The sequence below is a fragment of the Macrotis lagotis genome, chromosome 1 (assembly GCF_037893015.1).
Source record: "Macrotis lagotis isolate mMagLag1 chromosome 1, bilby.v1.9.chrom.fasta, whole genome shotgun sequence".
NCBI classification, from domain to species: Eukaryota; Metazoa; Chordata; class Mammalia; order Peramelemorphia; family Peramelidae; genus Macrotis; species Macrotis lagotis.
In genome coordinates this window covers 58,229,634-58,373,812 of record NC_133658.1, presented here as the reverse complement: position 1 = coordinate 58,373,812, position 144,179 = coordinate 58,229,634, and the positions used below count along the sequence as shown (strand labels likewise).

The 144,179-nt window shown below is 42.4% G+C and overlaps 3 protein-coding genes across 12 annotated transcripts in view; 1 reads left to right on the top strand and 2 right to left on the bottom strand.

The window, feature by feature from the left end:
• The window catches only part of GSE1 (Gse1 coiled-coil protein), a 613,039-nt gene extending 590,817 nt beyond the window's left edge, over positions 1-22,222 (top strand). For 9 of the 10 annotated variants that reach the window (XM_074201833.1, XM_074201842.1, XM_074201844.1 and 6 more), the window contains 8 exons: positions 4,583-5,175; positions 7,865-7,977; positions 9,865-10,135; positions 11,926-12,039; positions 12,993-13,358; positions 16,628-16,909; positions 18,510-18,613; positions 21,716-22,222. In XM_074201833.1, coding sequence (XP_074057934.1) covers positions 4,583-5,175; positions 7,865-7,977; positions 9,865-10,135; positions 11,926-12,039; positions 12,993-13,358; positions 16,628-16,909; positions 18,510-18,613; positions 21,716-21,850 — 1,978 coding nt within the window. In that variant the 3' untranslated portion in view covers positions 21,851-22,222. The remainder of the gene's footprint in view (positions 1-4,582; positions 5,176-7,864; positions 7,978-9,864; positions 10,136-11,925; positions 12,040-12,992; positions 13,359-16,627; positions 16,910-18,509; positions 18,614-21,715) is intronic. The other variant, XM_074201848.1, reaches the window with a different exon arrangement.
• Positions 22,223-28,234: 6,012 nt separating this feature from the next.
• GINS2 (GINS complex subunit 2) lies at positions 28,235-36,167 on the bottom strand. The gene is made up of 5 exons (XM_074201879.1): positions 35,993-36,167; positions 34,040-34,154; positions 30,661-30,760; positions 29,664-29,790; positions 28,235-29,217 (listed from the first exon to the last, which is right to left on the bottom strand). Exons 1-5 carry the CDS (start codon positions 36,080-36,082, stop codon positions 29,092-29,094), a joined length of 558 nt encoding a protein of 185 aa, XP_074057980.1. The 5' UTR covers positions 36,083-36,167; the 3' UTR covers positions 28,235-29,091.
• A 14,143-nt stretch (positions 36,168-50,310) lies between these two features.
• C1H16orf74 (chromosome 1 C16orf74 homolog) lies at positions 50,311-114,407 on the bottom strand. The gene is made up of 4 exons (XM_074201819.1): positions 114,338-114,407; positions 102,512-102,583; positions 53,987-54,130; positions 50,311-51,026 (listed from the first exon to the last, which is right to left on the bottom strand). The coding sequence occupies exons 2-4, from the start codon at positions 102,537-102,539 to the stop codon at positions 50,968-50,970; spliced, it is 231 nt and encodes a 76-aa protein (XP_074057920.1). The 5' UTR covers positions 102,540-102,583; positions 114,338-114,407; the 3' UTR covers positions 50,311-50,967.
• Positions 114,408-144,179: the final 29,772 nt, after the last annotated feature.

The following is a 144,179-nucleotide window of genomic DNA, read 5'->3' as shown; positions in this document are numbered from 1 at the left end:
TCCTCCAGCTCCTCTAACAGATGAGGAAACTGAGGCAAATGTGGTTAAGTGACTTGCCTAGGATCACACAGCTAAAAAGTAGCTGATGCCAGATTTCAACTAAGGAAGATAGTCTTCCTGACTCCAGGCCTGGCACTCTAGGTACTGTGCCACCTAGCCTGTCTTCATATTAATAGCTAGCATTAATGTGGTACTTTCTCAAAGGAAATGTGACATCCATAAGTTTAGAATACCACCCCAGGTATTCACATGGATGATTTGTGCCCAACCTCTGGTAGAGCGCTCCAAGCTTGTATGGGTCTGATCAGCCACAGTTGGACACACTGGAATTTGTCTCAAACATAGAAATGTCATTTTGGTCTTGACAAGGACAAGAACCAACCAACCATTGTAGTACTTTACATACATTTGACTTGAACATCACAACAACCCAAGGAAGGAGTTGCTGTTTTTGGCATTTCATGAATGAGGTAATCTGAGGCTGAGAGTGACTTGCCCTGGCCCTTAACAGCTAGTAAGTAGCTAAAAACAGGATGCGAATTCAGATCATCCTTGTCTCCAGCACCAACACTCTATCCCAGCTGGTATTTTAAACCTGTGCTTCGGTCCTCTGTTCCTAAGAATCTCCAGCTGGGCTTGGTTTGGGGAAGTTAAAAGATGATGATGTTTGTCCTTCATTCTCAAAGAAGACCATGACATCAGGAGGGGATGCCATGACAAGCAAGTGAATTGGATTTGAGTGAGAGGAGTGCAGTGCTAAGTTAGAAATAACTTAGAAATATGAATTGAGTTGGGGGGGGGGGGCTCCCTGATCTCAGTCCAAGCTGTCCCTTTTCAAAATTGATAGAGAAGGCATCCACTCTGACTGCTCTTAATAGGCTTCACAATTCTTTGGCTTTATGTAAGGTTTGCAAAATTTTCTTCCCACAACAGCCCTGGGAGGGAGGCTAGTACCATGATTGTTAGCTTCATTTTACAGAGGAGGAAACGGGGTCCCTCAGGTCATAGGTATCAGAACTAGAGCTTGATCCCAAGGTGTGGGCGTCCCACCAAACTGACTGTGATTCAGATTGCCTCTTTTCAGTCCTTGACTTTTACGGAGAGCTAAATTTACAGCTTCCATAGCTGAGTGGGAACGTTTGACCTTCCGTTTGGAAGCCCGGAGGTAGAAAAGCTGGCATCACACTCACTGTCAAATGGCCAGCGAAGGGGAACACACAGCCGAACTCCAAGGCTTGCCTTTGCTCACCGACTGTATGTGACCTTGCATAAATCACTTTTCCTCTGAACCTCAGTTTCTTCATCCCTCAAAATGAGGGGGTGGAATGACATAATCTCCAAAGATAAAAATAGTCTAAATCCAACTGAAGGGGCCTCTGTATCTTTAAATCCAACCTGATTTGGTTATCTTATCTCTCCACACCCCTCCTCCCCCAAGTCCTCCCTTTTCTTCTTTCTTCAACCTTTTGGCTGATTGACAGAGCCTTCTTTGCTCAGCCTCAGAGTTCTTAAATAGGGCTAGCTCATCAGTCAGCTCTGCCCCTGGATTCAATTGTTATTTTGGGGCAGCAAGGGGATTAGTTAAACTAATCGGGTATAATAGGAAGCGGATTTCAGGCCTGCCCAACAATGGCAGATCTTCCCTCCAGCCTCCTATTCTTGTGGAATGATTTCATTCTCATTCTCTCTCTCTCTCTCTCTCTCTCTCTCTCTCTCTCTCTCTCTCTCTCTCTCTCTCTCTCTCTCTCTCTCTCTCTCTCTCTGACAGCCCCTAAAGAACGAAAGGAAGGTTGAGGTCACCTCTGTTACATGCACTGGAAAGATGAGTGCCTGGGCAGAGGTGGGGAGAGGAGCCCGTGGCTTATTCATTATGGTGCTTGATGGGGCGAACCCTCTAGGACCTTCCATATTTCTTTTGTCCCCACCCCCACCCTGCATCTCCCCTCGGAAATGGATGCAGATAGAAGACTCCCATATAGAAACCTGTAACTCATCTGCTTGTGAAGGAGCCCTTTGGCCTTTGGAGATGGCTCACACTTGAAGGATTGAGATGGCAGCTTAGTGAATAACCATCCTTGTGGAGGAAACCTGTAGGCTCTCTTGGTCTCCACTGAGCTTTTCTCCCCCCCACCCCCCCACCCCCAGCCTTCCTTAAAAGATCCATTAAAGCTTTTCAGTTAGCTACTCATTCTGTTAATGGACATCCATTGATAGGAAATCGCCTGCCTAAGATGCCAAGGCCTCTCCTGCAGGACCAGTGTTTTGAGGGAAGGAGCTCCCTTAACTGGGGGGGGGGCGGGGAGAAAGGGGCACTCCTCCGAAGCCAGCCTTGTGTAGTTCCCTTGGCATCTTGGATTCTGAGTTCAGCAATGATCTGAACTCGATGTTCTGACATGTGGAGGGCTTGTTCTTCGAGCCGGAAAACTGTTAAATGCTTGGCGCTGATGCATGAAATATTTATTCTGCTAACGGGTTTTTATTCCTTGGCCATTTACTTAAGAACAAACAGTTTCACGGTATTGTTCCCTTTTGTACTTGGGTGATCTAGAAGCTGGATTTTCTGTTTGTCTTTTTAACCCCAAGTCAGCCTGGAATTGAGGGAGGCTTTTTATTTGGCTCCAGGGCAGTTCCCCCATCTTCACCAGCCTCTGGGCATCGGCTGCCATGCTGTTTGTACCAGAGCCCACAAGGGAGGGAGGGAGATGAGGATTGCCCCTTTCATTCCCATCTAATGATGCCCTAGATGCAGATTGTCCTCACAACATGGAAATGAAGATACAGGCATACCTCACTTTATATAATAGACTTGTTTCTGGTGGAGGGCAGTGTAATGCCAAAGTCTGGAAATTAAGTCATTTTCAAATGACTTTATTAGGGGAGAGAGCTGGCTGTTTTAAAGAATTCCAATGGTGGATCATTTTGTAAAACTGCAGAATCTTTTATTGATTCAAGAACTTCTTCCCTTCCTGATTTGTCTTTTGTGTACATTGTAATCCTTCTAATCTGAGTTTGTTTAAAACTAAATGAATACAAGCTAGTCTAACCTAGTAACCCTTACTCAAAGAACATGCTATGTAACCAAAGACCTTGGAAAGGACTTTGGAGACAGCCAGGTATAGGAAATAAGTGGCATCTGTAGCCAGAAGACCTTAGCTGGAATGGGTCCTGACTTGGGCACATGATGTCTTTGGGTTTGTTTCTGTATAAAATGGAAATGATGATATTTGCATTACTTGCCTCAGGAGGTTTTTGTTTATAGAATGGGATGAGATAACGTACAGAAGAAAACCATTTCTAAGGAATCTACATCAAAACATCTCCTTGTGGCCATTCTGTGAGGCTATTGCTGTTTTCTCAGCACCCACTGGGTGTCAGCAGAGCTAAAGACCTAGCTCATCCTAGACACCTTGAACCCACTAGATCCTGGGCTTCTGAGTGGCAGTTGAATCATCTCCTCAAACCCTTTCCTCAGACCAACAATTCATAAGTGATATAATCAGCTACCAGCAAGAGGAGACAAAAAGGAACAATTTTTATTTTTGCTTCTATTCTTGAGAATCATAATTCTTCAGGAAAGTCCTCAGATTTATCTCATCCATTCTCATCACTTTAGATGAGGAAACTGAGACCCAGAGAGTTAAGTGATCCCAAGAGGCAGAATTTGAAATCAGACCCTTTGACTCTGGAGCCTGTAGCCTTTTCTTTCCTTTGTGTACTATGTGATCTTTTATAATGAGATGTCACATATCTTGTACAACCCTCAAAGGACTTCACAAACATTTCTCAGAACAAAGGATGTTCTGATGGTTAATAATAATATCGTGACCTCATTCAAATCCAATTCATGTGCTTGTCATGGCATCACCTTCCCTGATATCATGGGTTTCTTTTTGAAAAGGAAGGACAAAAAAATCCCCCACAGAATAATAGATGTTTAATAGTTATTAATCATAATAATAAGATGGTTTTCCATTTTAATTTTGAGAAAGAAGAAGCTCAACAGAGGAGATTGTATGTCCACAGATCAAAAGCATACACATTTACACTCAAAAAGCATCCTAACAGTCCTTTGAAGTACAGGTGTTTTTATCCCCATGTTATAGAAAAGGAAACCAAGGCTCTCCAGGGTGATGTGATTTCTCCAAGCCCAGATCCTTTGACGCCAGATTCTAGGTTCTCTCTCCCTCTGAGAGCCTACTTCATTTCTTGAGAGAGAGTTGGGAAAGAGATCATGTTGAGAAACTGTCTTTGAGGTTTAATGGCATGAGTTCATTCCCTACTGGATGGGGCATTGGGAATCGCCGGTCTCAGCTCCTAATCAGCTGTGTGACCTTAGGGAAGTCTCTCCCTTCCTATGGACTTCTTCTCTCCTGTGTGAAAATAGGTGATCTTAAAAAGTTTCTGTCAACTCTCAAACTCTAGATGTTGCTTCATATTGTCAGGTGTTTGAGGAAACATCCACCTGAACTCCCATGAGCAGTCCAGGGAGGTAGGGTAGGTATGTGGGCAATGGTCTGGGTGTGTTTGATTTCTGCTCACGTTGTGCTTCTATTTCTTACGGGTCACTCTGTTCTTTCCCCAGACCGGGACCAAATCGTCATGAGCCAAGCAGCCGAGACCAGCCTCAGCACTTTGGAGGGCCCCCGCCTCTCATCTCCCCTAAACCTCAGCACCATCCCATGCCAACCTCACTCTGGAATCCAGTAAGCTTGATGGAAAACACCCTGGAACCACGGAGAGGACAAGAAAACCATTCTCTCCACACCCACCCATTTGAGCCCAGCCGACAAGCCATCCCCTTGGTTAAGGTAGAAAGGGTTTTCTGCCCTGAGAAGCTTGAAGAAGGGACTCGGAAGAGGGAAGCCAGCCTGGACAAATACCAGCCACTCAGGGAGCCTGGGCCATTGGAACACAGTGGGTATTCTCACGGGCCCTTCTTGGCTGAACTGGAGAAGTCCACTCAGACCATCCTTAGCCAGCAGAGAGCGGCTCTCCCCCAGCCCGGGCAATTCCCAGACGTGAGCCTGCCCCCAAAGCCCAGCTCTCCATATCGGCCCCAGCTCCCTAGGGGCCCTGACCCCATGTATGTTTACGACGAGTTCTTACAACAGCATCGGAAGCTGGTCAGCAAGTTGGACCTGGAGGAGCGCAGGCGGCGAGAAGCCCAAGAGAAAGGTCAGTTCTCTTTCCCAGGCCCCACCCCCCACCCCCCTTCGTCTCTGTGAGCAGAAAATAGGAACTTTAGTCGGTCCTCCAAGTCAGACTATTCGAAAAGCAGACAATGAGACAAGAGAAAGGAGGATGAGAGGAAACCATCTAGGTTTTTAATAAGCCCCAAGTAGTGAGTTCAGATGACTTCTCTGTAGCTAATTGATACCTCTGAGTAGACAGACCCCTGGAACCTTTCTGGCCCATCCTCTATGCAAATTGTATTGAAGCCGAATCAAAGCCTATCTGTAAATCCTGTTCTCCAGACATGCACAATTAATAAATGATGAACCGAGGCTAATAAGAGGGTTTTAAATATTAATAGTTCTGAATAATAGGAGGATACAGCAACCAAGGGGAGGGCCCTTCAAGCGGTGGGGACCCTGGGCCTCCATGACAAACAGCAGGAGCCCTGCCATGGTGATATCCTTCATTCCAACCCCCACCCCCACCCCACCCCCCGCCGGCAGTCCCTCTCATTCCACATGTTCCCTGCAGCTCCTTCCATAGGGTCGGGGCCATTTTGGCCTCTATCTCTGTTCTCTGCAAAGAGCAGGAAGGAGCCTAGGGCTGGAGCCTCAGGGCCGTTGAGATACGCTCTGGTGGGAGCTGGCCCGAGCTGGCCGGGTGCACCTGCAGAGCTGGTCTGACCAGAAGGAATCAGCCCTAAGCCCTGCTGTCTGGGCCAGGCTGTCCCAGGGAGAAGGCCAGCTCTTTGTTGCAGGGAGCCTGGTGTTCAGTGTTCCCTTAATGAGGAGAGTTGTTGGGCGAGGGAGCTTCTGGGGTGGCAGCGGCCTTAGACTGGGAGTCACTGGACCCGCTTTGAATCTAAGTTGTGAGACTTGTTCACCCCAGAGATCTGGAGCAAGTCAAGTCGCGTCCAGGAGCAATTATTAAGAGCTTAGAATCTGCTAGGAATACAAATCCAAGTCCTACAATCCCTGCCTTCAAGGAGTTTGCACCTAAAAGGTGGCTGTAAGGATTGTGGGGTGGGAGAGACCCTGAAAGCCAGGATGGGGACAGGTAAAGGAAGTCCACAGTAAAGCCTGGAGGAAGGAGAAGTGGCCACCTGCTCCTTCCCCCTTCCAAGGGAGCTTCTGGGAGGAGCCAGCCAGTCAGGTGAACTTCTAGGATAAGGGGATTTCTGGAACTTGGTGGAAGAAATCATGGCATTAACCATTTATAGCTGGGGACCCCAGGTTATCTCGTTGAACTAAGTCTATAGATCTCAAAGAAGGAGACACTGAAGCCAGTGCCTTCATTGTAGGAATGTTTTTTTTTTTAATTTATTTAAGGCAATGGGGTTAAGTGAGTTGCCCAAGGTCACACAGCTAGGCAATTATTAAGGGTCAGAGACTGGATTTGAACTCAGGTCCTCCTGACTTTAGGGCTGGTGCTTTATCCACTGCACCACCCAGCTGTCTCCTTCAGGAACATTTTAATGATCTGAAGGGTCTCTTCCTGCTATAACTCCTGGGGTGCTTTGATAGACTTTCATTTTGTTTCTAAACCACTGAGTTATTCCTTTAGACTCCTCTAAAGAAGTAAAGAAAGGTCTGAGTGTAGAAGAAAGCTGTTTGGATTGGTTGAGGGATACTAGGGAACCAAGGGGAAGAGAGAAATACATTATAAGAGCTTGAAAGGATCTGATGGGTTCTCTCCTTGGCTTTGAATATCAGAGCTCCCTGGATAAACTCTTAACCTTTTTTTCTGCCCTTTACCCCATTGTCAGTCTGGGTACAGCCTGTGGGCCCTTGTGAGTCATAATTTTCAATGCTTAAAATGCATACGATCACAAAGGAAGACAATCGTTGAAATTTAGTTATCAAGTTTTAGTATTTTATAACAAAACACCATGTTCTTGGACTCCAGGATTCCTACTCCACATGGCTAGAAAAATAAAACATACATTATCCCAGCATCAACCAAGATGTCTCAAAGAGACAGTCACAAGGAGTAGGGAAGAGCCAAGGCTCGGGGGGACAAGCTCTGAATTACGCCTCTGCTGCTGAGGTGAATGACCTTGGACGAGTCACTGCTTTTAATTTGGGCTCAGTTCCTTCTCTGTGAAGAGAGGAGTTGAAGAGACACTGTGGTCCCTTCTAGTTTTGACCTTCTGTAATTCCATAATTCAGTAATGTGATTTCCCTGTATAACAGGCATGCTGAATGTGAACTGGGACTTTTGAAATCTTTCCATCTTAACCTAGAGTGCAGAAAAGTAGCTGCCAATAAAGGAGCTGTAGATGAATTAGTGGGTCTAATTATACATTCCTCAAGTTGGAGCCAACTAGAGTTCCTAAACACATACATAGACACAAACATGACTGTTCCTGCTATCCTCACAAGCTCATATGTTGATGATAAGTGGAAAAACAGGCTGGTTTGAAAGCTAGAGAACTTGGATTCAGCAGATTTCCATCTCTTTTATTTCCTACTGGTAGGGCCTCTGGCCAGTCACTTAACCTGTGGGACTCAGTTTACGCACATAAAAAATCAAGGGCTTTGACGAGTTGAATTTCAAGATCCTTTTGCAGCTCCAAATTTTTAACTCTCTTCTGGGCAGGGACCGTACGCACCTCATGCTTTTTAGTTCTAATAAGCTGGTAGGCAGATAGTTGACCCTCAGTAAATCTTCACTCCTTGATTGATTTCAGGCTACTACTATGACCTTGATGACTCTTATGATGAGAGCGATGAAGAAGAAGTCCGGGCTCACCTCCGATGTGTTGCCGAGCAGCCACCCCTCAAGTTGGACACTTCCTCTGAGGTATCTTGACTCCACTGTTCTCATTCCAGAGACCCACATACTGTGTCTGTTCTCTTTGACTGGGTGATGGTATTTTGCTAAGTTTTTCTCTCATTCCTTCTCTTTCTGTAAGCTTGATTGTGCTACTCTGTAGCAGAAATCCATCTATAGATCTGACTGCCAGAAATCCTCGCCACCATTTCAGTGGCAACACAGTGGAGTGAACCCTGGGTTTGAGATCCAAAGACATGGGTAGAATGGGACCTTGGTTCCCTCTTTGGGACTTTGTCTACTTAATGAGGGACTTGGATACGATGAGCTTCTACAATTATTTTCAAGCCTGAATGTGTGAATGTGCAGCTATGGGTCTATGCCCCAGCCTTCTGACCTCTTCCACCATTGTTACTTCATCCTTTATCCAAAAGGACAGTGAGGAAACCCAAGGACATTTCCCACTTTCCAGAAATGTTTTCATGACCTACCAAGGTTGGGAAATATTCATCCTTGTATAATGGAAAAGTCTTAGAATTGAATAATAACAAGGCATCAAATCTCAAATCTGTCACTGGGTCTTTCCTCCCTCTTATCTAACCCCTGGCAAAGTTTTAGCATTCTGAGCTCAACAGAAGAGGGAAACAGGTGAAGGGTTGGCAGTGGGCAGAGCTATGTGGAAGAGGCCCCTCCAAGTTAGGAGTGGTACCCCAGTTAGGTGATTTTGCAAGAGGATGGGGAAATGTGAAATTAGTCAGTTCCTCTTGGTGTGGTACAGAAGATCACAACCATGAAGTGTTGGACCGGCATGGTGGATTTGACTTAGCAAGGCTGAGGAGCAGAGGCTTGCCCATGGATTCTCCCTCTGGCATTGAGCAGAAGCCATCTCTCTCAGGCCTGTGCTCTTGGCTATCTGCAGATTGAGATCTGGGCAAAGCATCCAAATCCCAACCCAGTCCTTGAGTGGATTCTCTGTCAATCTATAAATGAGGTTTACTCCTGTGCAGGAGCAGCCAGTTTTCTCTCCAAGTGGTGACCCTCTGAAGGCCAGCCCAGTCTAATCTAAGAGGTATGCAAGACTCTCTGCTAGGTATTGTCATACAAAGACAAAACTAAACAGTCTCTGCCCTCAGGTAGCTTCTATTCTTGGGAAACAGAGTAAAATCAGGAATGGTTTCCCAAAGGAAGTGGCATGTAAGTTAATTCTAGAATAGAGCCAAGGTGTCTGAGCCCTCCTATATCATACTTTCCCAGCAGGGGAAATGATTCTTCCCCTTTCTGTCACTTGATGTGTAATGGAGTTGGCCTGGGTTTTTCCCATAGGCTATAATCAAATTTTCTTGAGGTAACAATTTTCCCTTCCTCATTCTCTGTCAATTATGGAAGCAGCTATCAATGACATGAGCTTTAAATTATGATTCTCATCTTTACTTGTGCCCATGGACAAGCCATTAAAAAAAACCTGAGCCTCAGTTTACTTATTTGTAAAGATGAGATTGTCAATTGTAGGTCACAGGGCAGTTGTGAAGAAAGGCCTTTGTCAATCTCCAGGCATTATGGAAATAGGAGCAATTCTCATTCCTTCATCCTTTGCCCTGGATAGCCAATTGTTCATTATTCTTACCCCCTCCTTTCTGTCAGTTGTGCTCTCTTGGGGTCTTTCAAGTAATCAATCACCACATTTGTGGTTCTTTGATGCCTTTTGAAGCTAGCTCACTATCCCTAGATCATCTGTGAGATATATAGCAGTAATTAGAGTGCTAGGAGTCAGATGAGGCCAAATGATGGCAGAAGTGGAAAGCCCTTGGTTGGTTTAAAAAAAAAAACTCAATACATATAAACCAAAAAAAAAAAACCCCAAACTAACCTTTTTGCTTTTTAGCTGACTTTGTTTCCCTGTCTGGTTGCCTCATTTAGAAGCTAGAATTCCTGCAACTCTTTGGCCTGACCACCCGCCAGCAGAAGGAGGAGTTACTGACGCAGAAGAGGAGGAAGAGGCGCCGGATGCTGCGGGAGCGGAGTCCATCCCCCCCAGCAATTCAGAATAAGCGACAGACCCCTTCCCCAAGGCTTGCCCTCTCTACTCGATACAGTCCTGATGAGATGAACAACAGCCCCAACTTTGAGGAGAAGAAGAGGTTCCTGACCATCTTCCACCTGACTCACATCAGTGCCGAGAAAAGAAAAGGTATAACACAGAGGCCTTCCCTCTTCAAGGGCTCTCTCAGGTCATGGGGTCTGGTGGTTCATTCTTTCATACAGTGGAATGAGATGACAATGAGACTAGCCAAAACAAATAGTTTCTCTTGAGCCAACCATTGGGGGTATTCCTGACTCAAAGCTTCCAGACAGGTGTCTTTTTATCTTAATCTTTAAAGCTTTCCAGTAAGGTAATTCTGTCCATCTCTCAACTTAGCATCATTCCTAAATCTTGAATCCTTTCCTCTTTTTCTTACTTGGTGGAGGTAGAGGATAACCGATCATCTTGAAAGATGGCAGTTGTCCCAGTCACCCACGTCAGTCCCTAGAGGTAAACTTGTTGGCAGAGTATTCTGCCCTACTTAAGAGAATGAAGGAATGCCTCTTTTACACCAGTCCTTGGGTACCAGACCCATCCATCGTGCTCAGTGGATGCAGTCGAGCTTCCTTCTCTTGCTAGGCTCCATCAGTCTGAACGGTTTTCCTTCTTGATGCATCCTCTTGGTTTGTTTCACTGGCTTTTGTTTTCTGAGGGGCAAGATAAAGAGATAATTATTGGTTGCTGGCAAAGCCTACAGAGACCTAGCCATTACTGTGCAGAAACAGAGCCTTCAAATTTCTGGGATTGTGCCAAGAGAGGGGAATATCATCAGCATGACCCTCCGCTTCTCCCACTGTTACCAGGGAGTCGAGGAAGCCAGGCTCCTCTTTGACCTGAGACATGATGGGTTTTGACACATCAGGTTAGCGGCTAAGGATTGTGTCCAAACAGTCATTACTTGCAAGTACAGCAAAATGGTCCACATCAGATACGTAACATAGGCTACAGGCCAGCCTCGCTTTGTGCTTATTCATTTAAGTTCTATTTTTGCTTCTTTCCAGTGTTCATTTGCTTAGCCTAATAATGTCTCTGAAAGAAATCACAGAAGAACAAAAAAAATCTTCAAAAATCTCTGTGGATCAATCCAGAATTCATTTTCACAACTGTATATTTGGTTCTTTTTTTAATCAGTAGGCAGGATTTCCCTTCTTTCTTTGAAGGAATAACAATTCATCTGTTGAATCGTCAACGCTAGGAAAGACCTCAGGGATCTGCCATTAGAGCCCATCAGTAATAACTTCCATTGCCTTTAATTTTGTCAAGAGAAGGCGAGATCTCTTTTAAATGTTTCGTCCTACCAGCTTCCATGGTTCAGAGAGTCAATCTGGGTCAGTGATGCTTTTAGGTAAGCCCTCAAAGGGCATGTGAGTGAGACTTGTTTTGGGTGGTTATGTAGCAAAATTCTATGACCGCAGACACAAATTGTTCTCTATCAGGGTGAAAGTGCACACTGGAGGGAGAGTTGGACTTCTTTCTTCTCTGGGATTTTTATAATATATTGGGATCACAGTTTTTCCAACAGAAATTCATCTTTAGTATCTTAATGCAGTTCTGTGGACAGACATTAGCACTTGCTAATGTCAGTGCATAAATTTCTTGGAAGGCATCTGATATCAAAGTCCTGGTCACAGAAGCAGAGAAGAGCAAGACAAATAATCAGTCAAGAATTCGATTTTCCTTGCTGTTGCTGCACTAGGCTCTTCTCAGTTAGGGGTTCCTGTGCATTAAACACAAACCTAACACATGATGTTTGGTTTGGTTTTTCTTCTCTTTTTTTTTTCTTTTGGCTTCCTGTTCTTGGAAAGCTGATCATGGCCTATGGCTAAGATGCCCACTTTTCCTCTCTCTCTCCTATATGATGCAACTATCTTGTTAATCCCAGGCTGCTTTTCTCACAGACAAAGAGAAACTTGTTGAAATGCTCCATGCCATGAAACAGAAGACAATGTCGGCAGCAGTGACAGACTCAGTGAAAAATGCTTCGAGGGACAGTCCCATTATCTCCCTGAGCGGTAAGGGGCAGGGCCGGGAAAGGGCAGCCAGAGCTGCCCACAGGATGTATGGATTGGCACCCTGCCCTGGGCCCCTTCTTCACTTCGAGTCCTAATTCCATAAGGATGGAACAGTATTCCACCTATACAAAAGTCCTGTTGTCTTAAAGAGTGGGAAACATGCTTCCCTGCTTCTGTCAGGGATAAAAACACCAAAGGTCAAGAACAGTTGACTGAGTCAGTGTCAAGAGAAATGAGGGGACTCACAGAGTTTTAAGAAGTCAGGATTTTGTGTCCTAGGATGAGGGGTCTACACTTTTAGACCAGACAAAAGGATGCATCTTTTGTTAGTTCAGTTGAGTCGCAGTATTTACCCATCTAAAAATGGTGAGTGTGTAGCATCAGATGCCCCTGAAGCCCTTGTAGTTATTTTCTTCTGTTTAAACTTTTCAGTCAATAAAAGGGCACTGCCCAGCCTAGTCTCTTCTTTGCCTACTCTAGACCTGGTCTCTTCTATGTGGCTTTCTTCTTCTAGTTTAGATCTCTAGGTGTCTCTGGCACTTGGTTTCCAATCTCTTCTCTTTATTTCTTTACTCACCAGTTCTGCCGGTCGGAGCAGGTCGCCTCACCATCTCTCTGCCTTGGTCCTGATGACCCCCTCTTTCTGTCCCTGATGTAGTCATACTCCACCTTCTGGGCCATCCAACCTTCAGATACTCTTCTTAGAATTCTGGCCTAAGGATACCTCCCAAATAGACTTGGGGCACCTAAACAAATATTCACTGTCTTCCTTGAGTTTTTGTCCTCTATGATCCACTTCATTTCCACCTTCAAGCCTTCCCTTGACTAGTTCCCAGGGAAGCTGTTCTCTTTAGAATGTGGAATTGAGCCCCAACCAATATGCTTGGGGCTCCCTGTGGTACATTGCATCCTCTAGGTACTAAATGATTTTTCTAAATTTTTGTTTCTAAAAGAGCCACCGCCCATGCAGCAAGTCCCTGCAGATGCAGATAAACCCATCGGTACTGCAGTCTCCTTATCTGACCCCCCGAAGCCCACAGAGCCTGGAAGACTTGAACCACTCAGACCCCAGGAGCTCCAGAGAGTCGGGGATCCAGCCTCAGAGAAGGCCAGAATGAGTGAGAGCCACGGCGGGAAGAAGAATTTAAGTATGCTCCATTACGTCAGGGGCTCCTTGTCCAAGGACATCCCCATCCCATTGTCTCATAGCGTAAATGGAAAAAACAAGCCCTGGGAGGCCTTCATGGCAGAAGAGTTTGCCCATCAGTTCCATGAATCTGTGCTGCAGTCCACTCAGAAGGCCTTGCAGAAACATAAAGGTAATGGGAGTGGATGCCACTCGGTGAGGAGTGAGCTTGCTCTGCTCTCCCTTTGTGACTATAGCAGCTAGTGTTTACACAGCAATAAGCCACTCTGTTCTAAGTTCTAGAAAACTTTGGCAAACAGTATCACTTGAACCCTTTAATACTTTCATTTGTTGACTCAACTCATCTTTGCCTTGAGGTCCTTAGCTGGCAAATATTATTTCCATTTAGCAAGTGGGAACTTAGAGGCATATAAAAGTTGACTTTCACCATGTTGGCATAGACCTAGACACAGGAGCCAACTCTTAGTCCGGATTTCTGTCTACTAGACGAGGGACATGAGAATCTAATTATTTAATGATCACAGAAGCAGAAAAAAATTATCATCTAGCAGATAGTCTTAGTTATCCCATACTATGAAGAGCCTCAAAATTTTGATGTTAGAATACTTGAAGAGCTGAGAATTGTGTCAACCTTTGATTCTGATTAGTTTTCTTAGTGTGCATTATTTATTATTTTAGTAGTCAGTAATGAGCTTTGGATAGTAAATTTTAAAAAACTTGATTTGAGAAAAAAAATCTTGATAATGTAGTTCCAAAAGTAAACAACAAATTCGAGAAGCAAAAGCCTCTAGTCTCTGGACAAAGATATGAACAGTTAGAAAAGAAACAGCTGGGAAAGCTGACAAACTGTAGGATCATTGGATTAATATAGATCTGAAGTGGGGCAGGAACTTAGAGATCATTTGATCCAACTTCCATTTTTCTGATGAGGAAACTGAGGCTCAGTAATTTAGAGAAATGATGGAGTCTGAATTCAACCTCCCACATTCATTGGTCTTTTCACTGAACTAAGATTTTTTTTTTTTTGAAATAACTGAGTGTTGGGGGATGTGGGACTTGCATCAGGATGCTAAAGAAAGTCATTTTTCTTATGATTTGGTCTCAATTAAATGGTGACAGTTTGCATCTATCCTTTGATCACTACCTTATCTAGCAAGAAAAATGAATTTCCCACTTGAAATACTTAATGTTCCAATCAGTTCCTGATTCACTGTCTATCAACCATACCATTCAAAAGCCTTCCAGTTTAAGTGACATTTACCAGAGCTTGTGATGCTGGGCTGTTGCCTTCACAAACTTGTATGTTATAAAGGGTCATTGAAAGAAGGACTCTATTATGTGTATACTATGTGTATCCTTCACTCCTAGAGATTTTCTTATCTGCAAAAGTGAGAATGGACTAGATACTCCTTTGACCTTTCTTTTGGTTCCAGAGTTCTTTACATCTCTCATCCTTTCCCCCATCCAACCTGCCCAAAATACAGACTCCCCACTAAGAATACCATAGGATACCTGTCTTTTTTACTTTCTAATTTTGTTCCCTCTTTCCCTGGGGGCCAGGGCTTCCTATTCATACAAGGTAACAGCTAATCTGATCATTCACTTTGCCTAATAAGTTAGTAGAAGAGTCTCTGAGAGCTCCCTGGTTCCTAATCTACATAGCAACAAGGGACTTCTACATATCATACATATAGTTTGGTGAACCTCTTGTGTTCTATTGCCTTGTCCATAAACAGAGGCAGCTGGATTTGGAAACCAGAGAAACCAGAGTTTGAATTCCATCCCTTCTATTCATAAGATGTAAAGAGAATTTTTAATAGTGGATGAACTAGTACAGATAGGTATAAAACCTCTAGCATCAATTTTTAAAAAATTAATGTATTTAAAAAATGAAGTTTGCATATTGCAAATACAAAAATTTATATTGTAAAATTATCCCCAAGGCCCTTCTCCTTTAAAAGGTTACGAACCATTGGTTTAACTGGAAAGGAGAGGAAAGTTCTCAACTCCCCATCCTGATCTATGTCATGGACATAAGAACCTTTAAGCCACAATAAATTTTTCTCACTTCTGCATATCTTTTCTCACATTATTCTGTGATAACTAAACATGGATTTTCTACCTCATTAGTATGTCAAATCATTTCCAATACTATGACTTTTTTGATTAGTTGTGCATCCCCAAAAACTCTGGATTTTTTTTTTCCTTTTTCTGATATAGTCTAGAGTGTATTTTTCAGGGCTGAGAAAATCTGCATAGTCAATGGAAAGCAACCTATAAGTTTCTGACCTTTTTTCTTAGAGACCATTCAGTAGGAAAACTGGTAGAACTGAATAACTCAAACTGCAGGTTTAATTTGTGAACCCTTGGCAGAACTGTCTTATAAAATGTCAGCCTTCAATCTTGGTTCCCAGAGATCATTCAGTAGGAAGACTGGTAGACCTGAATAGCTCGAACTCAAGGCTCAATATGTGAACCTTTGGCAAAGCTGTGGCAAAGCTGTCTTATAAAATTTAAATAAGCAAAAAGATAATAAATTTTTGAAAGTCAGGCTTCAGGGGCAGCTAGGTGGTGCAGTGGATAGAGCATTGGCCCTGGAGTCAGGAAGACCCGAGTTCAAATTCTCATCAGACACTTAATATACCTAGCTGTGTGATCTTGGGCAAATCATTTAACCCCATTGCCTTGCCAATAAAAACAAAACAAAACAAAAAGTCAGGCTTCAACCTTTTTTTTCCCAGAGACCATTCAGTTGTAGGAAGACTGGTAGAGCAGAACAGCTCAAACTCAAGGCTCAATATGTGAACTTTTGGCAGAATTGTCTTATAAAATGTCAGCCGCAAGCCTCCAAATTTAGGAACTTAGTTCTTAGAGCAGGAAACAAGTTCTCTTAACTGGATATCTCATGATTCCTGATGAATCTAAAATAGCGTTCAGTTTTGGACTTGGGAGAAGGCAGATGAACATGCCCTTCTCCAGGTCAATCATCGTCTCATAAGGATAACCACCACTAATGAACCCTTGATCCTAGAAGCTTTATAGAGTGCTTTACGTTTGTTGTCTCATTTGAGCCTCTCTGGGGTGGGGTACACTACTGTAAATAGTGAATACAATAGACATTATCCCTCAGTTCTAAAGAGCTTCAGTGACTGAGGAGTGGTCATCCAGGGTTGAACTCGGCCTCTGAGGACTTTCCCAAGTCCAATGTGCTTCTTATTCCTATACGACAGACCCCCTGTCCAAAGGATGTGTCCTTTCAGTGGGTGGGCTGCATCTCTGCCGACTTCCCCTTCAGTCCCCCTCCTCCCCACCTCACCAAGGTTGATGGTGTTTGGGACGGCTATAATCTCTCTAAGCTGGTTGTCCCCAGCCTCACGAGCCGAGCAGAGAACCATTGTAATCGGCAGGCGCTCACGCACGTGGCTTGTCTCTTTGTTCCAGGAAGTGCAACCTTGCTCTCCGCTGAGCAGAATCATAAAGTTGACACCTCCATCCACTATAACATTCCTGAGTTACAGTCCTCCAGCCGGGTATCGATGCCTCAACACAATGGGCAGCAGGAGCCCTCATCTCTGAGGAAAGGCCCCATTTCCCAGGAGCTGGACAGAGACTCAGAGGAGGAAGACAAAGATGATGATGAAGAAGAAGAGGAGGAAGAAGCCCCCAGACCCAAGTGGCAAGGGATTGAGGCAATTTTTGAAGCTTACCAGGAACATATAGAAGGTCAGTGTATAGACTAACTTGAAATTTAGCAAACCATTTGCGGATTCCATTGGATATTTGGGAACACTAATAAATGATAATATTGGTGGTAATTAAACCCAATAATTATATAATGCTTTATAGCTATAAAATTTTATATATATGTGTGTGTGTGTGTGTGTGTGTGTGTGTGTGTGTGTGTGATAAAATATAATGGCAATGACCCAGGGAGGTCAGGTAATGAAAACCTTTTATAGATTGGGATGCCAAAGCCCAGAGACAGTAATATAACTTGCCTATTATCAACTAACATAGTGGGTGCAGCTGAGATTGAAGTTTCTTTGACTTCTCATTTCTCTTAAACTATCCTATACTGCTTCTCATTGGATGAATTTCTAATGACAAAACTAGACTCAAATGCCAGGAGGCCTCTACATTGCCATCATCTTTTATTTCTAGGGAGCAGCAAGTAATTTGTAGCTGATTTCTGTCCAAAAATTTTTCCTTGGGTTTATTCACAAGTAGTTAATGTCAGACCCTATACCAGAGAGGGACTAATGGAAGAACCCCAAATAAAGGTGAATCCTGCTAACAGTTGAACTTTAACAAGCCAAACAACCTGCAGAGAAGCCTTCTAAATATAGTCCCAATCATATAACCTAATTTAACTTCAACCCCCAATAGAACATTTCTTTTCAGTGTTCTGATGAACATGTACCTAGACTTAGATGAACTCAAACATGCCTTCTAACCAGAAAATCTTGTGGCATTCACCCTCTTCCTGCCAAATAGATCATATGAAATAAACCTGGTATTAATCTACTCCTAAGTCGAAGGAGAGTATAGCCCAGTCTGGCTTATCAGACCATGAACTGAAAAACCAGAAAGCACTCAGACCATCTACCTAAGCCCACTCCCACTTTACCCTCTTCTTTTACAAAGGAAGAAACTGAGGGTGACACGTCACACAGTTATTATCTAATAATAGAGTCAGGATTAGAACCCAGGGCTTCTGATTTCCAAACTTTTTCCCCTTATGACTACAACTTTTCATTCTGAATCAGGCCTATACAGTCTGGTATAGATGGAGTTTGTCATCTGTTATTTAAGGACATCATGATTGGTGGGGCTGTATAACCCACTCTTTCTTCCTAAATGATTATCAACAAACCAATCAGACCAGAAAGGACAATTTCCCCCCCCCCCAATATAGGATGGCTATTTATTTCCTCCATATAATATAAATGTTTAAGAAACAAAAGACTCTAAAGTGCCCATTGATAAGACTAAAGCATGATTCAGTAACCCATCCTCTTCCAAAGAGGTTGATAACTTAAAACAGGGAGCCCTTGCTGGGACTCTTGAATAAGTATTTTGCCTTCATTCTTCATTGTCCAAATGATTCCTTCCAGGTCTGTGTCTTCTGGCCATCCAGACCTTGAACCTGGACCTTTAGAAACTTCTTTTTTGAAATTTCTCTTTCTATTAAAGTTGAGCTCCTTGCCTTCTTTCTTGCAAGACTGGGATTTGGACATGTAGAACCTGAAAATAAGTTCCTTATTCTATAACCTTGCTTTTGGTCACTTGATGGCAATAGTGAAAGTCTTTTGTCTTATTGTAGATCAAAACCTGGAACGGCAGGTGTTGCAGACCCAGTGCAGACGACTGGAAGCCCAGCACTATAGCCTCAGTCTGACAGCTGAGCAGCTCTCACACAGCATGGCGGTGAGTGCCCAGGTCATGGGTCCAGTAGGTTCTCCTGGCTCTACATTGCCACCATCTTTTATTTGTAGGGTGCAATAAGTAATCATTGATTTATCAGTCACCGGAATCTTTTAAAGGATCATAGGAGATAGAACCAGAGGAGTCTTAAAGTCAGTCAGTCATCAGGCATTTCAGTTATCAAAGTGAGACAACTCCTATTCTCAAGGGACTTGGGTTATGCTAAGAGGGAGTATGCACCATTGTCACAGAAATAAACACAGGATTTTTATAAATACGTACTTGGTGCTCGAGATAGGATAACAATTGAGACAACAAGGGAAAGACATGATTCAATCCAAGCCCCTTATTTTGGAGATAACTAGGATTTGACAGGGAAAGTTGACTATCTGATGTCACACAAGTATTTCAGAAATTTGAACTCATCTCTTTGGACTACAAATGTGGTGCTTTTCCTTCTGAATCTTGTTGTCCCTCTCATTTGGTTCTCACAAAGAAAGACCCTCTTGTGAGGTAATGCAGATGTTCACGTCCCTAACTGTAAAGGGTGCAATAAGATGTCTTTCTTTTGTTTGGGTTCTTTAAGAGCAGGAAGAACATAAGAAAATTCAATTGCTGTGGATTCCTACAGGGCTGTCCTTACAAACTGATTGCATTTGAATGTGCATATACTTTCACTCAAAATACTTTATTTTCAGATCATATTAATAATCAATAATTCAGCAATCATAACCTCTGCCTCCTAGGTGAACAGTTCTGAGAACATATCAATGACAATGAAGCATGTCCTGCCTTCAGAAATCTTGCATTCTATTGGGGCTTTATAGCATGCACACAAAAAAGTGTTGCTACAGAATAATCTCAGGAGGCAAAGAGCCAGAGGGAGTCCCCTCTCCACCAAAAAAAAAAAAAAAAATTAATGGAAACTAGATCCTTGTGACAAATATGTTTCAAGAAAAACAAATTCTTGTACTGGTTATGTCCCAAAATGTGTCTCCTTCTGCATGACTTTAGGATAAATAAATGTTTTATTGTTATCTGGGATCATGGTTGGTCCCTCCATTGATAGACTTAAGTCTTTTAAAGTTGTTGCTCTTTGCAGTGATGCATAAATTGTTCTCCCAGTTTTGATAACTTCATTCTGCCTTCTGTTCATACAAGTCTGTCCTTCATCATATCTTTATGTCAACAATATTCCACATACCATAATTTGTTCAGCCCATTTATCAATTACTTCACCTCCCCCTTGTTTCGAGTTTTTTACTCTAACAAATAGAGCAGTTATAAATATTTTTGTGCACATGAGTCTTTTTCCTTTCTTTATCTCTCTTAAATATAAGCCTGGTAAATATTCCTGTGTCAAAACCTGCACTAAAGTTTAGTAACCAGAGTAATGGTTCTGAATTGATTTCTAAAATGGCTGAACCAATTCATAGCTCCACTAAGAGTTACATTGATGTACTAATTTTATTGCAACCCCTCTGACATTTGTCATTTTCCTTTCATGTTAATGTTTATCTATGTGTATAATTAATATTTATTTATTACCAAAGTAATATACTCCTGAATTGAGGAACAGAGACAGGACCAGATCATTTGGTCCCTTTTAATTCTAAATCCTGGGGTACAGGGGTTTTGTTGGAAGGAAAGACTACCCTCCCCTCCTTTAACATTACTTATTAGCAATTTGAAAAAAAATGAGAAATTAAAATTATCTTCATGATCTTCATTTTACTTTCTCCCTTGACCCATAGATTGCACTATTATACTAGACTTGATATTTGTAATGAAGTCAAAGAAAGAAAGGTCCCATATGTAGGAAGACAATCATTACAGAACTTTTTTGTAGTACTCTGTCAGTAGGGAGCGGCTAAAACATACTGTGGTATGTGAATGCAATGAAATATTAAGCACCATAAGAAATAAATTCAAAGGAAATAGGAGAAAGCACCCTTTATGATTAGGGACATGAACATTTGCATTACCTCACAAGAGGGTCTTTGTGAGAACCAAATAAGAGGGACACCAAGATGCAGAAGGAAAAGAAAGCATGAACTGATGCAGAGATTAGTAGTGTAACACTGACTATCACCATAATTAGGAAAAATAATAAAATGAAATTAAACCTTGAAAAAAAGAACCTTTTTTCCATTTTGCCTGACCTATATAATGTTTGAGTCATTCCTTAGCTGGGTGAAACAAAAGAAATGGAGGTTATGACCCTTGCCCTCAAGACTCTTAATGTCTCAGAAAAAGGAAGTAGATATATGAAATAGCCTATGAATTATTTATATGTATATATTTTATTTATTCATTTTTCCAGCTACATGCAATAGTAGCTTTCAACAATCAGTTTTTGGGCAAGGTTTTGCATTACATTTTTCTCCCTCCTTCTCTTCCTCTTTCTTCTGACAGAAAGCAATCTAATATAGCTCTACCTGCTAAACGTAGATCCATGTTGATCATGTGAAAGAAGAATCAAATCCATGTTTAAAAAAATTAGAGAGAAAAAAACAACACAATACCATAAGACAACTTTTAAAAATTGAAGATAGTAAGCTTTGGTCTCCATTTAAATTCCACAGATCCTTCTCTAGATATGGATGGTATTTTCCATCACATCTTTTAAAATTGGCTTTGATTATTGTACTGCTGAAATGAGCAAACCCATCATGGTTGATCCTCACCCATGTTGTTGTTGGTGTGTATGTTCTTCTGGTTCTGCTCATTCAGCATCAGTCATACAAATTCATAATTTATTAAAATCTAGACAGATATAAGGTGGTTTCTATTCATTCATCTATCATACAAATATGTATTACTCAATGACATTAGGACAAATAAATGATACAGTGTTGAGATTGAAAGACTTCAATGATAGAAGGGGCACAGTAAAGGAAGAGTGGGTATTTTGACTCTTAAGTGGCGACGGTGGTCAGGAAGGTTATAATGAGGATTTTGTTCTTTTGATTGTTTTTATATTTGGACAAATAAGAGTTTTTGTTATCTTCCTCTGCGGACATGTGCTTTGGATATTGAATTGGAGTGATATTGAGATCTCAAAGAAGTTGTCCTGACAGTAGATTCCTTTTCTGTCTCCTGCAGGAACTAAGGAGCCAGAAACAGAAGATTGTTTCAGAGAGGGAGCGCCTTCAGGCAGAACTGGATCACTTACGGAAGTGCCTTGCGTTGCCTGCAATGCAGTGGTCTAGGGGCTACTTCAAGGGATATCCCAGGTGACCTTCCCTTGCACTAGGCCGAACATAGAGTATAGAAATATTATCTATTTTATTACCTTGAATATTTAATATTTTTCACTGGGAGGTTTGAAGCTTAAAAAAAAAAGAAAAAAAGAAAAAGAAATTGAGAATGTGCCATGCATGGAGCAAAGGATTCTGGGATCCAGGAAAAAACTTAATCTTGACTTCAATGCAATCGAATCACCTTTGTAATTCTGCAAGCAACCTGCTTAGGAAGCCCGTAGCTTTTGTGTTCTTTTCGAGTTGGTTTTGTTTTCCCCACCCCACCCCACATCCCCTCCTTTATTGTTTTGGCTTTTATATATACATACATATATATATATATATAATATACATATATATATACGATGAAGATGAAGGCTCCATTACCAACACTAAACCCATACAGTGTCCCAGGAGTGCCCCTCTGCACTTGGCTGGCTCACACCAGTCCTGTATTCCTTCTGTTGCCATATTAGTCCTAAAGAACTGAATCTCTGCTTGGCCATGCCCGGCCAGCTGCCATCTTCCCCTCGAGTGTGTGGCTTTCTTCGGTTGGAGAGGAGATCGGGTGCATTGTAAGTGACAGGATTGTTCATTTTAATTCCTCGAGTAATTATCTTCAGAGCATCATGTCCTGGGAACAGACCAAGCCGCAGTTCTTGAGACTTTCCCTGAGGCTTTCCCACTGGAAATGCACTTATCTAAAAATAAAATGAATAAACAAATGGAAGGTACCTTTTTATTATGGGGCGGGGAGGGGGGGGGTAAATTGTACAGAACTATACACATTCACACACAGATACACACACAGGCCCACAGCGTGTTGCTGCAGTGGGTTATGTTTTCATACAAATACAAATTTTGAGAGAAAAAAAGTCAAAAAGGTGCTTCGGCCTTGTACTGTGTATATATATTAAAAAAAAAACAAAAGTTTTGTATGTTTTTATTACTTTAATTATTGTTATAAAAAGCCTGCCATTTTTAATATGTGGTTTGGGGGGTTGGTTTGGGGGTTGGTTTCCTGTTTGGGGTTTTTTGTTTTTGTTTTTTGTTTTTTGTTCCTGTTTTTGTTTTGTTTGTTTTGGGGGGGGTGTTTTTTGTTTTGGCAAAAAAAAAAAATCTTGCTTTTAGTGTTTGTACCGCTGCTGGTCAGAACATTAAAATATTGAAGCATTTTAAAGAATTTTTTAAGAGGCAAAGTAAAAGCTTTTCACTGGCGCATATGCAGTCAATTCATTTTCAACTTGTGTTGTACCAGAAAATTCTTTCAAAAGCCATTTATCACTTCTATCCTCCCTCCTTCCCTTCCTCTGTTCTTTCTGTTGTTGTTGTTCTTGTTTGTTTTTTCCAGCACTTGGAAAGTAAATTGCAAATATGACCAGCTGCTATTGAATGAGGAGGGGATAGTCTGTGTTGGGAACAAGATAAAATGACTTGTGCGTGTGTTGTGTGAGCGTGTGTGCGATGTATGTGTGGTGTATGGGTGAGTATGTGTGAATGTGTGTATTTTCTTTTCAGAGACCTTTTCAGGAAGTAAATGTTCTGTGATCTAAATCTATGATGTCTTACAGCAATCTGAGCAGGTGCAAAGTAGAAAACTTTAGCGGCTTCACTTAGATGCAAAATTTTAAGAGCTTTTAAAGATCCTAAACGTAGAGGTAACATGATGTCTGAACTGAACTCCTCTTCCTCTTTAATATATATATGGCAAATGCATGAGGGGCTAGAAACTGGAAAGAAGACGTGTAACTGTACGGGAGAGGATATTCTTCCATCTTGCCTTAGCCTTGCTCTATCTCTACATTGTTTGGCTAGTTTCACTATGGATGGGGGGGAAATTGTGTCAGAAAGAGCAAAGAATTGTTTGGGGGTAGAGAGCAGGAGATGAAATGACCTGTTGACTTGTGATGTTTAAACTTTCCCAGTTTGCTAGTGATCAGTTGAGTGGCATGGAATGCTGCTCCCCAGTTGGTAAAGGGTGTCCCCATCTTTTCTCAGTACAGATAGGGCTTTTTTAGCAGATGCCATTAACATGGCTTTATTTGTTCCTCCAGTTTGTTTTGTGTATTTGCCAGGAATCTTCCAGTTATTTGTAAACTCAGACAAAAAAGGGCCGCCAGTATTATCAGCAGTCAACAATCGCCTTCCTTTCCAGATTACTTGAAGAGAGATGAAAGGCTGTCCTTGTATACCTCCTCCCCTCAAAAGACATTGTGAAATTTGCCATGTATTCTGTAGGTGGAGCTTGGGGGGTAAAGGAGCTAATTTGCCAAAGATGAGGGCAAAAGTATCAATGCACTTCCACAACAAAATCTGCTTGCTCTAGCTAGTCTGGAATTTGAGGGAGGGGTACTTTCTGCTGCTGGCCCTGCTCCAGAGTCCTTTTTCCACAGTTCTAGGAAAAACTTGGCATTTTTTGGTTGTTAACTTCTGGCCTAGGCATAGCCTTGACTGAAGGAAATTGGGCAAAGAAGGGTTTACCAGCTTAAAGGCCTATGACATCATGGAAAAGGACAGCACAGGACTTGGAGGAATTGGGCTAGCCTAGAACATATTTTTTCATCTTTCTGGTCACCAGCTCCCAACTTTTTAGGAGTATTTTGTTAGTTATTGCTTTGAAATGGACCTATCATTACCTAGCCATCCTAGCATAACAGCAAGCAAGAGATAGGGTGGCCCCAAAGGTGCCAGTGGATTGAAAGATGCCATGGGGGTGAGATTACACTACTGTTACAAGAGCTTTGTCACACTTTCCAGTCCGTTTGGCATTTGAGATGCAGCTTGACCTCTGAGCTTTTGGTGCCCATTTCCTTAAGTAGATCTCTGAATACTCTTCCTCAAGAACAAAATAGAAACTCAGAACAGAAATACCATTAAGAAATAAAAACTTATTACTAAAATGTATAAATATCCTGATGGATTCCCTCCCCCTTTTCATGTTTAAAACAACACTGACACAGAAATAATTCACAATTATTTTCATACACTTCTATTCTGAAAAATGTGATAATATGGTAGTTTTTAGTCTTTTTAATTTGGCTCTGAGAAAAACTGACAAATAATGAAATCTGAGAAACTTTAATTTACCAGATTTGGTTGAATTACAAAAATTGGTTGAAAAAGCAAAAAAAAAGCCTTTTACAATAAAAAGTTAAAAGTTCAGCAAATATGATTGGCTCTAGATTTGATCATAGTCCCTTTGTTTCACTACTTTTAGAAAGATTGATCTTTAGCTACCGGAAATGGTACATCATTTTTGCAGAAATAAGATTGCAACCCAGACTCCTTAAGGGTACAATGAAGAAAACAACCAAATTGTTAAGGTCCAGCAGCTAGAGATATTTGCACTTCACCCCCAAATCAAAACAAAGCAAAAATGCACCTGAGGCTTCTTCATTCCTTGGACTTACAACCCGATGATATGATTTTCCTATTGCAAACAAACATTCTGGAAGCAACACACGGCTGGCACTGTTATTGAAGTAAGATACTTAAGGTAGTTCAGTTTCAGAAGGAACAGCTGATGTCTCTGTTATCTCAGAAAAAACGAGAGTAACTGAGATGTCACATTTAGTCACCTGTCTATTCGAAGAGGTGCTCTTGAATCAAGGGTTTCAAATGGAGAAATCACTAAGTTGCCATTGCCCTTTTAAAGAAATAAATTTCATTAATCTAAAAACACACGAAGCTGTGATTCAAATTCATATATGAATGGCATTTTAAAATTACACTGTAAATTCAGTCACTGCCCCATAACCGCCATATTGTGAAAAACTGGATTTCAAAGAGGACCTGTTTAAAGGGGGGGAAAATCTTGTTAAAAATGCATCCACTCCAAGTTATCTCTAAGTTGCAGAAAGAGATTTCAAGGAGCTGCCACTAGATGGAGATGGTCAACACGCGCCAATTCTAGTTCTCTAACTGTATATTAGCCACTTGCAGCAATTCCTATACTCTTTAAAGTAACAAACGCTGTTGATTCCTTTTTTCTTAATCCTTCCGTAGCCTATCCCCAACTTTATGACCCTGTGCTTTACTCTAAGAATTCTTCATTCTGCCTTGACCTAAAGCCCATGCTGATTGGTTGTGATTTGTACGTACCCCTGTGCATAATTATTAGAGCAGAGAATCAGTACATGGGAGGAGGAAGGGCACCTCAGTCACCAGGGGGGCAGTTTAGATGCTGTGAAATTAAACCTGTTCTAAGTGTACTTGTTTGAATTAATTGTATTGTAATATATTATTTGTTGAATGTAGTAATTAGGTATTTATGAATATATTGCTGTAATTTCTGACAACATCCAAAAAATAAAATCTTGCTAAATCAATGTTGAGGATTATTTTCTGATTAAAGCGTTATGAAGGATCAGCTGGGGATTTCACAACCTTTGAAGAGTTCCATGATGTTTTAGACTTGATTGCCTAGTTGAGGATTTTTTTGGGGGGAAAAAAGACTAGAAATGGAAACCAGAATTTCCAGTTCTCAAATATGGTCCCTTCTACCCAAAAAGCTAGAACATGGGATGCATTCATAAAAGATGGGAGAGTGAGGACTTCTCTTGCTCCTGAACTAAACCAAAAGGTGTTGTGTGAGATGATACACAATAAACATGCTGCCAAATCTTACATTTATGTATTTTATGCCCTATACAATGTATTGCACCTAGTTCAATAAATCTTAGTTAACGAATTTTAGCTCAAGGTCAAAGAGACAGCTAAAATTAGACGTGAAATCATGGTTTAGAGCAGGCATGTCCAAAATGCAGCCCACAAGGGTGATTTTGTGTAATCTGCCTGTGGGTTTACTAAATCTTTAGTAAATGAAGCCCAGCTACCACAGGGCTCACTAAAATGGCAAATCAAAATTTATAGTCTATTTCAATAAAAACTTTTGTCTTTCTTATTTAGGATTTTGCAAGGCAAATGGGGCTAAGTGGCTTGCCCAAGGCCACACAGTTAGGTAATTATTAAGTATCTGAGGCTGAATTTGAGCTCGGGTACTGCTGACTCTAGGACTGGTGCTCTATCTACTGCGCCACATAGCCACCCCAATAAAGTAAGGTTGGACAGCCCTGGCTTTGAGCAAAGAAAAGGTAGATAAAATTGACTTAGAGTATGATTGGTATATTGTGTACATGTAAGATTTGATCTTCAATTCTTAAAATATAAATGTTACATTCCCAATTTCAGAGTCGTTTGCCTAGCAGATGAAGGTACAGGAATATTCTCGTCTAGCCATCTTCTGCACTTAAGTCACTGACCACTGGATGGCAGTGTAGAGTTCTTTCAGAAGCCTATACCCTCACCGAAAGTCAGTATTTTCAAAGCTGCTAAATTCCTGAGTCAAATAAATACTCATGATAGTTTATTCAGGAATTGGCAGTCTCACCTCAAGATTCATGAATAATGTTGCTTCTGACCACATTCTTGGGAAGTGACCATGGAGCACTTTCTCTAGGTGGGGGAGCAGCATACCAATTTTTCTTCCTGATCCCAAATTACTTTTGAATAACATTCATCAGACTGGTGGGTAAGTGGAGACAAGACTTACCAAATTCCTTTAAAAAATCCAACAGGATGACTTTAAAGTGTTACAAAACCAGGCAGGCAGCTTAAAGAGGGATGGTGGCCCACACCCTACCTACATCTGGTCCCAGCTGGATTGAGTTGGCTAACAAGGAAACCTTTGGAGTAATAGGAGTTAGAGCTAGTATTTATTAAGTACTAGCTGTGTACCATAGCTGTCGCCTACGGGTAAGTATCCTGTGCTGGGCTCAAAGAATTCAACAGGCAAAATGGACACTTCTGATCCTTGAACTTCCTTTCATTCTAGCTATTCCATTCTTTCCTGAGATTGCAGAACCACATCTGCATTTTTAATTTTGTTTGTTTTTGCAAGGCAGTGGGGTTAAGTGACTTGGCCAAGGCCACACAAGGAATTACTGTCTGAGGCCAGATTTGAACTCAGGTTCTCCTGACTCCAGGGCTGGTGCTCTAGCCACTGCCCCACATCTGCATTTTTATGCTCATGATTTTGAAAGATAACTTTTGGATAGAATTCATGTCACTTATTTGAAACCAGAACATTCTTTAAAATAATAACACATCCAGTACTCCAAGATTTATAAGATGCTTTAAAAAATATCTTTGATCCTCACAACCACCTAGTGACGTGCTCCCCCAACTGACCAAAGGGGAGGTTGGCTGTGCTGCTTGGCTACCTGCATAGAGAGCCATCCTCTCAATTCCCCATCAGAAGTGGACAGACCCACACAGTACAATTTTCTGTGGGGCTTGTTAGGGCTTTGACTTTTTTACTAGGTGAAAAAAAATGGTTCCTTGAGTTAATGGTCTTACCAGCTGATCAGCAGAAGCAAAGGAAAAATCACATTCAAATCTAAATGGGAAGACATTATAAATTTATTGGCAAATAAATGACCAAGTGTTTTGTATGCAATTCTTTTTAGCCTTTAAAATGACCTAATAATGAAATGATTGTTTAGCTCTTTCAACCATTTTAATACAACAGCCAGGTGACTATTTACTGTTATCTGTAATACTGGGCAAAAAAAGACCCAAACCATTCCATCATTTCTGGAGTTGATTCAATCTATGTTTTACAAGAGAGAGTCTAAGCAAACCATGATACATTAACATCAGAAACCATTCAATAAGGCTGTAGCAATGTGCCATCTTTCTAACAACAATAAAAATCATTAAGATGATGTTAGGCCACTGGAAAATGAAACAGAGTAGATAGAATTAAATTCTAAATCACATCTTCATAAATGTGTTACCAGTGTCTTATGGAAATATATGTTGAGAAACAACATCCTGCTGGTAAGGAAGGGTAAATCCCCAAACCTTCAACCAACAGTATCTAAACTCTGGACTGTCATTCATCTCAGTAGAAGGACTGAGAGGTTAGGAGAGGGGTGGTTGGAATCTGCCAGGGAGAAAACAATTGTTTTGCAGCCAGGAATACGCGAGATAGATGTGGGCCCAAAGACATGCTCTGAAAGTGAGGGAGGCTGGACGATTGGCATTCAGTCACACCTGTTGCTTCTCTTACTAATACTGCCCTTTGTCACCTATAGGAGCTTGACATTTTGAGAACTTCCCAGTCACCTTGGAAGTTCATTCCTGAAAAGTGGGCAAGTACCAAACTAGCCTCCTTTTCGCTGCCTACCCTCAGCCTTACGGAACGTAAGGAGGTCTCTCTTGCTTCAACATTTTTCTCTAAAAGTCCTGAGACTGAGCACTCTCTGTAGGATGAAGGTTTGTGCGGAGTTTGTACATATGATTTAGGGCTTGTGTGAGAAATGTTCCAGTAGTGTTGATCTCCATCAAGGTCAGGTTATCCAGCTAAAAGGCAAGAAAAAACAAAGCTCTTTGGGTAACATGTTCACTAGAAATGTGAGGAATAAAGATCAAAATAAGGAACCTATTGTTGCAAAAACCAAGCCAAGAGTACAAAAGCACATTCTATTTGCAAGTCACATTCATATGCCATGCCACATTATGAAAAACTATTAATTCAACAGAATCAAGGTATTTAAGGAAAAAAAACCCTGATGTTTAGTTTCACTCAAGCCTTAGCAATTAAGAAATGTGACCAAATTAAATTATTCCCATGTTAAACAAGGAACTAGACAAAGGCTAATTGTTCTCATCCTTTTTTCTCCCAAACAGCTGATGTAATCCCTGAATGGAATATATGAAAACTGTCTTACTATTATAGATATATATATGTGTGTACACACACACACACACACACACACACACACACACACACACACACACTTAGCTACCTTGGCATGTGCTTCCTGCTGTTTGACAAAACTGTCTGCAGATAACCGGAGTTTAGCTATTCGAGTATCCCACATGTCCTTTATCAGAGTCCGGATCTCATCTGCCTTGGGAATGTTATCCGCGGCACTAGAGGAGGCAAAAATGTAGCAGGTACAAAGTCCTAAGCAATATTACCAAGACTTAAGAACAAGATGCTAACTAGTTTGGACCCATTTAGTATTAAATTGTGAACTTCAGAAATGAAGGACCTAACAAGCTTAAGAACCAAGTGGCCAGGTCCAATTTAAACTAATGCTTAGTGAAGTTCCTTTTCTGTTCAAGCCACTGCCCAGGACAAGATCATCTCCTTATCTGTCCAACATTTCATATCTGAATCCACCGGAGATTTAAAGGAGGGCTTCTCTACTGGCAGACACAGCTTTAGTCATTTCAGCGTGTCAAGAGTTTGTACTGGGAACATTATAGCAGTTTGTATGATTCCTGCCCAGTGAAACGGTTTCAAAGCCTGGCTCAAGGGTTGATGGGAGTTGTTAACCGGCTCTTATTAATGGCCACTTCCTAAACATGTGGCCCTCAGGGCCAGAGGTGTCAAGGGAAATATAACAAATAGAAAATGCGATCCCTGATTTCAAAAAGCTACCTAGGTGGGGAAAGCAAAACCAAAATAATGTTAATAAATGCAAATTTCAAAAAATTGGCATTATAGCATCCCTTTGATAAATAGAAGGGAGAATAAAAGAAAATCATAAAACATAAGTCTTTCAAGTTAGGGTAAATCTAAGCTGAATTTTCAAAGTGAGAAAGAAAGGAAGCTAGAGTGAAGGGGAAAGAATGACCAAAATCATGGAAGCGGGAACAAGCAAAATGACTCCCATTTAGAAACGGGAACTAATGTCATAACTCTTAATCCATCCATCTTCTCCCCTCCGCAAGACCTGTCCTGAACACGGCAGTTAGTAAATTTTAGTAGATTAAAATCCTAAAGACAATACTTACTGATTTAACAACAACTTGGTCAGTTCCATGTAGTAAGGACTGGGCATGGGGGTAAATGTTTCCTCCTTTCTCTCTTGATCTCGCATCTCTTCTAATTTTTCTGAAATATTAGTGTAAAATGTTTGACATATAATATTTCTTTTAAAAAAACTCATAAAATTCCATCTACTTGAGTATTTTAGGCCATTCTTAAAAGATAAAAAACAAACAAAAAAACACTAGTAGACTCATACAGGACAAAACTGCCCAAATTTAAGGGTTTAATTCTTGTAGGAAAATCAGAAAATAATTCAAATTCTAAAATCAGAGGTTTCACATAGAGTATAGAGCTGATGATCACTCTCCTTAGACAGGATTCGGATAATGATGAGAACTTTTCCCCAGCAAAAATATTTCTTCCACAATCAATGAGGATTCCTTCTAATAAACCAACCAGGTCAAATCCATGCTAAAGCTAGGAAATGCACAGATAATCATATACTGAAACTATATTTTGGTTCTAGTCAAACAAGACTTACTAGCTCCTAAACATTGATTTAAAAATTCCTAATTCAGGGCAACGAGGTGGCACAGTAGATAGAGCACAGCCCTAAAGTCAGGAGTACCTAAGTTCAAATCTGGCTTCAGACACTTAATAGTTGCCTAGCCGTGTGACCTTGGGCAAGCCACTTAACCCCATTGCCTTAAATAAATAAAAATAAATAAAATCCTAATTGCCTCTGTACCTAATTCTTCAAGCAACTGAATCCTTACTAAACTAGGCTATAAGAGGAACCTTATAGTCATCAGGGACCCAAATAGGTGAAAGGAACCTCCAAAAGCCTCTTTCCTAGTAAAGGGCCATAAATGCATTCATTCAGGCCTTATCCTTGTCCAAAGGAGGTGATGCCATAACAAGCACATGAATTAGATACGATTGGGGTGGGGGGCAGGGAGCTGTGCAAAGTCACCAGTCTCACTTTCTCCTCTAGAGCCATCTGGGTCCAGTGGCCAAATATGAATCATGGATGACTAGAGGTGGCCATGGAGGTGGGGCAGAATGAAGTGACTTGCCCAAGGACACACAGCTAGTAAGTGTCAAAGTGTCTAAGATCAGATTCAAACTCTTATCCTCTTAACTCCAAAGCCAGTGCTCCATCCACTGTGCCAATTAGTGTATGGTGTCAAAGTAATCATAGAGATCACCTAATCCAATCTCTTTAGTTTAGAAGAAGCTGAATTTAGAGGGTCTTGTCTCAACTCTCACAGCTATTGATATCAAAGCTGGGCTTAGGAGATCCACACCAATGTCCCACTGCCCTGGTCTAAACTGGAATCTTTGAGGGCAGGAAGACCTTACTGGCCAATTAGATGTTTTTTTAAAAAAGGCCCCTTAAAATATACAGAGGCAATTTACAGATGAGGAAATCAAAGCGATCCATAGTCATACAAAATATTGTTCTAATCATTATTGATTAGAGAAATGCAACTTAAAGCATCTCTGAGGTACCACCTCACACCTCTCAGACTGGTCAATATGACCAGAAAGGACAATGTTCAATGTTGGAAGGGTTGTGGGAAATCTGGGACACTATTACATTGTTTGTGGAGCTATGAACTCATCCAACCTTTCTGGAGAGCAGTCTGGAACTCTGCCCAAAGTGAAGAAAAATGTGCATACCCTTTGATCTAGCAATACCACTACTGGGTCTATACCCTGAAGAGATCATGACAAAGGGTAAAAACATCACTTAAAATAATTTGTAGCAGCTCTTTGGTGGCAAACAATTGGAAATTAAGTGAATGTCCATCAATTGGGGAATGGCTGAACAAACTATGGTCTATGTATGTTATGGAACACTATTGTTCTATTGGAAACCAGGAGGGATGGGAATTCAGGGAAGCCTGGAGGGATTTGCATGAACTGATGCTGAGTGAGATGAGCAGAACCAGAAAAACACTGTACACCCTAACAGCAACATGGGGGTGATGATCAATCTTAATGGACTTGCTCATTTCACCAATGCAACGATCAGAGACAATTTGGGGGGAATTGGTGATGGAGAATACCATCTGTATTCAAGAATTGTGGAGTTTAAACAAAGACTATTACCTTTAATTTTTTAAAAAAAGGTATCTTAATGTAATTTTGCTATCTCTTTTATTTTTTCCTTAAGGATATGATTTCTCTCTCAATACATTCAATTTTGATCAATGTATGCCATGGAAACAATGTAAAGACTGCCTTCTGTGGGGGTTGGGGGAGGGAAGCAAGATTAGGGAGGAAATTGTGAAATTTTTTAAAAAAATTATAGAAAAAAGAATAAAAGGGGATTCCAAAACCAAAAAAAAAAATGGCCTCTTAAAATATGGGAAAGGAAACCTGCTTTCCTCTTCAGTGCTGAGAAGCAGACACTTGGCCTTCCCCCAACATGTGTGGGACATCTAGAGTTAGACACTTCTCTAGAAAGTGGGAAGTGAAGCAGCATTCAGAAAGAACGTACTAGGGGCGGCTAGGTGGCGCAGTGGATAAAGCACTGGCCTTGGGAGTCAGGAGTACCTGGGTGCAAATCTGGTCTTAGACACTTAATAATTACCTAGCTGTGTGGCCTTGGGCAAGCCACTTAATCTCATTTGCCTTGCAAAAGAAAAAAAAAAAGAACATACTAAAAACCAGGCACTGGGTGAAGGGTTTCACAGAAGGGTTTTTCATTCGATCCTGAATTCAATCCTCCCAGGTAGAAGCTGCTATTATCCTCCTTTGAGGCAGAACAAGGTAAAGTGACTTGTCCAGGATCCCCCACCATGGGTGACTGTCATCACCCAGAACTTTCTGACTCTCTCCTCTGCACCATCTAGGGCAGTAACAGCAGGAAACCTCTCAAATCCTGATTCTGTTTCTTCCAGAGAAACATCCAAGGTTTAAAACTTAAGTAATATATGACTGGGGCCATCCTTAGAACAAATGGCTCAAAACTGAGTGAGGAGAGAAAAATTCACTTCAGAGGAGAGAGATTTACAGGAAACCCTCTCAGGAAAGATCACTCCCATCCTAAAGGAATCCCATAAAATGGTCTTCAATGGGAAGCAAGATGGTGTGTCTGTGAAGACCGAAGACCCAATTTTGAGGCCTCTATCCCCATCACTTTTTGTGCTGTGGACCTTGGGAACTTCCTTCATCTCTCTGAACCTCAGTGTTACCTACATTATGTCTGTGAATAATATGTAAAGATGTAAAAAGGGACAATACTAGTCACACTACAAAATCAAGCCAGAGTGTAACTTCCTCAAGGATACTACAATTAAATCAGAATGCAAGGCTCCCCCAAAGCGGACCCAGGCAGTTGTCCTCAAATCCAGCCTTGGCTTCTAAGCAGACTTGGGCCCCCATCTTCCTTACCGACATCCATCCATTCGGGAGGAACCACGCGACACTTCTGTCTCTGTTTGAGGTTCATTGCCAGCCAGAGGGGCACCTCCACGGGCAAGCCGGGATTGAAAGGTCCCAGATCTCCCTGCCAGAGAGGGAAGAGAAGTCACGGCAAGAAGACCAGGGCCGAGGCGCCGGGGTGACCCCTGGCCGAGCCACTGCCCGCCTCCTCCGAGGAAAGGGGGTGTTCGTGGGGAGAAGGGAGATGTAAAACCAGGCAAGCGGGCACTGGCGCTTCTCGGGAGTGTCGGGGAGGGGGCAGCCCGGGCACTGCTTGCTGCTGGGGGTCCAGGGGCCAGCCCGGGAGGGGGCAGCCTGGGCACTGCTCACTGCTGGGAGTACAAGGGCCTGCCCGGGAGGGGGCAGCCTGGGCACTACTCGCTGCTGGGGGTACAAGGGCCTGCCCGGGAGGGGGCAGCCTGGGCACTACTCGCTGCTGGGGGTACAAGGGCCTGCCCGGGAGGGGGCAGCCTGGGCACTACTCGCTGCTGGGGGTCCAGGGGCCAGCCTGGGAGGGGGCAGCCTGGGCACTGCTCGCTGCTGGGGGTACAAGGGCCTGCCCGGGAGGGGGCAGCCTGGGCACTGCTCGCTGCTGGGGGTCCAGGGGCCAGCCCGGGAGGGGGCAGCCTGGGCACTGCTCGCTGCTGGGGGTACAAGGGCCTGCCCGGGAGGGGGCAGCCTGGGCACTACTCGCTGCTGGGGGTACAAGGGCCTGCCCGGGAGGGGGCAGCCTGGGCACTACTCGCTGCTGGGGGTACAAGGGCCTGCCCGGGAGGGGGCAGCCTGGGCACTGCTCGCTGCTGGGGGTACAAGGGCCTGCCCGGGAGGGGGCAGCCTGGGCACTACTCGCTGCTGGGGGTACAAGGGCCTGCCCGGGAGGGGGCAGCCTGGGCACTACTCGCTGCTGGGGGTCCAGGGGCCAGCCCGGGAGGGGGCAGCCTGGGCACTGCTCGCTGCTGGGGGTACAAGGGCCTGCCCGGGAGGGGGCAGCCTGGGCACTGCTCGCTGCTGGGGGTACAAGGGCCTGCCCGGGAGGGGGCAGCCTGGGCACTGCTCGCTGCTGGGGGTACAAGGGCCTGCCCGGGAGGGGGCAGCCTGGGCACTACTCGCTGCTGGGGGTCCAGGGGCCAGCCCGGGAGGGGGCAGCCTGGGCACTGCTCGCTGCTGGGGGTACAAGGGCCTGCCCGGGAGGGGGCAGCCTGGGCACTGCTCGCTGCTGGGGGTCCAGGGGTCAGCCCGGGAGGGGGCAGCCTGGGCACTGCTCGCTGCTGGGGGTACAAGGGCCTGCCCGGGAGGGGGCAGCCTGGGCACTACTCGCTGCTGGGGGTACAAGGGCCTGCCCGGGAGGGGGCAGCCTGGGCACTGCTCGCTGCTGGGGGTACAAGGGCCTGCCCGGGAGGGGGCAGCCTGGGCACTACTCGCTGCTGGGGGTACAAGGGCCTGCCCGGGAGGGGGCAGCCTGGGCACTGCTCGCTGCTGGGGGTCCAGGGGCCAGCCCGGGAGGGGGCAGCCTGGGCACTGCTCGCTGCTGGGGGTCCAGGGGCCAGCCCGGGAGGGGGCAGCCTGGGCACTGCTCGCTGCTGGGGGTACAAGGGCCTGCCCGGGAGGGGGCAGCCTGGGCACTACTCGCTGCTGGGGGTTCAAGGGCCTGCCCGGGAGGGGGCAGCCTGGGCACTACTCGCTGCTGGGGGTTCAAGGGCCTGCCCAAACCCAGAAAGTTGGGGGAGGGGAGAGAAGAGAAGGAAGGGAGAGGGGAGAGAAGGAGGGGAGGGGAGAGAAGAAAAGGGGAGGGGAGAGAAGAAGGGGAGGGGAGGGGAGGGGAGAGAGAAGGGGAGGGGAGGGAGAGAAGAGAAGGAAGGGGGAGGGGAGGGCGCCCTCCAGAGAGGGAGGGTCCTAAGGGAGCAGGCGCCGGGGCGCGAGTACCCCGATGAGGTAGATCTTGTCCAGGCTGAAGTTGGGGATGATGGTGACCGGCTCCTTCTCGGCCAGGAACTCCACCTCGGCCGCCTCCATGGCCCGGGCTCCGCGGGTCCCAGGGAGGGCGGGGGAGGCTGGGGGCGGAGCCTCCGCCTTCCCGCCACCGCGGCCGGCCCGCCCCCGGGCGCGCGAGGGGCCCGCGCACGCCCTATCAGGAGAGGCGGCGCGGCGGGGGGCGTGGCCGGCGTGACGTCCCCCTCCTCGGATTGGAGGGGCGGCGCCCCGCCCCTTCCGGGCCCGGCGGAGCCGCCTTCCGCACGCAGCCGGCGGCCTTGGGCGGCGCTCGGGCCGCGAGCGGGCGGGGCCGCGCCCTTGGTGCTGGGTTCGGGGGCCGCCGGGCCCCGCAGAGGGAGACGAGAGGGCCCCGGAGCAGTTCCGACCGCCACAGCCGGACTCGGGGCCCGAAGCCCCTCCCGGCCCGCGCCCGCCCCCCTCCCCTTCCCTTTGCCCTCAGGGTCTTTCTGATCTAGTGACCTTGGCCTCCGGGCTGCCCGTGAACGAGACACTTGGCGGCCCTTGCACATTTTCTGCGGCTGTCCCACGGACCTGCAATGATCCTCTCCCCTTTTCCTGCACACTTCCCGGGCTTAAGTCTCAACTATAATCCATTCCCTTCTAATTCTAGTGCCTTCTGTCTGTTAATTGTACCCCATTCATCCTGTACTTAGCCCGCTTTGTGTACATTTGTTCGCACTGTCCCCCTCACTGTAAGCTGGGGAGGAGGGATTGTCTCTTGCCTCTGTTTGTATCCTCAGAGCTTAGCATCTAAGACTGAAAGTGGATCCAGACCCAAAGGCCTTGAGGCTGGGGAAGAACTGAAGATAATATCTCCCAAGTGGATGGGGACTACACCTGTAATGTCATTGTTAGGGTGAATTCATGGATAAGGATACTCCGGACCACACAGATTTATGTGCCCTCTGCAATCTATAGAGGGTTGTTGGTTGTTGGTCCTTCCTTCTTAGAAGTCCAAGACCTCAGGGAGATGATTCTATGGCCAGCATGTGAATTGGAATTGGGGAGGGGGTGCTGACTGTGCTAAGTCACTAGCCTCTCTCCTCCAGAACCATCTGGGTCCAGGGGCCAGATAGGAACCAGGATGACTGGAGATGGTGCTGGATGCATCAGGTGTAAGAAAAATTGCCCAGGGTCACCCAGCTAGTGTCTGAGGTCGGATTTTGAACTCAGGTCCTCCTCAGAGGGAGCCCTGAGAGCAAAGGATGCTAGAGTAAGCTCAAACAACGGTTAAATTTTTATGTGAGCATCTATGCCTTTGAAATTGGCAAAGATCAGGGTAGCTGGGTGGCACAGTGCACAGAGCACCGGCCCTGGAGTCAGGAGTACCTGGGCTCAACTCCAACCTCAGACACTTCATAACGACCTAGCTGTGTGGCCTAGGGCAAGCCACTTAATCCCATTGCCTTGCAGAAATCCAAAAATAAAAATGTATCCTAAAGATATCCCAGCACACCCCTGCCTCTGAGAAGTGACACTTGGCCCAGATCTGGTACATAGGGGGTGATCATCATTACTTGAACCCAGGGCTTTCTGCTTTAGGGCTAGTTCTGGGTCCCTATAGCAGACTGTCTTTCAATGTAAATGAAAACTCCATGTATTATCAGATAGTAGAGCTATAGGAACATTTAAGAAAAAGTCCTTGACCTCAGGTAGCTCACAATCTAGTTATAAATCTAAATGAACAAATCAGATAAAAAGAGTATAAGAGGCCCACCAAAGCCAGAAAAGGAATTATGCTTTATTTTTTTTCCTATTTCTTGCATGTTTCTTTAAAATTCTGAACTTAAGAAATAAAAACGAGCATTTCCATAATAAAGTGGCATAGAAGAAAAGAGGATAGTGCCTGAAACTGCAGATCCTTTATGAATAACTTGCTATTTCTTTCCTCTCCTTTTTATTCTCCTTTCCTGCTGAGTTTTGTGGTCAGTATTCTTTTCTCCCACCCCCAACCCCCACTCTAGAGATGGCTACCATTAGACATAAATGTGGATGTGTACTGGCATATGCAGATGCACATGTATACATATATAAACATACCATACTATACACACATACACACACATACATATATATATATCTACAGTTCCAACAGCATCTTCTTTCATAGGATCTTTGGATATTTCTAATAGCATTATACTTTCTTGAGAAAAGATCTCTCACCCCTTCTCCCAAATTCAAATCCTTTCTGCTCAGGGATGCCAACAATCTTTTAATATGAGGAGTCTTTTATTCCTACTAAGTAAATTTAGACTCAAAACCTTAGACCCTATGGGCTCCACTAATGAGACACATCTCTGCTTTGAGCGTTTTCTTTGGTCTCCTCTCTGACTACACACCCCCTTGGCTTCCTTTAAGTCCCAATTAAAATCTTACCTTCCACAGGAAGCTTTTCCTATCCCCTTTTCATTCTAGTGCCTCATCTCAATTGTTTCCTGTGTGTGTGTATATATGTATGTATGTGTGTAAACTGCATATTTTCTGTTTAAAGCTTAGTTTGTATTTATTTGTTTGCATGTTGTCTCCCCCCTTTAAATGTAAGTCTTTTGGGGTCAGAGACTAACTTTTTATCCTTTTTTACGTTTGGCATACAGTAGGTTCTTAGTAGATGTAAATTGATTGATAAGGGAAAAGTCATGGTCACACAAAGTTAATGAGTTGATCAGCAAGCATTAAACAAGAGGAGTGAAAGAGAAAGAGGAGAGGAGAGAGGAAAAGAAGAGAAAAAGAGAGGGGAAAGAAGAAAGGAGAGAGAGAGAGTCAGACTTTGAGCTGTTGAGATGGTGTAGGAAGAATGAACTGGAAGATGGGGAAGCAATGCCCAAAGGGAAGACTGGAGGTCTGAAGAATACATAGACTTCTCACTCCTACCCCCTTCCCAATTTAGAAACTCCTCCAGGCATCTGATGGCAGTTTCTGCCAAATTGCCCAGACTTTTGATTGATGGATAGTGGGTGTCTTCTTGATTGACAAAGATTTGTGTTCCAAAGTACACAGCCTCGAATTGAGAGAAAGAAGAGAATAGCACTTTGTGATTATACTTCATGAACTCACTCTAACTGTTGAGATAGAAGAGACCTCGGAGATCATCCAGTGCAAGAAACAAGTCCAGATGAGATAAACAACTTACCCAAGGTCAAGCATATAATCACTAATTCCCCATAGATTTTCAAAGTGCCTAAATGTGTTATTTGATTCTCACAGTAACCCTAAGAGGAAAGTGCTATTATTATTATTAACTTAATTTATAGATGAGGAAACTGAAGTAAGTATAGACTAAATGATTTGCCCAGGGTCACACAGCTAAGAAATAGAGGGCAAAATTGAAATACCTGAATCCATCTTTCTGGTTCCTGGTCCAACACCCTATGGACTGTGTCAACCAGCTGCCATGGAGAGTAAGACACAGTAACTCTCAGAGCAGAGCTTGAAGCCCAGGTCCTTTGAGGAGCAACAGAGAGCTCCTCTGCTACCCCAGATTACCTCTCATTTGAAACAAACACTCTAGGGTTTTTATAATCCCGTAGAAGGTTTACTGCTAAAAAATTCTTCAGGACTCAGACTTTATCTCTCATCTTTCTACTTTTATATCTAAATCTTAGACCTCCAATGACTTCCTGAGGCAGACCATTACACTTTGGGGATAACTATGATCAGGAATTCTTTTCCTCACTTCAAGCCAAAATATATCTATCTCTCTAAACTTTTATTCATTGCTTCTGGTTCTGTTCCCTGGGGCTGAATAGAACAGACTCTTTGACATACTAACTCTTCAGATACCTAAAATGAAGCATCATGTCCTCCAAGTCAAGAAGAAAAGAATCCTGGGTTTTAAACTCACTTCTGCTTATTTCCATCAACCTGGGGAAAATGATTCCTCTCTAGGTCTTAGTTTTCCCACCTGGAAAATGAGAGGTTTAGACTAAATGATGCCAAAGTTCCCTTGCAGCCTGATATGCTATAAAACATCCTATTGCAAGAAGAATGAGGATTTGGGGTCCCTTCCTGCTTAAGCATTACTCAGTGCCTTTCCATTCTTATCAGACCTCCAAGTCAATTTGTAAAACCTAAAGACCACTGGGAATTTGAAAGTGCAGGAGAGAGGTTTATCACTTCCCTGAAAAGCGGAAGTGGTTGTATGTAGCCAGTGCTCTGGAACAGGAAAGAGATTAAAATGATCTACTTGCTCTGACTGAGCTAGGAGGAAAAACTTCTGCTGAAGGGAAGGAGGCTTGGGGTGAGGTCAGCTGAGAAGATCCTGAGAGACTGATGAGTCAGGCCTGAATAAAAATGGGCTGATGTCTCCCTTCTTCATCTCTTCAGAGGCAGCTAGGTGGCACAGGATCTACAGCCCTGGGATCAGGAAGAAGATCTGAGCTGAAATTTGGCCTCAAAACTCTCTGTTTGGCTGTGTAACCCTGGTCAAGGCCTTTAACTGCAGTTAGCCTCAGTTTCCTCATCTGTCAAATGGGAATAATAGTAGTAGCACCTATCTCCCAGGATTGTTTTAAGAATCAAATGAGTTGATCTTTGTAAAGCATTTAACACAGTGCTTAATAAATTCTTCTTTATCAAACATTAAACATTTATTAAGTGCCTACTATGTTCCAACTACTGTGCACAGCACTGGAAATACAAAAAGAGGCAAATGGTGACCCCTGCCCTCCAGGAACTTGCAATCGAATAATGGAAACATTCATCTCCCTATCTACCTCTTCTAATTGGGACTGGGAATTTTCACAAACTTGGAATAATATTCCTCTTCCTCCTCCTCCTCCTCCTTCTCCTCTTCTTCCTCCTCCTCCTCCTTCACCTCCTCCTCCTCTTCCTCCTCCTCCTCCTCCTTCTCCTCTTCTTCCTCCTTCCCCCTGAGAAAGAACTCATGGAAACTGGACCTAGTTCAAGCCAATGGTAGAAGCAGTCCTTTAGAGAGGAAGAAGTCATAGATTTGCCATGGAGATTGGAGTGGAACAATGGTCAGGGGTCTCGCCACATGAAAACTCTCTTTTCCTGCTGAGTTTTGTGGTCAGTATTCCTTTCTCTGACTCCAACTTCTCAGTTCCACTGACAATCCTATGCCCCTCTTTGAGTTCCCTTTATATGTTGACTTACCCCTTTAGAATGGAAGATTCTTGAGGACAGGGTCTGTCTCATTTGCTTTGTTTTTCTATATCTTCCACTATGTGGTGAGATAGATTGAATACAGATGAATAAATAAGTATTCTTTTCTTCTATTTCTCATCTTTCTACTTTTATATCTAAATCTTAGACCTCCAATGACTTCCTGAGGCAGTCCATTACACTTTGGGGACAACTGTGATCAGGAATTCTTTTCCTTACTTCAAAACAAAATATATCTATCTCTCTAAACTTTTATTCATTGCTTCTGGTTCTGTTCCCTGGGGCTGAATAGAACAGACTCTTTGACATACTAACTCTTCAGATACCTAAAATGAACCATCATGTCCTCAAGCATAACTCACACATCTTTGTTTCTCTTTCTCCAGACTAAATATCCTCAATTCCTTCAACTGACACCCTCCACCCACTTATGGCTCCATGTCTGGCCCCCACCCAATACTAGTCACACACCTACTCAAATTATTTTGTCACCATGGAATTTTTCAATTGGTCTCAGGATCATCACTTACAAGATAACTTTAGAGAAGGAAGGGATCTTAGAGATCATTTTATCCACCGAGGAAAATAAAACCATGAGATATGATGACTAGTCAAAGGTCTTGGAGGTAATAAGTGACAGAGCTGGCTTAAACCTTGCAGCTTCTGCTTCCAATTCCAGCACTTCATCTGATAAATTTTCTGAAATATTCTAATTGCTCCAAGTAAAGCATCTATGGTGTATTAGGTGCTGGTAGAAGAGTGGAAAGGGAAGGAAAGGGAAAGATTATGAAGGGTTAGTAGTCTTTCCCTTTCCTTCCCTTTCCACTCTTCTTATACCTTCCTCTCCTCCACATACTCTGCTATCCAGGTACATGGCCTCTTTGTTATTCTGCTACCTCCTATCTCCTGGTATTCCCCATGACTGTGCCCCATTGGCCTGCAATATACTCCCTCCTCAACTCCACCTCTGCCTTCCCTGTTTTCTTTCGAGTCTCAACTGAAGTCCTATCTTCTACAAGAAGTCTTTGCCAGTTCTTAATCTTAATGCCTTCCTTCTGAAACTACCTTCAATTCATCTTGTGTATATCTTATTTGGGCATCATTGCATTTTGCTTCTCGCATTAGACTGAAGTCCTTGAAAGTGGGGATTGACTTGTCTCCTCTCATCCCCCACAGCACCTAGCACACCATAGATGCTTAGTAAATGGGTTGATTCCCTGACTTCCATCATCCTCCACAGGATTTGTTACTGTGAAAGAGATGATCTTCAGTCATCCTTAGTTCATAAATCAAAGATCCTAACCAAGATCTTGCTCTTGATTCTGGTCACTCTGGTTGTGGTGGCTCAGTCATACCTGACTCTTCATAATTCCTTTTGAGGGTGTCTTGCCAGAGATACTGGAGGGGTTGCCATTTTCTTCTCCAACTCATTTGAAAGATGAAGAAACTGAGGCAAACAGGGTGAAGTGGCTGCCCATGATCACACTACCAATAAGTGTCTGAGGCCAGATTTGAACTCAGGAAAATGAGTCTTTCTGATCCAGGTCTAGCACTCTATCCATCGCACCACCCTGGGACACAGTAGGTATTTAATTATTATTTATTGAACAAATAAATGGCAAGAAATGTCTTTCTTTCTGTTCTCCTCCAGCCTGTAGCCCATGTCTACATATGGGGACATTCTAATGTTTGTTGGATTGGGTAGATAATCAGCAGTTAAAAAGAGGAGTGGTTGTAAGTTGGGGGAAGGTACGCATTAGGAAGAAATGATTGGCAACCCAGGAATACAAGGTGGAAAATATCTCCTCACAGTCTAATTCTTCTTTCCCTGGGCCCAAGCTGCGAGAGAGGCAGGGATTACCAAGCAGAGCCAGTAATTGGGCAGCTGGCATCCACCATGCCGCCACAGGTATTCCCCACCTACCTGTGGCTCAGCCTGGCACTGAGTCCAAGTTCCTCCCAGGAGTGCCAGCTTTTCTATTTTTTGAAGTTCACCCAGAGAGAAGATCACAATCCTCAGGCTCCAAATACTGCTCCTCTCCTCCATTTCACAGGGGAGTGATAACACAAACCCTATTGATATGCATTACCAGCGGTGCCAGCCGTTCATTCTATAAATGGCTCCGACATGGTGTGAATACACTTTTGTGTCTTTTGCCATCTGCTGCTGTCATTAAAAAATTAAATTTCCATCTGTTTTCACACTTTTCTCCCCCCTCCCCAAGATTACTGATGAGTTCTCTTTCCTGGTACCGAAGTCCTACCTCTCTCTTCTTGGAACCTGGGAATCTTCTTATGTCACATCAGGGTCAAGGTTAAGTCTCATTGTATGATACTTTTCCCATTTATTTTTTCTTCACATACCGTTGACTAAGTTCTTTACATTTTACTTTCCTTAAAAAGCTTTTAAAAATTGTACTTAATTAATCCACTTTGCTTTTTTATATTAAAGGAGCTTTAAACACAGTCCATGAAAAGGGAAACAAAATTGAAAAGGAAGACTTTGGGATTAAATCTTTGGATTAAAAAAAACGGAAAGAATCCTAGAACTGAAAGTGACCTTCAAAGTCATCGCCTAGGTCCCTCCCAATTTGTAACTGGAGAAATTAAGGTCCAGAGAGGGAAAGTGATTTCTCCAATATCACGTGGTCAAGTAAGTAGCAGGTTGCAGGATAGAAATTCCAGATCTGATTAAAATTGCCTTCACGCTCTTGACCTCCAAAAACCAGGTTTCTGTAAATTCAGTTTAGGAGGAACATCTGATAACCTGTCCCCCTGGGAGGCAGGAGCTGGAATTGGAAGGGAACACAGTCCCACGAGAGGAATGGCATTATCACCGGACCCTGGAGTGGTAGACCAGGACATCTGCAGTCACATATCACTGGAAGAGGCCAGGGAGGTACAGGGACCCTTTCAGAAGGAAACTCAGCTCTGGCATGTCAGCTCCCTGAGGGGAAGCCCTGTCTGTATCATGATCAGTTGGTTCTGTAGCATCCCAAGTCCCATATGGGTCTATTATGACTCAAAACTAGAAGTTAAGGCCACTATAGGGACTTGGTTGGCCAAGGAAAAAAAAGAGGGGGGCAGACTAAAAAAACACACACACAAGAAGACACAAATGGAGCAGAAAGTCACAATCTTTATTGTAAGGAAAGGAAAGCAGCAGCCATCAGCGGAAATGGGCCTCTTTATCTCTAATAAGCAGACACACTCCAGATGCAGACTAGACCAATAGGCCCTCTATTACCATTTTCCCATGCCTAGCTTTTTAAGCTTGCTGAATTACCAGGTAAGATCTGGCCCTGCAAGGTGGGAGAGAGACAGCTCTGTGTTAGCATCTGAATGAAGCTTTGCAGGAACAGCTGAGGGCAGACCTTCTGCCAGCCAGGACAGCCTTGCTACCCCCCTCACCCCCTACTTTTCTCTGGAAGAAGCAGGCATCCTTGTGTCAATAAGCTGCCTCTGGTGCAGGCCTCATGGGGTGGGGGGAAGAGTGGGCTCAGCACACTCACCTCCTTCCCTCCCCGCTCTGCTCCTGTTACCATGGGTACTAAAAGCTTAGAATAAAGAGCAGAGGATTACAAACAAATGGAGACCAGGGGCCAGCCAGACTAAAGGGAACTGGAGCAAGGAGCATGGCGGTCCTGGGGCCTCTGGGCAGGGGTCCTCCGGAAATACAGCTTCTAACACAACAGCCCCAGAGCTGTTTGAGGGGCTCCTTGGCTTCCCCAATTCAAAGCCTCCCCCAGAATTCTCCTTCCTCCCTTCCCCAAACTGTGCAGCCAGGCAGGGATATTTTTTTTCAAAGATTAGCCATTTACCTATCACATCCCCCCCCAAACCTTTTCATCCCCTTGGGATGCAATTTGCCAGGTGATTTAAACTCATTTTGAACAGCTAGGTGCTTTGCCTTTTCTTCTCCTATCTTAGATTTCAATTCCCAAGGAATCATTTTTTCTTCCTTATTTTAGCTGTTTCAAACTTATTCTCCTTGATAGAAAGAACAGAAGCAAAAAAAAAAGAGAAATCTCCTTTTAACATTGAACTATTTGTCTCAAGCAGGGGTTCCCCCCTCAATCTTCCCTCCCAGCTGTTATCATTTCCTTGGTTTTATAATCCCCCAAACATAAGCTTTTAAAAAATACCTTTTGTTGTCAGGATTTTGCAAATAATTCTGGTTCTTGGTTTTTTCCTGCCTTTCTTACAATCATATGCCCCTCTTTTTTTTTTTAATGATGTCTTCATTGTACTTCCCTCTTGTCTTTCATACTCATCTTTTTACCATCTGAGCTCTCCAGAGAGCTCTCAGTGGCACCACAATGATCTGTTTCCATGACTCTCCTTTTGCTTCTCTAATGGTGTTATTCTGAATTGTGTTCTTAAACCTGAGTTCTTAGCAGTTCCCCTCCTCTCTTGAGCTTTGTTCTCCAGAGACTCGGGTCACCTGAGATCATTTCATTAAGGAGACGTTAAGAAAAAAAAAGACAAGAGAAACCTTGACAGGCTGACATGATGAGAAAGGTCAACAGGGAGAAGCATGGTGGGGTGACATAGAGGTGTCCCCCTTTGTGTGATGATTAGGGATCTCTGCTTCTTTTGAAGTTTGACACGTTGGTTCAATTGATAAAGAGGCAGTTCCTGATTTAGGAAGACCTGGTTTTTCAAGTTCTGCCCCTCATACACACTGATTGTATGATCCTAGCTGAGCAAGCCCTGAGGCAGCTCTCCAGCCTTGTACTGCCCCCAGGTAAACTCTCAAAGACTATATAACTGCATTGGTAGAAAAGAGTTTATATAGTGGTATTCCCTATGCCAATGAAATAATAAATTTGGTAAAAAGGAATTTGGGGAGGAGATCTCTAAGAAGGGGGTGGGCACAGGAAGAGCTCTTATAAGGGTTGTGAGTTTGGGGGCTACTTTTAGTTGGAAAAGACCTAGGTCTTTCACTCTACCCCTAGCTGTTAAACCAAGTCCTTTCACCAAGCTGCCATCTTTCTTGAGTCAAATGCTTGTTCTGTCTCATTGTGAGACAGTGGGGATTATATAGTTTGGGGGCAGTTAATCCACCCTATTCCTAGTACCCTAAAGAAAGGTCTTCTTGTGGTTGATTTAGATTAAAGTACAAACTCGATCTATGATACCATTTTCTTTCCTGAATCCTGGTGGGTGGAATGTAAAATTAAGACCTCTACTATGGATCTCCCACCTCCCTGCAACTCAAAGGTCAGAAATAATTAAGAATCAAAGAATTAACTGGTAAAACTCTAGGGATTATCTAGTCCAAAGGTTCCTGTTCTGAGTTCCAGAAATCCCTAAGGGTCTATGAACATACTTCAGGGGTTCCATAAAGTTGACTGGGAAAACAATTACATCTTTATTTTCACTAACCTCTAACTGAAATTTAGTGTTTTCTTCAATTATGAATGCAGGCAACCCTGAGAGGGGCCTCACAGATTTCCTCAGACTGCCAAAGGGCTTCATGACACAAAAGTGGTTAAGAGTCCTCTCTTCTAGCTGATAGCGATAGCACATGGTACTTCAGGATGCCTACTTCTCTTGTTTACAAGAAGGTTCACCCAAGCCAATTTCTTTGAATTCTTCTATTAAAGGTACAAAATTGGGAACATAGAATTTTTTTTTTATCATTGCATCTCTATCCTAGCAGTCAGCCAAGAAACCAGGAAGAAATGTTCAAGTCCTGCCTCCCTCTGACACTCCAAGATCAAATGTCTTAACCTCCACACGCTCTCGGCAGCTTTCTAAATAGCTAAATAGCTGAGAAGGTGTTGATCTGCATATGTCAATGGGGAGTTCCCTACACCAGTAATAATGAAACCACAAGTCCACTCGCCATCCCTGGCACTGCTTGGCAAGCAGTATCTTTCTGTTCTGTAGGCCAGGGATGGTATTGTGTCCCTCACCTTCTGCAGTGGAGTTCTGAGGTCTGATCCAGTTTCAAAGGGTTGACATGACCAGGTTCATACACTGAGGGAAAGTGTAGGCAGCACAAAACCATCATACTGATAGTGCTCTTTCATCTCCAGCATCTCCATCGATGCATATTGAGGGAAAAATCCTAGGAGCTGAAGGGTATCCCGATTCCCTAAATTCCTGAGTAAGAGACAGGCTTGAAATACAAATACTCTTGAGCTTCTGAGTATTGATTTTTTAAAAATTAATTTGAGTATTGATTTTTTAAGTAATTCATACTGAGGTATAAATGACTGATAACAGAAACTTTCCTAAAGGCAAAAGGAGGTAAGAGAGCAGTAGTCCTGCTCTAGGAGAGGAGAAATAAAAGAAGGGGGCTAGAAAAAATTCCTAGAAGTGAGAAGTTGGGGGTAACAAACCTTATTGGCTCTCCCAGTTATGCCTGTAGAATGTTAGAGAAAAAAGGGGTTTAATAACAAAAAAAAAATGATAGAGCTGGACAGGACATTTGAATACAAAAATCTAAGCTAGATGCAGAGATATGAATATGTATCTTCAAAAAAAGTCTGGCATTTTGGGTCTTATTTTTAATTAAGACAAAATCTATTTTTTTAAAAAAACTTTTTTTTTTAAGGTTTTTGCAAGGCAAATGGGGGTTAAGTGGCTTGCCCAAGGCCACACAGCTAGGTAATTATTGAGTGTCTGAGACCGGATTTGAACCCAGGTACTCCTACCTCCAGGGCCGGTGCTTTATCCACTGTGCCACCTAGCTGCCCCCAAAAATCTATTTTTTCAAGCAAAGTTTTATTGTTTATTTTAAAGTAATTTAAATAACTAATGATCTTTAGTTCATCTGACAAATACTTATGATTAAGTATTGAATAATTATTTTCCTTTAAAAAATATTCCCAGGGGCACACCTAATAGAATACTATATGTATCAAGGATAGGAAAGGATTTTAGCAAATAGTCAGAACCAATAAAGACCTTAAAATTACACTGCCTGGGGCAGCTAGGTGGCACAGTGGATAGAGCACCGGCCCTGGAGTCAGGAGGATCTGAGTTCAAATCCGGCCTCAGACACTCAATAATTACCTAGCTGTGTGACCTTGGGCAAGTCACTTAACCCCATTGTCTTGCAAAAACTAACAAAAAAGTCATATTGTCCAATCATTTCCTATTATCTAAGAATAAACTGAGAATTAGAAGAGGAAGTGCCATGCCCAGAGTGTGTTCCAGAGTTGACTGGGATAACAACAACAACAATAACAACAATGACTAGCATTTATTTATCTAGTGCCTTACAAATATTATCTCATTTCATCTTCATAACAATTTTGTGAGGTAGGCGCTTTTATTATTTCCATTTTACAAATGAGGAAACTGAGGCAGACAGAGTTTTGTGATTTGACCAGGGTCATATAGCTAGTGTCTGGAATTCAACCTTAATAGCAAAGCTGATAGTTTCGAAGAAAGGGTCATTTAAAAAAAAAAGAAGGTGGCTTAATCTCATGTGCCAGCTTTCCCAGTTCCATCTGTCAACTCGGCTAGTGAAAGAAATACAGTGAGGTTGACTTACCCTGAGCCAGGTGATGAAATCCTTTTCTCCTTCCAAGTCCTTAGGATTGGCTCTTTATGGATAGTAGCACCTACCCTGGGCTTCTTCCAGTTTCTGGGTCCTCTGCAGCTGTCCACTTGGCCACATAGGAAGCTCCCAGAAGCCCATCCTTTTAAGTCCCTTCCCATATGTCTCATAGCACTGTGTCTTACTAACATCAGGGTATAAGAATCTGTGATCAGTGGCAGGGGCACTTTCTGCCAAGGCAGTTTGTGGCTCCTCCGACTTAATTGCATCACCATCTGAGGGCCAACCTTCTGATGATAAGCCTTTGCCCCAACTTTCCTGGGCTGATCCTCAGAAGGCAGACTTGCAGTCTGTTGCTAAGCTCATATTGTTGTCTTAGCTAATGTTTATAATCACACCTATCTTCCCTTGTGTCTCCCTTTGGCAAACGCCCAACCCAATTAAACCACGGTTAGGTAAGTAATGATAAAACTAGAAAGGAATGAAGAGATCATTTCTTCCAACCACCTCATTTTACAGGTGAGGAGAATGTGACCCACAGTGACCATGTGGAAAGAACACAGTCCAGGACTTGAATTCACATCTCCTGATATCAAAGCCAGAGTCTTCTCACTATATACTTAAGAAGTTCCTTTATAGAATGCTGATGGGAAATTTCCAAGAGAGAAAGGGGGTCATGAATTGAATTTCTAGGTATATTCAATTAGGATAGCCTTTAGAAATGGACCCTCTCAAAGTCTTCATAGGAGGGAACTAGTTGAAATACAATTCCCCCTGCCCTCTCTGCCCCCATGTTTTCCCCTTATAACTCAATGGAAGGGAATTGAGTTAGGGAAAATGTCAGATTTGAGCACTAGGTGAACAAATGGAAAATCTATGAATATGGAACTATGTCTAGTGAAGAAAATAGAGTACAGAATATATATATATATATATATATATATAATGTTATAATCATATATATATATAAAATGTTATAATCATATATATATATATATTTAAAGGTGTGAACAAAGACTGGAAGGAAATCTGGGAGAAAAGTGATTTACTATTTTAAGAATCATAGAATTTTAGAACTGGTAAGTATCTTAGGAGTCATCTAGTCCAATCTCTTCATTTTACAGAGGGAGAAACTGAGTCCTAGGTTATTTGATCAAGATTACAGAGTTTGTAGGTAGAAGAGTTAGAATTCAAGCTTATGCTATCTGATTATAAATTTAGTGTTCTTATCATTGTATCACCCATTTACTGGGTTCTTCCCATGTGTTGGGGGTGTAAATAGAAACTGAATAAAGGGAACCATGTTTAGCTTCTTAATAGAGAATCAGGGAAGGCATCCTATAGGGACCTATGTTTGATTCCAATGTTAGATTGATTGACTGTTACTTAAGACAAATAGGATATCAAAGCCAGAAAGAACTCTGGAACACTGACTAGTTAAGTTGGCAGGGACATTGGGAAGTAACTCTGATTTCTGAGGAAGATGAAGCCCAGAGAGAGAACTCTGGTCACACGATGGCAGAGTCAGGACTTTAGTCTTTGATAGCCACATTCCCTCTCATCTTAAGGCCTGCCTTGTGTGACCTCTTTCAACATACCAACCCAGGAAGTGACATTCATAGTATGTTTCAGACGTTATTTATTTGTAATGAAAAAACCCCAAACCCCAAAACAACCAACCCCAAAACCTCACCAAATTCAGATCTTCAATTTATAAACCATATTTAACCTTTCTCAATACTTGTAAAACATTAAAAAAAAATTTGACTTTCAAGGTCTTATTCATAGCCACATTACATAATCTGTTTCTTGTGGCACATCACACTTGGAAGGGTCCCATGACACGGGGTACAGATGTGTGGCTTGCTAGTGGAGAAAAATCCCATCAGATTATGGGAGATTCCACTATGGTCCATTGGATTTTCCCCCTTTCTTTTTTTCACACTGGCACTGGTAGAGAGTCGCAAGGTTTAATGAGCCTGACTCTCTTCATCCGATCTTCTGTTGTTGTTGGCCTTTGACTTGGTCAAGGAAGGTGCCTTGATCTTTTCCCACTTTTGTGTCCTTTTCCTTCAGCACTGAATGACTCCATTGATCCAACAGACTTAATGGATTTCACCCAGTGGGGCATGTCACCGTTGGGGCATCTGGAGACCAGAAGAAGCTAAGCAGGAGGCCATACTGTGGGAAGAAAGAGAGAACAGTCTTCTTCCCTCAGAGAGAACCATCAGAGAAGGTGCCAAGGATGTGTCATCTTTGGTTTGTCTTCTCAGGGTTCGATATCCATTTCTCCATCATCAGAGTAAGACACAGCCTCATCCTGCCACACTAGGGAGAGAGGGAAAAGCAACACCTGTAAATATCAAAGCTCCAAGGCTGTACCCCCTTGAGATTGTCTGGTCTCTTGTGCGACCATTGACAAGTCACTTAACCCCATTGCCTTGCAAAAACTAAAGAAAAAAGTTCAGAAAGAAAGATTGTCTGGTCTCAGTTCTTTCTGGTTTTCCCTGGTGCCTCTGAGTAGTGGCATTATTCTTTGTTTCACAAATACTCCTTTAGAAGGATCCCTGGTAACTTAGGGGATAACCTGGCAAGAGTCTTCCATGTTTTCCTGGAGCCTGGCTCTTCATTCCAAACCATCTATTTATCTCATACCATTATAGAAACATAAACTTGCCTTGCTTCCACATGGCCCTATTAAAATTATTCATGGACAAAAAAATAAACCCATTGCCCATAGTTGATTGCTTTATTCCAGCTTCCATGATATCTTAGATTCCTAGAATTAGAAGAAAGCTTAGGGATTATCTGGTCAAATTCCCTCATTTTCCAGGTGGGGGAAAATGGAAGCACAGTCACATGGTAGTTTAATAGCAAAAGACGAGACTAGAACTAGGATCTCCTGTCTTTGTGGCCAGGGCTTTTAAACAGCCAGGAGAGATTGTGCCTAGATACTCTGCTCCTGCCTGCTCTGCTTGGAGAGATAACGAGCATCTATCCCTGGGGTGATTAGGGGTCTTTGTGCCTGACTTTTCCATGCAACAATACTGTATGGACTAGAGCTCCATAGGTTTCTGAAGCTCTAGATCCATGACCTGTCTGACACACACAGTGCTACCAGCAGCCTGAGAGGTGTTAAGACCCACATAGTGTTATTTCTGGAGAGGTCACATCAGAGGAGGAAATCAGAGCACATAGAGGGAAACTTATTTCCCTTGGGTTCCTCAGTTTGTAAATTTAAACCCAGGCCCCAAAATTATCTCCCCAGGGTGTTTCCTGATCATTATTCTTACCTTGGGGCAGAGGAACTTAAGACTTGGAGAGATAGAATGAATGACACCAGTTGGTGGTAGAGCTAGGTTTACTGACTCCCAGTCTAGAGAAGGGACTTTAAAGGATGCTGAGTGCAACCTCCTTATTTTACAGATGGAGAAACTGAGGTTCCAGAGTAATTAAATGACTTGCTCAGGGTCACATAGACAGTGGTATACAGTTCTCCCCCACTACAAATCTCGATACAAATATTGCTTGCAAGGTGACTAGGTAGTGCAGAGGATAGAGCACTGGCACAGGAGTCAGAAGAACCAGAGTTCAGATTTAGTGTCAGATGCTTACTAGCTGTGTGACCTTGAGCAAGTCACTTAACTCTGATTCCCTCGTATCCAGGGCCATCTCCAGTTATATGGATCCATATCTGGCCACCAGACCCAGCTGGCTCTGGTGGAGAAAGTGAGGCTGGAGACTTAGCACAGTACCCCTCACTCAAATTCAATTTGCTTGTTTTTCATGACATCACTTCCCTGATGTCCTGGTCTTCTTCAAGAATGAAGGACAAACACCATCACAAAGTTTATAAAACATCTAACATTCATTATCCCACTTGACCTTTATATTCTTGCGAGGCAGATGCTATTATTATTCCTCTTTTATAGGTCAGTTAACTGAGCCTGAGATGTTGCCCAGAGTGGCACAGCTAAGAAGTGTGGGAGGTAGGATTTGAACTCACGTCTTCCTGAGTCCTGTGTCTTATGGCTGTTGCTAGTTACCTCACGGAGGTCCTAAAGGGCCTTCCAGGGCAGGTTCTGTTCTCTACTATCCCTTTGTCCCCCAGTGGCCTGACAGGGTTCTTCCTAGGCAGAACATACCGAATAAATGAGTCTTTGTACTAGAATGGAAAGAGCCTCAGACCTGAAGATTCTGACTTGACCACACACTGGCTATGTGACCTTGGACAAGTCCCTTTGCTCTCCTGAAGTGACCTCACAGGAGGGAGAAGTCAGCTCTGGGCTACTCCCTCCTGCTGCCGGATCTGCTCCTTCTCTCTGCTCTGCACCCTTGTCCACCTTGTCCATCTCCTCTCATTCCTTGGGGGGGATGGCCCAGTGGCGAGAGTACTGGCCTTGGAGTCCAGAGGACAAGAGTTCAAATCCAACCTCTGACACTTGATTCGTATTAGTTGTGTGACCTTGGACAAGTCACTTAACCCTGATTGCCTCACATCCAAGGCTATCTCTAGTTGTCCTGATTCATATCTGGCCACTGGACTCAGATGGAGGAGAAAGCGAGGCTGGTGACCTTGCACGGCAACCCTCCCTCCAATCTAACTCATGTGCTTGTCATGGCAATCACCTCCCTGATGTCAGGATCTGCTTTGAAAATGAAGGATAGAAATTATTCCTCAGGGCTGACCAAGGAGGGCAAAGCCATCAGGTCCTGGGGACCTGAGGGGCAGTTCCTGGAAAAAGTTAGATTGGGGACATGAAGACTTTAGCAGCATGGGGGGCTGGCACATTCTACCCAGTAGAGCCTGGTGTGCCATATTTTCAGGAGAAAGAGGAGGAGGAGGAGGAAAGAGCAGCATCATTGCTGGGTGGAGAGATGAAAATCCAATTCAGAATTCTCTGGGCGTCCCGAGTGGGGGTCCCACTCCTCGCTCCCAAGGCCAGGCCCATTCATCAATCCTCTCCTCTGCCGAGGGGAGCTGCCTGGTTAATTACTTAACACGCCGCATCTTGCTGAGGCTAGTAATCGTGGGAAGGGCCCAGCAGTGAAGGTGGATGCAGATTCATTAATAAATCTTTAATAACCCCGGTTGAGGGAGAGGAGACGGAGGAAGAAATTGCACAGATGGGGCCCTGTGCAAGCTGTTCCCGGAGCCTGAGAAACTGTTTGGCATCTCTAATACTCTCCCCAGCCTCCGTGGCACCCCTTCCCTGCCCCCCCCCCCCCCGCCTCCTCTTCTTCTCCCAGCATCTGGCTGAGTAGCTGTTGCCCAGGGGGTTCCTCACCTGACGGACCTGAATCTCTGGGCCCCGTCGTAGAACTCGTGGGGGTGGGAGGGGTGACGATGATGTCCGGGACGTCCAGTTGTTTGGCATTCAGGACTGGGGCCTCTTCGTTGCTGCTATTGCTGCTGACACACATTTTGAAGCCTGAGAGCGCAAGCCGTGAAAAACACACACACATGCAAACACGCACAACAAAAAAACAACCATCAGTACCATCTGGGGGAACCAGAGCGGCTTGGCTGCTTCCCTGCCGTGCAACTCCAGGGCTGAACCTCAAATCAGCCCACCATGGGGCCCAGGGAGGCAGGGGGAGGGCTCCTCTAACAGAAAGCTTATGATATTTAAACACTTGTTAGGGGAAAAGGGACAGAAATGACCAGTTGGGTATGCCACCTACTTTTTTTTTTAATTTTTGCTAGGCAGTGGGATTAGTGACTTGCCCAAGGCCACACAGCGAGGTAATTATTAAGTATCTGAGGCTGTATTTGAACTCAGGTCCTCCTGACTCCAGGGCCTATGCTCTATCCACTGAAGCACCCAGCTTCCCAATGCCACCTATGTCTGAAGAGGGCAAAGTCTGGATGATGTTTTCCTTCCAACACCCCCCAAGGTCAGCCTTGCAACATCTTCTCCCCCTTCACTGGTCCCTTAGAATAGTTCATCATGGCTGTGTGACTTTGGACAAGTCACTTAAGCCCGATTGCCTCTCATCCAGGGCCATCTCCAGTCGTCCTGATCCATATCTGGCCACTGGCCCCAGATGGCTCTGGAGGAGAAAGCGAGACTGGTGACTAGCACAGCCCCCCTCACTCAAATCCAATTCACATGCTTGTCATGACATCACCTCCCTGATGTGCAGTCTTCTTCAAACATTATTATCATCATATGGTTGGTTACCCCTTTTACAGATTTCTTTCAACTGAAAGTCTTTTCTAGGGCAAGTGACCTTATATTCTAAGCCTCTAGACTCCTCTGACCCAACACAGTTCTTTACAAACAGTACCAACCAAGTGTATGAGGCAGTGTACTTTAGTGAAGTGTGCCATACCATCGGGGGAAGCTCAATTTACCTGAGATTGAATCTTCTTTGGACAATGCAGGTGGTGGATGAGATGTTCTCTGAGGTTCCTACTAGCTCTGACATTCTAGGGTTCTGATAGTAGAGTCTGTGGGAGTGGCTAGGTGGCGTAGTGGAAAGAAAACCAGCCTTGGAGTCAAGAGTACCTGGGTTCAAATCTGGCCTCAGACACTTAATAATGACCTAGCTGTATGGCCTTGGGCAAGCCACTTAACCCCATTGCCTTGCAAAAACTAAAATAAAAAATTGGACATAGAGAGTCTGTGAAATATGGAGCCTCCTCGAAGTAATGTCCCTGGCAGTTTTGATCCATCTCTGATGAATTTCTCCAAAATTTAACGCGGTTAGTGAGGATGCAGCCCAAGATGCCTAAGTCAGCTGAACAAAATAAGCCCGAAGAAATATGAGGAATGATGGTGGCAGAGGATTTGGCCGTGGTGGTGAATGTGGTGGGGAGGCCAAGCTGTCCGACTGTTGCAACTCATTAAGGAGTGGGGCTTCTTGAGCAGGAGAGAGATGAGGGAATGGGTTGAGAATGACAAAGGGACAGAGAGAGTCCCCTATCTTCATGAAAGCAATTTCTATATCTGCATCACCATAAGGAATTTGGTCTATTTGGTGGGACACTTGAAGGCAAGGTGATTCTGTGTGTGTGTGTGTGTGTGTGTGTGTGTGTGTGTGTGGCCACCGAATGGTAAGTCTTTCCAAGACTGTATAAGTGCTTGGCCAGGAGACCTCAGAGAAAGCAGTATTCATCAAAGGATGAAGACTGTTACAGAAAAAAATGTCTGTTAAAGGAGGAAAAAAGCAAACATTTCTGAATTCTGAATCTGTCATATGTGCAAATTCATCCTGGCTGAGGCATCCCCCTTCCCTGGGAGCAGCAGCTGGAGGAGAGGACCCCAGCCCCCATCACAGACTTTTCATTTCTCCATAGGAGTCCAACTAACCTGCATTGAATGGGGATTTAAATTAGCCTCCCCTCCATTATCTATGGTAATGGGAGGCAGGGAGAGCATGTATAAATTACATTCATAGACATTTTAAAAATTAAACCTTTTTAGCCATTATTTTCAAGCTCCTTCACTACCCAACCTTTTCCCAGAGCTATTAACTACATCTGATTTGAATCTCCCCCAGTGCTCGCTGCTGCCTACCTCCCTGCTGAGGCGCTAACAAGCAGTGAAGAGGCCTCAAAGGGATGGAAAAAAAGAGTTCATAGCCTGGGCAATAATCCCCTGTGGAAATGACAGTTGCCTGGGCTGACCCTGGAGAAAAGAAGAATAGGAGGGGTCCTCCAGTGCTCCAGGCTTCCCCCGGAGGTCTCCCCAAACGCACAGCCGGCTCAGTGCATTCCCAGGTCCGGGCCAAAGGGGAGTGCTGGGAGCCCTGGGCTTAGTGTCAGAGGTCTGAGTGTGAATCCTTGCCCTCCCCCCCGGACCACATGTGTGACCACTGGCCAAATTACTCTCTGAGCCTCACCTTTCTGAGCTGCAAAAAAATCCAGGGTTGGGTTTGTTGTTGCTCAGTTGTATCTGATTCTTTGTGACCTCATTTGGGGTTTTCTTGGCAAAGATACTGGAGTGAGGTTTGCCATTTTCTCCTCTGGCTCATTTTACAGATGAGGAAACTGAGGCATACAGGGTGAAGTGACTTGCCCAGGGTCACACAGAAAGTAAGTATCTGAGGTAGGATTTGAACTCAGGACTTGGTAACTGTGGGCCTGACACTCTCTCAACTGTGCCACCTATCTATCTTAGAGGTTGCCCCAGATGATGTCTAAGTTCTCTCTCTCTCCTAGGTCTAAACTAAACCCTGTGATCTGGATTCCCCAACCAGGCATGTCTCCCTTCCCATTTTTACTTGTTGTGATCCTACCCACTCTTCAAGGCTGTGTCTTCCATGACACCCCCCCCCCCCCAACAACGAATGACATCTGCCTACTCGAGCCAGCACAGTCTGCACCCTTGAATGCCATTTGCCTTTGGTAATTTGACTTTGTATGTCTCATCTCTTCTCATAGACTCCATGACATCAGGGACTGAGGCTCCCCTGCTCCTACCATGGGGGGCCTTGGACACAGCAGACACTTTGAGTGAATGAATAAATGACCCACTCCAAGAATCTGAATGACCTAGTCTAAGAATCCTTCCAGGGCCCACAGGGCCACAAATGACCTCACCTGTCCCTAAATTCACCACAGTCCTTCACAGTGCTCCTATGGCCCTCCGCATATACCTATTGCTGCCATGTCACTTGTTTCCTGTTTCAGGTGTCTGAAAAGTCCTCCTTTGATGTCTCATCGGAGCATGGGGGTAACGTGGGTCCTGGGAAGCCATTCCCTCAGAGTTCCCCTCCAGCTAGATCCTGCCAAGCCGCAAATACTCCAAGCACGGGGCTAGCTACACACAGACCTGTTGTCCCCAGCCCAGGATGGCCAAGGGCAGAGAGCATCAACCATCCATGGGCTGGCCCAGGGAGATGGAGTCTCTTAGCCAGAGCAACTCAAAGACCATCTCCTAAGCTCCAGAGGGTCCGGGTTCTGATCCAGTGCAGGGAGGGACCTTATTATCTACTTCAGTTCCAAGATTCTGGGTCTCACATCCCTCACTCAGAGCATCGGATTCATTTCCTAGCTTATCAAGAGAAGCGCTTCCGCTATCATGCTGAGGCTTAATGTTTCTGAGTTCAAATGGATAGGGATCCTGTCGGATTAATGGCAGGGCTCACCCCAGCTGGGGCCTTAAGCTTCAAGAGACCACTGGACCTTCCTAATACTATTAAAGAGTGAAATCCCATCAGACTGGTCAGCGGAATAGCATGACCTTTCATCAGAGGACTGTAAGTCTCTTTCATGAGCAAAATATCATTATCCCCATTTTAGAGAAGGAAATGCCAAAGCATAGAGTAGGGAAGTGGCTTTTGTTAAGTATGCTTAGCTCTAAATGGGGAGACAGGGGAAAGGATGGAGGTCTCCTGATAATTCCTATTACAGCACACCACCTCCTGTCTAGCATAGATGCCAGATGCTCAATTAAATTTGTATATAAGGAGAGCCAGATAGTTTTTCTATGGAGTGAATCCAAGTTGGCCCAGATGGCCACGAGCAAGTTGCCCCCCAACTTCTGGGTGTCGGCTCCTACCTTTGTGAGATGGGGGGGGGTCACCGTCTCCAGTGACCCTCTGTATCAGGTTCTTGATAACTAGAGAAAAAATTCTCCCTCTCCTTGTTGACTCAATAAAAAAAAACCAATTACAGAGAGCAGTATGGAGAGGTGCAAAGCACTCTGGGTAAGATGGAAGGGGCCTCAGGTCATCCAGATCAAATTCACACCTGAGCAGGCATCCCTACCACGACAGTGGTGGAAGAGAGGTTGTTCAAGAGTGAGGCTGGCTGGCTTTGAGAGCCTTCCTTGTTAGTGATACTTTCTCTCCTCCACCTCAATTTTAAAAGAATTTATTAAGCAATTCCTATATGTAAGTGCTATGTCAGACACCTGGAAAACAATTACCTCATAGCCCTAAAGTATCTTCTCTTCCCCCTCGCCCTGCCCCCTGTCAGCTCGGGTACCTGTTTCTTCTTCCATATCAATAGTATCCTGCCAGCCTTCACCAGCTTGGCCTAGCTGACCATGGACGAATCACTCCCAGTACCAGGGAGTTTTCTCCTTTATAAGCAGAAGGTCTTTCCTATATCAGTTCATTTCCATGCTAATAGGTGATCTTCCATGTGTTTCCCCACACCTTACTAATATTCCAGGACAATCAATATTTTTGCCAAAAATGAAGGTGGTGTATACTTTAATATTTATCTACTTTTATGGTTTCAAAATTTTGGGTCCCTGATTATTTGAAAGTAAGACCTAAAGGGTTTTTTTGCCTCACCCATATAATATTATCAGGAGGTAGCTGGACCAGAGAGTATGATGGCAAAAATTTGACATCAAACTTTCTTTTAAAAAAGTCGCATACACATTTAAGCTTAATCAACTTCATTAATATTTTCTCTACCGCTTCCTTAAATGTGGATAATCATCAAAGCATCTAATATCTAGACTTGATTTATAACAGTTACTAATTTCTAAACTGTAAATACTTACAAAGAAAATTTAATAAATAGTTCCTTGAGCCAGAAGGAGCTAGGACATCACTCACTAGAGCCCTTGCCCTTCATTTGGGGCCTTCACTGTCCAGTGATCAGTGAGACATGGGTCCATATTTCCCCTCCAAAGAGGGAAGGGTCACAGTGAGGCATTCATTCTTCAGGGTTGTTTCTCCATGGGGGACAGTGGCCCTCATTTTTGATATCTTATATGTATATCTTGTCCAAGGAGAGAACCCATTAAAAGGTTGACAGAGTAGTTAGATTGGTAGATGAGGGTAATGCTACAGATAGAGCATTAAGTACCCAGATTTCAGGAAAATATTAGAATATTTTGTGAACATATTTATTTTGTGGCCTTATGCCCATATTACTGGGTGGAGTCTGAACTAGTTGTCTGACCAGGCCCAAAGTCTGGTCATTACTGAGTAGATATCAGCTGGGCAAAAGGTCTCTAGTGGAGTGTTGCCTTGGGACTGTGTTTTAATGATTTGGTTGAAGGCATATTTACTAAAAATGTGTAAATGACAAAAAACTCAGATCTGGATTAAAAACTGTCTCAAGAGCCATGGCCTAATCTAGTCAGATTAAATTTAATAGAGAAAAATGTAAAATCTTATCCTTTTGTTCAAGAAGCAAAAGGGGAGATGATCTGGGGGGTGTTAATGGAATGCACAGTTTTATGTGACAAAATGTGATAAAGCATTTTTGAATAAAACACAATAATTTACTGCTCTATGAAATGAGTACAAAAGTGAGACAATTCCTGATCTCAAGGATCCTACATTTTAATAGAGCTGGAGAAGGGAATTTTGGTCCAGGAAAGTCCCAAAGAAAGAGAATAGGTCTTTAGAAGTCTGCCTTCTTCAGGGCCTCAACCTCAGATAGACATGGATAGAGTGAGCGCTGACCATAGAAAAGAGCCATGAGGCATACCACTTAGGGTGCCACGTTGGGCCTGGGTTGAGTGAAGGTCTTGCTTCTCTGGGAGTGGAGTCCTTTCATGGCCTCAACCCTTGGCTGGGCAGATAGGCTGGGGAAAAGCCTGGCAGCTGTCTACAGTGTTGGGATGAGCCAGGGGTCACCCCTGAAACCACACCTTGGTCCTCAGACCTTGTTACTGTGCTTTGTTCAGTTTTATTTTCAAAAGGTTATAAACACAATAAAGGGATTCCAGAGAAGGGCAAACAGATGAGGAGAGTGAACTCAATGAAAAACAGGGATGTTGAGCATTGGGGATGGGGGTGAGGATGGTCGTGGACCAGTCTGCTTCTTATGGTTGACCCAAGGGGCCGAGAGCCCCTTCCAGGCGCCAGGGGAAGAAACAAATCTGGGACAAGCTGCTTCTAGAGTTTGGGCACCTTCACTAGTCTGCAAGAAGAGGTTGGGTCAGTGATGACCTCCAGGGTCCCTTTTAACTCAGACACTGATTCACACAGTATGGTGGCCTTGAAGAAAGCCTTGAAGCAAAACAGCTGGAGGATAGAGAGCTGGCTCCACATCATCAGGTTCTGCCTCTGATTCATTCCAGAGCTGAGTGACCCTGGGAAAAATACTTAACTTCTGGGGTCCCAGACAACTCACTAAGACCACAAGTTCCAGTGAAGGTTCAGATCACGGGCAGCCAGGTGGGGCCATAGTACAGGGCATGGAGTGAGGAAGATTCATTCTGAGTTCAAATCGACCCTCAGACACTTTCTGAGTGGCCCTGACCAAGTCACTTAATGCTGTTTGCCTCAGTTTCCTTATCTGTCAAAGGGGCTAGAGAAGGAAATGGCAAACTACTCCAGTATCCCATTAAAGTTTGTTAAATTAAATTAAATTCTGAGTCTAAGAATTTAAAAAAAAACCCCACCCAAATCCAAAAAGGGTCCCAACGAGAAAGGAGGAAGATTTTGAGAAAGGCAGGTAGAAGGTAGAATTTGAACTGTCTCATTTGCACAATTAGGGCATTAGACTAATTACTTTTTAGATTCCCTCCCATTTTGAACATTCTGTAGCTAGAAGATACAATGGATATAGCACTGGGCTAGGAATCAGGAAGAAAAGACCTGAGATCAAATCCAGCCCCGGGTGGTTACTAGCTATGTGACCCTGGACTAGTCATTTATCACCTGTCTCAGTTTGTTTGATTGTAAAATGAAATAATAAGAGCTCCTACTCCATGGGGTTGTAGTGAAAATTAAATAAGATAATAATTGAAAAACAAAAAAAATTGTATATTTTTTCCAAAAAAGAAAATAAACTTAACAGCATAGGGTCTGAAATGATATAAGAACTTGATAACCAAAGGTCAAAGAACAACAATTTCTTTTCTTTTACAAATCTCTATGTGTCTATGATCCTGTAATCATGGAGGTCCTCATGAGCATTGTTCTGGCCAGTTGTTCTGGCCTGGTACAGAGGTCTGCGCCTGACCATTCTCTCTGGCGGGACTCAGATCTGAGATGGTCCAGGGAAGGCTGCCCTTGTTATTCTGGGTGGGTGCTCAGATTTCACATTTACTCCAACCCCTCCCAGAGTGGTCACCCCTTGGGGGTTCAGACCCTGGGACATATGGATCCAGTTTAACTGCAGTTCATTTTCTATCATCCCAGAGAGCCAGTTTTGACAATGGCTCTGACAATAGAGCGGGGCTGACCATGTCTGGCCCCAGCTTGGATTGACAGGAAATAGGAGTCAGGGGGCCAACACCACAGTCAAACACTGCCATTACTCAGTGACATTTGGTAATGTGGCTGGAGGATTTGAGAATGGGAATTCTGCCAGGGCCGAGCTCCGAGTCTTCCCTTGGAGAAAATAAAAATAAAAATAAGAGCAGTTACAGCCAATGATGTCTCAAGAGTGCCCTCTCCTGCCTACAAGAGCCATAGCAGGACTCAGGAGTCAGTCCCAACTCAAACCTGGGCCTTGCTTCAAAAATTCCCAGTTGTTGGACACTGACACCATATTCTACAGAGTAGGTTGGCTTCCAGCCCTAATAAGAAGAAGAAACTAATAATAGTAAAAGTGATAATGATAGCCTTGGCTGGGTGGCACAGTGGCCAGGATGATGGACCTGTACTCAAGAGGACTCATCTTCATGAGTTCAAATGTGGCCTCAGGCACTTCCTAGCTGTGTGACCCTGGACAATTCACTTCCCCCTGTTTGCCTCAGTTTCTTCATCTTTAAAATGACTTGGAGGAGGAAATGACAAAACCATTCCAGTATCTCTGCAAAAGCAGTTGGACATGACTGAAACAACTAAACAACACCAATAGCAACTTATTTCTATAGAACTTTAAGCACTTTACAATTCTTGCCTCATTTGATCCTCACAATAACCCTGGGAGGTAGGTGCTCTTATTATCCCCATTTCACAGATGAGAAAATCTAAGAGACTTTAATGCAACTATGACCAATGAATATATCTCTTTAGCCTATAGGGACCAAGACGTCTATTAGGATATGAATTCAAGTCTCATCTAAGTCTTGATCTATTGGGGCCCTGGGCAGTTACTTCACTTTTCTGAACCCCAGATTCATCTGTAAATTGAAGAAGTTGGAGCTAATGACCTCTGACCTCTCCTCCAACGCTATGTTATGATCCCCAGAAGCTTTTTTCTCGATTTCCCCAGCTGTTATCCCACCCCCTCCTCTGCTCTAAGGGGATTCTCCCTATTTGACAAAGATGTATTGAAAAGAATACTAAATTTGGAGTCAAAAGGTCTGGGTTTGAATCTTCACAGCTCTGTTAGTTAATACCAGCATGACCTTGGTCATGTCATATCTTCTGTTTGAACATCAAGGTGAAACATCACCCAGCCTAGAGTCAGAAAGACTTGAGTTCAAATCCTCCTTAGACTTTAGCTGTGTGACCTTGGGCAAGTCACTTTGCCGCTGTTTGCCTGTTTCTTCATGTGTAAAATCAGTGTGAGAATAATACCTACCTTCCAGGCTTATTTTAAGATAAATGAGGTAATAATTGTAAAGTGGTTAGCACAGTGCTCATGCTTTATAAATACTATTAGACTTCATCCCCCTCATTCCCCCTGATGGCATCAGAATAGAGATGAACTCTAATGTTGCTCTTCTCTTGCAAACCTGTGAATTTCTCATAGCCTTCTATTTACACTCATCCTGCTCTGGTTTATAACGAGAGAGATTGGAGCATGATTTAAAAGGTATAAAAGAATCTGGGATGAAGAAATACTCTCTGCCCAGGTGGGTCAACATCTTCTCCAAACTTCTGGTCCTAGAGAGTGGTCTGGATCACTGAGAGTTCAGTTGATGGACTCAGATGGACCCCACACAATTAGAATGTGTCAAAGGAAGGACTTGAACCTAGGTCTTTCTGGGTCCCAGGTAACTCCCTGTTGACCATATTACAATGCCTCTCAATCCAAAATAAACCGATTCATGGAAATGTCTAGTCTACCCTTATCAAGAGCTCCTTTGAGGACCTAGGTTGTTTTGAATCTTTTTATTTTTAGTACCTCACAAAGGTCCAGGCTAACAATTGATGTTCTATAAGTATTGAATTTGATTAATTGAATTAATTGATTAATTGAATCTAGAACCTAGCAACTTTGATTGTCTTCCTCAGTAGAATATCTAGCCAACTCCCTCATTTTTATTTCTAGGATTACAGATCTGTTCCACACTGCCCTGGCACCATGACTGGGGACTCTCCTACTCTCTCTCCTACACTAGTCAAAGGCAGCCACTTTTTAGGGAGGAAAGTGGGAAGGATCCCAGGTATGCCCAGAAGCTAGTTCCAGAAGCTGATCCAGGAGCAAACTCTTTAATGAGGTACCCATTGGTACATAGGAGATATTCATAATTTGGGAACCTGGAAATGAGATGTTTGTTTTTTTTTCCATAGCAGAAGTGTATTGAGGATTGTGAAATGTGAGTTTTCTAGGCTGACAACAGGAATCATCACACTCATATAACTTGTTAACTATAATGAACAGACAATCACACAAGTCCACACAATGGAAATGGTAAATAAAAAGAAGTCAAAAGCTAAATGATTTCAGATGAAAATATAAGTGAGCAGGTAAATAAGAACTTAGTTTCAGTTACATGTATGTTTTTGGAATATCAATATTTGTAGATATGTGTGTTTGTGTGTGTGTGTGTATGTATTTCTGTGACTGTAGAAGATATAGATAAAGGTTGGATGTATGATATTGTTATCATTGATGTACAAGGCAGAAGGTCATGGAACAAGATGTGGTTAGGAAGAGGTGTTTTTTTATGTTTTTTTTTGCAAGGCAAATGGGGTTAAGTGGCTTGCTCAAGGCCACACAGCCAGATAATCATTAAGCATCTGAGACCAGAGTTGAATCCAGGTACTCCTGACTCCAAGGCCAGTGCTTTATCCACTATGCCACCCTAACCCAAGAGTTTTTTTTCTTAACAAAGAGGATTAGGATTTTTTTTTTTAGGAAAACCCAAATTTTCAGAATGCATTCCTTAAGGGAATCTGAAATCTGGAGAAAGCTGTCATCTTGAAGAAGGATTTGACTTGTCTTGCTTAACACCCAGAAGGCAGAACTAGGAGTGCTGGGAGGAAGATGCAAAGAGGAAGGTTGGGTCTCAATGTAAAGAAAACTCCCTAACAATTAGAGTTGTCCCAAAGTAGAATGGGCTGCCTCAGGAGAGACAGAGTTCTGTCACTGTAGGTCTTCCAGAAGATCAATCACTCAATCAACCAATAAATAGTTATCAGGCGCTCACTAGAAACCAGGAATAGTGCTAGGTACTAGGAAGAGAAGGACAAAATGAAATAATTTTTAGCATTTCAACCTTTGTAATGTCATTTGTAATATGTCCCCTTGTTTCTTCTGATAACTGATTACTTCAATATTCGGCTGGTTGATATCCCTGCCTCGGGTATCTCCCTACTCCAGTCCATCCTAGACTCACCTGTTAAAGTGATTTTCCTAAGTCATAAGTTTGTCCATGTCACCTCCCTATCCAATTGATTTCTGTTGTCTCCAAGATCAAATATAAAATCCTCTGTTAGACATGTAAAGCTCTCTATCATCCGACCCCCTCTTCCTCCATTTCCAGTCTTCTTATTATACCTTCCTCACCCCCATGTACCCTGCAACCTAGTCACATTGATTGATTGGTTGGTTCTTGTCCTTCATTATTGAAGAAGACCAAAATGATATCACCATGTTTGAGACAAATTACAGTATGTCTGACTCTGGCCGATCAGATCAATATGAGTACTGATTGTTGTCCTATTGAGACACCTCATCTACAGACTCAGGACATTTTCTCTGGCTGTCTTCTCATCTTTATCTTCTGTCTTCCCTCCTTTGAGTCTCAGCTAAAGTCCTACCTTTTTTTTAGGGTATTTTTTTAGGTTTTTGCAAGGCAATGGGGTTAAGTGGCTTGCCCAAGGCCACACAGCTAGGTAATTATTAAGTGTCTGAGACTGAATTTGAACTCAGGTCCTTCTGACTCCAGGGTCAGCGCTCTATCCACTGCGTCACCTAGAGGCCTCAAAGTCCTACCTTCTTCAAGAAGCCCTTCCCAAGTCTACTTTAACTCTCCTGCCTCCCCACAGATGTTATCTTCAATTTATCTTGTAGATCCCTTGTTGTCTTCAGGTTGTCTCTTTCATTAGTCTCTACATTCACTGAGAGCAGGGCTTTTTAAAAAATCTCCACTCCTTATTCCTGGCACATAGCAAGACTTAATAAATGCTTGTGAACTTGGTAAAATATTCTGCTGAGGGAAACAACACATAAATATGAGTAAATACAAAATAAATCACAGGTAATTGGGGGGGGGGAAGAAGTATTAGAAGTGAAGTGAGTGGGAGGATCAGGAAAGACATCATAAAAAAACAGCTATTGACTTGAGCTTTGGGAAACTAGGGATTCTAAGATGGCAGGAGATAAGGAGGGAGCTCCTTTCAGACATGGGGGACAGTCGGTGCAAAAGTACACAGATGGATGGGAGATGGGATATCTAGATGAGGCACAATAAGAAAACCAATTTGTCTGAAACATAGAAGGCATGAAGGGAGGTAAGGCTGAAGACAGACTGTGGCTTTCTACGTCCAACAGAAGAGTTTGGGTTTGATCTTAGAAATAATAGGAAACCATGTACATTATGAATGAGAGAGGTAGGGAAACCAATTAGGAGGTTATCATTATTGTCCATTTGAGAGATGTGGCTGTGTGAGTGGAGAGAAGGAGACAAATGGGAGAGAGACCATAGGAAAAGAATTATCAAGACTTGGCAACTGATTAGATATAAGGAGTGATCATGATGATGATGTTGATGTTGATGTTGATGATGTTTACATTTGTCTTTTCTTCTTAAAGAAGACCATGACATCAGGGAAGTGATGCCATAACATGCAAATGTTATGGCATTTATGGATTTAAATGTTATGGCATTTATGGATTTAAACAAGGGGGTGTTGTGCTAAGTCACCAGTCTCACTCTTTCCTCCAGAGAAAGGGATGAGGGTGAATAGGAATTGAGGATAACTGAGGCTGTGAATCACTTAACTAGAAAGATGGTGGTAGTACCTTCCCCAGTCTGAAGGGAGTTAGGAAGAAAGAATGGTTTGAGGAGAAAGATCATGAGTTTTATATATATATATATATATGCCTGGAGTTAGAAAAATTCATCTTCTTGAGTTCAAATCTATCCCAGATGCTTCCTAGGTGTGTGACTCTGGATAAGTCATTTCACCCTATTTTCCTCAGTTTCTTCATCTGTCAAATGAATTGGAGAAGGAAAGGGAAAATCACTTTTCTTTGCCAAGAAAATTCCAAATGGGGTCACAAAGAGTGGGACATGACTGAAAAATGACTGAACAACAACATATAGATCTCAGCATCATCTTCATGGAGAATAATTAGACCTATATGAACTAATATGATCATAAAGAGAGAAGGGAAGAGAGTCCAAGGTAGGATATGGAAAATGGGACAGTCATACAGGCAGTAGGAGCACCAAGAGAAAGTTGAGTCATGAAAATTAAGAGAGGAGAGGTCATCCAAGAGAAAATGGGTGTTAGCAGTGAAACATTCTTGGAAGGGTCATTTGTCAATTAAGATATCAGTGGTAACTTTGGGAAAAGCATGATTGGTGAACTCTAAAGTAGGAATGGAAAGAATTGATGAGTGAGAGGAGATGGTGGAGAGGACACCAATGGAGATACTCTTTTTTTCTTTTAAAGGAGTTTAGTCAGGAATTGGAGGAAGTATCGTTTGAGGGGATGGGAGAGCCAAGGGAGGGTTTATAAGAATGAGCAAACCTGGGACATGTGTAGGTAGCAGGGGATGAGACAGGTGAAAGGGAGAGAGAGAGAAAAAAAACAGAGAGGGGAGGACTATGGAAGCAAAGGAAATGGACCAAAGGAAATGGAAGGAAGTGATGGGATATTGTGCAGTATATTCCTGCTCAGGTATAGATTGGAATAGATTTGGTGACCTCTGAGCAACCTGCTGACTCTCCATCCTATAATTCTGAAGGAAGGACTTAGCTTTGGTTTCTTCCCTCTGTATTGCCTAGGCCCAGAACACTGCCCTTCCCTCTGGTGAAGCACCAAGTCATGGAAGAGGAGGACAGCAAGGCCAACCCTGGATGTCTAGGAAAGCCAGCTATGCTCAGAGTACCAAACTGCCAGATGAAAACCTCTGTATAAATCTTAGCTCTCCCATTCACTACCCACAAAACTTTGGACAAGTGACCTTTCTGGGTCTCAGGTGGTTCATTTGTACAATGGCAGTTTCCTATTACTTCTAAGATCAAACCCAAACTCTTCTGTTGGACCTAGAAAGCCACAGTCTGTCTTCAGCCTTACCTCCTTTCATGCCTTCTATGTTTCAGACAAATTGTCTTTCTTATTGTGCCTCATCAAGATATACTCTAAGATCTAGCTGATCTCTAAAGTCCCTTCCAGCCAACTCCAAATCTTAATTAATTATCTCATAATTCTAGGATGAGCATCTTCAGTGACAAGGATAGGGGAGCACCCTGAACCACACACTTGCCTTGAGTGTGGGCAGACTTTCAGTCAGTCACTCAAATAATAGTTGAATTACAAAATGTGCCAGTTAATAAAACCCCAACAGAAAACAACCAAGACTATGAGTCATGTTATTTTTCTAGGTGGGGACTGCTAGGGACTCTGCCCACTGTCCTGCCCTCCTGGGCCAAGGCGGGCTGCTGCATCTTCAAAGCAAGGAGCTGTACTCACTATCCCAAGTTTCAGCCAAACTAAACACTTCAAGTGTCATTGCAGACTACAACACCTCTTATGACTCTTGAAGCAGCTAGGTGGGGTAATGGGTAGAACACTGATCCTGCCATTAGGAAGATATGAGTTCAAATTTTGTCTCAGACACTTATTAGCTGTGCAATCCTAGAAAATTCTCTTAATCTCTGTTTGTCTGTATAGCAGGCATTATTTAAATGTTAGTTGTTATTACTTTTAGAAAGTTGCTGTGGCCAATTCAGTGAAGAACCATTCGGAATTTAGCTAAAAGTCTGAGGGTTCTCGCCTTGGAGCAGTATCAAAGCCTTAATCAAAGTGCTTAATCAAATTCAGACAAATTGGAATTTTCTTGGTCACCATGAAATTGATGGTGTAGTAGAAACAAAATACAAGAGGAAAAGTTAACTCTTAAGAGACCTAGATTTTTGTTCTGGACTTTCCTAACAATTAACTTGGGTGACTCATTTTATCTTAGGTTTCTTTTATGTTATCTCAAGTTTCTCTTATGTAAATGAAATACCCAAACAATTATTGTGTACTTACTGTTTTTTCATTTAGCTGCTCATTCATTCATGCAGTCATTCGGCAAACACAGTGTCACTAGGGTCTGTGGTGGGTGTGTTTGTGTGCATTACTTTAAATATAGTATAGCCCTAGAAGTTCATAGTCTAATGATTTAGGAAGTAGGTATTCAAAGAATTAGCATTTATTCTCTGGGATGGTAATCCGACTTTACCAACTCCATCTAGCTATTCTTTTTAGAGGCTAGAGTCAAGGAATGTAGCTGGGAAAGGCCCTTAGTGTTGAATCTAGACTTATAAAAGGTTGGCGATGGAGGAAACCTTAGAAATCATGGGGCTCATTCTTTTCGTTTCTTGAAGAAAACTCAGTCATAAAGATGCTACTCTTCCAAGACATTTAATGATTAGGCGGGTAATCAATCAACAACAATCAATCAATCAAAACCAAGTTAGAGGGCGGCTAGGTGGATAAAGCACTGGCCTTGGAGTCAGGAGTACCTGGGTTCAAATCTGGTCTCAGACAATTAAAAATTACCTAGCTGTGTGGCCTTGGGCAAGCCACTTAACCCCATTTGCCTTGCAAAAACCTAAAAACAAACAAACAAACAAAAATAAGAACCAAGTTAGGGCAGCTAAGTGGTGCAGTGGATAGATCTTCAGATCTGAAGACAGGAAGACTCATCTTCCTGAGTTCAAAATCCAGCCAAAGACACTTTCTAGCTGTGTGACCCTGAGCAAGTCATTTAACCCTGTCTACCTCAGTTTCCTCATCTGTCAAATGAGCTGAAGAAGGAAATTGCAAACCACTGTAGCGTCTCTGCCAAGAAAACTCCAAATGGGACCATGAGGAGTCAAACATGACTGAAAAAAGACTGAACTACAAAATATACAAGCTACGTAAAACAAGTCAATTTGGTCAAGGAAGGCATTGATAGTGGAGGGGTTAATCAGGGATGGTTTCTGTAGAAGATGATTTTTGAGCTGAGTCTTGAAAGAAGCAAGGGATTCTGAGAGGAAATGTTGAATGAGGGCACCCTAGGGATGGGTGAAAGGCATTGAGATGACATAAAGGGGATAGTAAAAAGGCCAGTTTGTTTGGACTCTAGAATGTGGGAAGAGGAAATGGCTAACAAGGCTGGAAAGGTGGGCTCTTAAAGAGCCCATAATGCTAAACAGAAGTTTCCATTTGATTGTAGAGGTGAGAGAGCCAATGGAGTTTTACTAAGAAGGGGAGCGAGATAGTCAGATCTGCTCTTTGTTGTTATTTGTTCCTTATTCTCAGAGGACCAGTGACATCATGGAGTGATGTCTTGACTTGTACTTGAATTGGATTCAAGTGAAGTGATGCTATGTAAAGTCGTCAGCCTGACTCTCTCTAGAATCATTAGAGTCCAGTGGAAAGATATAAATCAAGGCAAGTGACAACGGCCCCGATCTGCTCTTTAGGCTTTATGTGGAGGGTGAATTGGAGTAAGCAAGATGACCATTTAGGCAACCACTGGAATAAATCAGAGGAGAGGAGAGTGGGACCTTCACTAGGGTGGTGGCTGTTTGAACGGAGAGAAGAATACACCGGAGAAATGCTGTGAAGGCAAAAACAATGGGATTTGACAACAGATAGAACATGAAAGGCTAAATGAAAGTGAGGATCAATTATGGGGCATCCAATCAGAAATTTCCATTAGGTTTTTAGTCATTGCTAAAGTGGAGAGGAATCGATCCTCTAATGATGATGATAGCCACCATAGGGATAGAATCAAATGTACAGAGGAAATAGTAGAAATACAAAGTACTGAGGGATATGAATGATCTTTGGGATGTCTTTCTTGACCTATATATACAAATACAACACACACTCCTACTACAAAGTAGGTGATTAATAAAAGTAAGTTGTCTTGATTTGATTTCTAGCACTTCCTATGTCCCTCAATCACATTCCTCTGTTCAGTGATGGGTGGCAAACCATAGCAGATTAAAAACAATCTCTGAAATGCAAGTTTAGAAAATGAATCTTGGATATGTTCAAGTCAGGCAAAGAGCTACTAAATATATCACTGCATTTCCCTTTTCATAAATTTACTCGCATACCTAGGCTTCCTCCACCGCAAGATGACTGTCCCCAAAATGTGGTCAGGAGACCATACCAATGGAAAAACTTGGTGTTATAGTAGATATTGTGCTTGGTCTGGAGTCAGGAAGACAAGAGTTCAAATCTAGTCTCAGACATTTATTAGTTATGTGACTCTGGGCAAGTTACTTCCCCTTATTCTGCCTCAGCTTCCTCATCAGTAAATTGAGGACAAGTAGCTAACAGTTTCATAAATCTTCCTTTGCTCCAGTTTGCTAAGCAGTTACCAAAGATAATCACAACAACCCAGGCATCATTATCCTTCCTTCATCCCTCCCACTGTCCTTTTTTTTTTAGGTTTTTGCAAGGCAAATGGGGATAAGTGGCTTGCTCAAGGCCACACAGCTAGGTAATTATTAAGTGTCTGAGACCGGATTTGAACCCAGGTACTCCTGACCCCAGGGCCGGTGCTTTATCCACTGCGCCACCTAACCGCCCCATGTCCTTTGTTTCTCCTCTCATTCCCTCCCTCCTTTCCTTCTTTCAAACCTGACCTAGGTGTCTTGAGGTACTTCCATACCTTAGGGATCAATGATATCATCAATGTGAGCTTTCCTCCTACCAAGATAGATGGAAACTATGTCTGGGCTTTAGAAGATAGTCTTTACAAACACGAATTCCTCATGGTTTTGTGGCCCAAGATAGCTAACATTTTTGCGACCATTTTGGAAGTGGAGAAACTCGAGTCCTAGGGAGAGCAGACTCTTTTTGTACTGCCTGGAAGTGAAGCCAGGAATATGTGCATGGCTGTTGTCTTCCCCCATAGGACCTAAACTTCTCAAGGGCAGGAACTTCTTCATTTTTGCTTATATATCTCCAGGGTTTGGTGTCTGGCACAGAGTATGTGATCGATACATGTTTGTTGATTGATTATTGGCCTGTTATAAATGTCTGGAGGGGTAGCATCCTTGTGTACAATCCTGTGTTTTCTCTATAAAACACAAAAGAGGAAGCTTGGGCCTCCCATTTGATTCATCTAGAATGTGCTGTGTTATTTTCCTTCCTTTTTTTAAGTCCCAAGAGCTATGAGATGGAAAACTTCCCTAAAGAACCTGATAATTAATTGTCTACTGGTGGAGCGTGAAGGTGAATTCTGTCTCGCTCACTCTCTCACATTCACCACTTCCACTGACTGTGAACAAAGCCTCCTCCGGGGATGCAGAGTTGTGGGAGGATTGTGAGTTCCTGTTATTCTGGAGGGGGTGGTGGTTGTTAGCGTGCCTCAAACGGGATCCATGAATGGGTAGGCAATGATGATGCTTTTGTGGCTGCCATTTTTTTCAGCCTGGGAATCTTACTGAGATGGGATGTAGAAGGAGCATCCACACCTTCCCCTCGGCTCTCTGATTTGGGTGTCCCTGTTGAACACTTGAGATCAAAGGGTTTAGAGTCGGTAGGACCGCAAGAGATCATCTAGTCCGGCCTCTTTATTTTACAGGGAGGGACGTGGAGGACTACAGATGGAAAGCAATCTGCCCAAATTTATAGGTAATATGGAGCAGTCAAAGGATTTGAACTCAGATCTTCATTGTCCAAGACACCATTCATAAAAGGCAAGTGAAGACAGGAAAGGGCGGTGGACTAGGTGTATGGGTGGGGTTGGGGAGGGGAGAGGAGCTGTTCACCCCCCTCCTCATTAAGATTGTTTCCTGGGATCTGCCAAGCATCCAGGAAGCACCCTTCTCCCCCCAAAAAAGAACAAAGCACAAGATCTACTCTGTCTATATGACATGTAGTTCCATATCAACCTTTGGAGAAATGAGAAGGGAACAAGAGAAGGGAAGAAGCATTTTATTAAACCCCTACTGTGTGCCAGATACATATGAATATTATCTCATTGGATCCTTCCAGCAATCCTGGAAGGGAGGTCTATTATCATTCTCATTTTGCATGTGAGGAAACTGAGGCAGGCCACAGTTCAATGATTTGCCCAGAGTCACACAGGTAGGAAAGGAACAAGGGTGAGTTCTCAGGCTGAGTTGCAGAGTGAGAACCCTTTACTTTTACCTTCAGTCTTTCAGGGGGAGATTACTAAAGTGCACTGGGAATCTGGGAAAGACTTATCAGGAGTCAAAAATTCTGCTACCACCAGGTCTCTCTGAGATGGTCATCCTTCTCCAAAGCCTCCAGGATGGCCTGTGAGTCTTGTCTCTCAGGGAGATAAGCCCCCCCAAATTCTCATTCAAAGGACCCAAGACTGAAAGCTGAAAGGGCCCTTAAGATCTACAATTTTAACCTCATTTGTTGCAGATCAGGAAAGTGAAACTGAGAATTTACACAGGTAGTTAGGGGGTGCAGCGAATGCCATTCAAATCCAGCCTCAGACACTTACCTGATATGTGACCATAAGTAAGGAAGCCATTTATCCTCTTTGTGCCTCAGTTTCCTCTTTTGCAAAGTGGGGATAAAATCAGCCCTACTTCCCAGAGGTATTGTGAAGCTCAGACAGGATCACAGTTGTAAGATGTCTATTCCAAACTGGATGCCATCATTAATAAGCAGCAGAGTAGAGAGTCAAACCCAAACTCTCCTGATTAGGCTCGGCAAGGCTCCCCATTTCTATAGCATTTTACAGTTTATGGAGAGATTTTTCTTAAGACAACCCTGTAAGGTACTGGGGTACCAGGGACAGGAGTACAAAGATTGCCACCTTCATTTTACAAATGAGAAAAAAGATATTGCAAAGTTAAGTGACTTGTCCTGGCTTACATGGCTAGGAAAAAATGGAGCCGGGTGGGAGCCTGCGTCTTTTGACTTCAAGTCCAATCTTTTTTCCATTAAGCCAAGAAACCTTGCCCTTGTAAGGTGTCTCTTCTTATTAACTTTAAAATCAATTTCTGGCTAACTAAAAATGTCATTAAAAAGTTTTAGATTGCTCATAGCAAAGGGTTCCTTGGTGGAGATTTATGGTCCCCATCCCCCTGCTCTTCAGGGTCAGCTTGGATCCTCTGGGTCAGCCCTACAAATTCTACAACTTGGGACTTGATGGAATCAGGACTTCTGTTATCTTCTAAGCCAGTACCTGAGCAGGAATTCGCCTCTCTCTGAGCCAAGGGCTCTTTTATCCTCCAGAAATGGGAGCTCACTATCTCCAGGGACTCCCTATTCTCCTTTTGGACTGCCCTCTTCCATCCTTGTCTTCCCTTTCCCACACCTTGCCATAACCAGGAGCGCCTGAAACTCATCATTTCTACAACGGGGCTTCAGGAACAGGTGCTTTGAGTTACTGCTGTTCAGGCTCATCTTGTACCTTCTATTCATTTGGCTCTTTTCACTTAGCAGAAGCCAGGGGATTTTGAAGACACTAACCTAATAGAGAAGCTGACCTGATGCAGGATAGATAGGAACCTCCCTCATTTGGCTGCCTGAGTCTCCCTGGACACTGTTGCAAGGGTTGTGGAGAAAGCCCGAGGCCGATCCCCAGACTGAGTTGGAGTACGAGAAATATTAAAGATTCCCAAGAAGAACTCTAGAAATGAAGGGTAGACTCATCATGGAGCATATGCAGAAGGACAGGGAAGAGAAGGATCACATTAGATGAGACAGAGAGAGGATGGATGTATAGACAGGTAGATAGAGAGATGGAGAGGGAGATAGATGTTGGACAGATAGCTAGATGGATTGATAGATAGGTAGGTAGATAGACAGATTTTTGATGTTTGTCCTTCATTCTTAAAGACCATGACATCAGAGGAGGTGATACCAAGACAAGCATATGAATTGGATTTGAATGAGGGGTAGCAGCTAGATGATGGATGGATAGGCAAGTAGTAGATAGAGAGATGATGGATAGATAGATAGACAGGTAGGTAGAATAGATAAGACAGATAAATGATGGATATTTAGACAGATAGGTAATCAGCTAGGTAAGTGGAGAGAAAGGTAAATAGATGAATAGATAGATTGATAGTAGGTAGATGAATGGTTAAATAGACAGGTATATAGATAAATGGACAGATGTGTATGCCAAAAGAGGGAAAAATAGCTAGATCAACAGACTGCTAAGTAAATGGATGGATAGATAAATATAGATTACAGATAAATTGGTAAATGGACAGATAAGTAGGCAGAGAGAAAGGTAGATGGGCAAATTGATAGGTAAATAGATGGATGAATAGGTGATAAATCAGTAGATGGCTTGATATAGATAGGTAAAGATAAATGAATAGAGCATTTATGAGACATTTATCTGTCAGGCACTGAATGACATGCTGGCATATAAATAAAATAAACAGAACAGTCAGACAGTCTTTACCCTCTGGAAGCTTACATTCTAATTTCATTTTACAGACAAGGAAGCAAAGATCCAGAGGTGGGTTGGGGGGAGGGAAGTGACTTGCCCAGGGTCACCAGAATAATAAACAGAAGAGCTTCTGGATTCCAGCACAAGCTGATGTATGATTCAGCACATTTTTCATTTCACTGTGTGACACTAACTGGGAAAAAAAACGACACCAAACCAGACCCAATTAGCAATAAGAATAATGGCAATATCTCTCATTTCTATAATGTTTAAAGTCTTTCAAAGTCTCCTCCTCCTAATGCCCCTGAGAGGAAGAGAAGTTGTGGAATTTGTCCCCATTTAATAGAAAATGCACTTTGTTCGCCTCAAAACCCCATATGGATAAGATGTGAATTATTATCACTCTACTTGTGAGGAACCTGAAGCTCAGGCAGGTTAAATGACTTGCTTAGGATCACACAAAATAAATCTCTGGTCTCTAGCCCCAGAGTTATTACACCATGATGCCATCCTACATCTTTCCCAGAGCCAAACAGAATCATCAGAATGGCAGAGAGCATTGCAGTTTCATTGCCAGTCAGAATCTTAGGACATCCTCAGATGCAAGAGCCTTTCCCCCCCACGAACTCAGTTATGAGCTTGGGCTGGGCTATGTGGTTCTTGGGCCATCCCTTGTGGTGTCTAGCCCTGGGTCTACCATGGGCAACATTCTCAATAAATGTTTGCTTTCAGCATAATCCTCATTTAAAATATGGGCTGGACAAGGAACATCCTGGGTCTCAGTGGAAGCCTCAGGGGCAGTATTAAATCCTAAGAGATAAAAGGATTTTAAAAATATTGAGTTATTTCCTTTTAAAAAAATCCAGAAAACCAAAAATGCCTCTGAGATTTTTAGATGCATTTAATCTGCCTCCCACCCCCTTGCCTCCCCAATTAAGGGAAAAGCTCTTCTTTATGGAAGGGGAGAAAGGCAAGACCAACAGATTTGGACTTTTCAAAATAGGAAAATGCTCAATGGAGACAGCCACTGATGGTTTTTCCCCCCTACTGATATTTTAAATCTCTTTTTAATTAAGGAAAAAGCCCCATCTTACATAAGGGACAGATTTCCAAATAGAAAGCTCATCTAAGGCAGAGACAGAGGAAGAGCCAAACTGAGGAATGTTTTTATTAACTGACCTCACTAGCTGTTCCCTGGAGGGAAAAATGCTGGAGCTATGAAAATGGCCCTGAATCTAGGGTCAAAAGAGCCCAATTTCACTATTTATTAATTATATGCCCATAGCTAAGTCACTTACCCTCTGGGGCTCATTTTCCTCATCAATAAAATGATGGGATTTGATTAGATCATTTCTAAAGACTTTTTCATATTGGGATTAGGAGTCTTTGAGCCCTCTGTTCCAACCAGACTGGTCCCCTACCCTTTGCTGTTCCCCCTGTCCAGAGTGTCGTCCTGGTTTTCCTCAGTTTATCAACATCTGACCTTGCCAGCAAGGATCAGGTCAAGTTCTATTTGATCCAAGAAACCTTTGCCCCAACCCAGAGATCTCTCTCTATGTCTCTCTCTCTCTCTCTCTCTCTCTCTCTCTGTCTCTCTCTTTCTCTCTTCTGATTTTCCACTGACTGGTGCCCTATCCTTCACAGGGTAGATATACTATTATTCATCTTCTCACTGATTCCTGGATTTCAAGCTAGATCAGAAATTCTGTAAAGGCAGGTTCATCATTTTTCATTTTGGCTTACTGCCTCATGCACATTCATTAAAAAAAATGTTTGGAGGCAGCTAGGTGGCACAGTGGATAGAGCACCGGCCCTGGAGTCAGGAGGACCTGAGTTCAAATCTGGCATCAGACACTTAATAATAACCTATCTATGTGACCTTAGGTGAGTCACTCAAACCCATTGCCTTGCAAAAATAAAAAAAAAGTTTGCCAAGTGGCACTTTGCCAAAAAGAACAAAAAGTTGTGATATTTATCAGACTTTTTTTTTTTGTTTACAAAGTACTCTATACACCCTACATTATACTGGAAGCTTGTGAGGTAGAAAGAGCAGAGCATATTGTGTTATCTTCATTTTAGAGGTGAGAATGTGGAGGCCCAGAGGAAGAGATTTGGCCATGACCACATGGAGGAAAAAAGGAATGTGGCTAGGACTCCAAAGCAGGTCTTTCTATTTCCTGTCCAGAATTCTTTCTACTCTAACACACTGGTCTTTTCCCTTATAGAGTTTAGAGTCTAGTGGGGGAGATAAGACTGTCTCACTACAATGACATACAATATATATATATATACGTGTGTGTGTGTGTGTGTTTGTTCTTTGCAAGGTAATGGTGGTAGGGGGATGGTTAAGTGACTTACCCAAGGTCACACAGCTAAGTAAGTATTGACTATCTGAGGCCAGTTATGAACTCAGGTCCTCTTGACTTTGGGGTCAATACTCTATTCACTATGCCACCTACCTGTACCCCCAACTAATGTTTATTAAGTCCAAGAAGGAATACTAAGACAGCAAAACAATGATGCTGCTCTCTACATGCACATATGACCTCATGGTCATACAGGGGAGGCAGGTATGGGAAGGCAGGACAGGACTAAGTTCAGGATGTATGTAAGGATTCCCAGGATACCATAGGTATCCAGAGAAAGGAGAAGCTCCCACCTCGGGTCTCAGAGAGTCTGTAAGGAGGAGATGACATTGAACTGTGCCCTGAAGGATGGGGTGGTGGTGGTAAGAGCTGGGTGGGTGGGCTGAGAGGGAAATATTGTTGGCAGAGTACAAAAGTTCAGAGATGGGAAATTATGGAACATGTCTGAGGATTAGGACCCACACAGCTGATAGAACATTGAACCCAGAGTCAGGAAGATCTGAGTTCAAATCTAACCTCAGAGGGCAGCTAGGTGGTGCAGTGGATAGAGCACCGGCTCTGGAGTCAGGAATACCTGAGTTCAAATCTGGCCTCAGACACTTAATAATCACCTAGCTGTGTGACTTTGGGCAAGCCACTTAACCCCATTGCCTTTTGAAAACCTAAAAAAAACCCCAAATCTAACTTCAGACATTTTTTACTTGTTCGACCCTGGACAAGTCATTTAACCTCTATCTGCCTCAGTTTTCTCATCTATAAAATAGGGATAATAATAGCAAGGCACTTTGTAAACTTTGTAAAAGATCGCTACTACTATTATGTACCGTCAATCATGGCTGTGTATACAGGTAGAGTTCAACATTCCAAGGAACCACCATATTATCAGGGTAGGGCTTCCCTTTTTTGGTTTAGTTCTTTTTCATATGTGTCCAACTTCATGACCGCATTTGGGATTTTCTTGGCAGAGATCCTGGAGTGGTTTGCCATTTCCTTCTCCAGCTCATTTTATAGATGAGGAAACTGAGACAAACAGGGTGACTTGCCCAGGATCACACAGCTAGTGGATTTGAACTCAGGAAGATGAGTCTCTCGCTTTCTGGGCCCTGGTGTTCTATACACTATGGCGTACCTGACTTTCCTCTATAAATGATAGCTATTAACATTATGTACAATCACTGTTATGTGTGTGGGGATACATGCAGGGGTAACCTCAAAATTCCAATGAACAATCACATCATCAGGGTAGGAGCTTCCTTACTCCTCAGTAAAAAGTTTTCATCATTAAAAAAAAACCCAACAAGCTCCATCGTTTTATCCCTCGTCAGCAAGATTTGGTTGAGGGGCTTTCCCAGGTCCTCCCAACAGACCTAGCTCTCCCCAAGAACCTTTCCTGATTATTAGGACCTGCTTAAGTTTGGGTTTCACTGACATAGTCTTGTTTTTAGCAGCAACTTTAGTGGTGGAAAGGGCACTGGCTTAGGTGTCCACAAGACCTGGGTCCAAATCCCAGTGTTGCCACTTCCTAGCTGGGTTACCTTGGGCCAATCTTTTCCTCTGTTGCACCTTAACTTTCCTCATCTGTAAAATAAGGAGTTTGAATGAGATAATCTCTAAGGTCTCTTTCAGTTTTAAACCTTCCAGTCTTAGAAAAATCCAGTCTGAACCTGAAAGCTTTGGATTAGGGCAAAGGACCTGCCCTAGTTTGGGTGACCTAAGCGGGTGTTCTTTACTATGGGGGAAGCCAAAGATTTTATTTAAACAGTCTTTAACTTTGGTGTTCAGCCAAGCAAGAAGAGGAAGAATGAACTCTGTTGTGGGTGCTGATCTGAGGCTCCATGGATACTGCCTTTTAGCAAAAATGTTTGTCTAACACCTTTCCGCTCCCCCACCCTCAACATATGAGAAGATCTTGGCTCACTGCTACCCTCCATGAAGGAGTTCAGATGAATGGCATCCATGTTAAACTGACTGAGGCTGTAGCCATCCTCCTAGCAGCCCTAGACACAGAATCTTGATCCCCCAAACTGCAACAGTCTGGGAGAGATTGACTGAGCTGCTCGAGGGCTCCCAGGGACAGATCTTCAGTAGGACTTGAGGCTATGCACAGTTTAAAAGACATTTGGGGATTGGTGCAATGTATATTTTTCATCAAATGCTTCATATGAAGTTGTAAAGTTTGTTGATAGAAATATTCTGTGTTATAGGTATGTTTGCTTTGTTCATATACACCCTCATCAGTCCTTGGAAAACCCTGGAAAATGATAGCAGACGGAAGTCTTGAGTTTGAATTCCAAATGTTACTTCCTACCTGACTGATCTTAGGTCTGAACTCTGGATCTGTCTCTTCTTCTGAAAACTGAGGGAGTCATACTAGAACTCCTTGCAAGGTTCCTTGCCATCCAAAGTCTATGGTCCTAGGATGCCTCATCCTTCTGTTCAGTTTACCCAGCTCTATACTATGAGCAATAATTGCAACACACATTTATGCTAAGTGTTTCAGGATTCTTTCCTCACCACAGCCAGACCAAAGGTGGCTTCTCTCATTTTACATGAGGGCTCAAAGAGGAGCAAGGTCTCCCAGTCATCAGCACTGGCAATCAATGGCAACATTTATTAAAACACCTATTAGAAGTGCTGAAGAAATGGGCTTGTTCCTGGTTCCATGAAAGCTTCCAGCTCCAAATCCTAATTCAAACTTTAGTTTTTTTTTTAATGTAATATTTCTGGATGAGCAGATGTATTTCTTCAGATGGGCTGAGTGAGTTCTGAGGGCCCTTCCAACTTGGAGATCCTTGGAAGAAAATGGTTCATCTACAATATCACATTTGAACTCAGATCTTTAGACTGCCTGTTCAATGCTTCCCCACCCCCCCCACTACATTTCCCCCTTTCTTGAAAGTTGAATGTCACATTTGCTTGTCCACAACTGGTTTTATAAGTGTCCCTAATATCTTCTTAATCCTGTTTTGTATGTCCCCTAGATAGGGGACTCTTGGGAGCAGGGGTCCTGACCTGGTTCTACACTGCTCCCAGTACTTATGAGTTGAGAATTGAGAATTGAGAATTGAGGTGAACTCAGAAGGGCAGGTAATTTTCAAAGAAGTGAATCAGAAGGTCTTTCCAACCATGAGGAATGACCTGAATAAAGGTTAGAGGTCAAAATGGACAAGGTATGTTGAATATAGACACTGTGGAGACCAGTCAAGTTAAAGTGGAGAGCTCAGGTGGGCAATTGTCTGGAACAGATTGGATGGGGGTTAGGCACATCTGAAAGCATCCAGGAAGGGGAGAGCCAGGGTGCCTCCTGGACTGGGAGGCTCAGAGGCTGAAGGTAGGGTGCGGCTCTTGGGCCTGGGCCAGAGTTCTTGGGTGGGCCAACACCGCTGGCCATGCCTCTCTGTTGGGACAGGTACTTGAGGGAGGTGAGATGCCAGAGGGCTAGGGGGAGAAGGGAGCAGGGCATCTACTAGTCTTGTCCTAGGCCATCTTCTCCCCAGTCCTTGTGGGAAGCTCAAAGTTGGAGTGAGTAGGGAATGAGGTCAGAAGGCGGATCCACAGCCTGGAAATGTATTCAAGCCAAGGGGAATTAAACTGGTCCTTTTTCCATTATAGGTCTAACAGGTTCTCGGAAATCTTGGCCCACAGGATCCAAAAGAATGAATTCCACGAGATTGGGTGAACCTTCCTTGGCCCCGGAGTTAGTTTGATAATTGCTGGTCCAGGATTTCTTGATGGTTTCTTCCTTGAATACCCAGGAGGATTCTCAGAGATATACAAGTTTACTCTAGGAACATCAGCTAAGTGGTTGGACTGGAATTCTCTGAGCATTTACAAGTCCCAGCCCTCTCCAGGCTGCCCACCTTTCTCATCATGCTCAGTTCATCTTTCTGGGGGTGGGGGGCAGCTGGGAATGCTGGTGAGGGCATTGCTACTGGGCTGGGGTTGCCAAGGGGGGGTGTGTGTGTCTTTTTCCCTGGACAGCCTCCTCCTCTCCCTTTCTTACTCCTCCCCTAAGACTTCTGTGTTTGCTCAAGGATTTGCTGTTTGTTGCTCATTAGGGTGACAAGGACCAGTGCCTTCCCTCTCTAATCACTGCTCTCACATGGGCACCCCATCCGGTCCCCAGTGGTAATTAGTTCTGTCTACAACAGGACCAGCTGCACTCATTAAGCAGGATGGGGGAATAGCTTGCTGCCAGGATGCTTTGTTTGAACAGAAGTCGTGTTTAGGGGGCTGTGGAATGAGCCCAGAAGCATCCTCGCCAGCCCAGCTAACAAGTGCCTCTCTCTAGAACTCACAGACCCTTAACAGGTGGCCAGGGTGGGTGCCTGGAGCTTGCACAGGGAGGGGTGGTTGCCTCGGGCGCATCACACCGAGTCCAGGGTTCCTCATTCCCCACTAACAACATTAGTGGTTGATTTTATTTGATCGGTGGTAACTGCAGAAACAAAGCCCAACTCTTCCGACATGCCAGAAAGTTGACCCGGTCTGTTTCTGGTGGGGCCAGGTCGGGTTCCAGGTTCAAATCGAACACCATCTGCTTCAGGGTTGACAGCAGTCCAAAGGAAGGCTTTCTGTTTATAATCCTTTGCAGGGGGCTAATATGTAGGAATGGCCGACTGGGCAGAGTTTAAAGCAGAAGGTTCAGAAGATGGCCTCTATTTATTATAGAAGAGCGGGCCAGGAGTCAGGAAGATCTGAATTCAAATCCAACCCCAGTTACATATTAACTGTGTGACCCTGGGTTAGTCACTTAACCCTGCTTGCCTCAGTTTCCTCATCTGTAATATGAGTTGGAGAAGGAAATGGCAAGCCACTCCAATATTTTTGCCAAGAAAATCCCATGGACAGTAGCAGCAGCATGCTATGGTTCACAGGGTCGGACACAACTGAATGACAACAGAGAAAAGAGCATTGGAGCAGGAATTATAGAGCTGTTTAGAGTTGAATGAGAATTCAGAGACTATTTAGTTTAACTTAAATGAGAAAACTGAGATCTAGGATGGGGAAATGATTTCTCCAAGGTCATGCAACCAGGGGCTCAAAACAGGTTCTTTTTCTCATTACAACCTGCTATGTGGTTTTCTGGTTCTGGCTCCTCCGCTAACTGGCTGTGTGATTGTAGGGGAAGTGATTTGACATTTCTAGGTCTCACAGTTTCCTTAAAACAAGAGAACCATAGAGTGGTTCTCACATTTTGTGAAATAAATATCACCTCTCTGGTCACTTGAGAGGCAATATGGACCAGTGGAAAGAGGACTGAGCTTAGGCACTTGGCTTCAGTCCTTGCTCTTGTACTAGCTCTGAGACCACAGGAAAATCATTTTCCTCTTTACTTTCTGAGATGTTTCCCTGCCTCACAAGTCCCAAAATGGGGCTAATAAAACTTATTCTACTCTCCAAAGTCCTTGGTAAGCATCATGAAAGGTAAAAAGTTTAGTTAGAGGTTGATCAGCTGATGAGGTAGATAAAATTCACCCGTATTTAACGAAGATTTGGTGAATTACCTTATCCTATTCTTGTGGAAAAGATGGAGAGACATGTGAATTTGGATAATAATTCAGTCTCATGGATGAGGATCTAGTAAAATGGTTAGATTCTAAGAGAGGTCGGTCATACATGGGTATCAACATGGTAGGAGATCTCCAGTGGAAATTCTAGGGGTCTTGGTTTAGTTCTGTGTTGTTTAGCTTTGTTAGCAAGGATTTGGGTAAAGGTATAGTTAGGATGTTCATCAAATATGCAGATGACTCAAAGTTGGGAGGAGTAGCCAACACAGGAGATTACAGCCCCTGGATCTAAATGGATCAGTCAGAGCATTGTAATGAATCTATGAATAAGGAATTCAGTAGAGAGAAAAGTAAATTCCTGTACTTGGGTGCAAAAAATCAATTCCATAAATATAAGAGGAAGAGAGAACTGGGTAGATAGACAGAAGGTGTTTCGAAAAGAATCTGGGGTTATCAGTGGACCTCAAGCTCATATGAGTCAACAGTAGGTTGGAGTGACCAAAAAAATGAATGTGATTCTATTGTTCTATAAGAAACCATGAAGGATGGGACTTCAGAATAGCATGGAAAGACTTACACAAACTTGAATGAAGTGAGCAGAGCCAAAACAACATTATATATATACTAAGTGCAACATGAGAGATGATCAACTATAATGGACTTAATCATTTCTGCAGTCCAATAGTCAAAGATAATACTAAAAGACTTGTGATGAAGAATATCATCACCCATATCTACAGAAGGAAGGAACTGTGAAATTTAAATGTAGACCAAAGTTCACTTTCTTAATTTTTTAAAAAGTTGTCTTATGAATTATATCATATTTTTCTAATATTTTTATTCTGTTTGGATGTGAATCTACTTTCACAACTTGATTAATATGAATCTTTGCTTATTGCAGTTATAGATGTAGAGAAGGGAGGGAGAAAAATATTTTTAAATAGTTTGTTGAAAAATACCTTTACATGCAGTTGGAAAAATAGAGACATGGGAAAAAAAAGCAAAAGAAATAATCTCTCAAAAAAATAAATGTGATCTTGATCTGAAGTAGGAGGGAAAGAACTTCTAGGAAGAGAGAGGTAATAGTGCCTAGTATAGCTTCTGTCCCTAGTAGGTACCCAATAAATGCTAGCTGACCAACAGTGCCGAAAAGCAATGGGCTGCATTAAGAGGTGGGGGTTTGGGGCAGCTAGGTGGTGGCACAGTGGATAAAACACTGGCCCTGGAGTCAGGAGGACCTGAGTTCAAATCCAGCCTCAGACACTAATTACCTGGCTGTGTGGCCTTGGGCAAGCCACTTAACCCTACTGCCTTGTAAAGAGGACTGAGCTTAGGGACTTGGCTTCAGTCCTTGCTCTTGTACTAGCTCTGAGACCACAGGAAAATCATTTTCCTCTTTACTTTCTGAGATGTTTTTTCCCTTCACAAGTCCCAAAACGGGGCTAATAAAGCTTACCCTACTCCCCCCACAGGGTTATTTTGAGGAAAGTCCTTGGTAAGCATCATGAAAGCTTCTAATGACCTCTCTCTGTCCCTGTCTGTCTGTCTGTCTGTCTCCAACTTAGTCCAAAGCTTGTTTATATTCTCCCTTCATTAGACTGTCAGCTCTTCGAGGACAGAATTGCATCTACCTGTCTTTGCACTTCCAGCATCAGGATGATGCCTGTCACAGATACCATGCTTCATAACCAATAGCTGAATGATAGGCAGACTGATGAGGTGCTTTTCAACTCACTGATTTGGAAGCTCCAGATCCTGGTCTCTTTCTGCCATTACACAATAGTTATTCAGCTAATTTTAATCTTGAGACTACAAAATTTTTATTCTCTCTGTGGGTTGCTTGGCTGTCCTGTGCCTCAATTGCCCCCATCAGTAAAAAGAGGAATCAGAATCACAGAAGCCCAGACCCGAAAGAGTCCTTAAAGTATGTCTAGTTCAACTCTCTCATTTCACAAAGGAGGAAATCCATAGTTTACAGTCTCTCACATGCTTCCTAGGTAGGATAAAGATAATAGCTCATATTTTATAATTGAACAAAGAGACCTCATTACCGTAACCCTGTGAAATAGGCATGGGAAGTACCATTATTTTATAGGTGGAGAAACTGAGGCTCAGAAAGGGGACGTGTCCATAATTGATGCCCAAGTTGTAGAGCCTGGCTTGGAATATGGGCCTTGGGATTCTTTGCCCAGACCTTTGTTCATTGCACCAGGCAAGAGCTTTAAGACATCAACAAATGTGAGAGAAGAATAGGAGGATGGAATTTTGGGAAGGATTAGAACTCTGCCTTCCTTCACTTACCACCCTGGTTCCAAGCCTCAGGATAAAGGTCCTCATCAGGCAAAGAGATTGGATAAAACAACAATCTATTCCCAAAGGACAAAGGCAGTTCTTTCTAGGCATTAGCTATAAACTCAGTCCAATGGGTGGAACTTGGCTCCTTAAGGTAAGGAGCCCAGTGTTACCTCTAGTAACACTGTGGGACACACCTGCTGGCCTCATTCCAGAGACATCAGGGTCATTCTTGGAGTAGTCAGAGTGAACAGCCCAGACCCAATCCAGTTCCTTAGGAACCAGAGATGGGTATTCATTGAATTCTTTGTTGGCAACCCCAGTAGAGTCCTGGGGAAGGATGGTCTAGAGAGACCAGAGACTTGACTCTGGAGACTGCTCTCCTGATGTCAGAGTTGGGTCATTCTGGCAGGGAAATGAAGGTTGGGAAGCTAGGGCTGCAATCTTTGCTGAAGATAATACAGAAAAATCACAAAGGAAACAATTATACTATTTCTGTACTGTAATTTTTATAGTTATACTGAATATAGTTATTTAAAAAATAAACCAATGACAACAGGTAAAGGATCCCCAGCTTCATCCAACTCCATTTCATTTTATTTTAGGTTTTTGCAAGGCAATGGTGTTAAGTGGTTTGTTCAAGGCCACGCACCTAGGTAATTATGAAGTGTCTGAGGTCAAATCTGAACTCAGGTCCTCCTGACTCCAGGGCTGGTGCTCTATCCACTGCGCCACCTAGCAGACCCCAACTCCTTCATTTTAGAGATGAAGACAGTTAACTGCATCACTTGAGGTCAAGCAAATAATAAATAGTAGAACTGGGATTTGAACTCAAGCTCTCTGGAGTCCTTCCACTATAATCCTTCCTGGTGAACAATTTTAGAGTAGACAGAGAGATGAGACAGTTTTGCCAGGAAGCCCTTAAGCTGGAAATCCTTTGCCTTCCCCCACATCTAAAGCACTTTGTTTTATATCTCACTAATGTACTTAGAAAGAATTACAGAATAATATAGTTATTATCTATGTCTGGATCTATACCAGTAATAATCATTCATATTTACTGGAATTTAAAGGCTTGTGAAGTTATTTATTTGAGTTTCAAGATTTGAAGACTTCCACAATATTTTTTAATATCTTTTACCTAGACCTTCCCTCCCTCCCTCCCTCCCTGGCTTCCCCCAGTACAGAATAATTTGGGAATTCTCTAGATAAAAGTATAGGGGAAACATTGGTCCTTCACTAGCTATGATGGAACCTTTCTTGTTGGTAGACTTCTTCAGGACAGGGGCTAAACCTGGAATACCTCCGGTTTCTAAGCCACCAGGTCATTTTTTAGGTCCGGTTCTGAAACCAGACCTAATCAAGCCCAGTCCTTTTTGGACACTGTTTCCACCTTCAAAGCTTCTCTGCCTTTGTTCAAGTCCTTTCTTTATCAAAATTTGCTCTCCCCTGGGAAGGGATTTCTAGGTACCATATTCACATTCTCAGGGGGATTAGCACATTAAGCTTCTTCCCTTCCCAGAAGAATCAAAGATTCTGTCAGCAGGTTAAAGGGGATTTTATTTTATTTTTATTTTTTAGGTTTTTGCAAGGCAAATGGGGTTAAGTGGCTTGCCCAAGGCCACACAGCTAGGTAATTATTAAGTGTCTGAGGCTGGATTTGAACCCAGGTACTCCTGACTCCAAGGCCGGTGTTTTATCCACTATGCCAACTAGCTGCTCTGTTAAAGGGGGTTTTAAGAGGGAAGGAGATATCTAGAGCAGAAGAGATTTTCCTTGGAGGAAGAACTATCAACCCTATTCTACTTCTCCCATTCTAACCCAAGACCACTTGAGCCTTGATTTACTGAGAGGCTTTGGGTAATTCACCTCTCAATAATGAAATAAGGGAGTTAGGCTAGACTTAACCCTTGCCTTAGCTTTTTTTTTTTTTTTTTTTGCTTCCTTATCACTTTGATGGGGCAGCTAGGTGCTGAAGTGGTTATAGAGCTGGGGGGGGGGGGGGTCTCAAGTCTGAAAGACTCATCTTCCTGAGCTCAAATCTGACCTCAGACACATACAGGTTGTGTGACCCTGGACAAGTCACTTCACATTGTTTGCCTCAATTTTCCCATTTGTCAAGTAGCCTGGAGAAGGAGATGTCAAACCAGTCAAATATCTTTGCCAAGAAAACTCAAATGGGGCCATGAAGAATTGGACACAATTGAACAACCACAAATTAATCTGTTGACCTAGAAACTCCCTGCCACCCTCCCCGCCCATCCCTACCCTAATCACAATTCTTGTGAACTTTGAGTTTTCTGAACCCAGGAGTAAGATTTTATATTTACCCCCTATTCAGTGTCATCTTATTAAGTTTGGCCCCTAGTTTTAGGCAATCAAAAAAATCTTTTGACAAGCTTGATTGGATGGTCTTTGAAATCATGGAATCTATCCATGGAATCTGCTTGGGACATGCTGGCCAGTGTGAGGAGCAATCTAGTGAGGTTAGGGCGTGGGTCCTTTGGAACTCATCATTAATGGGAATTTTCCACTGGCTGTTGAATTGTAGTTCTGGCCTAAACCTGGCACCAGCGAAGGCCATTGGCCACAGCATCTCTCCTAGGAACAGGACAGATGGCTTGGGATATTCTGTTCCCTTGTTTATTTGAATTTGGAAAGGTAAACAAAGCTGTTGGATCTCACCTCTCCTCTGTCCTGAGTATGGGATGGGAAACAGCTACTTCACTAAAGAAGGAATCAATGGTATATAGGAGATCAAATAACGATCAGGAGATGGGAAATCTGAATTCTTTCTGTGGAACTCGCAGTTTCCTCCCTTGTAAAATGGGGATGAAAAGATGTGTCCTTTGTACCTTGAAGTGGTGGATGTCGGTACAGTGGATAGAGTCAGGTGGGAAAGTCAGAATTTTACTTCCAGTTTGTTCACCCTGGGCAAGTCATTTAACCAGGAAAATGCCACAGATATAGTTTATCTAGATTTCAGCAATAATAATTATATATATATTAATAAAAATTGCTGATACTTTTTTGATATGGAAAAGATAGGGGTTGGAGGCAAGGCAATAAGGTAAGTAAATTTGGAACTGAGTCCAAAGGGCAATCATAATTGGATTAATGTCAAATTAGAAGGAAACTTTGAGTGAAATGCCACATATAGTTAAGTGGTACAGTGTATAGTATGTTAGAACTGTAGTCAAGAAGACCTGAGTTCAAATCCTTCCTTAGTTACTTATTTTCTGTGTGACTCTGGCCAAGTTATTTAACCTCTGTCTGCCTCAGTTTTCTCATCTGTAAAATTGGTTTCAGAAAAGCACCTACCTTTCAAGGTTGTGTGTGGGGTGTAAAGTGAGATAATATTTGCAAAGTGCTTTGCAGATCTTAAAGAGCCACATAAGTTCTAGCTATCATCATTATTATTATTATCATAAATATTATAGAACTACATAAGTACTAGCAATTTTTATCATAAATATTATAGAGCTCCAGAAGTATTAGCTATTATTATTATTATTATTATTATTATCTGCCCTTGATGGCATACTTCTCAAATCTATAGATGTCATAAAGTTACAATAGTAGCCTAACACCCTGGATGATAGTCAGGGTCCAAAAAAGACTCTGAGAGATTTGAAGTATTGACTGAATTTAAGGTGACAAGATACATGACCCGGTAGATGGGGCACTAGGCTTGGAGTCTAGAAAACCTGAATTCAAAATCCTGTATTGGACACTGATGAACTATGTGACCCTAGGTAAGTTAAATCTCATGCTTCAGTTTTCCCATATGAAGGTTGGGGGTTTTAAGATCATTTCCAGCTCTAAATCTATTTCCATGTCAAATTTCATAGGGATAAATGGAACTTTTAATCCTTGGGTTAAAAAAAAATGTATCTTCATAAGTATGTATGTGGGAACCATGATTATGCAAAATTCTTGTGGAATAGATATGAGGGTAAGAAGGTCAAAAGACAGACAGAAAGGCCCCAAACATATCACACTTTTTTTTTTAGTTTTTTGCAAGGCAAATGGGGTTAAGTGTTTTGCCCAAGGCCACACAGCTATGTATTTATTAAATGTCTGAGACCAGATTTGAACCCAGGTACTCCTGACTCCAAGGCCGGTGCTTTATCCACTGCGCCACCTAGCCGCCCCCACATCACACTTTTCATGATAGCACTTTTTGTATTAGCAGAGAGAACACAAAATAGATGCTCATCCACCGGGGAATGGTTCCTCAGATTGTGGTTTGTAGGTGGAATGAGATAGTAGCAGAGGAGTCAAGGCAACAAGAATTTCCCGAGTGTTTCTTAAAGATGTTGATGGATCATGAGCATGGGAAGACTTCCCTGAACTGATGCATTATGAAGTAAATAGAACCAGGAAAACAACACTACACAAAAATGACAACAATAGAAATAGAAAGCATAAAAAACTGAATGTTATGTAATTATAATTTGGTCTGGAAAAGCTAGGAGGACGTAAGCAAGATTGCCTCTGAAGAGATGAAAAAGTTTCTTTTTTTGGCAGAGGTGGGGGACTATGGACATGGAACTACATACATACATGCTATCCAACTTAGCTGATGTCTTGGTTAGTTTTGTTGAACTATTTCCTTCTCCCTCTTCTTCATTATTCTTTGTTATGGAGGATGGTTTGCTGGGTATGGGAAAGAAACACACTCACTATCTCTTTTTCTGTCTCTGTCTCTGTCTGTCTGTCTGTCTGTCTGTCTCTCTCACACACACACTATCTATTGAGTATATCTGTATGCATATAAAATCATCTATAAGATTTAAACTAAAAAAAGGAAAAATGCTTCCAAGTGTAATTGGGGAAAAATAAAATACTAAATTTTTTAAAGGCAAAAAAGGTCTTAGTGGTTTACACAGTGCAAGATGAGTCAAAGCTATATTATAGTAAACAAAACAGTTAATGGTCTCTTGGTTTACCACCAAGAACCAGAGGGAAGTGAACGTTCTAAGAGAGGTGTTTCATTCTGTATACGGCGGCACTTTCGGATGCCAAGGACAGCATCCAGACATAAACCAATGGGATCAAAGAACTGGGGATACTAAGCATGGAGAGAAGTTTCAGAAAGGACAAAGAGCTCTCATTTAGGGGGCTGTTTGGCATCAGAGGAGAAAATCAGGAATGAAGGGTAGCAAATGCCGGGAGGCAGTTTTAGGGAAGATTTTCTAACAATTAGAGGTGTACATGGGCAGAGGAGGCTGCCTTAGGAGGGAGAGGGCCCTCTTCAACCAGAGGATGGAGAACTGCTATGGGAGTATGGTGCAGAGGTTCCTTCGTAGGGGAGAGCTCAGTATAGCTGGCCTCTAAGGTTCCTTCCCACTTAGATGATCTGGGGCATGCCACCTTCTCTTTCTAGGCTGCCAAATGGCCCTGCTCTCATTCTGGACTTCCCCACCAGGCCTCCCCTCTCCATTTTCAGTTTTCTTTGGGGTGCTGTCTCTTGAGACTGTAAGCTGAGGGCAGGAAACATCTTTATTTTTTGTCTTTGTATACCTAACAGTACAGTTGCAGCATATAGTTAGGAATTTAATAAATGTTGAGTGGCTATTGCTGACCATCTGCGGACTCTGGGGTGGCATACGATGGACCTTTCAGTTTGGTCCAGTTCTCACAAGTTATGAATCATTTCCTTGTGGAGTCTCAGTTTCCTCATCTGTAAAATGGGCATAATGCTTAATGTGACTTATCTCTTTGGGTGATTATGTAGAGGCATTTTGTAAACAGAAATGGGAGCTCTCCCCATCATTACTGACCCATGTTGAAAGTAAAAGCTGATGCCGATTGCTATTGCAATTGTCAGAGACCCTTCTCATAAAGCACTAGCACTTATACCATTGGATATATAATCATTTTGCATGTTCTGGACCCCTTGGGCAGTCTGTTGAAAGCTATGGTCCCTTCTCAGAATAAACTTTTCAGCTGGATAAAATAAAATATGCTGGATTACAAAGGAAACCAATTAGAAAAGAATATAGTCAGTCTGTCAACAAGCATTTCTTATTAGATTAGATTATAATACCATACTATAATACTGAATATCATAGAATAGTATTATAAGATATCACATATTATTATATTATAGTTTGTCATGATTATTATATGCTGTATTATCTACTCATAGTATTAGTATATAGTAGTATAAATTATAGTATCATATCCTGTTATATTATTAAACATATTTTATAACTATTATACTGTTTTATATAGAATATGTTCTATTATATATTATTATAATAAATAATAGTATAATAGTATAGCATTATATACTTTATTATTAAATATTATTATAGCATTATACTGTATTATGATTATTATATAATATACTACATTATATAGCATTATATATAGTTTACCAAAGTATTATATACCATAATACTAAGTTTGAGACACTGTGCTGAGTTAGGGATACCCAGTCTCTATAAGGAGCCCCTATAAGGGTTAGGGAGACATTTCCCCATGGAGAGAAAGAAAGAACTAGCAGTGGGGAAAAACAAACAAGTATGTGACCCCCAAATTAAGAACTCTTGAGTTATTCCCCAGATCCATTCAGAATCTGCTCCTATGTCTTCTGGGGATGGGGAAGGTGGGAAGGCCCTCTTCTGATCTCAGCAACAACCTGGTTTCTCTTTGTCTTTGAGGCCAAATGTAAAAACCTAGCAACTCTACAGCACTGAGGGGGAAAAACCAAGACCACATTCTCTACCCTCCAGTTTCACTCTTACAGGTTCAGGTTTATGTTTCTGTAAATCACTGGTCTTCCTGGCCTGGTCCAATGATGCCCCTCCCCCCACCTCCAGGAGAATGTCCACACCTGGCCAAGACCATAGCGGGTCCCAGTAGGAAGGAGTTGTCTGTGCATCATTCTGTCTGTGTGTCTCTCTCTGTCTCTCTATCTCTGTCTTTCTCTCTGTCTCTCTCTGCCTGTCTTTCTTTTTCTCAGTCTCTCTGTCTCTGTCTCTGTCTGTCTCTCTCTCTCTCTATCTCAGTTTCTGTCTTTCTATCTCTGTCTGTCTCTGTCTCTCTATTTCTCTGTCTCTCTTTCTCTCTCTCACACTATTATCACCTCACCCACTTTTTTTCCAGCTCCTTTATGTTCATTATTATTGAAACAGAAAAACCCTGACTTCCTGTTTTTAAAGGGTGAGGATCAAGAGTTGAAGTTGGAGGTAAAGCAACAGGCTTAGGTGTGGAGTCAGATGACCTGGGCCAGCTTCAAGTTGTGGGCAAGCCACATGACTTTTTCTAAATCTCGGTTTCTTTTTCTGTAAAATAAGGATAACAAAACTCACACAACCAACCTCACAGGGAGGTTACAAGAAAAGAGATTTGTCATCCATGAAGGAAAGGGACTATGACTCTGCAAGACTTTGAAACTCTCCCTAGTACAGACTACATTTCTCTGTATACAGTGGACATTTAATAAATGTTTGTTGAAAAAACTGATGCTTCCTCCACCCCAGAACCTCCAATCCTACATCAATGCAGACTGTTGCTGGTAGGCCAGCTGAGTCCAACTCAGAATCTCCTAGCTCTGGGTTTTTGTGCCTTTTGCTCAGCAGATCCCCAAGTTCACATGCCACTCATGGATAGCTTCCAGGGCCGGTCACAAGATTTACATCACCTGCCATCATACAAGATCTTTATAGGGAAGAGAAACTGAAGCCTCAGGGCAAAACCTCACACTGACCTTGTAGAGAGAAAGCCGGGGAAAGGTGAATTAGAGGAAGGCCCTCCCTGAGGGGCTGTGGGTAGCTAAGATGGGCTGGGGACCTGGGTGCAGAAGATCAATCAGACATTAGGCTACTCTTGGGCCTAGGGGTTCATTGATCCAAAAAGGGCATTGGAACAGGGTCTTTGGGAAGGGGAAGGTGCTCGAGGAGTCTCTAGTGGGGTACACTGTGAGAGTGTATGAGATCAGAGGGAGAGAGCCTTTTTGTGGAGAACAGAGCTGGAAACTGAGTAGATGCCTATTGATGGCCAAGCCAATCATGGCATAGGGCTTATTCCTGCATGGTAAGAAACAATGAATCCTCCCTCTGACCTCAGTCCACCTTGCCCCCTATCCTATTGCTGAGCATCCCTGCTAAGTTCCAGCCTTGAGTTAAACCAACCATTAGATGCCTTTGATTCTATTCACTTATTGTTGAACTGGCCTGGAGAAAATCATGAAATTCTGCCAATGATTTATGAGCACCACCACCACCACTAAGGCAATTCTTTTACAAGTCTCCAAACAATTCACTTATCCCACTCAACACAAAGACAATTCCAAACCTCATTATTATCCCTTCTTGAGTCTCTGATGCCACCCTTCCCTCAGCTTTTCAGTTAAAAACTTTGCTTCTTATTTCACTGAAAAAATTGGAGACATTCAACAAGTGCTCCCTCTTCTACCCTCCTGCTCATCCAGAATCACCTACAAGTCTCCCTCAACTATTATCTTATTCACTTCTGCATCATCTCCCTGCATCAACTCTTTCCCCACTCCAGACCATCCTCCACTAAACTGTCAGAACAAAGGTCTGACCACATCACTCTGGCTCTCAACTTGATCAATTCCCCGGCTCCCTATTACCTCCGAGATCAAATATAAAATCCTCTATTTGGCTTTTAAAGCCTTTCACAGCCTGGCCCCCTTCTTATATTTCTAGTCTTTTCACATTTTATTCTCTTCTATTTCCTATATATCAGAATAGCATTAACCTTTTTGCTGTTCCTCCTACAGGACACTCTATTTCCTGACTTTATAGATTTTCGCTAGCTGTTCTCCCTGCCTAGAATGCCATCCCTCTTAAACTGTGCCTCCTGGCTTTTCCAATTTCCTTTAAGATATCTCAAATCCTACCTTATGCAAAGTGAGATTCCCTGCCCCAACAACTAGTGCCTTCTTCTAAGATTACCTCACATTCACATATAAATAAATAAATAAGCAAATAAACAAACAAATAAATAAATAAATATATTTATGTGTGTGTTTACACATATATACATATAAGGACATATTTATGTTCAAACTTATACATACAGATAGATATATGCACATAAGGGGGATATATATATATATATATATATATATATATACAAGAAATATTATGAAAGTAGAAGCAAGGCTTGCCAACAGATCTATGCGTATTCATATATATATATATATATATATAGATATAGATATGAAAGTGTGTGTGTGTGTGTGTATATATGTAACAACATAAATACACATATACAGTTGTTTATTTGTTGTCTATCCCATTAAAATATGAACTCCTTGAGGATAAGAACCATCTTTTTTCCTTTCTTGGTATCTTCAACATTTAGCCTAGCCTCTGGCACATAAAAAATATTTAACAAATGCTTATGGATTGACTGACAATGAATAAACAATTCAGAGAAACATGGGAAGATTTCTATGGATTGATGCAGTGTGAGGTAAACCAAACTAAGAAACAGTATCCACTGTTTCAATGTAAACTGTAACAATGTAAGTGGAAAGAACAACCAAACAGGGAGATTTGTAAGGATAATAACTAAACTTGAACATGGAGAGAGTTAGGAAATGTATTTCCCTTTCTTCATTGAAGAAACTAGGGACCACAGGGGTGGAATACTGTGGAGGCTTTCACACATGGTTGATATATTGGTTGGTTTTGCTGAACTGATCTATTTCCATTTTTTCCCCCTCTTTTACAAGGGATGGCTCATTGGATAAGGTGGGAAGGAAGAGATAGATATGGAAATGAATGTGATGAAGCAACAAAAGGCATCAATCAAAAAATAAGAAAAATGATTGTCTTGGTCCTGAGGATAACTAGCAGCATGATTGAGCTCCCCACCCCCAGCCCTTTTAATGCCTTAGAAGGTTGGGCAAGCACAATAGCGAGTTTCTGGGAACATATGGAGCAGTGCCAGTGGCTTGTTCATGAGTTCTGGTTGTGCAAATGTTTGGCCTAGGTGCTATGGAAGCCATATAAGATGGCAGCAGAGATAATGGACAAAATACCTTGGTTTTTTTTTTTTAAGGCTCAAGAATTTTCTCCATTTCTCTATTTCTTTCCTATGGGAAGTAGATTTGTTTCAAACCTCCCCATTGTTGTCTCCACAGCAGGTACACAAGTATCCTTGGACCTGAGGGTCCCATGGATAGAGATGACATTGGTGGGTTTCTAGCTTTCTCACCTACTGTTTGTGGGACCTAAGTCACTTGACCTCACTGGGGCCCTGGTGTGCTCATCTCTAAAGTGAGGAGTTTAGACTCAATGGCCTCCTCGTTCCGACACGGCATGTTCCTTGGACTAGGAAGCAGCATCTACCTGGTCTTAATTCTGTTCAGACATTTCCTATCTTTGCTAATATGGACCAATCGCTTAATCTCTCTATGCCTCAGTTTCCCCATTTATAAATCATGGACAATAATGCCTTTCTCACTGGACTGTTGAGAGAATTAAATGAGACAGTCCTTGTAAAAGTTCTTCTCTAACTTTAATTTCTTTCCATGTGTCTCCCTAGCAATTAAAGAGGGCTATCATGATAGTCTTGAATCTTCTTTCCTCAGAATATATTTAAAAGGTGGGAGACTTTTTCCTGGCTGGGGATTTGCTTCTGATATTATCAGTGTTCTCCATATTGGCAAAGACCACCAACATGCCTGGATGTACTGTGCAGATTGTCCTGAGGTATAATGAACCAGCCGAAGGGTTGACAGTGGCAGACCAGAACATCTCTGGCTTTCTGGACCTACCCTTTCTCTCCACAGTCAGGCAGACTCTGCTTTAGACATGCCCTTTTCTGCTTGGCATCCCCATCACTTTGAGGAATCTTCTGAGCTGGAAACTTTTCCCACATAACTTTGCTAATTGGTCATTCTAATCCTGTGACAGAGAAACTGAACAAATTAATTTAAATAAGGCCCCTTCACTGGCTAGAAGAGCCCTGACTCTCCTCATCCTCCTTGAGATAACTTCATGCTTGGGATGATGATAGATCCAGGGACTCCATTCATCAAACATGGGAGGAATGATGAGAGTTTGGTATGTTCCAAATCCAAGAGGTAGCATCTCACAGGAGCACCTTGGCCTTCCCTTGTTGTCTGTCTCCTTCCTGCCTCCTCGTGAAGGGATATCCAACCTTGGATGTCTTAATTCAAAGGCATAAGCTTCCTTTGTGTATATTAAAATGCATCCAACAAAGACCAATGTTTAATCAGGATTAAATAACTGTTCTCTTTTATGAGGTTCCCTTGAAGTTTCAGAAATAGTGCAATGGATTGGAATAGTGAGGCAGCAAATGGTAAGGGGGGAAATGGGGAAAACATGAAGGAAGGGCCCAGAGACATGAAAGACCAGCTTATGTAATTTGTAATTTGTTGTTGTCACTGTCAAATACTTTGATTATTGTCTGCTCCTTAAGGGATCTACTTTAAAGTCTAGAAAAGAATGGTTTGTAATTGGTGTACCAAGGTCAATGGTATTAGAGAAATGCTTAAAAGCCAACTTATTCCATTAATTTCCTTAGCAAATCTTTTTCCTGGATATGGTATGATCAAAGGAATTTAGTGCTAGAAGGTTCTGTACAGATCATTCAATCTAATTCTCTCATTTCATAAGGGGGAGAAACTCTGACCAAGGGGTCAAAGTGATTTGCCAAGGTCAGTTTTCTGACTTCACTCCACCTCCAGGGCTGTTTGTAAGTATAAGAAATTGCCTTTCTTTAGAAACCAGAGTCCAATCTCCAAATAAGAATTATGCAGATTTTGGGGGGGAGGGATTCAATTTATCAAGAATTTTCTCTATTTCTAAAATTTACTTTCTCAACTGATTCTCACCAGAACCTGGAAGAACTAGAATTCTGGGAACGTTCCAAAAGGACAGCCAAGGATCCAAATGGCTCGAGGCCAAGAGGGACTATACCAAGTTAGGCACTTGCTGAGCTCCTCATGGGGAGGCAGGAGAGACACAGGGGCCTTGTTGGTCTCAGGAAGCTCGTTTTGAGTTTTCCAGATTGTGTTCTTTCCTGTGTCTCCCCCCACTCCCAGGCAATGGAAGAAGCTTGAGAGACTGGGCTCAGTTTGGCTTTGAGCAGCCTTGACTACTGTGAAGGAAGCAAAACAAGACTTCTCTGTCCCCCACCCTTCCCTCTTACACACACACACACACACACACACACACACACACACACACACACACACACAAAACAAAAAAAGAAACAAAAACCAAACCCCTCCCAGATTCGTTACTTGAAAATCTAAATATGAACTTTGAGTCAAACAGAAGACATTTATGCCTGAGTTATCAATTCTTGTTGAAAAAAATCCCTGCTTGATCTCATATTACTATGCACCATATCCCCCATCCTTCTTGTGCCCAAACATATCCTATGCATTCCCACCTCCCCACCTTTACCCATGCTGTTTCCTTTTCCTGGAATAACCTGCCTTCTTTCCCTTCCTTTCTCCATCTGTCTTTAAAGTCCAACTCATGGGTCAGCTGGATAGTACAGTGAATAGAGCACCAGCCCTGGAGTCAGGAGGATCTGAGTTCAAACTTGACCTCAGATACTTGATAATTACTACCTGTGTGACCTTGGGCAAGTCACTTAACCCCATTGCTTCATCAAAAACCAAAACCAAACAAATAAAAAATAAAGTCCAACTCAAATGCTCTCTCACTCCCTCCTCCATGAAGCCTCCCCTGTGCTGGGATTCAACTTCACACAATATTTTTAAGTACAATGCATTTTTTTTTGAAATAGAAATTCCCTTTACTACATTTCTTTTTTTTTTAAAGAAAGATTTTATTTATTTTGAGTTTTACAATTTTCCCCCCTTCTTGCTTCCCTCCCCTACCCCCCACAGAAGGCATTCTGTTAGTGTTTACACTGGTTCCACGTTAAGTATAATGCATTTTGTAATGATGTTTTCTTTTTCCCTGCTGCTGAGTTGTAAGCTTGTGAGGGCAGGGGCTATATTTCATATAAACTTTGCATCTCTTCCAGCATTCAATACCGGCCTCTTTGTGGAAGGAAAGACTCATTGAAACAGTAGGAATTCCTTCTCCCAATGCAAGCTAGTAGCATCTCTGCAACATCATTCTAGACAGCTACCTAGAATACCTGCCCAAGGTCTCCCAATCATTATGTGTCAGAGGTCGGACCCTGGTCTTTCTGGTTTCTATCCTAGCTCTCTCTCCACTGTGCCACACTGCAGGACTTTCCCTCTCTGCACACAGTAGGGCTAAATAAATGTTGGCAGAAGGGAAAGGCTGCTTCTCTTTCTTATTGGGTATAATAATAAGAACTCATATTTCTGTAACCCCTTTGGGGTTTTGAGATGTATTTTGTACAACCATACCATGAGACAGGAAGTATGAATGTTTTTGGTTTTTTTCGTAGATCAGCACAGTGATTCCAGTGAGGAAACATCCTGTATTAGTGGGAAATATCTGCTTTGAAACTTAGTTTTCTTTTTTCCTTTCCTTTTTTGTGAGCTTTAAGTGACTTTTCCAGGATCACATAGCTAGCAATAGCAAGTGTCTGAGTCTGGATTTGAACTCAGGTCCTCCTGACTCTAGGATCAGTGCTCTATCCACAGTGTCACCGAGCTGTCCCTGAAGCTATAAGGTTAAGTGACTTGCCCACGTTACATGGCTTCTATATGTCAAATTCTGGACTTGAACCCAGGATCCCCTCACTCTAAACATTATACTAGGGCTGCTTCTTGGTACAAATAGCTATAATTTCTATTTTACAGATAAGTAAACTGAAGCTTTCATTTATCTAAGACCACACATGAAGCTGTGACACAGTGAATGTAGTGATGTCCTTCACTGGAAACTAATTATCTATATGACCCTGAGCAAGTTATTTTACTGCTTTCTACCTCAGTTTCTTCATCTCTAAAAAGGGGATAATAATAACAGTTACCTCAAAGCTTGTGAGAATTAGATGAGACAATATATATAATGTGCAAACCTTGGAGGACTTTATACAGGATATTCCACAAGCTTTAATAGAATAAAACAGCACTAAGGTTTTGGGACACCCTGTATAGCTCTTTTTTTGCATAAAAAGAGGTAGATTATATTGGAAATCGTTACAGCACCCTGTGGAAACTCAAGAGACCCAGGGTCATCCCAGATACCAGGTCCTTCCAGTCTCTCTATCCCCGGTCCCCAGAGTCAGTGGATAATAGGAGCAGTGGCTGTTGAAGCAATTGGGGGAAGGCTGGAAGGGAAGATATCTGGGGGATGGTAAGTGATAAAAAATGCATGTGGAAAGCTTGTCTACCCTTCCTGCCTTCAGCCTGTGGCAGGACTGAGTTCCCTTCTTGCGCCACTCCCAGCACTTATCCTTTATCCCAGGGGCTTCTCCTCCTGTCTCTTTGGTGAGTATCTTTCTCTTACTAGCCTTAGTTCTTTCTTTTTCTGCCTTTGCTGCTGAACTTGCCTCTCTCCCTTTCCATCCAAAATGATTCCTTGTTCAAAGAAGGTATTTATTATTTGTGTTGAAATTGAAATTTTGAGGACTTGAAAGAAATCTTGGCAAACATTTGACAAACCTCTCTTCCCTTCCCCATTTCACCATGGCCACAGTCATAAGGGTCATGGCTCTTCTCAGTTCTTACATTTGAGAAGGTTCACATAAGAACCTCCACTGATCAGGAAGTCCGGGTAGGTGAGAGATGGCCTCTTTTTTCATAATAATGAAAGTGATGGTTCATGCAAAAAAACTTTTCTTTAGGTTTCCAAAATACTTTACATTCTATCATTTCCTTTGATCCTTCCAACAATAACCAACACCACCCCCATTTTGAGGGAGGAAGCATAGAGAAACCATTCCAAGTTACATAGCTGGGAGATGGTAGAGGCACATCTCCACCTCTTATAGTCATTTCCTTTATGTTACATCCCACCATATAAGCTGCAGAGTATGCTTTCTCCAAATTACTGAACAGAGAGCACTGGGCTTAGAATCAGGAAGATTCATCTTTGTGAGTTCAAATGTGGCATCAGACCCTGGGGAAGTCACTTAACTCTATTTACCTTAGTTTCCTTCCCTGTTGGATGAGCCAGAAAAGGAAATGACAAGCCATTCCAGTGTCTTTGCTAAGTTGGGGTGAACCCAGGTCTTCTAACACTAAGCCCAAGACTCTGTCCATCAGTTCATATTATCAAGTGATGCTCATTCTTCCTGAATGTCTCTCACCTCTACCCTAGTTCATTCCGTTTCCTAAGAACAGAAAATCACATCTCCTGAGCCTCAGTCTTCCCACCCAGGAAATGGAGCCAATGGCATCTCTAGATTTTGCTCCTGTAGACAGATTTGACAGTAGCATCCTTCCTCACACAGCTGTTGTGAAGATCCAGATGTAAAGCTCCTATCAATGCATTCTGCCATTGCCTTTGAGCATTTTAGTCTAGGCTGGGGGTATGATTGGGGAAAAGTTTCCTATTCCATACTCAGATAGATCTGAGAAACTAACCATGATACTTCCCTACTCAACAAATTGTAGGATCTCCCAATTATCTTGATTATCTTTAGAATTAAACGTAAACTCCTGTTTCACTAGAAAATTTCTTCACAACCTGGTCTCAACCTACCTTTCATTACATATAACTTCCCTTCAGGCTTTATGGATCAGCTAATCTGAATTTCTTCCTCTTTTTTTAAAATCTATCTCCAAGCAATCTTTGTGCTAGGTGACCCCCACCCCATGCCTAGAATGAACTTCTTCACCTTCACCTCTTATAGAGTCATTTCCTCTATGTTTCAGCTCAAGAGCCACTATATAAGCTGCAGAGTATGCTTTCTCCAAATTACTGTACAGAGCACCGGGCTTAGAATCAGGAAGATTCATCTTTGTGAGTTCAAATCTGGCCTCAGACCCTGGGGAAGTCACTTAACTCTATTTACCTTAGTTTCCTTCCCTGTTGGATGAGCCAGAAAAGGAAATGACAAACCATTCCAGTGTCTTTGCTAAGTTGGGGTTACCATGAATTGGTCTTGACTGAAAGAACCCCCCCCCAACTACCACCACCACTATTTGGTACAAACCTATATAGGTACATGCCTCTTTGAGGGCACAGACAGCTGTTCTTTTGTCTTATACTTCCAGTGTCTAGCATTGTGCTTGAGTAATTTATAAATGCTTTAAGGTAGGCAAAATGCTCGTCCTATCCACATAACAACCTTGTAATGTAAGGACTATTCTTATTTCCATTTTACAGATGAAAGATTGAAGCAATCAGAGGTGAAGAGACTTGCCCAGGGTGTCAGAGTCAGAAAGAGTAGGAGGCTGAATTGGAATTCCTGTCTTTCTGGCTTCAGATTCACATCTCCCCACTGCTTTAATATTAGGCATTTAATAAAGGATTATTGGTTGGTTGCTTGGCTATGAAAAAAAAACAACTCTTTGTAAATCTTAAAGTGCAGTAAAAATCAAAGTTATCACCATCACCACTTCCCATCATCTACTCTGTGTTATCCATTTCTTGTAACTGATTTTTTCCTTCTTTACCTGGACAGTGTGTCTATAATCAGCCTTGGCTGAACCTCTACATCTGCCTACCACTTCCATGAAAGAAGTGTAACATGTATGCAGATCATTTGGGGCTTAAGAGGGAAGTCCACAAAATCACAAATGCAATCTGAGGTTGATAGCCCACCTCTTCCCAAAGAGTCCATGTTCTCTCTATTCTTAGGACATAATTAAAAAAAGTCTTCTTCACTGAGAACTACCCCCCACCATCACCCATCATGTTCCACCTCCTACAAGAGGTTACTAAGGAATGGTCCTAAGAGTGGGCACCCCCTTCTTCTGGGGTGGAGGGGCAGAGAACAAGGGACATACAAAGTATGGAGTCTGCACCAGAGACAGGAAATTTACAGTCAGGCTCACTGGAAATGGCTTAAAAATATTAAGTCATAGCTCAGACTTCAGCTGAACCAACCCAGTCTCTTGAGTCCCAGTGGGTCAAGCTTGGTGGATTTGGCCACAAGACAATGAGAGGCGTATCCAGGCCTTACCTTTCAGACAGGATAACTTAAGTCCCATATTTTCATTCTTTTAGCCTGGGGTAGGCTTCTGCTCTACTGCTCCTGTAAGGAGAGAAGCAGTTGGAAAAGCTCAGAAAGGATAACCATTTATATATGCTAAGCTACCATAGTTTTGTATTAGAAGGAACATGTGTTTCTTGCTCCTCCTCGGTACAGATCCAAATTAGTACACAACAGGAAGCTGTGGTAGAAAAGTGCCACCCCGAGAAACCACTGAGTGATGTCATGGCGCCTGTGACTACATCTGCCTTCAGTTTATTTAAAGAGAAATGTGTGTGTGTGTGTGTGTGTGTGTGTGTGTGTGTGTGTGACACTCGCATATTCATACACAGAAACTTTCAGGGGGATCAAAGCTAAACTGACTCAAGTCACTATCCATGTGTTTGGACTTTGTATGCCAGTTCAGTTTAAATGTGAGCGAATGGCACTTATTCACAAAAGTAATATAATTCTGCTTCTCTGGATCCCAGTCCTTTCAAGTCTGAGGTCCCTTTTTTAATGTCCAAAAATTTCTCAGCTACCCTGTTATTCTTTTAGCTTATATTGATTGAGAAACTTCGTTAAATGGTAAAAAGCAACTTTGAATTGAGTAACGCTTTTAAATGAATATTAATTTTATTATTAGCAATAACAACAATAATAATAACACCATTTACACGTTTACAGAAAACTTGTCCCCAAAGTCCTTGGAATTGCCAAATGGTTCAGCATCAGGAACTGATATAATTTCATCAATTTAAATAGTATTAAAGTGAGGAAGCATTACCATCTATTTGGCAGCAGCCCCCTGAGTACCATGGGAATTTTCTATTTGACTTGCAATTGAAACTTTTTATATGTGTTGCTTCCCTCATTAGAATGTGAGCTCCTTGAGAGCAGGGACTAGCTGACTTTTTATTTATATGCTCAGTACTTAACGTTTCATTCATTCATTCATTCATTCATTCATTCATTCATTCATCTTGCTGATGACATCCTTAGTTTAAATCCAAAGACTGATGTAACGGAGAGAATAATGGCTTTAGTGTCAGAAGACTTGAGTTTGAATCCCATCACTGTCATTTCCTAGTAGTGAGAACTTGGACAAGTCACTTTACCTCGATTTTCTAAAATGTACAATGGGGGGATTTAAAATGATTTCTAAAATCTCCTCCAGCTCTAATTTATGATTCTATCATCCTGAAGAATTCATGGTTGGTAAGTAGAGAAGCCAACTCATTCCTGTTTTGTGTCCCTCCCCACTCTTTAGGTGACCCTCAAGTTTTATGGATGAGATACATTATCTAGTCAGGAAGGAAAAAAGAGCAAGCACTCATTAAGCACCTACTGTATTTCAGCACATTACAAACATTTGATTACTGTATTTCAGTGCATTACAAACATTTGATCCTCACAACAACCCTGGGAGGAGGTGCTATTAGGACCCACGTTTTAATAGTTGAGGAAACCAAGGCAGAAGTGACTTGCCCAGAGTCACACAAACAGAAAAGAAATAAGGACTAGAGGTCCATCTGAGTTGTAAATTGGGAATAAGAGTCTAAAAAGTAAATGTCTGAGCTTGAATTTGAACTCATGCCTTCCTGAGTCCAGGTTCAGGACTCCATCCACTCATTCACCTAACAGTTCCTCTATGCTTTTTCATTTACTAGGTTATGCTGAATTTGGGGGGGAACTAAATGAAGATTGAATGATAATGCTTGATAGACATTTGGATATTTAGACCCCTTACAATAAGACCCCATGGGCCCAACATCCTCGGGATAGAAACCATTCATCTGAAGGATTTTTCAGATGAGGGGATCATTGCTTCTCTGCTCAAGGGAGAACAGAGGAAGTCACTGGTCCAGGGCTGGTCTATAGGGAGGATCACAGGACCCAGAGCAGGAGGGGAATCCACAAAATATGAGGGGAGGAAAGAACAACAGAGAGGATGAGTATCAAGGGAATGGGATTCTCCACTGGGCTCTCCCACTTATCAGTTGTGTGACTTTCTGCTTATCTTGGCCTCCTCTTCCTCAGCTATCTTGTGGAGATCAGAATACTGGTACCACTTCCCTTGCATTCCCTTGCATACATATATATGACATACAGACAATGACACTATAGAAATGTAAATGTAATATTTGTTTGTATAGATCTGTATTATGTGTATGTATGTATGCACACATAGCCCATGCTTGTCCTCTCTGCTCCTGGCTGAGTCAGGAGCTTGGGAATTCTAAGCTGCAGCGGGCTCACCCCAAGAGAAGCCCACTTTAGGTCTGGCACCACCATGGCAAGCTCTGAGAGTGGAGACTGCTAGATTATCTGGGGAATGACCTGGACTAGATCAGAAACAGAGTTGGTCAAATCCTCTAAGTCTATCAGAAAGGGGAGTAAGCCCATATCACCCTGCTGGGGTGATAGAGGGAGGCCAAGGCTCAAAAGAAATAAAGATATAAAGGGAAAAAAACAAGAAAGGAAAGAATAAATGAATGAAGGAATAAATGAATAATAAAATAGAAAAAATATGAAGCAGATAGGAAAAGATATATTTAAATATTATTTTCCCAGCACTATGTTACATACTTTACAAGTATGATCTCATTTGACAAAGAACTAGTAATGCTAAAGACTGCCTTATGAATGTGTGTTGTTGAGTGGCGTAGGACTGTAGAGTGCTGACTTTGGGAGTCATACAAGAACAGATCTGGGTTCAGATTCTAGTTTTGATATTTTCTGGCTGTGGCTTAGCCCCTTCTAGATTACTGCTCTCTCCATGGGGAAGTGAGAATTGTAATAACTGCACACTCTCACTTCCCAGGGTTCTTGTGAGGAAAATGCTTACCAAGCTTTAGAAGTGCTAGTGAAAAGTGAGAGATGATTAAGCTCTATTAGTCATTTGCACTCAGGGGAGTGGATTTATCAGTGTTTTTCTGAAAGCAAACAGATTTTGATAAGCAGAAAGGCAAATGGAGAGAAACTGTAGGGTTGTCTGGCGTAGGTCGCACTCTGGTTTCCTTCTCAGAGCCACCTAGAACAGCTCTTTCCAGTTTTTGTCACTTAGGTATTCATTCTCTTATGCTTCTTTAAATTTTCTAGGGGGCTAAGTGACAACATGGAGGAACCAACTTTGGAAAACTCAGGAAATTGATGGAAAGAAGAGAGGGGCAGTGAGTGTCCCAGGGGAGTCATGGTCGATAGCCATATTTCATCTGAACCAGGGATAAGCCCTGGAAAAGATTCTGATTAGGGATGGCTGACCAGATCATGAATTGAATTAGAGGTTAGAGATACAGGAGGGTGAGGGGCCAGAGTGGCCCTAAGCTATCTATCCCAGGATGGGGACAGATGTTGGAGCTATAAAGGGAAGTTCATTTTTGGTCTGATGCCCATCAGTATTGGTGGCACCTAAGTACAAACCACCAACCAAGAGTCATCAGAGTGCCGATATGCTCAAGTATGGAAACCATCCATTCTTATTAGCTCCTGGCAGAAATTGTGTCATTTTCTGTCCCTAACTCTGTTTTCCTTGTTTTCCTAGACGACCCCGGTCCGACTCTTGCATTCTTGAGTTCTTGCCTGTACCGCAATCTTGGTGAAGGAACATTATTACATCAATTATTCTCCAAAGGCATATGGGAGAGGCCTTCAGTTCATTTGTTGTTAATCAGCACTGGGCTAAAGAGGATAAGGGAAGCATCAGGGGAGAAGTTAACTATGTTCTGGGTGAGGCTTATGGAAAAAGGCTCCCAAATATCAGCTTACATCACAGGAGGTGGTCCTGGGTCCCATTAGGGCAGCCACTTCCACCTTGATAAAAAGCCAAGCTGTCTAACACACTGAAGAGAGGTCTCATAAATATTTGAAGAATTCCAATGAGGAAGGACTAGAGTCTTCCTTGAAAAGAAGTGAAAATTCAAATAGTGAATCTTAGACCTTCCATTGACTTCTATTTTATTCGGTCACTGACTTCAAAACTGAAGATTCATTCCCAAGGGATTATCAGCTGAAAACTCTTAGAAAAGAACAGAGTTTAAATGAAATTTCCCATTATTCTTTACCACTTGCCCTAGAATCCCAGATGTGCTCCAGATGCTTTATGTACTTTGAGGGTAAACGACCACTTTGGTACTCTCAAAAAGGCTGTTGAGTAGCTTTAATAGAAATTTGTATGTAAAAAAACCTCCAAGACAAGGGAACAAGCAGAAAATGGTGGAAATGAGACCGAAATCACCTCTCAGGCAGCTAGTTAGTCTGTCCAGGATGGAGAAGTGAGTCTTATGCTATTACTTGAGTGACTTTATTAACAGGTCTTCTGATGGTAGTTATTAGGAGAGTCAAATTATCACCAACAAAGCTGGGAACAGGAAGGCAAGGGCTCAGGTAGACCCTGAACATGTAAGCTTTCGGTTTATACATTACCAAATTGTGGGTTTCAATATACTGAGTTTGATTACTCATAAAAATTAATAACTGACATTTAAGATTTGCAAAGCACTTAAAATTTGTTAATCCATCACAACAAGCCTGTAAGGTCAGAGCTATAATTAATTTCCCCTTTACAGAAGAAGAAAGATGTTAAATGACTTCTCCAGGGCCATCCAGTTGGTCGGTACCAGAGACACATTCAAACTCAAGTCTTTGAGATTTAGGCAGAGTGTGTTATAGTAATAGTGCCTCACATTTCTAGTATGTGTTCAGATTTCCAAGACTCTAATATTATTATAATACCAGTTTTAAGGAGGTGGAAACTGAGGCTTCAGGTCCTGGATGGTATAGGAAAGTCTCTGGGTCCTTTTCCTTCTTTTGAGCTTTTTGTGATTGTGTAAACTCTCCAGTGTCACCCAACTGCTAAATACCAGAGCAAAGGACCACCCAAAGTCTCTGACTCTGATATCAAACTTCTTCCACAATGAAGTATAATAACATCCTTGCATAGATTACTGCTAAGTGTGCTTTTTTGATTTATTGCTTTGCTTTGCTTTGTTACCATAACCATAGAGTGTTTAGACTGAAAGAGACTTGGTTGGATATTAACTTTTGCTTATGTTGTTTGGTTTTTGATGTATTCTATTTGTAGCTTTCTGCATGCTGGGTAGTGAGGAAAAGCCTTAGCAGATCTTAGATGAATTATAAAATCAAAGAAGGGGCTCTCCAAGATAGGAAGGTCACACCAATAGTAAAAGATTCCATTGGACCCCCATCTTGATGCTGAAGAATGAAAATTCACATTATTTATGTTGTATATTATTTGTATTTATCTTGTTAAAACTTTTCCCAATTATATTTTAATGGAGTAGGGATTTGGGAGTTTTGAGGACTGCATTCCTCCTGCAGGCTGCAAGATCATCCAGTCCAACCTCTTGGTTTGGTAAAGAAGGAAACTGAGGCACATAGAAAGAAGTGACTTACTCAAGACACCCAGCTGGACTAAAGACAGAATGAGGAACAGAAATCTAGGTTCTTTCTACTCTGTCACCTGGTTTTTACAGGCGATGCCATTTCCACTTTGCTGCCAGGGCCTCAGCTGTCAAATGAGAGTATTGTACCAAATAAATGGCCTCAAGAGTCATTCTAGCTCGGTGCTCAAGGTTTCCTGCTAGCTCTGCTGTTCAATAGTCTATGAGTAGACTTTTCAGTGCTGGGGACAGATGTTCACCAGCATCCATGGCTGCTACCAGTTTGTAGGGTGGAACTGGTTTGTTGAGGGCAGCCTTCAGGGTTAGGGCTTCAGACAGTGGCCTGGGAAGCAGAGCAAACTGACCTAAACAGAACCTGAAATTACCCCCCCCCCCACACACACCAAGTAATCCAACTATCAAGGCTAATGAATGATAGAGCTTGTTCTATTAGGAAGGCAGCTTGGCATCGTGGGATGAATGCTGCCTCTGACTTAGAATCTTGCCTCCGCCCTGGGCAGCTTTGCAACATGAAGGCAAGTCCCATCCTCTCAACAAGGATCAGTCTCCCATTTCATAAAATGAAGAGATTGTTGTTTCCCAGGGGACCTGACAAAGCCTATGGACAATTTTCCAAAAACTGTATTTTCTAGTTGTACAGAATAAAATCCATAGAATTACAAAGAAAATCAATCATATTGAAATACAGTTAGCCAAAAAAAAAAAAGTCTTGGATTCCAAGTAAAGAACTTTATGTTCTTAGGTGGTGCAATGGGTGGAGTATGTAAACTTAGAGTCTAGAAGACTGGAGTCTGAGCACAGCCTTAGATACTCCCTCCCTCCCTAGCAATGTGACCATAGTCAAGTGCTATATCTGCAAAACGGGACTAATAAAGGCGCCAACCTCACTGAGTAGCTATAATGATCAAGTGACATCATTTATGGAAAAGTGCTATGTGCATACTATTGTTCTTATTACTACTATTATCCTGGATGTATTCACTCTAAGGGAACTTCCAGATTTAACATTCTAGGATTCTGTGAATAATGTTATTAATAAGCAAAGGTCATATGTATGCTGATCATATTCTGGGAGGAGGAAGCGCATTTGGGCTGTTACCCCTGTTTATATAACAACAGGTGATCACACGGCAGCCTGGGCCCAGAGACGGGAGGGAGGCCAAGCTGGAGAGCCAAGAGGCCCTAAAGAAAAATCTCAGGTCGCTTGGCTGCAAGGAGAGAGAAGTCTGGCAACCTGCATGAGTTTCCTACCCTACAAAAATGTGGCTTTCATAGTGAGTTGGAAGCTTTAGAGGTTTTTTTGTCCCCTTTAGAGTAGCAGTTTGTTAACTGTTTACATCCTGGCTGGTAACAGTTGAGTCTCTTACATATTTTAAAGCCCCTTAGTACCAGAGGGCCTTCAGATAAAACTGCTTTCTGTTGAAGGGGTAGGCAAATCAATACTCATTTCCCATTTCAGGACTCTAGGTCTTCTCTGGGGAGAGGGTAAAATGGGCATCATAGCCCTCTACAATGGTTCCTGGTATCAAGAGTATCAATGAGCAGCTCCAAATAAAACTACATCTTAGAACCCCTAATTGCTAGTGACTTAGCACTAGCTTTGTATATAAGAATCATAGACCCTACCTGCCTAGGACGACAAGGATAAAAGAGGCTTCCCAGACTACATTGCAGTAGCCACACACACAGAAAATAAATGTTAAGTAGAGCTAGAAACTAAACAAAATTAAGACCCAATCCTGGTGATCCCAAGCAGGCAGCCATCTTCACTATGCATTGGCATTCAGATGCTGATTTTTACAGCTTTTTGAGGTTCACTTCCATGATGAAACTCAAATTTAAAGCCATCAAAGAATGTCAGATCTATGAGGTGGTCTTAGAACATCTTAAAGCATCATCAAAATGAGAATTGAAGTGAGTTGGAATCCTGGTTTCAACCACTAACTAGGTGTACTGCTTTGGAACAATATGTTAAAATAAAAAAAAGTTACTGTTAGAAGAGAATTCAGAGATCATTGCATAGAAACATTTCATTTTCTAAAAGGAAACTGAGGTGCAGAGAGGGAAGCAAATAAAGGGTAGAGGCAAAACTAGAACCTAGACCTTCTGATGTCTATTTCCTGCTGCTGCGATTAAACACTTCCTATCTTAGAAAGAACATAGATGGTTTCTCTTACTCCTCTTCCCCTTTTGAAAAGAATTTCTCAAGGAATTGACAAAAGTGTAAAGAAAGTCATGACTGCCAACCACCTTGGGCCCTGTGGAAAATGTACTACTTCCTCTTATAATAGTCGGAGGTCATGTCCCACTAGAAAGAGGCTGGTTTTTCATATGCCTGTCTGCCATAATGCCAACCTTTATTATCTCCCTCATATAAATGGCAACTTTCAGCCTCAAGTCCTTGCAAAACTTCAGGGGGGACAGGAAAAGTGGTCTATGCCAGTGATCCACCATTTCCCTGCATGCCTCAGTGCTCTCTTAGCAGATTTTTCAGGGTGGTAAGTGACTTAGAAACCCAATGTACAACAAGAAATTAAAAAGAATGTTCCTTGTCACTTCCAGTCCTTTGGGAGACTTTTGTCACTTCTTGTTTATATGGTAAAACCAGATGATGGCTTTCAAAATTTGATCCTGTAGAATGGGAGCAAGTAAGAATCAAGAGACATGGGTTTGAGTATTGTCTCTGACATCAAACTGACTGTGGGACTTTGGATGCTTCATTTATCTCTGGGTCTTATTTTCTACTTTTAGGAATGAAAGGCAATGGCAAGGATAGATTCCTGAGGTCCCTTCTTCTGATTTAATTTCTTTCTTTCTAAAATCCACGAGAGAAGAGTTCTCCCTTAAATCCTCCAGATGCAATGCAAACCACTCTTCCCTATCAGAATACTTACCCTCATGGAAAATAGTAGAGCAAAGTTTCACATAACATATTTAATATCCTTGCCGGCACATAGGAATACACTTGCTAAGAGATCAGATTAGACTGGATGGACTTTCAACCTCTTTAGAGCCAGCAGGAAAGATTAAGACTTTCCAAAACTACATAACCTCTTTTTTCTATCTCTTCCTCAAAAGTACATGGGGTCTAGGGATGCTGCCAGATTTTTATATGGTTTTGTATTGTGGAATTGTCTAGTTTTCCATGACAAGTAAATTTAATTTTTTGAGTTGGGGATAAAGTCAAAGGCTGTGCTGAAAGGCAACCACTACCATGCAAAGGAAAAAACTCTGGCATGGGATTCAAAAGATTTAAGCAAGTCATCTAACCTCAGTGAACTTCAGTTTACTCATTTGTAAAATGGGGCCGTTAGGTGGGCAGCTAGATGGCAAAATGGATAGAGCACCAGCCTTGGAGTAAGTAGGACCTGAATTCAAATCTAACCTCAGGCACTTAATAATTAGTCACTTAACCCAACTGCCTCGCAATGCCCTCCCCCCAGTGGGGCAGCTAGGTGGTACAGTAGATAGAGTGCCATGCCTGAGGTAAGGAAGACTCATCTTCCTGGCCTCAGACAGACCTGGGCAAGTCGTTTAACCTCAGTTTCCTCATCTGTATGTAAAATGAACTGGAGAAGGAAATGGCAAGACACTCTGATGTCTTTGCTGAGAAAATCCCCAGTGGGTCTTGAAGAGACAGACACTTCTGAACTGACAAATGGGAATTAGAATAATAAGGCTATGAGGGGAAAGTTCTGTAAATCTTAAAGCACCACCAAAATGAGAATTGAAATGAGTTAGATTCCTGCTGCTTTGGGCAAGACACTTCCACCCCTAGGAGTTTCAATTTCAAAACCAGCCTCAGTCACTTGTGAGCTGTGAGACACTTGGCTAAGTACCTCTGTCTCCCTTGGTTTCCTCAACTGTCAATAAGAGATAAAGTGAGATAATATAGGTAATGCGATTGGCACAGTGTGGGCCATATATAAATTCTTCTTCCCTTCCCTTCCTCCCTTCAACTTCCCAATGTGTCAGATGATGGAGTGAGGCCAGATGATATGTAAATTCTTTGAGCCTGTAATATTCTCCTGTGGGTCCCATCTACTCTTCCCTACTTCCAGGAGTCAAAGCCTTTTCAGAAATCTGATTTTTTAAAAATTGTCTTTTAGATGTCTTTTTCAGTATATAAAATAACTGGGGTTTGGAGGGAAAACTTTAATATAAGAGAAGGGGGGGAGCACTGGCCAGGGAGTCAGGTCTGGATTGAAATCCTGGCTTCCCTCACTCCACCCTACTCTTTGGTTGGAAAAGTCCTTTGATATTCCATGGTCTCAGTTTAACTCCTTGTATATAAAGAGGTTGAATTCAGTGATCCCTCATGTCTCTCCCAGCTGTAATAGTCTATGACTCTAACTCCAAGGGGAAAGCACTCTTCCCCCCTTCTCCAATTAAGGCAAATAGAAAATCACAACCAGCAAAACTGGAAAGGACATGGGAACACAGAACATTCCAGCTGGGAAGGGTCCTCAAAACAGAACATGTCACAACTGGAAGGCCCTTTAGAATTCAATTCAACAAGCACTTATTAGGCACCTACTGCATGAAAGGTGTAGGTACCAGCAATCTAGACAAAAATGAAAACCAAATCCCTACTTTTAAAGAGTTCACAGGGGTAGAAGAGAGAATATTGGAGCTAGAAGAGCCTTAGAACATGAGACAAAAGGTTGGCAAAGGGCTTTTGGAGGATAATCCTGTTTCCTCTAAACCACCTTTGAGTTCCAACAGCCAGAAAGACTTGAGGAAATTCAGAGTAAATTACACCTTGGACTAGAAATCCAGCTTGGATGCCTAAGGAGAGTATAGACCCACAAAAGAAGGGTATCCTAAATTGGAAAAGTCCTTCCAAAGAGAAAGGGCTGTTTCCAGAGGCTTCTCTCCCCATGCCAGCCCCATCTCGCCTCTCAGAACACATTTTCATTGCCAATGACTTTCTGCCCAGAAATCTGCCGATTCTAACTTATTCTTCTTTCCCCCGATCTCCAGGCATCAGAGGCAGCCGCCGGCAGAGCTAACACACATGCCCACAAGGTCCCACTCATTCCGGATCGAGGGGAGCTGACTAACTGAGCGAGGGTCCTGCCCCAGGAGGGAAGTGGCAAGGGGTGGGTTTCTCCAGCCCCGGCTCTGCAGCGCCCCACGCGTGGCCTCCTCACTCAGGACTCCCCCACTCCCTCCTTGGGTCACTCCCTTCAGACTGAGGGGCTTGAGATCGAATCTCGGAGGTGGGGTTGCGCACGAGGGCATTTGGACATCTAAGTACTCCCAGGAGCTAGGACTTGAGAAAGCAGGCAGAGAAATGCGCCCCTCACCCCACCCCCCGGGTGCTGGATCGTGCGCTCTCATTTGGGGGGGGGGGTTACAGTGACGCTGATTCTAGAATACAGAGCATGTTGTATAGAGAATAGTGTGAGTGAGTGTGTGTATTGCTTGTGTATTGTGTGTGTGTGCGTGTGTGTATACAGACACACACAAAGACAGAGACAGAAAGAGAGACAGAGAGACAGAGACAGAGAGAGAGACAGAGAGACAGAGAGAGAGACAGAGAGAGAAGAGAGAGAGAGAGAGAGAGAGAGAGAGAGAGAGAGACAGAGAGACAGAGAGAGAGAGACAGAGAGAGAGACAGAGAGAGAGAGAGAGAGACAGAGAGACAGAGAGACAGAGAGAGAAGAGACAGAGACAGAGAGAGAGACAGAGAGACAGAGAGAGAGAGAGACAGAGAGACAGAGAGAGAGAGAGACAGAGAGACAGAGAGACAAAGAGAAGAGACAGATAGAGACATAGAGAGAGAGACAGAGAGAGAGACAGAGAGACAGAGAGAGAGAGAGAGAGAGAGAGAGAGAGAGAGAGAGAGAGAGACAGAGAGAGAGACAGAGAGACAGAGAGAGAGACAGAGAGACAGAGAGAGAGAGAGACAGAGAGACAGAGAGAGAGAGAGACAGAGAGACAGAGAGACAGAGAGAAGAGACAGAGAGAGACATAGAGAGAGAGACAGAGAGAGAGACAGAGAGACAGAGAGAGAGAGAGACAGAGAGACAGAGAGAGAGAGAGAGAGAGAGAGAGAGAGAGAGAGAGAGAGAGAGAGAGACAGAGAGACAGAAAGAAAGATAGAAAGAGACACAGACAGAGATAGAGAGATAGAGAGCAAGACAGAGAGAGAGAGAGAGAGACAGAGAGAGAGACAGAGAGACAGAGAGAGAGACAGAGAGACAGAGAGAGAGAGAGACAGAGAGAGAGAGACAGAGAGACAGAGAGACGGAGGGAGGGACAGGGAGAGCGAGCGCGAGCGCCTCGCGGGGGGCGGGGGCGGGAGCCCTCGGGGCCCCGATCGGCGGGGAGACGCCCGAGCCCCCGGGGTTGGCAGCCCTCCCGGGGGACGCTGGGCAGAGACACTCACCGGCTCCGGGGTGCGCCCGCCGCCCCCAGCTGCAGCCCGGCTCCCGGGGCCCCGAGCGCTCGGCCGCCGATCAGCTGGGCTCATCGCTCCGGGCCGGAAGGGGTCGGGGGCGGCGGCTCGGCTCGGCTCGGCTCGGCTCGGCGCAGCCCGGCCCGGCCCGGCCGGCGCAGCCCGGCAGCAGCAGCAGCCGCGGCGGGGCCAGGGAGGGCAGCGGCGGCGGCGGCGCGGAGCCCAGCCTGGGCCAGCCCGGGCGGGGCGGCCCCGAGTGATTTGCATGTCGCCTCTGGTCCCACCTTCCCGATTCACCTATAAATCTCTGCTGACATCAGGCCCGGGCCGCCGGGAGGCTCTCGGGCGCCGCCAGCCCGACCCGGCGCGGCCCGGCCCCCGCGGGCAGCACCCCCGCCCCGGCGCTGCTCGGGGGCTGCTCCTCGGACCCGGGCTCCGGGGGCCCTGCCTCCCTGGGTGGCGAATCCCGCTTCCTTGGAGAAAGGCTTAAGCCCCCCCCCCCGATCTCCAAGTTGAACCCCCTTATCCGCGGTTGGAGGCTGGACTTGGGAAGCCCGTGTGTGGGGAGCAGAGAGCTCTCGAGAACGTTTGGAGAAGGGTGCCGTTTGGGGGCTCAGGAGCCTGATCCAGAAGGGCCCTTCCAAGGAGCAGCCCCGACGGGGCTGGGAAGGGCCGGCCGGGGAGCAGGTCTTTTGCGAAGGCTGGCCCGGCTCCGGAGCAGCTCTGTGGGAGCTAAGAGTCCCGGGAGTCTAAGAAACCGAGGTTCCCATCCCACCCCAGCTTCGCTGGGGAAAATCATCCAGAGGGCTGGCAGGGGACCCAGGGCACAAGGAACCCGTTTTACAGCTGTGGAAACTGAGGCCCAGAAAAATCCAATGACTTACCAGAGCGCTCAGCCAATAAAGTGACCGAGACAGGATTCACACCCAAGTCTTCCAGAGCCCAGAGACAGCACTCGGCCTCACCAAGCAGCCTCTCGTCAAACTGCTCTAGAAAGCTGAAATGGTTGATTTGCCCAAGGTCACAGGGGCGATTGGGGAGGGAGTGGGCAAGTCAGGATTTGGGGCATACATCCTCTTGCCTTTACATTCAGTCCTCTCTGGGCTGAGGCCAAGAAAGTGCTATGGAAATGTAAGTTGTTGCTATCTTAGTAATTAGATAGCCAGAGCTGGGATAGCAATCGTGTCCTTTGGAGGCCCAAATGCAAGTGCTTTGTGGGTTATTAGAGGAGGTGGCCATTTTCCAGGAAGCCTGTTCCAGAAGTACCCCCCCCCATCACACTGAGGGTCATTGGTTCGAAAGCTGGGGTGGGGTGAAAGCTTTGAGGCTTCCCAGGGAGTTTTAATAAGGATAATATTGATTCACATTAGAGAGGCAGCAGACTGCATCGCAGTGGATGGATACTTGAGTCAGAAGATGTCCATTCTAACTCTGACACCAGAGCTGTATTTGTGGATGTAGTTCAGTCAGTTCAGCAGCCTCGGACTCCTGGTGACTCCATCTGGGGTTTTCTTGGCAAAGGTATTGGTTTGCCATTTCCTTCTCCAGATCATTTGACAGGTGAGGAAACTGAGGCAAATAGGGTGAAGTGACTTGTCCAAAGTCACACAACTAGGAAGTATCTGAGGTAGGATTTAAACTTGGGACTTCCTGATTACAGACCCAGAGCTGCATGACTATGGACAAGTTCTCTGAGATGCAGGATTCTAGAATAAGAAGGGTCTTGAAGAGATCAAATAGTCCAATCCACTCATTTTACATGTGGGGAAATTGAAATCTGGCGAGAGAAAGTGATTTGCCCACATCACACAGGTGGCATAAGATTTTTCTGTTTCCAATTCTTTACACTGCATTTCTCTGCCTCATCTGTATTGGTGAGGGTAATAATATCTAAAGCAGCTATATATATATGAAATGTATGAGACAATATTCAAATATTATTTGGTATTTGGATTATTTGTGTAGTCTCATGGATATATGGTAGGTGAGGCACAAGGAGACAAGAGAAAAATGAGATTCAATCAGGGCCCGGAGGATTCTGATCATGGGTACCCCCATTTTTTTCAGGTTTGGCTCCCACAGGTGAAGAACAGAGTCACTGAGTGATGGAGGAATGAATGTCTTTTGCTTGCTCCCTGGGCTTTGATCTTGAGGGAGTGATGAGGTCAAGGGGGCATTTCTATTTCACATTTGTGCAACTGGACAAGCCTGGAAATGTCTCTGGGGATACGTAAGCAATATTTCTTTTCCACTTGCTTCATCATTTATAGGTTTCAAGTGACACACAATCAATGCATGCATCTTCCTGGGACTTCCTATCTGGACTATTTTTGCAGTGCTTTGCACATAGTAGGTTCTTAGTCATTGAGAGTAAGTAGAATTGAAGTGGACCATTAAATGGCACAGTGGTTAGAGGTTAGGCTTGGAATTCAACAGACTCGGGTTTATGAGTTCAAATCTCTCTTACACTCATTAACTATATGACTCTGGGCAAGTCACTTAACCCTGTTTGCCTCAGTTCTTCATCTGGAAGATGAGTTGGAGAAGGAAATGACAAATAACTCCTATATCTGTGTCAAGAAAACCCCAAAAAGAGGTTTTGAAGAGGCTGAAATGATACAACAGCAAGGAATTGAGCTGAATTTCAGTCCACTAAAATATTTTCGGGGTCTACTCTTGGAGCTTCCCTTGGTCAGCCTCTTGAGAGTTTATAGAAAACCTAGGAGTTACCAACTTGCAAGATGCTGTTGATTTCAGATCATGGATGACTCCTACACCTGTGCTTTGATCGAAAGGACTCCCTCAACACCCCATTGTTTGCTAGGAGTTTTTAAGAAAAAACAATAAACCCAAAACAACTTTATAGATGGTGAAGCAGGAGGCAGTGTGGTATTCTAACCTACCCATGTGATCTTGGACAAGTCATTTAACTTTTCTGTACCTTAGTTTCCTCATCTATTAAATGAGGGATATGAACTGGGGGATCCTTCAGGTCCTGCCCAGCTTTAAATCTATGATTCTATAAACAGGGGAGGAAATTTGTATTCTGTGGGGAAAAATTTGAAGGTTTTCTACAAAATGTCTGTGGCATCTTTCTCTTAAGTATTAAAATGAGTTTCTCCACTCTCTTCTCATAAATCTCTACTCAATCTGCCCTCTGAGGTAAGAGATGGGAAGAAAAATGCTCCTGGCTTCATCATGCATATGGGAAACTGAGTCACTGAAAAGGAAAATGGCATGGGGATGAATCAGGGGAAGTGCTACTTGGAGATAGATTGGGTGTGGTCAGATACCACTTTTAGAGCTTTGGCCACATTTTGAGTCATACCTCAAGATGATTTTGCAATCTGTTGGTTCTCCTGACCTTAATTAAGTCCAGAGGTGAAAGAGTGCCTGTATTTAACTGGAAGATGGAAATGTTTTATGATGGAGATGATGATTCAGCCAGGAGCATGTACAAACTTAAATAGAAAGGGGAAGAATGGGGCCAGTGAATGTTGAGGCAGGGCAAGACTCATTTCACTTTGATCCTCTCCTTTTTTTCTCTCTTCCTCCTTCCCCCATGTGGAGATTGGAGTTAAAATTACATTTTATGGATTGCTTTGAGCAATCTATTACCATCCCAACCATTAAAGAGGTGATGCAAATAACCTCCCTCCTTCAATGGTAACTCCCCCTCCTCCCACAAATGGCACCCTCTCAAAGTGGGAAATGTTGGGAAGGCAGTTCTCTTACTTGAAGTGTATGTGTATATTAATGTTTGTGTGTGTGTGTGTGTGTGTGTGTGTGTGTGTGTGTGTGTGTGTGTGTGTAGGGTTGAGAGAGGGTCCTTACCAGTATCTGATCTGCCATATCATAGAACAACAGAATTGGATGGGACTTTAAAATTTATGCTGTCCCAACTCTTCATTTTTTAGGTGGAAAAATCAATCAAGAGAAGGTTTATGGCCTTACCCATCATCATCCAGCTAGAACCATCAGGTTCTGACTTTCTGAAACTATAAGATATATATGTGCACACAGATACACACAGATACATATATACATATTGCAAATGGAGATATGGTTGGCCATGAGTATATACTGGGTGTGGATATGCATATTTGTATATACATCATATGTATAGTATATAATATATAATGTATCTATGCACACATGTAGAGTTGGTTCTTGTCCTGTAGTAAATAAAATTACAGCATTATGTCTAACTGTGGTTGATTAGACTGATGTGAGCTTGGAGTACTCTATCATGGATTGGGTGATTCTAAACTTACATATGGCACATTTGCTTTGAGCTGCTTTCATTCCACCTTCCTCATAGTGTGGAGCACCCTCGTTGAGGAGGGCACACCATACTGGCGGCCCTGTACACATGGATAAGCATATATGTATATTTATATATCAGGTTTGTCTCTGCAATATATCCATACAAACATGCTGCATTCCCTCTATAGGATATAATTTCCTGGAGGACAGGGGCTACTTTGTTTGGGCTTTTCTTCTCTCCATCTCCTTACCCAAAGTAAGCAAACAGAATACATGTCTGTGAACCTGGGCAGGCATTCTCTCCATCTCTTCTGGATGTGAGTCCTGGAAATCAGTAGCCCCCCACCTCCACACCCATTCGCAATTTCACTAACCTTACCTAGGTCTATCATGTGTCACCAAACTGTAGACCACTGAGGGACTTTAGAAATCTCATTGTCCAACTGTTTTGATAAATGAGGAAATATAAGGATTAATGGTAGACCCAGCGTACACACTGGGGTCCCCTGACTCCCAGCTCCTTAAGGACAAGAGGTCCATCTCCTTATAGCAGTTATGAACATGGTGAGCTGCCACCCCCCATGGAAGGTATTTCATCATTGAAGCTAACATTTCTATAGGGCTTGTCATGTGGCAAGCACTGTGATAAATTTTTTTAAGGTTTTTTTTTCAAGGCAAATGGGGTTAAATGGCTTTCCCAAGGCCACACAGCTAGGTAATTAAGTTACTGAGGTCAGATCTGAACTCAGGTACTCCTGACTCCAGGGTCAGTGCTCTATCCACTGCACCACCTAGCCACCCCATAATTTTTTTTATAATTATTACTTCATTTCATCTTCACAACAACCCTGAGTACTATTATTATGCCCATTTTACAGATGAGGAACCTGGGGCAAACAGAGGCAAAGTAAGTTTTCCAAGGTTGCACCAGCTAGTAAATGTCTGAAACTGAATTTGAATTCTGTTCTTGTCTCCAAGCCCCACACTCTATCAACTGCACCAATACATGCTGCCTGAATTTATGTTTATAACAAACAAATCGAATAAAGCTCATAGCCAGTGGAGGAAGTCAGAGTCTGTTCCAATATTCAAGAGTACCTTACATTTATCTTCTGAATCTTCCCAAGGAACTCCGAGCATCTTAGAGCTATTGATTGAGCCAGATTCTTACTCCCTCCTGAGTAAGGCAGCCCCAGTGGTGAATTAGATGCTTGGGGATGTGGATTACTTCTTTCAGACCACTTGGGAACCATTTATTTGTGCTGGAACAGAAGAGGCCATTACCTAAGTCATCCTCAAGAGAATTAAAAAAAAACCAAACCTGTTCCCAGGTTGTCTGGCTTACTAATAATGAGGATGATGGCCACCTTAGGAGTGAAGGGAACCAACCAGTGCTGTCTTGTTTGGGGACTAAGGCTGAACATTCTTCAGAATTCTTCCCTATCCTCTCCCTAATTTCTTTGCCCTGGAGGCTTCTGGAATCCTGTAGCCCAACTCTGGGGAAAAGGCTGGGTCTTTGAGGCCCATCCCACTAAGTATCCCTGCTCCCAGAGAGAATTAGGTCCAAGGTCATAGCCCAGGCAGGCTGAGATGTTGGCTCATGAGAACTGAGGGGCATTCTCAATTCTCTGATCTGGTATGAGTTAGGACAAGGCTGGTTAATGAACTGATTATGAGTCAGAGGTATTTGGTCGACATTCATTTGTTACTGTGTACAAAACACTGAAAATTGGGGTTAGCGATCACAGGATAAAAGATTGAAAGCTAGATGAAATTCAGAGGTTGTGTAGTCTAACTCTCTCTTTTTACAGAGAAGGAAACTGAGGCTCAGGAAGATTAAGTGACTTGCTGCAGGTCACACAGTAGTAAGTGAAAATTGGGATCTGAATCCTGCTCTTCTTCCTCCAAATCCAGGCCACTCTATGCTGCACCAAGACTAAGTTTTAGATGAGACAGCTCCTGCCCTCAAGGGACTTACAGTCTGGTAAGGAGACAAGACATCAAGAAAAATAAAAGAAAAATCTACAAGAGTATTTTAGAGAGGGTGAAAGTTTGGAATGCAGTTGGAGAAGAAATCAGTGAAGTCTTCCTGGAGGAGCCCTTCCTGAGGAAAAGTCCTGAGATCACTCCAACTGAGCATCAATGTAGTTCAGTGGAAAGAGCATTGTCTATGGAATCCTGAATCTACTTTTTAGGACTTGAAGGGCAGAGAATAAAGGAAGAGAGAAAGTGTTTCTATAGGATTTACTAAGTGAGAGGCACCACGCTGAGGGCCTTAGAAATTCTATGTCATTTGACCCTCTGGACAACCTTGAGAGGAAAGTGCTGTTCTTATCCTCATTTCAGAACACGATTAAATGACTTTCCCCATGTCACACAATTAGTAAGTGTCCGAGACCAGATTTGAACTTGAGTCCTTCTGTCCCAGTGCTCCCTAGTAAGAATGATTGTCATAGTCATCTCTAAGTATCTCTATGTATATGTTCCGGGGTTAGGTGCTAGAAGGGTCAAATATCTAATTTCTTCTGGCTTCCCTCTGGTCAGCCAGTCTGTATACATCTACTATACTAAGGCTTGGGATACAAAGAAAGTCAAAGCAGTTCCTTCCCTTGGGGAGTTTGGGAGGAGACAAAATTCAAACAATGTGTGATGATGATGATGATGATGATGATGATGATGATAATGATGATGATGATGATGATATTTGTCCTTCATTCTCAAAAATGGTGACATCAAGAAGGAGATGCCATGATATGCATGTGAATTAAATTTGAGTGAGGGAGTGCTCTGCCATCATCAGCTTTACTTTTTTCTCTGGCTTGATCTGGGTCCAGGGGCCTGAGATGGTTCAAGATGGCTAACAAGTTCAAATAAGGAAAATACAGGATGAACTGGAGATAATCTTAGAGGGAAGGCAATAAGATTAGAGAGGACTAGGAAAGGTTTCTCGAATAAAATAGGATCTTAGTGAGACCTTTTCTTCTTGTAAAATGGATGAAAGAGGATATAATTACAAAAGGCATCTAAGTGATATGAGGTAAAAAGGAAAGAAGAAGGATTTCTCAGCAAATGGCCTCTTTATTTTCAGTGCCAAATGAAGTAAGGTTCTTAGCTGAGAGCATGGGGGAGGGAAAGTCACAGAATGGAAGAGATATGGAAAGGTTTGGAAGAGGTGCTGTGGAGAATGGGTTAGTGAGCCAATTTAGGAGCTGTAAAAAGATTGCCTTATTTCAGTGAGAGCCCAATTGAGATAATGTGACATAAATTTGTAGAGAACCTAGTCAGAATGGCTCTGTAATTTCTTCTGACTTCATTCAGAATCATATAAGTAGGAATGAAGGCAGTGGATGGTGGGAGTAATCTGTGGCTAGGACTTGTCAGGGCAAGATTGGTAATATCCTAAATGGTCAAGGAGGAGCAGATCATTGGAAAGTAGTAAACTGAGGAACAGGGATGGCTAGGGGAATTGAAGGAATACTAATATGTGTATTGAAGTCCCCTACTATGAGAGCAGCAGTGGGGAAAGAAAGAATGTTTGTAAGCTAGGCACTAAACTCATTGAGGAAAGGAGAGTGTCCTAGAGGCTGGTAGACAACTACCAGAATCTCAGTAAAAATGGATCAAGTGACCCTCAAAGGAGGAGAGTGATGATGGTAGCGGAAAATCCTGGACATGGAAATGGGGAGCATGGATTATTCTAACTTTCAACATGAACCAGTTGGGAGAAGGGGAAATGTGAGTGAAAGTGCAGCCAGTGCTAGAAGAGTAACTCTGTCATCAAGAGGAAGTGAGATCTCAGTGAGCATCAGAAAATGGATGGAGCAGCAAGAAAAAGCTTTAAGACAAAAACATATTTGTTACCTCTAGAAATCACACAATCCACAGAGAAGCTGAAAGTGGATAAGTGCCGAAAGAACAGAATCTTAACTCGGGAAGGAGGTTTGAGGTCCATCTTAGAGTTTGAAGAAGAATGGAACATGGTTTGGGCCTTTCTAGACCCAGAGATGAGACTCAGAATCACTGAAAGTCGAACTTGGAAGAGATTTCAAGAGCCATCTGTTGTCACTTTTTCTTGAACAGGAAACCTCTCCTACACGATCTCCAGGAGGCTTTCCCATGAAGATTGGGGGGTGTGTGTGGAACTTATCAAGTTCTCAAGGAAGCCTATTCTGCTTTTGCACAGCTCTCCTTTTTAGGAAAAAAAATTACCCCCTTGAATCTATCTGAATTAAGTCTTTCCGTAGTTCCTCCCCATTGTTCCTGGTTCTATCTTTCTTTTTGTGGCCAAGAAAGATAAATAATCTCTCTTCCATGTGACAACCCTTCAGGGCTATCTCAGGGGGATAATTAATAACCTTTGCCCTATAATGACCAACTTCAAGAAGCATAATGAAGACTCTATTCAGCTTTAGGGGACTCAGGTTTAGGACCAGTCACAAAAGTCACATCTCCATGACTCCAAGAATTTACAGGCTAGTTGGGGAGACAGAATGTTCATACTTTAAAAAGATAACTAGAAGTACAGTGCACTTGTATACTAAGTACTAAAGGAACACAAGAACAGATGATAAATATTAATAGGAGCTCAGAGGAGGCAAAAGATAATATCTATTGAGTATGCCAGCAAGGGCTTCATGGAAGATATGAGAAATGAGTTAGATTTTTAAGGATGAAAAAGATTCTGATAAGTAGAGAGCAAGCAGGATTAACAATTCTTTTTTTTTTTAATTTTTCTAAGATTTTGTGAGGCAAATGGGGTTAAGTGACTTGCCCAAGGCCACACAACTAGATAACTATTGTCTGAGGTCAGATTTGAACTCAGGTACTCTTGATTCCAGGGCCAGTGCTCTATCCACTGCCACCTAGCTGCCCCCAGGATTAACAATTCCTAACAGGGAAAATGGGAGGTGGAATCTGGGGCCAGAGAGATCTGTCTTATTTGGCAAAGGGACATGTAAAGGAATAGTGAGAGAAAAGACTAGAAAGGTAGTTTGAGGGTGAAATACCAGCTCAGGAGCATCGAATTAATGGCAATGGGGCATTGCTGCAGGTCTCAGAGTAGTGGGGCAACTGTAATCATGTTGGAGCACATCCAGCTCTTTAGAAAACACTTCTTTAATCTACCCTTTTCAGAACAAAAATATCATAACAGAAGATGCTTCTCTGTTGTAAGGCTGTCAGGAATGTAGAATCTGTGGCAGTCAAGTGATTTAGGTCAGTGGAGTCAAAATCAAATAGAATTGGGCTACCTAAATTATCCATAACAATTCTACAGATTTCCTATTGACTTAGAAAATCATACCAGCATTATCTATATTCTATTGTGTTTTTACTTATTTTGTTAAGTATTTAGATTTTACACTTTAATCTGCTATATTTACATAGTCGATTCCATTTTAATCTGATTTGGGTCCCATTGATTTAGACCTTGAAGAATGTGGAAGGGAGGGAACCTAAGAAGGAATGTTGGTTGTGCTATGGATAAAATCAGTATGTTTATAAGAAGTCATGAAATCTTATTTAAGATCCAAATCTCTGTCTTCACTGTGTTCCTGGACAAACTATGTGAGCTCTACACACTGTACTTTCCTTATATGTAAAATAAATCTGATGATATTACCTAACTGCGTAGGTGAGAGCAACGTACTTTGGGAATCTACAGAAATGTGTTTTGCCTAGCTGTGTGCTGAATATTTATTTGTGAGAGAAATAGCTATTAAAGACATATGTAACTTCAGGAAAATCTAACAGTCATAAACCACTTATCCTAATATGCTCTTAATTATAGGTGTTGGGGATAAAAAGAAAGGTGAAAAGTTTGTGCCCTCCAGGAACTCCCAAACTAACTGGACTTTTGCTTCCTCACCTGTCAGGATGAGATGGTCTCTAGAGTCCTTTCTCTTCAGTTCTTAAGACCCTAAGGAGTGACTTCTCTTCCCCAGTAGAATGCATTCCTGGGCCTGGCCTGCCCAGAGGGTGGTATGATTTGGGGCATCAGCAGAGCGACTGGCACAGGCAGCGAGTCTGGGTGTTCTCCAAGATAGAGTCCTCGTGCCAACTCTGAAGTGTCTTGAGGAAGCTGCTTTGTTTGAAGCTGCCAGCTTGGGAGGAGGGTTTGTGGCTCTCCTTGGTATCTGGCCGTCTCAGATCCACTCAGAGAACAGAGGGCTTTGCTCTTATAAGGTGGAGAGCTTTGGCCATCAAACCTGGAAGACTTTGTAGCTGAACATTGTCACCCTCTCCTTGGGTCTGAGCTGTGGGTTAGAGTTAGCAGCTGAGGTTCAGCTTGTGGAGGTCCCAAGCTTTCTACTAAGTTCTTCACAATCTGGTGTTACAGTAGAGAGATTGCACAGTCTGGTGTCAGGAAGATGGTTCAAATCTAGCCTCAGACACTTAGCCATGTGGTTCTGGGTATTCACTGAACCTCTGCCTGCCTCAGTTTAGGTAACTGTAAAATGAAAATCAGAGCAGTACTTAACTCTCAGGGTTGCTTTGAAATCATATTTGCAAGTGCTTAGTAGCTTGCCTAGCACATTGTAGGTCTATATAAATGGATTCATGCAAAAATATTCATTGTGCACATTAATATTTCATGATGAGTAGGGAGACCATCCATATAGCCATCTGACTAGACTATTCATCTATGTCAGGCTAGCCAGTGGTAACTGTAATTGTTAAGCCATCAGTTGGATGGCCTGATGTTGGTTGGCAGATCATTCATTCAGTGACAGGAGCATGCAAGAGAAGCCATCCTTCTAATGATCTAACTCAAGAAGAAGGAAGGGCCCCCCACTTTGAAGTTGAAGAATATCTATTGTGGCTCCAGATCAGTTGATGCACCAGAATGCTTGGACTGTTCCAAGGAGAATTAGACTTATGGTCCACTTGGTCCTGGAGGGAAGCATTAAAGTCCAAGGGGGAGAATGATGCAGAGATGGATTAAATCTTTTACTAGTTTGAGCAGACCAGAAGTGAAGTGGGCTACCTGCCCCTGATGAGAGTGAATTTCACATTGGAGAGTTTGAAAGATGATCACTTCTCAGGGATTTCTCAGGGTTGAAATGTTTAACTCTGTACCTCTGTGATTCTAATTCCCTGATTTCTCATAAATAATTGGGAACAAGGATAAGGGGCTTTTTATCATTGGAAGTACAGGCATCATTAAATGAGTCAGTGCTTCAAAATGTACCAAAGAGGTTATAGACCTGACCGTAATAAGACCAAACAGAAAGCATTGGGAGAGGCAGTGATGGTATCAGAGTGAGAGCAAAAAAAGAACAAAAAAGAGGAGATAAAGGGAAGAAAGGATGGAGGAGCACAGCAAGAACCTTGGCAGGCAGCAGCAGCAGCCATGAGGACCATCTGGGGCCAGGCATGGAGACAGTGGCAGATTTGTGGACCAACAGAGACCAAGCATGGGAAAGAATATCATTAGCAAAAGACAGCGGCAGGACAGTTTGTTTGGGATTGAAGGGAAAGAGAAGAACAGAAGCTCTGCTTAGAGAAAAGAGTGTTTAGTCCCCTTGAAACAATAGTGATTCCCTAGTGAACTGGAGCTCTTAAAATTCCTTTGCCTCTTAGCTCCAAATCTGACTCCCCTGGACAGTTCATCATCAAGCCTCCCGCCTTCTCACTTTGGATCTTCCTCATAACTTGGATTTTCTTATCCTAGAATATCCTTAGGCTGGGCCATGGTCTTCTCCCATTAGTGATTTTCTTTCAGGGTCTTCATTTTGGGGCTAGTATATGTCAACCATACTTTATTCTGTTGTTGGGCACCTTCTCCTCCACTCTCTCTGGTTTTCTGCTCCTTTGATGTTGGCTTGCCCATTAGAGTGTCAGCTCCTTGAAGATAGGGATTATCTTTCCTTATATTTGTAGCTCCAGAATTAACCCAGCTTATGTTAAATTAAGAGTTGAATAGCATAGTAGAATTCAAGAGGGTTGGAGGGTGGGTGAGAGCAGGATAGAAAAGGTAGGTACCAGGGTGCTGGATGAGTGCTGAATGTAATCAGGCTCCCCCAAAGTTTGCCCAACTAGTTTTACTTGCTGAACTTGCTTGTTCAAGGAAGGTCAGGATCATAGGAAGTCACGTTATTTTCTGTCCAATACATTCTTTTCTGGGCAATCCCGGACAGGGTGGGGCAAGGCATGTTTCACAAGTCCATCAATTAGCAATTTATTGTCTATTATATAAGCACCTTTCTATTCATGCTATTTTAGATTACATTTGTTTACACCTCAAGATTTACAAAGACCTCTCCACACAATAAACTGCCAAAAAACGTTTTTTTGCAGCTAGCTAAGTGTCCTGGACAACTTCCTATCAATAACAGAAGTAGAAAATCAAGGTGGGGTTTACCAAACACCAGTCTCAGAACTTGCTTGTTCAATTATTTGCTGAACCTGAAAAAAGCCTTAAGGTTGAGGTGTTTTTTTCCTTTCCTATTATTTCCAATAACCTTGATGGATAGATGGTGCAAAATATTGTTGTGGCCATTTGACAGATGGGGAAATTGAACCTCAAGATTCATTGACATGTCTATGATCATACATCTCCATTAATGGTGATGTTCTTTGGAGAATACTCATGAAATATGGAGCCTAGTGGAGTGGAAGCCACTGGCTGAGGAGTTAGAAGACCTGAGCTTGTAGTGCTGCCTTGGGGACTCTGGACAGGGCACTGAGCATCTGGGAGCCTCAGTTTCCTCATTTGTAAAGTAGATATGCAAACTCCCCATCACTTGGGGTCGTGAGAATCAGAAAACATACATTTGAAGTGTGATGATTTAAACTGGTATTCTGTAGATAGTAGAGATGTGATAGAAGAAACACTAAATTTTGAGTCAGAAGCCCTGGGTTTACATCTGAGCTACATCATCTACCTGGGCAAGTCCTGTCCTTGGGCAAGTCATTACCACTCTGTAAAATGGAGGGATTGGATGATCTCTAAAATGCCATCTAACTCAACCATCTGTGTAGTACAGATTCCCACCTAAGCAGAGATAGTTTTTCAAAGTTAATTCAATGACTCCCCCCCCCAAAAAAAAACTTATTAGTAGGCTTTCAGGTGCAAAGAGTTACACTTGCTGCCAAGGAAACAGATGGATATAACAGAGGTCTTACCTTTATGGTACTTAGTGAAGAAGGGATAAGACCCAATCCATTATTGTCCAGGTCAATCATCTAACCAGACAGTTGCCTGACTCCTGAGGTGCATCATAGAAACAGAACACACAACTCTGGAGACAATTAAGGCCCCTAGGAGCCACCGGAAGGAATAACATCAATCTTATATCAACTAGTTACAGCAGGACAGCCATAGTCACATCACCAAAGAGATGAAACTGCAACAGGAAAATACCACTGAACACTGAGTCTCACCAAGAGTCTGAACCACAGTATTGGTGATAGAAATAGCAACTGCAGGAACAACAAGAAATATCCTATTTCTCCAAGATGACATGAGGGTAAACTGAGGGAAATGAGTGTGCTTAGTATGAAGAAGGGAAGGTGTGTAGGGGGCAACTAACATGATGGTTTTCTTTCAAGTATCTACAGAGCTATCATGTGGAAGTGGAATCTAGCTTATTCTTCCTGATCATTGAGGACAGAATGAGGAGCAATGGGTGGATGTTACAGGAAAGCACATTCTGGATTGATGTAAGGAAAACATTTCCAAAAGATTAGAGATAGTCAAAAGTAAGAAGGGTTGCTTTAGGAAATATTGGGTTTTCCATGAAGGGAAATCAAGTGTGGGCCAAATGAACAATTGTTGGAGATGTTGTTCAGGGTTAGATTTGATAATTTAAATTTAAAATAGAATTTTGAAATTTAAAAGAATAAGAGCTATTTTCCAAATGGTAAATGCTCAAGGGATATGAATAGGCATTTTTCAGAGGAAGGAATCAAAACTATCAATAGTCCTATGAAAAAATACTTTAAACCATTAATAATTAAAAAAATCAAAATTAAACTTATTCTTAAGTGCTACCCCACACTGATCAGATTGGCTAAGTTGACAAAAAAGGAAAATGATGAATACTGGAGAAAATATCAAAAAATAGAGAGCTGTGAACTAGTCCAACCATTCTAGAAAGCAATTTGACTCTCTGCCTCAAAAGTTATTGAACTGGGCAATATTATTACTGCATTTATATCCCAAAAGATCAAAGAAAGAGGAAAAGGACACATATATACAAAAATATTTATAGTAGCTCAGTTAGCAAAGAATTGGAAACTAAGGAGATATCATCACTTGGAGAATATCTGAACAAGTTATGGTAAGAGTTGTAAGAAATGATCAAGGAGATGATTTCAGAAAAACCCGGGAAGACTTGCAAGAACTGATGCAAAATTAAGTGAGTAGAACCAAGTAAATTTTTATTTAATATCAACAATATGGTAATGATAATCAACTTTGAAAGATCAAATGACCAACCATGATTCCTAAAGATTTTGATGAACCATGTTATGCACCTCCAAATAGAGAGTTGATGGACTTAGATTTCAGACTGAAACATCTTTTCCCTTCCTTCCTTCCTTCCTTCCTTCCTTCCTTCCTTCCTTCCTTCCTTCCTTCCTTCCTTCCTTCCTTCCTCCCTTCTTTTTCTTTTTTCTTTTTCTCTCACTTTTTCTTTCCAAGTTTCTTTTTTGTCATGATCAATCCAAGAATTTTTTTCCTGTGATTATACATATTTGTAATGAATTTTGTTTTTCTTGCCTTCTTAATGGTGGGGGGGGGGGAGAAGAGACAATTTAGAGCTGAAAATAAATTATGCTTGAATAAATATATATACGTATATATGTATATGTATATGTATATATATATATATACATATATATATATATATATATATATATATATATATATATATATAATGTCGGAGCTGGAGAGAACTTTATAAAACTGAATGTCAAACCTGGAAGGACTCTTTGAATATACAATGTCCCAGATGAAAAGGATAACTCAAGTCCTTCATTTTATAGAAGAAAAAGAATTAGACCCAGAATGGTTTAACCTTGTATAAAATTAAATCTTGAAAGGTCACAGAGCAAGGCAACAGCAGATGCAGGACTTGAAAGCACATCTCTAGATTCTTAGATTAATACTAGAACACATGGCCTTCTAAGTGAAAGTAGCAAAGAGAGAAGCTGGAGAATAGAGAGAGGAAAGAAAGGAGAGAAAACAATGAAGGTGCTTACTTTAGTGGAGAGAGGGCTTGTGGAGGGGGAAAAGAGGAAATGATACAGGGTGGACCTGGGGAAAAAATGGTAGTAGTGGCTTCAGAGAGCAGAACATCCAATAGTGAACAAAAGGAGCCACAGTATATGACTGATGTTTTCCTAAAAATGCAAAGGACTCAGGAAAGGATTCGATCAGAGAGAGAGGAAGAGGAGGAGAACACTGGAGTGTTGACTTGCTATTTGGAGACTGGCATAATTTAGGCTAGGAGAGAGGAGAGAATAAAAAGAAATAAAGGAATTGTTGAATTAGAAGCAATTCTAGAGTTAGTGACATAACTAACTAGGTAAGTCAATCACTTCATTTTACAGATGAGGAAACTGAGGCACAGAGAGGGGGAAATATTTCTCGTGAAAATTATATGGGAAAGTAACAGCAATAATGTAGGATGATCAATTGTGAATGACTTAGCATTTCTCAGCAATGCTGTGACCCTCAAGGACTTATGATAAAAGAATACTTTCCATTCCCAAAGACAGAGCTGATGGTGATTGAATACAGATTGATGCACACTTTTTTTTAACTTGTTTTTCTTGAAGCTTCTCTTTTTTTTGGGGGGGGGCTTTGTTTACTTTTACAACATGACTATTATAGAAATGTTTTTCATGTCTCCATATTTTTAAACTATATCAAAGAACTTGCTCCCTCAATGAGATAAATGGGGTGGGAAGAAGGGAGAGAATTCAGAGCTCAAAGTTTAAAAAATGAATGCTAAAAGTAATTTTTACATATAACTTGGGAAAATAAAATGAAATAGAGAATGAAAGTTTAAAAAATATGTATTTTAATATGAATGATATGAATGAAAAATGTGACAAGGCAGCTCCAAAAGTAAAATCTATTTTGGCTCTATGAGAGAGATTATATCCAGAATAAGGAAGGAAACAAGTCATCTAGCTAGCATCTTCCCTGCCCAGGAGGCCACATCTGAAGTACCATGGTTAGTTTTGGGCACCGCATTTGAAGGAGGCTTGAATCTGTCTAAAAGGGGGCTAACTACAATATCAAGAGCACACTAGAGATAACATACCATACAAGGGTTGGCTGAAAGAACGGCGAATGTTTAGTCTGGAGAAGAAAAGATTCTCAAAGGGAAGTATTCTGTGTCTTTCAATGTCTGAAAGGCTGTCTTAGAAGAAAACAAACATGGACTTCTTCTGCTTCATCCTAAAGGATAGAATGGGGACCATAGGGTAGAAGCTGCCAAGTGATTTCCCTTGCCCACTTCAAAGTAAGGAAAAACTCTGTAATAATGAGATCCATCCATACGTGGTGTAGGCTCACTCACAGCTGCTAGATTCTGTGTCAGGGAAGTATTCCAAGACTTTAGAACCATCCTCATTATAATGGGGCTCATTCAATTCAGCTCAACTTTCTAAGCCTGTCAAAGTATGTTTGGTTTTTCTTTTGGGATTCTGATGTAACCTGCATACTAGCTTTGCCTCCCAGTTTTTTGTCACTAAAAAATTTCATAATATTGCATTCTCTGACTATCCAATCACAGATATAGCTATTAAACTAACAGCAGAGGATCAAGCACAGATGCTTGGGGCACTCTAATAAGGACTTTCTTCAAAGTTGACATAGAGACTTGTTAAAAATAGTTCTTTTGGGGCACTGAGGTGGTACAGTGGTCAGAGTCCTGGTCCTGGAATCAGGAGGACATGAGTTCAAATCTGACCTCAGACTCTTATTGACTGTGTGAACACAGGCAAATCATTTAACTCCATTTGCCACAAAACCAACCAAACAAAAAGATTCTCTAGGTTCAGCAATTCACAGAGCACTAAATCCAACAAATATTGCTATCATGGATCCCAAATCTCTCGGCTAAAGTTCAGAAGAAAAATAAATATGGTATTTCTCATGATCTATTATTCACTTAGTTACTCTGTCATAAAAGGAAATAAAAGTGTGATTTAGCCTGCTCCTGATAAAGCTATATCTTGATGTTAGCTTCTTTTTTTGGATGTTTACCAAGCATCCTTTTAATGAAACATTCTGGAATTTTACCAGGATTCACTCCATCAAATTAATCAAAAACTTTTATTAAACTCTAGTGTGGTACCAAGCAGCATGTTAGGCAAAGTCAAGTCAAACTCACTGGCATATGATTTGTAGATTCCATTCTCTTCCCTCTCTGGATGGTAGGACGATGTTGGCATTTCTCCAATGCTTCAGTCTCCCTCCCAGTTTCCATGATCCTTCAAAGATTATTGGCGGTGGCTCAGCAATCACACCTATGAATTCTTACGGTATGGTGGGATGTACTTCATCTGGGTCTGGAGATGTGAACTCATCATGGACTGCCAGGTATTTTCTTATTACTCCCTACCTATCACAGGGATCAGTGCCTGACCAGTCAGTCATGTTTGTTCTCTTTCTAATTCAAAGCTATTTGGCAATGAAAACAGAAGAAAGTAAGAGTTGAACTGCTCTTTATTCTTCTTGGATCAACTGTAATTGTTCTATCCACTCAGAACTATGGTCCTATTCTTTTGTTGATCCTTCTCTTTCTCCACAATTAGCAAACCCAAACCATATCCTTTTTGTTGTGCTTGGTTCTCCTCATCAATCTCAGCTCATTCGGACCTTCAGCATGCCTCATAGTGTTCTTATAGGATCATGCCATGCTTTCTCTTCATTCTGTGTTGTTTCCATTTTCTTCACCATGTAAGTTAGTTGGTAAGTTTTCCATGGATCCAATAGACATTTGTCTCAATAGACAAATTCCCCTTTTTCTCCTTCTTGGAAATTTTTCTCTTTGTGTTCTCAGAATCAAGAGTCTCTAGTTCCATCTGTGTTAACTTTTCTTGCAGAATTTTAGTTTATGGGATCCTATTTATACTTTCTTAGAACCCTTTGAAATCTGTTCTGCTAAAATCTGACAAGCATGTAAGATTAAGCTTGGCTTTCCATTTCTTTTCCTCAGTACTCCCCAAGCTTCCAATATATCCACCCGACACTGTACAATATTTCATCATAAATAACACTTTTGCATTTGTAAACTCATTTCAATTTCCCTTTCAAAACCTGTCTTCGGGTTTCCTATCTTTCTTGTTCCTCCTTCTGCCCCCAGGGATTTCCAAGTCCAGCCAGAGTGTAGAGGTAGGAGCAGATACAAGTATCAGAAACAGAGGGAAAATTCCAACATTGCTCATGCAAGTTCTGGCGAGCCCAGGACGAGGAGGCTTCCAGTTGCGGGGGAAGTACCTGTCAAGAGGAAACTTGGACTAGTTGGATGGTTCAGTTTCCTAACCAAGTTTAGAAAGCACCTTGTGCTTTCTTGGACACGGTGTCCAACACACCCATCATGCTTTGTTCCATCACTTAAAGCCAAATTCAGGTGAAAATAGAACCTTCATGTTACTGTTGTCATCATCAGCAGCAGAAAGATTTATATTGTTTGTAACCTATAAGGAAGTTATTTTTCATATTTCTCTACAATTCTATTCTCAACCAAACCTTTCCCCAAACTTCATTGTGGCACGGGGAGACTGTTCTTGAGCACTGTGCCAAAAAATTGCCAAACTTTTTCACTCTAGAAAGACTTGGAGTACAGATCATGGACAAGTATTTATTAAGCATTTATATAGTAGGTACTGGGCTAGGCACTTTACAAATCTTATCTTGAACTGCATATAGAACAAACACCTAGCTTGGCCAATCGGGTGGGCCAAAGGGGTATGAATTTTTCTGATTACGGCAACTTTCAGGGACTATTTCCTAGAGTAGAAGATGGCATGAAAAGGGAGTAATATCAATCTACAATGGTAGAAAAATGATCCATATAGATAAAAGCAGAGAATCTTGAAGCATTTAAAGCATATTCATTGTTTCAGATGTGCCACTAGACTTTCCTTATTTGAGGGTATCTAGCAATATCTAGCAAACTGTCATCTATCCAGAATATAAATGAAAATCACCAAGTCAAGCTAGGTAGAGCAGTGGCTAGAGCACTGGACTTGGGATCAGGAAGATTCATCTGCATGGGTTCAAATCTGGCCATGGACATTTACTAACTGTGTGTCTTGGGCAAGTCACTGCCATTTGCTTCAGCTCCTCATTTGAAAAATGAGTTGGAGAAGGAACTGGCAAAGTACTTTAGGATCTCTGCCAAGAAAACCCTAGATTGGGGAGGGGGCGTCAGAGAAAAAGACATGACTGAGCAAACATTTGTTTTTTTTAAAACACTTACTTACCATATGCTAAGAATTGTGATAAGGGATGGGAATACAAATACAAGTTGAAAGAAATACCATCCCTGACCTCAAGAAGCTTACATTCTAATGGAGGAAGAGGCCACACAAAAGGTGGTGGGGGAGAGGGGCGGGAAGAGCAAAAGGTTTCAATGGATGTGGGGCATGATAGAGGAAGTCAGGAGGGTCAGGAGAGGAGACTGGAGAGGAAAGAAGACTTGACTGGTTTGGGTGTTTTCTTTAAAATGGAGGTTCTGGAAGGAACCAATCAATTAGAAGAAAGAGCCCCAGGTGCCTATGTATTTCCAGTATAAGAAGTTCAGGGGTAGGGGCAACTAGGCGGCACAGTGGATAGAGCACTGGTCCTGGAGACAGGAGGATCTGAGTTCAAATTTGATCTCAGACAATAATTGCTTGGTTGTTTGACCTTGGGCAAGTCACTTCACCCCATTGCTTTGTAAAAACCAAGGGGAAAAAAAAAAGAATTTCCGGGGTAAATTGGATTTCTAGGATGAGGAAGCTTCTCTGACCTGATAGGAAAAAGTCCAAAGAGAGTTTGAGGCAAAGCCTAGAGAGGTCTGAAAAAGGCTTAATGGGATTAAGGTAGCCAAAATTCATGTCACCAAAATCTATAAACCGGAGTTTGAATATATTATTCAAAACTCACTTTATATGAAACTTTAACCAGCTTGATTACCTAGTTTCCTAATCAAAAGCAGATTAGAAACAACAAATTAGAAGAATATGATGTAGTGTTGGAGGAAGACACAGGAATAACAAATAAGAAACAGAAAATGAGGTAGGTGATGCAATGGATAGAGTGCTGGGCTGGGAGGCAGGAAAACCTGAGGTCAAATGAGACCTCAGACTTACTAGCTGGGTGTCCTTGGGCAAGTCACTTCACCTCTGTTGGCCTCAGTCCTAACCTTTTCATTAGTTTTCTCATGAATAAAATGCAACTAATTATAACATCTACTTCTCAGGGTTGTTTCGAAGATAAAAATGGGACGGTATTTATAAAGCTCTATGAAAATATTAAGTATTACATTATTGTTGTTGTCGTCATCCAGCTGATGAGGAAGAAGGTCAAAACCTAAAAAAAGTGTACACAAGCACGTAAAGCGCAACAATCTGGCGGGGGGGGCTGTTAGTTCAGGGACAAATAATCCCATTCTACTCAGTGGTCCCTAAAGGTATCATCATTTTACCATGCAGAATGACAGGAGTTCATCATGATGACTTGTGTTAGCAGGAAAGGACTAAGTTATGTCATCCTCTTTTTCAGATGGAGAGAAGTTGGGAGCAACCAAGTGCCACAGTGGATAGAGCAGCCTCCATGGAGACAGACACTTAATCTCAGTCTCAGACACTTCAGAATGACCTAGCTGTGTGACCTTGGGCAAGTCACTTAACCCCATTGTCTCGCAAAAAACAAAAAAAACAACAAACAAATAAAAAAACCCCCAGATGTAGAGCAGTCTATAAGGCAGTGCTGAAAGATTTCCACTCCGAAAGGCTGCAAGAGAGGGGAGACCAATGGGGAGACAATGCATTCTAGTTCTTTTTCTCATTACCTTTCTAGCTAAACTATTGCCATTTCCATTTTGCAGATGGGAAAACTGAGTCATTGAGTAACTGAGGGACTCCTCCGAGATACTATCAATGAATTAGAGACAGAGTGGGGAAGGACCTTAGAGATCAGAGGACTTGAGAGTTAGAGGAGAACTACTTTAGTTGTTCAGTATTTTCAATTTACATTTGAAGAAAGAAACTAAATATCAGAGCTGGCATTAAGACATAAAACAGTCATCAGCTAGGGAGGCAGTTCCTGTGGAGAAGGGGTCAGTCATCCTCAACTATCTGCCAACAGGACAGGCAAGCCAACCTAGCTAAAGCAACAAGGCCCCCTGAAGGAGATAGAGGAGGCTACGTAGGCTAGGCAAGTCAAGCCAACATCACCCCCTGGACCATTCCCTCAGACCCTGATGGAGATGGTCAGGGACCCTGAACCCAAGAAGCTTGGGAATAGTCATGTCCCCCAAACCACAAACTCATTTCAGCCCAGCTCCAGAGTCATCACTGATACGAGAGATGATAGTGGAGAAGAGGCCCGACTTCCTCATCACCACAGCCAGTGACTGCTGACCAACCATCACTAATTAGCAGATAAGGACAACAGTCTATGGAGGGGCAGGACTCCCCAGACCACTGGTCTTGCTTCCAGCCCATCCTTCATGTCGTCATATGGGCCCCAAGAGCCCAGTCATTTCCAGCAATTAATACAGCAGTATAACTGAATCAGCAAGTGGAGGCCCTGAGACAGAAGACAACATGGACCAGGTAAATCAAGACCACCATCTCTCTGCAGACCTTGATGGGGACAGCCCAGGACCCAGGACCCAAAAACTTTGGGAAGAGCAGTGCTTCTGGCTCCGTGCCCTCAGCCATCCCCTTGGGCAGCCACCCCCCTGGAGACTCAGCCTTGACCTTAGCCTGGCGCCTGCTCTGTATCTATTGGACACCCAGAAAATAAAGTTCTTGCCAGCAAAACCCGTGGTGCTGCCAGACGGTTCAACATCAGAAACTGATGCCATTTTATCAGTGAAAATGATATTAAAGGAGGTATTACCATTTGCTGTGTACCTTGAAGATCTTGGGAACTTTTCATCTGATTTGAAGCTGAAGCCTCTAGATACATTATTTCGCAGAATAGAATATGAATTCCTTGAGAGCAGGGGGTTTCTTATTTTCCTTTTCTTTTTTTGAGGGGGTGTAAATAGTACTTTATCTTTTCCAATTATATGTAAAGATAGTTTCAACATTCATTTTTTTTTTTAGGTTTTTGCAAGGCAAATGGGGTTAAGTGGCTTGCCCAAGGCCACACAGCTAGGTCATTATTAAGTGTCTGAGACTAGATTTGAACCCAGGTACTCCTGACTCCAGGGCCGGTGCTTTATCCACTGCGCCACCTAGCCACCCCTCAACATTCATTTTTTATAAGATTTTGAACATCAAATTTTTCTCTCTCCTTCCCCTCCCTCTTCCTTCCCTAAGATAGCAAGTAATCTATTATAGGTTATACATGTGCAATCATGAAAACCTATTTCTGTATTAGTCATGTTGTGAAAAAAGAAACAGAACAAAAGGGAAAAATCACAACCTCCCCCCTCCCCCCAAAAAGTGAAAAATAGTATGCTTTGATCTGCATTCAGACTCCATAGTTCCTTCTCTGGAGGTGGGTAGCAATTTCCATCATGAGTCTTATGGAATTGTCTTGGATCATTGTACTGATGAGAAAAGCTATTCCTTTTCTATATACCAATAAAAATTCATTCTTTTTTTCTCTCTTTTTCTCCTTCCTCTCCCTCCTTCCTTTTTTTCCCTTCCCTCCTTTCCTCTCTCCCTTTCTTCTTTTCCTTCATTACAAATCTGGTGCTTTTCTCATGAAAACCGGGATTCTTAAACCTCATATAGTGTGTGAAATGGAAAATAATGGGAAATAATCATTTCTCCCAAGGCCATTTCAGACTCCTAAGAAAACCTTTTGGAAAGATGAGTAATAGGTTGAAGACAAAAAGGTGAAGAGTGCTAATCAATCTTAGCTGTTCCATCATTGCCTTTCTCACCCCCAAAGTGACTGGATGAGAGTCTACCTTTCTCCCGTGAGAAAGGATTCATATATTGATCAAAATGAGGAAAAGGTCTCTTTGTTTACTTTTAGAGTAAAAAAGGTAATCCAGGCAGGAACAGGATGGTAATTTTGTTACTTAAGTATTCTTTATTTTACATATGATTTTTTTCTTTTTCAAAACTGCTATAAACATTATCTGAAATCATATTGGAATAGAATCGTGGGTGTGTGTGTGTGTGTGTGTGTGTGTGTGTGTGTGTGTGTGTGTGAGAGAGAGAGAGAGAGAGAGAGAGAGAGAGAGAGAGAGAGAGAGAGAGAGGGAGAGAGAGATCCCTGGATACTTCTCTCTTTAAGCTAGACAATTGAATTTTATATTAATGTTAGTTTAAATAAAATTTGTCTTTAAGAGATATGGGTCTAAAAACATAGTGTTGGTTGGTTACCTGCTGTCTTTCATTCTCCAAGAGAACCAAAATGATATTACCATGTTAGAGCCAAATTACATTGTTTCTGACTGACTGATCAGACCAATATGAGCTCAGAATGCTCACACTCAGATTGGGTACAAAAGAGGCCATGTGATTCTCTAGATTTGTGTATTTTGCATTTCTTTTGAACGACTTCAGAGTTGCTTTGCTCATAGTGTCTTCTTTAATGAGAGTACACCATGTTGGGTGATCCTTTGCCAGTATCTCCTATGTTATACAATTAAATTCAAAGTTCTTCAGAAAGACTTGAGACTGTTCTTGTATTGCTTCTTCTGACCATGTGAGCCCTTGCCTTGTGTGAGCTCTCCATAAAATAGTATTTAAGGAAAGTGTATATTGGCACTTGAACAATTGGACCAATCCTTTGGAGCTGCCAGAGTGAAATACATACACACATACACACACAGCCACACATATATGTTGTTACATACATAGATATAATTTTACAACAGTATCAATACTTTCCTATTTAACATAAAAATTTCTATCTCTTCTTATAAAACAATCTATACAAATAATTTTCTTAGTTATTATTCAATTAATAAAATCAATAATTATGATTTTACAAGAATCTCAAATCTATAAAACAAACAAGTACAGATGTTTATTTTATAAAATCATTTATAATTTTAATACTTATAACATAAGACTATAATTATATTATTATTTTGAATAGTAGGCTTTTTGGAGGAACAATTTCTCAAAATGGGGCACCATGGATGAGACTGTTAAATGTAATCTTTTCCAATCAATAATTGAGATTGATATTTTGTCTTGAAAATAGCTGCAACATAAAATCCCATTTGATGCAAATAAGATGCTACAAGAAATAGTAAAATTGAGTTTTCTCTGATAAACCAAATAATTTTTTATTCATCCTTTTTTTTCCCACTTGACTTGTGACTTCATCTCTACAGGGGAAAAAAAATTCCCTCCATTGATATAGATTTGTTACTTAGTGAATTTTAGAGACCTGGAAAATATCATGGATATTTTTAATGTAAAATATTCACAAAAAAAGATTACTCCCCCCCAACTCCCTCCTCCAAGAAGAACATATAACCTTTTCCCTCTTGCTAACTTTCCATTTTTTGGTAAAGTCTCTACCATTTTTAGTACTCAGATTTCCAGCTACAGAGTCAATTCTCAGTGCTTCTTCTCCTCCTCCCCATATATATCTAATATATTAGCTCTTTTATCTCCACAAAATCTCTTGCTTCTCTCTCTTCTGTCTGCTTAGACACCAGTCTCTTCATGAGGTTAGACTCTATCATCCCTTGCCTAAACTACTCTGGTAACATCTTACCTGGACTTCCTGTCTCATCTTTCTCCTCTCCAGCCTAACCTTTGCATCCCTGACAAAGTGATCTGCCTAAAGTATCTGCCTGACCACATCAGCCCCCAGCTCAATAAACTCTAGTGGCTCGCTAAACCCCACCCCACTTTTTGACTTTTAAATTCCATCACAACCTGACTCTATTCTGTCATTCTAGTGTTATTATTCCTTATTCCACTTCATAGATGGTGCCATGGTGGATGGAGGGCCAAATCTGGAGTCAAGTTGACCTGAGTTCAAATTCCGCCTTAGATAAGTACTCACTGTGTGACCCTGAGCAAGTCACTTCACCCTGTTTGCCTCAGTTTCCTCCTCTGTAAAATGAGTTGGGGAAGAAATAGCAAACCACTCCAATCTCTTTGCCAAGAAAACTCCAAAGGGATCATGAAGAGTCAGACCCAACTGAACATCAATAGCACAAGCACAGACATGACTGGAACCTAGATATTCTGGATTTGGATGTCATCTCTCTACCCATTATGTCATGCTATTCTTCTCCATTTATCTCTAAATAAAAATATTTTCAGCTTCAAATGCTTATCTCAAAGCACTATCAATTTTTGTTGCTGTTCGGTTATGTCCAACTCTTTTCATGACCCCATGGGCCACAGCACGCTAGGTCCTTCTGTCCCCCACTGTCTCTCAAAGTCTGTCCAAGTTTATGTTCATTATTTCTATGACTCTATCTGTCCATCTCAACAGACAAGTCTATTAAATGTTCTTGTTCAAATGGAGAAAGACCAGATAACAGCTTATCTCCCCACTCTAATCCATCCTACAATACAAAAATGATCTTCCTAAACATAGGTCAGAGCATGTCCTCCCTTTGCCCTCTTTCTTCTTCTTCCTCCCTTCTCTCTAACTCATCAAACTCTATTAATTCCTTGCTAACTTTGGGGTCAAATATAAAATTCTCTGCTTGCCTTTGGTCCTTGCCTTTCTTACCTTCCACATAGCCTATGATCCACCACCCAACCCATGCTGATCCTCATTTCACAATACTTTCTTTCAACTCCATTCCTGCTTACTGCCTGTCCCCCAAGTTTTCCCTCCTAACTTGTGCCTTCCAAATTGCATCCAAATTGAATGAGAGGCCACATTTTAAATCAGTGCTTGTGGACAGGCTCATCCTGACTTTGCCTGAGCTTTCTGTTGATGAAGAATCCAGTTACAATTCTTCCATGTTGGATCAGTTTGATTTTTAAAAATCTACAGGTTAAATAGAAAATTTCTCTTGCGGTGACATTGCCATAAATACATTTGTAGAATAACAAATCTCACCTTACCTCAACAATATTTGAGTACATTTGATCAAATGAGTAACTTCAGCCATATCTATTTCTTCATTCATTTGCAATCCGAAAGAGGAAGATCTTAATTTCACAATTATTAGTTGCAAAAATCTTTAGCTCTCTGGGTAATTCTCCTTTCCACTGTCTTATCTTTAAATGTAACCAATTGAAGAAGCTTCATTTTAACTATAACAATAACTATGGGGAGCACCAATGATTTTCCTATCAAATTAGACTTTTTTTATACTTTGCACTTTTGTAAGTAGTATTATGTGCTGCAAACAATCTTTTCTGATGTCACATCATTTTTGCTGATTAAAATATCTAATTTTCTCTGGAAAATGCCTTTTGTCTTGCCATCATATTTTACATGGATCCTTTCCAGATTTATTTTAAAATTACTAGGTTTCATGTTATATGCAGTTAAAATATTCATACAAAGTATGACTATGAAAAATCTGAGAGATAATTTGTGGGGAATTAATCATTTTCTTAATTATGGTTTGTGAATAATTAACAAAAGGATGGCCATTTAGCTTTCTCTTGTATGACAAACATGAATCATGGAGGTGTTGCTTGCATACCCGAGGAAGACTGGGTATTGGTTAGCAGTTAATGAGAAAATGAATATTACAATGAGAGATGAACCTATTCTAATGAGGGTCTGGGGGATGTCTCTTTGACTATATCACTCTTATTAATCCATCATGAGAAGCTAGATGACTAAGCGGATAGAGCACCAGTCCTGGAGTCAGAAGAACCTGAGTTCAGATCTGGTCTTAGACATCTGACACTTACTAGCTGTGTGACCTTGGGCAAGTCACTTAACCCTGATTTCCTTGTATCCAGAGCCATCTCCAGTTGTCCTGATCCATATCTGGTCACTGGACCCCAAGGGCTCTGAAGGAGAAAATGAGACTGGTTGTTTTAGAAAAGCAGCTCCCTCACTCAAATTTAATTCAAGTGTATCACCTCCTTGAAGTCATCTTCATCTTCTTCTTTGAGAATGAAGGACAAATATCATCGATCAATGTCATCCTTATAGATCATCCCAAGCCTGTCTTGAGTAGAACGCAATAGGCCAAAATTCATTTAGATTATACTAGATTTTGGGGGGCACAGCTAGGTGGTATAGTGGATAGAGCACTGGCCCTGGAGTCAGGAAGGACCTGGGTTCAAATAAGACCTTAGACTTACTAATTACCTAGCTGTGTGACCTTGAGGAAGTCACTTAACCCCATTGCCTTGCAAAACCAAAACAAAAAGATTGTACTAGCTTTTCTAGTTGGGTGAGGTAAGCATTCCATCTAAATAAGATCAGGATGGGGTAAATTTGGGAGCAAAATCAGAAATTTCCTAGAGAAACTAGTCTTTGAATGAGGAAATATTAATTGGTCATTACTATAAGGGGGAAATAAAAATTTCTCTCAAAAGCATCAATGGCTGACTTTTCTTTACTAACAACAATTGATAAGCTTATCAGCTAAATATAAAATGTATGAAATATTTATACTTTATACATATAAAATTTTCTGTATTGGGGCTAAATTTGTGTTTTTAGATTTTTGTTCTATAAATTGTCACTATTGTTTCAGCAGTCCCAGTGTATTTTCTTTTCAAACCAGCTGTATATTTATCCTTCACAAAAGGATATGATTTCACTTTTCAAAAAATTAGATCAAAAATTTTGACATAAACAAATTATTTGACTGGTGAAGATTTCAAACAATTATCTGTAACTGTTCTTGAGGTATTTAAATTTTGAAAAAATGTGTACTTTTTTGGAAGCCATCTTTTTATAATATACCTTCCAAAGTTAATGATGCTGAGAAATCTAGCAAATGTGATGGTACTCGAATTTTAGTTGTTTAGTTCTTTTTCAGGAGTGCCTTTTTCTTTATGGGGGGCGGTGTTCTTTGGCAAAGATACTGGAAAGGTTCACTCTTTCCTTCCACAGCTCTTTAGCAGATGAGGAAACTAAGGGAAATAGGGTGATATAACTTGCCCATTGTCAGACAACTAGTAAGTGTCTGAGGTCAAATTTGAACTCAGGTCTTCTTGATTCCAGGTCTGGTACTCTATCCATTGAATTACCTGTAGTATTTTTAACTTCATTCAAAGATTATTTAACTTCAGACATCATGCATCTATACCATGAGTCTATATTTTTGTTGAGATTCCCTATGCACTAACTTCAATTTGACCCCATTTGAGGAGACAGAATTAAATAATCAAAGTCGCATTCATTCATTGTTTGTTGGAGTGTACTGGTCAAGTTGGCTTCATTTTTGAGAACTGATCTGAACTTTATTTTTCTTGGGAAAGTGGATGTATTTATGCAGGAATTGTCTTTCAATTTCCCATGATTTTGCTTGTTGCTTGACCTGTCCTGTTGGGTGAAGGGAAGGTGTGGACCTGTCTCACACCTTGGAAAAGTCAGAACTGTTTTTCTTTTCTACTAGCATCCTCAGTGTTTAGCATGACTTTATACACATTTGGTTGCTTGGTCAGGGCAGACTATGAACTTGGAATCAAGAAGGCTTGGGTTCAAACTCTTCTTTTGCCTCCATTTACTCTTCTCTATAATAATGGTATTGGACTCAGAGACCTCTAAGAGCCTCCTTCTAGCTCTAATGCCTTCATCCTAAGCATTAATAAAAGCCTTTTCATTCATTCAGAAAGCCTAAGGTCTTTCCCCATGCATGTCTATTGAAGCAATAGGCTTACCTTTTCTCCCCTAGCTTCATTTTTCATCCTACCAATCTTGTTTTACAAAAGAGGAAATTGAGGACCAGGGAATGATCTGATCGAGATCTTGTAATTAGTAAGTGACAGGAGTTAGGATCAGAGATTTAACCCTGGAGGGACCTTAGTGATCATTTTGCTAAACCATTTTATTTTGTAGATGAGGAAATTGAGGTCTAGGGAGAGGAGGTGGTTTTTCCAAAGTCACACAAGTAGTTGATGGGCAGGTTAGGACTAGAACCAGTTGTCTCTTGGCTTCTAATCCTGTGCTCTCTCCACAGGACCACTCTGAGAACTGGTCTACAGGGCAATCTCCAGTTTTCCTGATCTATATCTGGCCACTGGACCCAGAGAGTTCTAGCGGAGAAAGTGAGGCTGGTGACTGCACAGTCCTCTCTCACTTAAATCCAATTCATTTGCATGTCATGGCAATACCTTCCTGATGTCATGGCCTTCTTTGAGAATGAAGGACAAAACCCAACAATGTGTTATTTTAGATTTTTTTCTTTTTTAGCCCTGTCTGCTTTGGTCCACTGGAGCCCTGAGCTTCAAAAAGAGTCTTTCATGAGGAGTCAAAGCACAGTTTCAATTGTCCTTCTGGGCCCTCTGCCAGTGCTATGGATCTGGACTG

Excerpts from the sequence above, each read along its gene's own strand:
- GINS2 (XM_074201879.1), bottom strand. The coding sequence starts at position 36,082 with ATGGAGGCGGCCGAGGTGGAGTTCCTGGCCGAGAAGGAGCCGGTCACC. Across the intron at positions 30,761-34,039 it reads TCCCGAATGGATGGATGTCG|AAAAATTAGAAGAGATGCGA; the intron begins GTAAGGAAGATG and ends CTAATATTTCAG. Across the intron at positions 29,218-29,663 it reads AGCAGGAAGCACATGCCAAG|CTGGATAACCTGACCTTGAT; the intron begins GTAGCTAAGTGT and ends CTTGCCTTTTAG.
- C1H16orf74 (XM_074201819.1), bottom strand. The coding sequence starts at position 102,539 with ATGGGACTTAAGTTATCCTGTCTGAAAG. Across the intron at positions 54,131-102,511 it reads TAAGTTATCCTGTCTGAAAG|GCTTCAAAATGTGTGTCAGC; the intron begins GTAAGGCCTGGA and ends TTGCGCTCTCAG. Across the intron at positions 51,027-53,986 it reads CAGAGATTCAGGTCCGTCAG|TGTGGCAGGATGAGGCTGTG; the intron begins GTGAGGAACCCC and ends CTCTCTCCCTAG.